Consider the following 144,179-nt stretch of genomic DNA (forward strand, 5'->3'; position numbering starts at 1 on the left):
AAAGCAAAGTGAAAAGGTCCTATTTGTACAAATATGTTTATAGCAGCTCTTCTTGCAGTGGGAAGGAACTGGAAATTGAGGGCATGTCCATCCATTAAGACTGGCTGAACAAGTTGTAGTATATGATTATGATGTAATGTTGTTATTTGGTCATTTCAGTCATATCTGACTCTTCATGACCCCATTTTGAGTTTTGTTGGCAAAAATACTGGAGTGATTTACCATTTCCCCCTCCAGTTCATTTTACAGATGAAGAAACTGAGGCAAATAGGGTTAAGTAACTTGCCCAGGGTTATAGAACTAGTAAGTGTCTTAAGGCCAGATTTTATCTCAGGTTGATGAGTCTTCCTGATTCAGGAAAACTCTAATTCCAGGGTACACATTAACAGCAATATTGTTCAATGATCAATTGTGAAAGACAACTACTTTGATTGCGACTGTGATCCAAGATAATTCCAAAGGACTCACCTCCAGAGGGGAAAGTGTGGTAGAGAAAAGGTATTAGACTGACTACCAAACCGAAGGTCTACAGAGCCATTTTGATGATGTTTGGTTGTATGCCTATGAAACCTGTGCCATGTCAGAAAACTGACTCGCTTCCATTTGAATTGTCTTAGGAGGATTCTGAAGATCATCTGGCAGGATAACATACTAGACACTGAGGTCCTTTCTTGAGCTCCAAGCATTCAAACTCTGCTGCAGAGAGCACAACTCTGATGAGCTGGCCGCATTGTTCGAATGCCAAATCTATTTGAGTTTGCCTAAAAGACTAGTTTAAAAAGATCTCAAACAAGGCAAGAACTCCTCTGGTAGTGAGAATACAAGGATACTCTCAAGATTTCTCTGAAGAACTTTGAAAGTAATTTGTGAGACATGGGAGACACTGACAGAGGACCACTCAGCACAGCATGCCCTCATCAAAAAAGGGGCTGTGTTCTATAAGCAAAGCAGAATTGAAATAGCTCAAAAGAAACGAGAGGTGTGCAAATTTAGAGAGTCCGCCCCAAATGTTTGAATGGATTATGTGTACCCAGCCTGTGGTAGAGCATTTCGAGCTCCTATTAGTCTGATCAGCCACAGTCGGACACACTGTAATTTGACTCTAACATGGTGATGCCATTTTGGTCTTCTTTGAGAATGAAGATCAATAACCAACCAACAATAACTGATTAACTGACTGCAGATTGAAGCATACCTGTTTCACTTTATTTTTCTTGGGTTTTTTGTGTGTTTTCTTTTGCAACATGGCTACTAGGAAATATACTAGATATGTATAACTGATTATATATGTAATCATTTTATAGTTATATATTATATTGCATGTTATACATAATGGAATCATATTGCTTGCCTTCTCAAGGGGTGAAGGAGGGGAAGGAGAGAGGGAAAGAACTTGAAACAAAAATTTTTTTAATGAATATTTAAAATGTTGTTAAATGTAATTGGGAAATATTTAATGAAATAAATTTAAGATACATTAAAATATGAAATCTTTTAAAATTGCTCCAATGGAATTTACCAGTGAGGGAACACACCAGAACAAAAACTGACTGTATATCACAGCCTAAAAAAAAAAATTGCTAAATTTCTCTAGGATCTCATAGTGTAGGCGTATCTAAAAACTAAAAAATCCCACGCAGACAATCTCTCCAGGGTTCTCTGCAAAAGCAAAGGGCCTGATTTTATCCCAAACAAGGCCCCATATTAACACTGATCACTCAGGTCTCTACTTCCTGAAGGCCAAGTATATTATATTTCACCTCTCTCCCAGAATTCTCCAGGGCGTTTAAGAGGGATTGAGGGGAAGGTGGGGTATCTACATTCTCTGCTACAGTCTCCAAACCCCACTGATTGTGTTCCCTCAAGTACATGGGGGGAATCCTTTGCACCCCAGTTCCATTTAACCACTAACAATCCAAACAGCTTTTACAATATTTGTTTCAAAAGTTTAATCACAAAATATATATATATACATATGTGTATATATGTATATATATATATATGTGTGTGTATATATGTGTATATATATATATATGTGTATGCATACATATATATACATACGTGTGTGTGTGTGTGTGTGTGTGTGTGTATACTTACTCCCCCAATACATAGGAGGCATAATTCCTTCTCCCTCTACCCCTATACCACCTGAGACAATGCAGAAGGGAAGGGGATTAGGTTCATTGCTTAGCTCAGATCCTACAGAACACAGTCCCAAATTCCAAGTCCAAATCTGCCCCTCAGGTTTGAGTCCCAGGCACCCTGGCTCCTCCAGGTTTCTCTGCCAGGCTGACTGGCTGCAATATGATGCCTGAAATTCTGGCTCCAAGATCATCATGACCCGAACTCCCAGGTCTGGTGAGCACCTGAAAGAGAGAAACACAAACAAAGCACAACAAAGCAGAGAGCCCTTGGAGCCAAAGGTAAAAAAGGGAGAGATGGTAGACTCTCCCTCTGGTTCAGTTCACGGATGCCTGCCCTTTGGGTGTGGACACAGCAGAAAAAAGACCACTGAAAGAGACTCTTCTGGCCAGTTTTAAAAAGAGAGATCATTCCCACCCTTGTGATAGGAAAATGCAAGATTCTGAGCATGCCCAGGGGAAGTCCCTTAAACAAGCATTTAAAGTTACTGGCATTGATTTTATATAATGAGAATAAAAAGCCTCTGGTTTTGAATTCTAGATGTCTGCAAAAAGGGCTCAGTTAACATTCTGATCATAAATTACAACCTGTGACAATATTTATTATTAATCAAATCAAATTTTTTATTTTTTGATTTGAATTGAAAGATTTTTGTGGAACACATCAAAAAAAGATAGCTTAAGTAGGACTGTATTTATTTTCTACAATGACATTATTTGAAAGAAAAAGCTCAAGAGAAAAAATTTTTAAATGAACCTCCCTCCCAGTAGTAAGAATAAACTTTATTACTTTAACAAGATAGAGGGAATAAAGTTAACTTAACATAACTAACTCCATTTTGTTTTAAACTTCCAGTTTGTGATTTGGTTGTTTTGATTAAGTTGTTTCACACAAATTGTTTTTCAGTAATAAGGTAAGTACTTTTGTTATATGATATAGAAAAAAAGTATGTATTTGCAAACAACTGAAAAGCCTATGTGGACACTCTGGCACAACAGGCTGCCATTAAAAAATATTATAAACAACTTAATCAGCAGCTTATTAATCAACTTCCAATCAAATTATGTGGCAAATAAATTAGGGACACTCATAACTGAAACTATAAGAAACCCACTGGAGGCTCTAACATTTACCTGGACCTAAACGGAGATTGGAACAAGTTCCTGAATTCCCCACCCCCATTTGAGACTGTAGCCTGCTTTTGTGCTAGAGCAGTAATGATTGAAGGAGATATGCCAGATGACTACCTTTGAGAGACACACATGACTCCTGCTGAGCAGAAGAAGCATTATAATGAGGTATAGGAAAGAGGATTACCAGGACCTCTAAAATTCAAGATAGTGGCTTGTTCTTAGAGCTAGGCTGATGTTTGTATTGTTTGCACATATTGATTAGCAAAGTTTAATTGCATGCATTGAGAAGTGTAAGTCCAACTAGTGTTTAGCACCAGTTAGCATATATAATGGTAAATCTGCTATATTTTACACTCCCTTAATTGCAGAGGTAGAACACCATATTGGGTTTTAAGATTATAGAATTAGAATTGCAAGGGATCTCAGAGGCCATCTAGTACAACCTCTTCATTTTACCAACAAGAAAACTGAGGCTGGGGAGGTTAACAGACTTGCCTGAGGTTATATAGATAATAAATATCAGAATAGGGGATTTGAATTTAGGACCTCTGACTCCATAGACAGTGTGTGTGTATGCATGTATATATTCCAGCTACATGTAAAGACTATTTTTCATATTCATTTTTTAAAATTTTGAGTTTCAAATTCTCTCCCTCAATCGCTCCTGTACCCCCTCACTGAGAAGGCAAGCAATGAATAACGGTTATACATGTGCAGTCATGTGCATGAAAACTGCCTGTTCATATTCTTTGACCATTTCTCAATTGGGGAATGACTTTATTCTTAATATTTGACTCTGTTTTCTATATATTTGAAAAATGAGGCCTTTATCAGAGAATCTTGCTGTAAAATGTTTTTCCCAGTTTTCTGCTTTCCTTCTAATCTTGGCTGCGTTGGTTTTGTTTGGGTAAAACCTTTTTTAATTTAATGTAATCAAAATTATTCATTTTATATTCTATAATGCTCTCTATCTCTTATTTGATCATAAATTCTTCCCTTATCCATAGATCTGACAGGCAAACTATTCTATGCTCCCTGAATTTGCTTTTGGTATCACCTTTATGTCTAAATCATATACCCATTTTGACCTTATCTTGGTATATGTTGGTCTACACCTAGTTTCTGCCAAACTGCTTTCCAGTTTTCCCAGTAGGTTTTGTCAAATAGTGAGTTCTTGCCCCCAAAGCTTGGATCTTTGACTTTATCAAAGACAATGTTACTATTGTCATTTACTACTGTGTCTTGTGTACCTAATCTATTCCACTGATCAACCACTCTATTTCTTAGCCAGTACCAGATTGTTCTGTTGATTTCTGCTTTGTAATACAGCTTCAATGAAAATATGAACTTCCAAGTCACTTGACCCCTTAAAACTCAATATCAGAATTCTAATAATCTAATATTTCATACTTTGCTGTAGTGATGAAAAAGAGTATTTGAACCTGAAATTTTTCAAAAACCTGCAAAGATAAATAGTTCCAGAAGGACATTATCCAAAAAGAATTTACCAACAGGATCCGACTCAGCATCATCACATCTTTTCAAATTACTCGGAAGAACAGATATAGAGCTTAATCTTGTAATCAGCCTGAGTCATCCAATTTTCAGTTGCATTGCATTTGCTTTTGCTCGTTTCTGAAGGTCAGGATGTTTTTGTGCTTCCCAGGTGATTAATCCTTACTGAAATTTCACAGTACTTGCAAAATTTGATTTGCTTAAAATCATCTGTAAATACAAAGATAAAATTGTGAGACTGCTATACATTTCTTAAAGGTGGCATTAATCTTACCTTTATCTTTGCAAGATACTGCAATAGCAAGAAACTATTTGAGTCAATGGAAAGGAACAAAATAAAAAAATAGAAATTATACGTTTTATCTACCTAAAATTGTAATGCAAATAGCTTTCTAGGGCTAATTACTCAAAAGTTTTAAGAAGTATTTTGAAGTCATAAAGGAAGGAGGAAAAATGTCATTTTATAATTGGCTCTTAGTTCAGCACGTAAAAAAAAGATAACACTATCTATAACTCATGGTTATGTTGCAAGAATTATCCTCTTATTAGGTTGTAAAGCTCTTGAGAAAATTCCAAGTACTGTATACAAAGGAAATGCTAAAATTACTCTCTAATGAATGTTTTAATGAAAACTGCATTAATGTTCAACTCAGCTTTGTTTATTACTTGATCAAGTTAGATTTTATTTATTTCTTCTCTCTCTCTCTTTTTTTTCGGGGGGGGAGGGGAGGGCTAGGCAATGGGGTTAAGTGACTTGCCCAGAGTCACACAGCTAGTAAGTGTCAAGTGTCTGAAGCCGCATTTGAACTCAGGTCCTCCTGACTCCAGAGCCAGTGCTCTATCTACTGTGCCATCTAGCTACTGCGATTTTATTTATTTCTTGAAAAATGTTCTGAAATATTTGAAAGAAGTGCTGAGTTAAAGAAGATAGGATATGAAAAAATGTACTCAGACCATCAGTTCTAAGGGCCTTTCACAGAAACAACACCAATTTTCCTCTGGGACACAGTGAATAATAAATACCTTGCCTGATAAAAAGAATGTGTGAAAAATATCTCCTAACTTACATTAATGTTAAGAACAGCTTTTAGAGCTTTCCTTCAGGCCATGCTTAAAACATATTTCCTTCAAGATGCATGTTGACTTGTAAATTAGGGTCACTTACTGAAAAAGATGCTTCTCTTTTTTTGGATACAAAGCCCTTTCCAAAAAAAAAGTGATTATGAGGTAACTTAGAAATCAGCAGCAGGGAAAGGGAAAAAGAGGAAGTCCATGCACAAACTTACATGCCCAAAGTAGATTTATTGAAGGAAATTCTTTTTAGCCAGCTAGAGATGGAAGTATCATGCTGTGGGTTTCTAAATTAATCTCCAAACTGGGGTGGTGGTGTGGCAACTCCAAAGTTGCCTTCTCAGCTATCCCTTTTTGTATAGGCAAAGTCTCATGTGTGTTAGGGATGTTCCCTCCTTTGGGCAGACTTCCATGACGGTGACTGGAGTATAGCAAGGTGTTATCTATTACCTCTGCCTTTAAATAGATGCTTTGGGGTCTTTCAATAATTAGGTGAAGGGGATAAAAATATAGAATTGGAATGTCTTCAAGTTTATTGAAGGTTGGCTAACAAGGAAAATGTGGAGGGTCTTATCTATGATCCCAGGTGCTAAAGCGCCATTTGGGCCCAGGTGGAGACTTACGCTTGAAAACAAAATTGGAGAAAAAGGGAGAGACATTTTCAAGGGTGAAAACAAAGGAAATCAAGAAACAATTTATGGATACCAGGCAATTAATATGAACACAAGTCTTCCCTGGGGAGATTTGGGTTGCTTTATCAAGTGAAAATAAAAGATTCTTTGACAGAGGTCCTTATAGTTTTTTTTTCCCCCTTGGGATTCCCTAATGGAGAGAGGGAGGACTCCCAAGGCTGAGGCTAAGTTTTCCTTCCTTCTTCACCTCACCCCCTCCCCAGTTTCTTTTAAAGATGTTTAGGAAAATACCATGCTTGCTCCAACCTTTCAAATAAATCTCTAGACTATCCCTGGGTTGTAGCCAAGTTTCCTTGGTCTTTCCAAACATGATGCATAACATTATTCCATTCAGATAACTTTTCACACTTAGTTTAAGGCCTATGAGTCAAATTGATTGAGTGGACATCATATCACTTACTCTAAGAGGGGGTAAATTGAGTAAATCAATTACCCTACCTACACTAACAAGAGAAGAAAGATATTATTTATTAGTATAGCTATGAATTATTGTGTATATATGCGTATATTTTCTCATAAGCAATATACATTCACTTATATTTCCAAAGGAAGGATGATACTCGCAGTTGCAAAATTCTAAGAAAATATGTCCTTATACACCAAAAAAAAGGTCTTGGATACCTCAAACCAGACGCTATAAAACAGGTCATAGCAACTATAGTTAATAGGATTTATAACAGCTTGTGAAATTTTTGAGTTCTGAGACCATATTGCTTATATTTTTATATCACATCCAAACCCCATATATTTTCTTGAATGTAGTAGGTGATGAATAAATATTTAATTAATTTAGTTAGTAGTACTAGGAATTAGCATATAGAACAGTAATACTTTTAGAAAATCATATGCTTTAAATACTGGGGGGAGGTTTACATTTTTGTTATCATTTATTATCTTTCTCTACGACTGCTCCCCCCCTTCAATAGGATAATTTTTTAAAACCTTCATAACAAATATGCATGATCTGGGAAAATATATTCCCTAACTGGTCATTTCCAAAAATGTGTCTCATTCTGTGTGCTAAGTTCTTGACCTCTTTGGCAGGAATTGGATGACAAATTAATCTTCAGTGATCTGGACTCCTAGTTATCATTGCAAATCAGATTTCTAAAGTCTTTTAAAGTTCCTTTTATTTAAAATATTGTTATTGTATAAATTTTTCTCCTTATTCTGCTCAATTCACTCTGTATCAATTCGTGTAAGCTTTCCCAATTTCTTCCAAAACCATCCATTTTTTTATTCCTTATAACACAATAATATTCTATTACACTCATAATGGAATTTGTTTAGCCATTGCCCAATATGGGCGTATTGCCTTTGTTTCCAGTTTCTGGACAGTATGAAAAGATAGGCTATAAATATTTTTGCACATATCAGTCCTTTTCTTCTTTCTTTGATCTCTTTGTGGGAAAAGGCCTAGTAGTGACATAGATGAGTCAAAGGATATGCACAATTTAGTAACTCTTAGGGGCACAGTTCAGAATGGCTGTACCAATTTACAGATCCACCAACAGTGCCTGTTTTCTGCAGCTCCTCCATCACTTTTTTCCTTTCTTGTCAGCTTTGCTAATATGGTGGGTATGAGGTGAAACCTCAGAGTTGCCTTAATTTGAACTTCTTTAATTATTAGAGGTTTAGAGCATTTTTTCACATGGTTTGTCTAAGTTAATTCCATACTCTTCATTTTAAGTACAAGTCTTCCAGAAACAATTTGCTTAATTTAACATTAATCTAAAATCTAAGCCATTTTGGACATCTTTCTCTAAGTCAGAAATGGCTTGGATATATTAGATTAATGTTAAGCCAAATAAAATTGTTTCTGGCACACTGATGTCTAAAAATGCTAAGCATAATATTATTGTTTTTTCTTCAATAGTTCAATGGTGCTGTTAAGACTTAAATTCCTACACCTAATACAAGCCAGCATTAGGCCCAGGACTTCTCTTCAAAAGACTTTTGTGCCAACTAAATAGAAATGAAGGGCCTTTTAAACCTTTTTAGGAAATGTTTTAGAGGATAGCTGCCTGCTACAGCATTACTACCACCTGTTTAGGTTTATAGAATCTGCCCATTTGAGTTAAAGTTCAAGTCTGTTAGTACAATAAAAGGTATTTGCCCATGTCTGTTCATGTCTGTATTTGTAGCCACATGCGTATTGTGTGACAGAATTCTTTTATCCTTTTATTAGCATTGGACAATAGATCACCTGTAGTAGCTCAATCTGTCTGTGAGCAGGAATCCAATCATTCCCAGCTCCTCTGGTATTTCACAACCCTAAGACTCTGCCTGGGGACTCTCCATTTGCTAAAAGTGGTATTTAGTGCTTTATTCAGGGTTTGGTAGCTCGTTTTATTGTCTACGAATATGTTCTTTGTTTAGAATATAAAGAGTAACTGATCTTAAAATCAATGAATAGATACTTCACCATAAAAGGGTATGTGACCATGAGATCATGAGGATCATGCCCAGAAGTGTCCGGTCTCTTTCTCAAGAGATCTTCCTGCTCATTTTGGAGTACTTGACCAAAACTGGTCAACAGACCCTCCAGCCTGAGAGTGGCTAATCTCAAAATCAGCAAATATTCAGCAATGGGAAATGGAGCTAACACTTTTGTGCCCCCCCCCCAAAAAAGCAAAAGTACCTTATTATGGGGACAGAGCTGGACTTGGACTCTTGCTGGTTCTGTGAGCTTTCAGAACAGATCGTACATGTAAGGTCAGTACTAAGTATCCAACTTTGGAAAAATGTGTCATTGTTGTTTGTCCTTTGTGCTCAAAAAGAATTAAAATGACATTATGATGTTGGAGTTAATGTACAGTGTGTCCAACTGTGGCTGACCAGACCAATATGAGCTTAAAAGGCTCTACCACAAGTTGGACATAAATAGTCTGTATGAACATTCAGGATAGAGATATCTCTAAATTTGTGCTTTTCGTGTCTCTTTTGAAAAGTTAGGGTAACCTCAGAATGAAGAACAAAGCATATAAAAATGTCTCTGTCCCTGAAAAGACCAGCACCTGTATCTTTCCCTCTCAAGAAATTAAATGTGTAAATTCTTGGTCCAAATAATTTGGCTAAAGTCTTTTCAAAAGGATCTTTCAATCTTTCATCAATTAAATTAAATATTCTCAATGGATTTTCTGTTAAGCGAATGAATGTTGCTGGCAATGGAATGTTTGCTTTTATTTCCTTTTGTGGGTCTGTTAAGTAAGATATAAGTAAGACAATTTCATAATCAAAGGAAGAAGACAATGGAAATCTGGCTAGTAGAACACGTTTCAAGCCAGCCAGCCAAGAATAGAGAAGCTAGATTGAGGCAAAAAAGAATGATGACTTTCAGAGGGTTTCATAGAGCTCTGTAGTGGACAGATGGGAGACTCTGCAATCTAGAAAGCCAAAGGAAAGATAGCACAGGAGACCAGTCATAGAAGAGTTTTTCTCGCCTGGAAATATTGTGGGGGGTGTAGGGAAATATTGGCTGGAAAAATTGTGTGAGATTAAGAGGAGTAGAAGTGATAGGCAGGATCAGTTGCCCAGGCTGTGGTTTAAAGTGAGGAATCTTATGTAAATGTCCAAACAAGAGGTAACACCTAGTACCAGGCGATAGATCCCAACAACCACGTCTAAGATTTGAGGCAACAGATGCAAGAAGACTGAAATACCAAACAATTTTGCCAACAAAATCACATAAAAGGGTCAGATCTGAACTCTTACAAATAGGCCCTGGCAGAAGAAGTTCAGCCAGGAGTAAAAAGTATAGATTAGTCCTCTGTAAAGCCTCCTCTGATGCAGCTTCCTGGTCATCTAAGGGCATAAAAAGTCTCACTCATGAGAAGTCAAGGTCCTTCCAATTTGGTAGATTTCTGAAGGCCATATGAGCTATCATATCCTGCTCTGGTGAGTAGTTCAGTTTCCATGTGGAAACCAGAAGCAATTTCCAGGGAAGTTAAGCACTGCTGAATCCTTGTGTCATATCCTTGCTTTGTTAGGGCAAAGTTAATTACCTTGTATTAAATGTTCAATGACACACAAGTGCCTCATTTTGTCCTAAAACAGAAACCGAACAGGGTACTGGTGTTAAGCCTGAAAGTTCAAGGAATTTTTTTTTAATATAACAGGTAGTCTGGAACCACAAAATCAAATTAAAATGTAACAATTGTAATCCAGGGCTCAAGACTGACATTTGTATAAGACTTTTCTCAATGGTGAAAAGAATAATTATTACTCCATTCTGTGTGCCTACATGAGCAACAGAGTTGGTGAGAGTTTGAGAGACAAGTGATCCTTGGTCTTTTGGTTTCTAGCTTCAAGAGAAGATACATAGAATTCCAGGCTATCTTCAAGGAGAGGTCAGTGGAGAGAAAAAAAAAACTCCAGGAAGAAGTTGATATGTAGAAGAGCTGGCACCTTGATTATGTTCCCAGTTTGCCACACTAGAGACTGTGGGAAATTTCCTTTTGGGTTGAGACCAAGGCCTCTCTTGGTTGAGTAAAGATATCTCACTCTTAGTGGGAGACCTCATTCTCTTTGTATTGTCTGGTATATTCTAATCTGTAGAACTGATTTCTATTTGCTATTAGCTTGGATTTATTTGATATTCACTATGAGTAATGGTCTGTGTGTAGTTGGCATTTGGTAGGAAAGGAGTCAAGCCTTCAGATGGAGCATGGAGTACTCCCTCCTCAAAAGGCCAGTTTACCAGGTTTCCAGTAGTACAGGTTGAACCTAAAAGTTATTTACCCTAGACTAACAACATTTTGGACGCTAGATAGATATCATTCTACCCTCTCTGACAAAAGCAGAGAGACCTGATTCAAGGCCTCAATCTCCCCCTTCCAGCTTAGCAGGAATCAAAATCTCTCTTGGAGAAGGGTGGGTGGAAAAGACTTTAAAAACATCTATTTAGTCCTCCCTGAAAACCACATATAGAAGAACACATGTAGACACATACTTTACATGGGCAATGTATTGCCCTACATAATTAACCATTAAAAGAACATCATACAAGAATTAAAAGGATATAAAATACAACTCCTAAAGTCAGCAGACTAGGAACTCAAGAAAACAATCTGAAGCCAGTGGGGGCTCAGGAAAATACCTCTGATGACCACCTTTCACTTCACCTAGGCTAATCTTTGTGTAACTCCAGCCACCAGGTGTGTAAAACACTAAGTGAGACCTCACAGCCCAAACTTACTAAACTGGGCTTCAGATCCTCATTTGTAAGAAGAGGTGGTTAGAACAGATAAGTAGGTGGTGAAGTGGACAGAGCACTGCCCTGAAGTCAGGAGGACCTGAGTTCAAATCCAGCCTCAGACCAAACACTTGACACTTGCAGTGGGACCCTGGGCAAGTCACTTAACCCCAATTGTTGGGGGGGGGGGGAAGAATAGATAAATAATTCTAAATTCCTTTCCAGCTTTAAATGGATACATTTTGCTGATGAAAAAAACCAATGTTCAGAAAAGTTAAAGGACTTGTCCATAGTCTAGGGTTCTTCAGCAATAGGTTACAATCAAGAAATTATTTGTAAAAGTGTTAAAAGACGTTCAAATAACATCCTCTTCTAAAAGCTGCTGGCACCAGCTATTTCTTCACACAAGAAGAAAGTCAACAACTCCTAGGGCACATGACATGGAGAATTACAGGAAATCAAAATCTTCGTGATGTTCAGAAAAAAAAACGACACACCCTTCTCTTTTAGAATTCCTTGTTGCCTTAACAGGAAGATAATGTCCCTTTCCAATACTTCTTAGAAGAAAGTGGGGGCAATAAGCTCAAAATTAATTGAGAACCTGAATATTAAAGATAAAACCAGAGACAGAGAGAGAGAGAATATGATCAGGTACCTTTCACACCTATGACTGGAGGACAGGAAGGAGAAGATATCTTAACCAAACAAGGGATAAAAGTGATTGGTCACAAAAGGTAAAATAGATCATTTTGATTACATGGAATATAAAGCTTTCCCATTATCAAAATCAATACAGCTAAGATGGGAAAGGAAGCTTCCAACTGAAGAAAAAAATTTACTCTGATAAGAATCCAATATTCAAAATAAATAGGGAAGTAACACAAATACGTAAGGACAACAGTCTAATAAATAAGTGGTCAGGGAGGCAGCTAGGTGGTGAAGTGGATAGAGCTCCAGCCTTGGAGTCAGGAAGACCTGAGTTCAAATCTGGCTTCAGACACTTGACACTTACTAGCTGTGTGACCCTGGGCAAGTCACTTAACCCCTATTGCCTCACCAAAAAAGGAAAAATAAATAAATAAGTGGTCAAAGTATTAAATAGTTCTCAAAAGAATAGCAAATTATTAATAACCATATGAAAGATAGCTCCAAGTCACTAATGATAAGAAATGCAAATCAGAATGAGCCTGGAAAATTGTAGTACCAGCTGAATTCTTATGTCATATCCTTGCTTTGTTAGGGCAAAGTTAATTACCTTGTGTTAAATGTTTAATGGCACACAAGTGTCTTGTTTTGTAGCAAAGCAGAAACTGAACAGGGTGCTGCTGTTAAGTCTGAAACTTCAAGGATTTTTCATTTCATTTCATACCTAGAAAACTGACAAAGATAATGAGAAATGGAAATAATCGGTTTTGGAGGGGCTTCAAGAAGACAGGCATATACACCTCATTTGTGGAGGTGTGGCTGGTTCAACAATTTGGTCCGAACAATTTTGAGTTATATATTTTTTTACAGTCACCAAAATGTGCATATTCTTGATCTAGAGATTCCATGGTAAGGTGTGTATCTCAAAGATGTTGAAGTCAGAAGAAAAGGTCCCATATATACTTAAATATCCATAGTAGCACTATTTTTTTTCTGTATCAAAGATCTGGAAATAAAATAGATGCCCATACATAAATGTAATCAAATATTATTGAGCAGTAAGAATCAATAAATGTAAAAAATTTAGAGGATAGGAAGATGTTTATGAATTTCAGTTCTAAATCTATGATCTTATGATGCAAAATGATGAAAGCAGAGCCAGCATAAAAATAGATAAAATGACTACAACAATGTAAATAGAAAGGACAAAACAAAGGAAATTAAATACTGTAATTGTAATGATCAAAGATGGTCCTGAAGAGGTGAAAAAGATGCATCTTCCTATTTTCTTTTTTTTATTAATTTATTTTTAATTTTCAACAATCACTTCCATAATCTTTTGAGTTTTAAATTTTTCTCCCCCTCCTTTCTGACCTCCCTCCCCAAGACAGCATGCAATCTAATATAGGCTCTACATAAACATTCCTATTAAACATTTTCACATTAGTCATGTTGTAAGGAAGAATTAGAACCCATAGGAAGAACCACAAGAAAGAGAAAACAAAACAGAAGGGAAAAAAAAGAACAAATAGTATGCTTCCATCTGCATATAGTTCTTTCTCTTGATGTGAGTAGCATTTTCCATCATGAGACGTTTGGAGACATTTTAGATCCTTGCATTGCTGAGAAGAACTAAGTCTATCAATGTTAGTCATCGCACAGTGTGGCTATTACTGTGTCAATGTTCTCCTGGTTCTACTCACTTCACTCAGCATCAGTCCATGCAAGTCTTTCCAGGTTTTTCTGAAGTCCACTTGTTCATCATTTCTTATAGCACAATAATATTCCATTATATTCATATACCACAACTTGTTTAGCCATTCCCCAATTGATGGACATCCCCTCAATGTCCAATTCTTTGCCACCACAGAAAGAGCTGCTATATTTTTTACATGTGGATCTTTTTCCCATTTTTATGATCTTTGGTATACAGCCCTAGAAGTGCTATTGCTGGGTCAAAGGATATGCACATTTTTATAGCCCTTTGGTCATAGTTCCAAATTGCTCTCCAAAATGGTTGGATCATTTCACAATTCCACCAACAAGGCATTAGTGTTCCAATTCTCCCAAATCATCTCCAACTTTTGTCATTTTTCTGTTTTGTCATGTGGGCCAATCTGATAGGTGTGATATGGTAACTCAGAGTTGTTTTGATTTGCATTTCTCTAATCAATAGTGATTTACAGCATTTTTTTCATATGACTATAGATAGCTTTAATTTCTTCATATGAAAACTACCTATTCATATCCTTTGACCATTTATTAATTGGGGAATGACTCCTATTCTTATAAATTTGACTTAGTTCTCTATATATTTTACAAATGAAGCCCTTATTAGAGACACTGGTTGTAAAAATTCTTTCCCAGTTTTCTGCTTCCCTCCTAATCTTGGTTGCATTGGCTGTTTGTGCCAAAAATTTTCAATTTAATGTAATCAAAATTATCTATTTTGCATTTGATAATGTTCTCTATCTCATTTGGTCATAAATTCTTCTGTTCTCCATAAATTTGATAGGTAAACTACTTTGCTCTCCCAGTTTGCTTATAGTATTAGCCTTTATATCTAAATCATGAACTCATTTGGACTTCATTTTGGTATAGGGTGTAAGATTTTGGTCTATGCCTAGTTTCTGCCATAGTCGTTTCCAGTTTTCCCAGCAGTTTTGGTCAAATAGTGAGTTCTTATCCCAGAAGCTGTGGTCCTTGGATTTATCAAACAGTAGATTACTATAGTCATTGACTACTATGTCTTGCATAACTAACCCTATTTCACTGATCTAACACTCTGTTTCTTAGCCAGTACCAAGTAGTTTTGATGATTGCTGCTTTAAGATCTGGTATAGCTAGGCCACCTTCCCTAGCATTTCTTTTCATTAGTCCCCTTTGATATCCTGGACATTTTGTTCTTCCAAATGAATCTTGTTATTATTTTTTCTAGCTCTAAAACATAATTTTTTGGTAGTTTGGTTGATATGGCACTGAATAAGTAAATTAGCTTAGGTAGAATTGTCATTTTTATTATATTAGCTCAGCCTACCCATGAGCAACTGATGTTTTTCCAATTATTTAGAACTGACTTTATTTATATGAAAAGTATTTTGTAATTGTGTTTATATAGTACCTGGGTTTGTTTCAGCAGGTAGACTCCTAAATATTTTATAATGTCTACAGTAACTTTAAATGAAATTTCTCTTTCTAGCTCTTGCTGTTGGGCTTTGTTAATATATAGAAATGCCAATGATTTATGTGGATTTATCTTACATCCTGCAACTTTGTTAAAGTTGTTTATTATTTTAAGTAGTTTTCTTATTTGATTATCTAGGATTCTCTAAGAATATCATCTTATCATTTGCAAAGAGTGATAACTTTGTTTCTTCTTTGCCTGTTCTAATACCTTCAATTTCTTTTTCTTCTCTTATTGCTAAAGCTAACATTTCCAGTACCATATTGAACAACAGTGGTGATAATGAACACCCTTGTTTCACTCCCCTCCCATGCCACCAATCTTATTGGAAATTCTTCTACCTTATCCCCATTTCATATGATGCTTGCTGAAAGTTTTAGGTAGATTCTACTTATCATTTTAAGGAAGACTCCATTTATTCCTTTGCTCTCCAATGTTGTTAATAGGAATGGGTGTTGTACTTTGTCAAAAGCTTTTTCTGCATCTATTGAGATAATCACGTGGTTTCTGTTAGGTTTTTTTGTTGATACAACCAATTATGCTGACAGTTTTCCTAATGTTGAACCAGCCCTGCATTCCTGGTATAAATACTACCTGGTCATAATGTATTATTCTCATGATAAGTTGCTGTAATCTATTTGCTAATATTTTATTTAAAATTTTTGCATCTATATTCATTAGAGAAATTGGTCTATAGTTTTCTTTTTCTGTTTTGACTCTTTCCAGTTTAGGTCTCAGTACCATATTTATATCATAAAAAGAATATGGTAAGACTCCTTCGCCTATTCTCCCAAATAATCTATATAGTATTAGAATTAATTGTTCTTTAAATGTTTGATAGAATTCACCTGTAAATCCATCTGGCCCTGGAGATTTTTTTCCTAGGGAGTTCATTGATGGCCTGTTCAATTTCTTTTTCTGAGATAGCATTATTTAAGTATTTTACTTTCTCTTCTGTTAATCTGGGCAATTCATATTTTTGTAATTATTCACCCATTTCACTAAAATTGTCAAATTTATTGGCATGAAGTTGGGCAAAATAGTACCTAATTATTGTTTTAATTTCCTCTTCGTTGGTGGATTCACCCTTTTCATTTTTGATACTGGTAATTTGGTTTTGTTTTTTTTAATTAAATTAGCCAAAGGTTTATCTACTTTATCTTTTTTTTCATAAAACCAACTCTTAGTTTTATTTATTAATCCAATAGTTTTCTTAATTTCAATTTTATTAATCTCTTCTTTGGTTTTCAGTATTTGGTATTTAATTGAGGATTTTTAATTTGTTCTTTTTCTAGTTTTTTTAGTTGCATGCCCATTTCATTGGTCTCCTCTTTCTCTATTTTATTCATGTGAGCATTTAGAGATATAAAACTTCCCCTAAGAACTGCTTTTAATGTATCCCATAAGTTTTGGTATGTTGTCTCATTGTTGTCATTCTCTTGAATGAAGTTATTGATTGTTTCTATGATCTGCTGTTTGACCCATTCATTCATTAGGATTAAATTATTTAGTTTCCAATTAATTTTTAGTCTATCTTTCCAGGGCCCTTTATTACATATAATTTTTATTGCATCATGATCTGAAAAGGATGCATTTAATATTTCTGCCTTTCTGCATTGGATTGTGAGGTTTTTATGCCCTAGTACATGGTCAATTTTTGTGTAAGTGCATGTATCTCAAGAAAAAAGTATATTCCTTTCTATCCCCATTCAATTTTCTCCAGAGGTCTACCATATCTAACTTTTCTAAAATTTTATTCAGCTCCTTAATTTCTTTCTCATTTATTTTGTGGTTAGATTTATCTAGTCCCCCACCAGTATAGTTTTGCTGTCTATTTCTTCCTGTAACTCCATGAACTTCTCCTCTAAGAATTTGGATGCTATGCCACTTGGTGCATATATGTTTAGTAATGCTATTATTACTTCATTGTCTATGGTGCCTTTTAGCAGGATGTAGTTTCCTTCCTTTATGTTTTTAATAAGATCTATTTTTGCTTTTGCTTTGTCTGAGATCAGAATTGCTACCCCTGCTTTTTTTACTTCAGCTGAAGCATATATATTCCACTCTAGCCTTTAACCTTTATCTTGCCGTATGTCCCTCTATTTCAAATGTGTTTCCTGTAAACAACCATATTGTAGGATTATGGTTTTTAATCCATTGTGCTATCTGCTTGCCTTTTGGGGGAGAATTAATCCCATTCACATTCACAGTTATGATTACTATCTGTGTCTTTCTCTTTTCCCTCTTCACTACTGTTTTGCTTTTGACCATTGTCTCCCTCAGTCTGCCCTCCCTTTTCTTCCCCTTTACCCTTACTACTTCTTCCCTCCCTTCTATCCCCCCTCCCTTTTCTTTCCCCTGAAGGCAGAGTAAGAAGTAAGTCGATCTCACTCTCCCTTATTGACCCCTGAAAGCCCAGAAAATATTGCCGTAGGAAAAATCCTAGAACAGCTGAACCAGCAGAAAGACAGGGTACAACACTCTTATAGCCCAGGAAGCTTGGAGGATTTATGGGAAAGGCCCCTCTTGCTCTGGGGGAAGGGGAGCAACACAGAATGGGAGGGATCCCAGCAAACCAGTGGAAAGTCCTACCTCAGCATACCAGGGGAAGATCCTGAACCCCAGGGTGGTAGAGCAGGCAAGCACCAACACCAGGACGCGAGTGCCTCAGTACAAGGGGAACCAGTGGAAACCGGCTTGGAAAACCACCACGTGCCATTGTGGCAGCCAAGTTCCCTGGTGCCTCAGCAAAACTCTGGGAAGTACATCTCTAAGAGGCAAAGCTCCAGGCTGAGAAACATCCTGCATCAGTGAAACATTGCTGTGCAAGGCCCGGGTGAGCAGGAGCCAAAGAAAGGAGTGCAAGGTTTGTGTGAGCAAGCATCCTCCAAGGGCGGACTCCCCACCCCTACCCCTAGAGCTCCAGAGTTGCTGATTCCAGCCCAACATCAGGTAAGCTGCCAGAACCCTATAGCCTCCAACTGCCAGCTCCTAAGGCCCCAGCACACAAAGTCAGTGACCAGGCCCCAAGCTCCTAGCACAAGAAACTTGGGTCAAGGGGTAGCTAGGTGGCACAGTGGATAGAGCACCGGCTCTGGGTTCAGGAGGACCTGAGTTCAAATCTGGCCTGAGACCAAACACTTGACACTGGCTGTGTGACCCTGGGCAAGTCACTTAACCCCAATTGCCTAAAAAAAAAAAAGAAAAGAAACTTGGGTCAGTGCCTCCTGCTCCCCAACAAGAGAGCTCAATTTTTTTTAAAGGTGAGGAAATAAGCAAACACCAAAGAGACATACAAAAGAAACATACAATGACCATAGATTCTTTTTTTTTTCCCAAAGACAAGGTTTATTAGAATATCCATCATATATTGGGCAGACTCTTAAGGAGTCTGAACATTAGTAAGCTATTGGCTAGATTTTAAGAATCAGAGCAGTTTAGAAGGGGGAGAAGAGGGATAGCTAAACTAAACTGAACTGAGCATGAAACAAAGTCTTGGGGAAATGGTACTTGGAAATGGGGGGAAACAATCTGTTCTTTCCCTACATTTGTATAGGACTGAAACGTTAGCCATTTACATCCTGTAGAAAGCAATCTCTTCTTTTCACCCTGTCCATTCCTAAAGGAATGAAGACTGAAGATGAGTTCCTCTGAGAAAGAATGAACTCAAATCCATTCAACCTGTTGCTGCCTTGGTTACTCAAACCACGATGTTCTAATGAAAGAAAAGAAAAGGAAAAAGGAAGAGAAGACATTGAAGGAAGAGAAGAAAAAAAGGAAAGAAAGGAGGCAGGTAGACACAGACCAACTGGAGCACCCTGAGTGTCTAAGTCTACCTAACTGACCAGATACTGACCTTCTAGGAAGTTTTTGCCATGAATGCAACAGCCTTGGGGTAAACACCTCCTAGCTCCCCATAGGAGTAATTGGAAGAACCAAAAAAGTTCTTCAAAGGTAGAAACTGTTCAGCTTTTGTCTTGGTATCGCCACCATCTTGTACCTAATAGGCATTTGATAAATGTTTGCTAAATTGAACAATAAGAACTCATGTTTAGATAACCAGAGCATCTTCATTTACCTTCTCCATTTACAGATGAGGTGACTGAATTAGAGAGAAGTTAGATTAGTTAAGCTGCAAAAAAAAGGAGCTGGCTGCCTGATTTGTGGAAGATTGTACCTGCCCAGATATATGGATTATATGTTTTTATTCTTCTTTAATATAATAATTAAAGAATGGTATAAATTCTCAGCTTTGTAAATAACCTCAGTTAAAATGCAACAGAAACAAGTTGATGGGGAGGAACAAAGAGGGGAGAAGGAGAAGGCAGGGAGGAGGAAGAAGATATCCACCCCCACTAGCCCATCTACTCTGTACGGATTTTGCATTTACAGAGTTATCAGGATGTTGTTTCTCCCACTACAGTGGGAGCTCTTTGAGGCCAAGACAATGTTTTTACTTTTCGTTGTATTCTCAGGGCCTAGCACGGTGCCTGGCACATTAATAAATACTTATTGATTAAGTGTGTGGGAGCATCTTGATCAGTGAATTGATTCAATAAATCCATACCAGGCCTTTAGACTAACAAGAGGAACTTCCCCAAACACAAAAGGAATTTAAATAAAGGAAGATAGGAAACCAGCTCTCTGAATTTGACTGTCAGTACCCTCTGTTTTTGTGGGGGCATAACAGTTGAACATTTGATTGACAAGCATTACTCTCCCCATTCCCCTGACTGTGACTTCTTATAATCCCCGCCTTCTAGTTATCAAAGACTGCTTCAGAAACTGATACAATAGAGTAATGACATAAGCTCTTCAAAGGTAGAAACTGTTCAACTTTTGTCTTGGTATCTCCACCATCTTGTACTTAATAGTCATTTGATAAATATTTGCTGAATTGAACAACAAGAACTCATGTTTAGATAACCAGAGCATCTTCATTTATATTCTCCATTTACAGATGAGGTGACTGAATTAGAGAGAAGTTAGATTAGTTAAGCTGTCAAGTGCTAGCAGGGCAGGGAAGAGGGTGCAGATGTCTGTGTGACTAATAACACTGACACATGGACTTAGATATCTAGTCAGGTAAGGAAGTAAGGGAAGAAGACATAACAGAGACAATCCTAAGAGTCTATAGTGATAGATATACCAAGACTAATGGGTGGAAGTTATAGGGAGACAGGTTATGACTCAATAAGGAAAAACTTCCTAACTAAAGCTGTCTAAAAGTGGACAGGGCCTACTTTAAGAGTTAGTAGGTTCTCTCAGTGAGGGGGTGGGGTGGGGAGGAAGGGAGGGAGAGAATTTGGAACTCAAAGTTTTAAAAACAAATGTTGAAAATTGTTTTTATGTGTAACTGGGGAAAAATAAAAAATAAAATACTTTTAAAAAAGAGTAAGTTTTACATGGTGGGGTGGTGGAAGAGAGGGAGATTTCCAGTGAAATCTAGATGATCATTTGTCCAGCCTAAATGGGATTCCTCTCTAATTAAAATTAGACTAGATGATCTGAGGTCCCTTGCAATACTGTTGTTGTTCAGTTGTTTTGGTCATGACTAACTCTTTGTGACCCCATCTGCAGTTTTCTTGGCAAAGATACTGGAGTGGTTTGCCATTTCCTTCCTCATTTTACAGATGAGGAAACTAAGGCAAACAGGTTTAAGTGACTTGCCCAGGGTCACACAGCTAGTAAGTATCTGAGGCTAGATTTGAACTCAGGAAGATGATTCTTCCTGACTCCAGGCCCAGCATTTCACCAGTTAGGTGCTGCAACACTGAGAGTCTGTGTATTTAGCGACTATTTATTGACTATTCTGATCACTCATTTTGGACTTCTTTGACATCTCCACCATGCCTGCTCACCCAGTACCCCACCCCAACTGCTTTTTAGTTTTCTTTTGTCCATTGTCTTCCCTTATTAGATTGGAAGCTCCCTGAGGTTAAGGACTATCTCTCTTTTTCTTATTTATATCCTAGCACTTAGCACAGTGCCAGGCATGTACTATTTATTGACTTAGCACTGTGCTAGGTAGGGGGCTGAGAGTACACACACAAAAAAAGATTATCTGAACTTAAGCTTACAATCTAGAGGATAATTTCAGCTTCTTAGTTTCAGCTTCTTTCAGTGCTTTTTTAATTTTAAAAATCTCATTTGGATCTATCATGCTTATAAGTATATTACTAGAGTTATTATTTTGAGAATAGAAAGAAGTCAAACATTATTTTCCAATAGCTCCTTCACAGCTACCAAATAAAGGTTAAAAAAACCCTGCAAGAATCTACTCAAGTTAACCCATCTGAAAGCATAAAAAAGGTAAAAATAAGCCCCAGAACCTAAGAATAACACAACTAACTCTCACCCACCACCATCCATCATTCAGAGAAGGATCCTTTGTGGAGATGTGACCTGCCTGAAGACTCAGAAATTTCTCACCCCCCAAAGACCTTGGCACTGTCAAATGGCTCAGCATCAGACATAGGCTTGTTTGTTCTAATAGAAACAACACTAAAGAAGCATTACCATCTGCCTTGCTACTATATCCTCAGGACCACTGGGGGCTTTTCGACTGGACCTGCAACTGAAACCTCCTACAAGTGTCGACTCCCCCTGTTAGAAGGTGAGATACCTTACTTTTCTATTTGTATGGCCAGCATGCTGTGACCTGGGCAGTTACTTAATCTCTCAGTGCTCTAGGCAACTCTCTAAGACTATTAGCTGCAGAGAAGGACCTGACTAACATGGGTAGAGAGTGTTTCCTCACCTGGGAGTTTCCTTTACCAGTGAAATCATAGGTCTAAGTTTCTATCTAGACACCCCTATCCCTAATACTTAATACATTATAGATGTTTAATAAATTCTTTTTCATTCATTCTTAAAAATCTTCCTATGGCTCTGTGGATTCTGCTTTTCCATCTCCTTTTACAGGATGATAAGATTTAGATTGGAAGGGACCTTTGGTTTGCATGGTAGAGTAGAAAGAGTTCCCAAGCTGGCGTCTGGAGAGACCTAAGTTTAAACTCCGCCTTCCATACTGTACTCCAATACAGTTGGTTTTCTTTGTAATCTTATGTATTTCAAAAACATTATTCCGAGAAGGGGTCTATAGACTTTAACAGACCACCAAAGGGGCAAAGGAGTTCTTAGTCTTACTACTTTACTCCTATTCATTCATTGAACCACTGACGCTGGTCTCTGCTGTTCCTGGAGCATGACATTCTACATCTGGCCTCCAAGCATTTTCACTGGCTGTTTCCCAAGTTTAGAACACTCTCCCTACTCATCTGTACCTCCTAGCTTCAGAACTTCAAGTCTCTGCTAAAGTCCTACCTTTGGCAAACAAAGCCCTTCCCAGTCCTTAATCTTAATGCCTTTCCTCTGAGATTACTCCCAATTTATCCCGGATATATCTTGTTTGTCCATAGTTGTTTGTATATTGATTTCTCCATCAGATTATGAGCTCAGACCCTGAGCACAGGGTCTATTTCTTGCCATTCTTTGTATTCCCAGCCTTGTACACAGTAAGGGCTTAATAAATGCTAGTTGACTTGAAGAACACAAAAAAGGTTACAAACCCATATGTTAGAGGCAGACCTATGAACCCAGACCTTTCTCACTGCCACTAAGCCACATAGCCTATCTGTAATATAGAAATAATACCAGCTCCAGTATTTTTCTTGTAGGATTATTGTTAAGAGATAAAACTGCAGGCTTGCTCTAAAGCTCTAAGGTAGTGTTGTTGAAAAGATAAAGTATGCAAAGCCTTTTGGAAACTTAAAACCTAAGTCAATTTCAGCTATTATCATTCCATTTACAGATAAACTGAAACTTTTGATTTTTTCCCTCCCAAAAATAACTTGAGAGTGGTTAGAGTGGAGCAACAATATCTTACAAAATTAAGTTTTCAGAGCACCTTCCTCTTCAACACTTAGCTCAAATGCCACTTTCTCCTTGAGGCCTTTCCTGACCTTCCCCACCCTCCTACCTCTCCCTCTATAAATACCTCTATTTTATAGACACCTATCTAGGACCTTGCAGTCTCCTCAGGGTAGATCGTAAACTGATCGTCTTTGCCTGTTCACTATCACCTAACGTTGGCTGTACTTCAAAGCTTGCTGAAGACCTGATTGATAGACTTGGGAGTTAAAGCAAATATTGCTTTTCAAAGAGGAGAAGGTAGTCCGATGCTGTGTTTCAAACAGTAATGGGATCGTTAACTTTCTCAATCAATCAATACACATTTATTAAGCGCCTACTGGCAGCTAGGTGGAAGTGGAGAGAGTACCAGGCCTGGAGTCAGGAAGACTCATCATCCTGAGTTCAAATGTGGCCTCAGACACTTACAAGCTGTGTGACCCTGGCCAAGTCACTTAACCCTGTTTGCATCAGTTTCCTCATTTATAAAATGACATAGAGAAGGAAATGGCAAACCACTCTACTCTCTTTGCTGAGAAAATGGGGTCAAGAAGAGTCAGACACGACTTAACAACAACAAAATGTGACAGGCACCGTTAAGATTTTTGAGAGATAGAGTGGGATAAGACGAGGCCCCTCCAGGGAAAACGCGTGGGAGCAGATGACTAGAAAGAGCAAAAGTCGCACAGATATGCGGACAAGGACATTCCTCTTCTAGCCAGGTGGAGACAGCTTGGGAAGAGTCTTCCGCAACGCTGGGGACAATGCCCGCACCTAAGATGGCGGCCTAGCGCGGGCGGAGAGCGCTTTCAGCCCTCCCTGAGGCCGTGCCCGTACTTAAGATGGCAGCCATGGCGGGACTCCACCTCGGTACCTTCCCAAGGAAGTGCCCGTTCTCAAGATGGCGGCCGCGGACTACGGTGGCAATTCTGCCGCTGGGCTTCAGCCCGGCGACGCGGCATCCGGGTAGGGGCGGGCGGAGGAGCCCGCAGGGGAGGGCAGAGGCGGGGCGGGGCGGGGCGGGACAGGACAGTGCGGGGCAGCTGATGTGTCTGTCGGCTCCGTGGCACCGGCTAGCCCCATCCTTTCCCCGTCTCGTCTCGGACTCTACCCTTTCCTCCCGGAGACGTCATGAGATCCCCGGCGGGCCGCCTCTCCGACAGTGAGTCCGAGGATGCGTTGCACAGCACCCCCTTACTGCAGAAACCCCCTCGGGGTAGCCCAGGTGAGCGGGGCTGCAAGGCCGGGGGGAGACCCGACCAGAGCCCCTCTCCTCAACCGGGATGGGACGAAGGGAGGGCCGGGAGGAGAGGATGGAGGGGGGCTGCAGGGGCCCCTTCTCCCACGGAGTCCCACACACCCCGCTTTACCTCCGCCCCCCCCCACCTCCTATCCCAGAACGCGCCCCAGCCTCGAGGGTGGCTCCCTGGACAGAGAGGGACCGGAGCTGCAGGACCTGAACTTGACCGCTGCCCCCTTTTCCCCCCAGTCCTTGCTGGGATGGACGTGGGGCTGGCCTTGCCACCCCCTGGTGCAGGACAGGTACAGGGCAGGCACTACGCCCCAGAGAGCTCCGTTGGACCCTGAGATTCAGTCTGTTTCCTTGCCGGGTGACCGAGTTGGAAGCCCTGTCCCCAGGCACTTGGAGTAGTCTCGTGACCCAAGGGTAGAATCTGTTGTTGCTCTTCTTCCCTTTCCTATCACCAAAAGGATGATTGTGGTCAGGCAGCTGTTTTTTGGGGTGTTTGTGTTTTTTTGGGGGGGAGGGAGGATATAGTGATACATTTGAGCGCTTAAAGTTTGGGGGAGGGGCATATATAAATGTACTACATACATTCAGGCAATTTTAATTCTTCAAAATCGTGGGGAAATGTATGCTATAATGTTGCTGCATTTTGAGTTGATGTAGTGGAGCTCTCAAAGATTTTCTAAAGATTTCATTCCGCCCTCCTGCAACAGCCTGTGACTAAAGTAAAGAAGCAGCTCTCTGAAACTAGGTGCATGACCTCTGCCAACTCTCTAAAAGGCCTGCCTCGGTGTACCCAGCTATAAAATGAGGACCATAATGGCAGCTATCTCCTAGGTTTGTTTTGAGGATCAAAAGAGATAACAGTTGTAAAGGACTTGCCACAGTGAGTGGCACAAATAAGATGCCATTTAAATGCTGGCTATTGTCATCAGCAGGCAGCTAAGTGGTAAATTGGATAGAGGCTTACTAGCTGTGTGACCCTGGGAAAGTCACTTAACCCTGTTTGTCTCAGATCTCTCATCTGTAAAATGAGCCAGAGAAGGAAATGGAAAACCACTTCAGGATCTTTGCCAAGAAAACTCCAACTGAGGTTGGAGTCAGCCACAACTGAACAACAGTCGTCATCATCAGTTCAGTTTCCTGCACACTAGCTAAGTGACCTTAATCAAGTCACTGTGACCTCCAAAAGTAAAAGCAGGAAGTAAAGGGAAAAGGAAAAAGAGGATAGAATACAACCAAAGCTAAGAAGTAGAAAGCAAAGAGACATATGATGACAAATACTAGTTGTTTAGTGTGTGAAACCCACTTGGGGTTTTCTTGGCAAAGATATTGGAGTGGTTTGCCATTTCCTTCATCCAGATGAGGAATTAAGGCAAACAGGTTCAAATGAGTTGCCCAGAGGCAAACAGCTAGTAAGTTTCTGAGGCTAGATTTAAACTCAGGTCCTCCTGACTGCAGGGCTGGCACTCTATTGAGCCACCTAGCTGCCCTGCACACATGCTACGGTACCACAATTCTATTGCCATTTGGTGATACTTATGGTTTAAATTGCTTATCCTTTTGTTATCTAACATAATATCTATGGAGCTTTCTTAGCCTTGCCACCCTGGTCCTTTCTCACAGATTAAGGAATAGGTTACCAGCAGGTTCCATGCAACTCACTTAAGTTTTTACAGTAGCACCCTTTCTCTCCAGAATTCTGTCATCTGGCAACCTGACCTATACGTAACACAAGGATCTAGGGTATAAGGCAAAAAGAAGGCCTGTGAGCTGTCAAAATAAATACTACCACATTCTTGGAGTGGCTTTTATGCAGAACCTGTTTTCTTATTAGATCAGAAGTGGTACACGTCATCTGTGAATGCTGAGCAAGATTTTGAAAATTGTTTCTGTTCCTTGGTAATGACAGGTGACCGAGAGAGACTTTGGGCCATCACTGTAATTTATTGTTTGTTCAACAGACATAAAGTGCCCATCCCACAGAGCACTAGGCTTGAAGAAGGGAGAAAAACCTTCTGCCTTCAGGGAGCTGATAGTCTAGTAGGTAAAAAGAAACAAGCACAAGTGACCATGATACAAAAACTTTGTGGTAAGCACAATAGAGTTACAAAACAAAATGCAGTGTGTGTTACTTGGATGAAAATCATTGAGGGATTGAGGATGCAGGAAAGGCTCTGTGGACAAGGTAGCATTTGAATTAGAATATGTAGAAAATTAAGTACATGACAAAGTGGGCATGAATTTCAGACACAGAAGATGTGAACAAAAGCACCATGTCACATAAGCTGTTCAGAAATTAGAAAGCAGATCAGTTTGTCTGTAATGTAGAAGAGAGTAATATAAGATGAGAAAGAGAGAGGTCAGACTGTAAAGTGGACTGAAGAGAAGTTTTGCCTTTACTTGGTAGACAACAGGAAGTCACCAAAGATTTCTGGGTGGAGACATAAGATTTATGGATAGGAAAGATTGTTGTGGCATCAATATGGAGGGAATGGGTCAGGGAGCAAATAAACGCTAGATATTGACAACCTTTCTTCACTAAGTTTTGTAGTGAAGATGAGAAGAGATATACTAGAATAAGAGAAGGCTTCTTTAGTGTTGGGGAGACCTAAGCATGCTGTCATGTGGAAGATACAAGAGAGCAGTGGAGAGGCACAGATGGAGGAATTAATCATAGTAAGGAATAGGGGTACCCCATTTCCATGACTATAGAGGACAAGAGTAAGTAATTATGCTAAGAAGTTTTGAGAAACAATAAATGTTTCATGAATCGAATGAAAGTAGAGAATATGAGTGTTCATGTATTAAACATAATTCAATAATATTTTTAATGACTTTCAGTCATCAAGGAAATGTGAACTTTTTAAATGAATTTTAAAATTGTATCCATAATAAATATTCTGCTTTTTATTAGTTATTCATTTGCTAAACATAAATATGCATTTATTAATATTAGTTATTCATTCTTCTCTCCCCTGCTAGTAAATTCTTAAAGGGCTGACTCTTGTTCTTTTTTGTAACCATCCTTATAGTCTAGCACAGTGCCTTATATATGGCTGGTGCTCAGTAAATGTTTGTTGAATTTTTTAAAAAGTTAAATTAATAACAAAAACAATATCCAAATAAAGTTTTAAAAGTGAGATCATACATAGAACCATTGTCTCCAAATTCTTTGCAATTTATCTTTAAATGTATTTACTTTAAACAAAATAACATGTATTTGTATCATAAGCAGGATTTGATCCCAAGTTTTCCCACCTTAATGGCTGCACTATGTCATACTATCTCTCTGTTGTAGTTCCTAATACTTTGTCCCGATTAATGCAGCCAAGAATTAATGGCATCCACATCACACTCCTAAGAGAGGACAAGGTGGGTAGTAGATCCCTGCTCTGCCGTTTACTACCAGTGTGACCTTGGGCAAGTCACCTAACCTCATGAAGCCTGATTTTCTTCATGTATGGACTAGATGATTTCTAAAGTCTTTGAATCTATGGAATCAATAGATGAAGAACTAACCTTGTAAATCCTGTCTTTGACACACCCTGGATGTGAGAAAGATAGGCAGGTCATTTAACCTCTCAGTGCCACAGCCAACTCTCTAAAGGCCTGTCTGTCTTAGTAGAGTTTCTTCCCCAGGAACTCTCAGCACAGATGAAATCACAGATCTAAAGAAAAAAAATTTTTTTATTACATTCCCGTAGGGCCTAGAAATATATAATGCTCTGCCTAGTAGAAATAGAGTTGAATTAAATATCACATATAAAATACAATAAAGTTTATTTAAATATTAAAATTAAATATATATTCCTGACATGTCATGATACTATAAAATGGTTTGTGTTTTGTTTTGTTGTTTGTAAATAATGGAATTATGCTTTATTTTAAAATTATTTTGGATGCACTCATGTTTGGTATTTTAGATATCTTATGCTTAACAGTACTTCTACTCATTTTTTGTTTCAGTTCCTGTATGCTGTTCCACTCGTTACAACTTAGCAGTAATAGCCTTTTTTGGATTCTTCATCCTCTATGCCTTACGTGTGAATCTAAGTGTAGCATTAGTAGATATGGTATATTCAAATAAAAGTATGGAGAGAAACATAACTTCTGAGGCATGCCCAGAACATTCTGCTCCCATAGAAGACTTTCACAATCGAACGGTAGGTGTTTAGCTCTTTAAGTAAAAAAAAAAATAAGTAGTTTTGCTAAATAACCTTAAAGCAGAATAGCCATTGTCAGGAATAAGTGCAATTTTGGGGCAAAAAGCTAAGCACGATTTTGAAATAGTGTTTCTTTTTCACCCGCAAGTCCCATAAGAGTTGTCACCTTCAGGTTTTACCTTCTAGATCACCTGTCTGATGTAGCAGATGGAAACCCTTGGGTAGCAAATCCTCCACTGACAGTTTTAGTTTGATACTATTTTTAACATAGCCTAAAAATAACTTCTGGTACTTTGCTATAGTACACATTGATCTGTTTGAAAAGCATTTACATAGTTCCACTCCAGATATGTCCAAGGAGATAAATATTGGCAACATCACCTTTTTTTTCTTCTTCTTCTTTTTGGCTAGGCAGTGGGGTTAAGTGACTTGCCCAGGGTCACATAGCTAGTAAGTGTCAAGTGTCTGAGGTCAGATTTTCACTCAGGTACTCCTGACTCCAAGGCTGGAGCTCTATGCACTGTGCCACCTAGCTGTCCCTAAGCAACAATCACCTTTTAAAAGGAATATTATTTAATATTTGATTTGTTGTTGTTGTTGTCGTTGCTAATACTACTATTTCCAGGACAGCTGGTGTATTATCACATCAGCTTTCTGTGCTCTGCAATTAGTTTATGTACTATGACTTGTTTATGGAGACGCACCAGTCTGCAGATCAGAAATCAAAACCTTGGACCATCTAGGAGAAAAATTTTCTCCACACTTGAACATGCCTATGCGCAATTGGGCAACAGGTACATGTCTAAATACTGTTGAAGTGGGAATTGATAAGTGAACGCCAAATAGTTTTATAAACTATTGAAAAAAATAATTTTATTGTATTTTCTTTGTTACAAGAATCAGGTTACAGGTACAAGTAGAAGAGATTGATGACCTTGTTTTTATTCTAATATTTGTTTGTTTTCATCCATCTGGTGATTTTATTTCTTTGTAAAAATCAAAAGAGTTTTGTAATTTTTATAGAATCAAAAAGATAGGCTTAAGAATAGTCAGCCAGTCAGTAAATATTTATTAAGCGCCTATCACAGGCCAGGCAGTGTGTTAAGTGCTAATGATACATAGCAAGACAAAAGACATTCCCTGCTCTCAAGGAGCTCACAGTCTAATGGGGGAGAGGACATGCCAACAGCTACGTACAAATAAGATGTGTACAGAATAAATTGGAAATAATCAGCAGTGTGAAGGCACAAGAATCAAGGGGAAATGGGAAACGCTTCTTATAGAAGGCAGGATTTTAGCTGGGACTTGAAGGATGCTAGAGAACCTAGGAGGCAGAGCTAGGCAGGCATGGAGGACAACCACTGAAAATGTCTGAAATCAGGATATGGAACATCTCGTTCAAGAAATAGCAAGGATGGAGCAGCTAAATGGCACAGTGGATAGAGCTCCGGCCTTGGAGTCAGGAGGACCCGAGTTCAAATTCGGCATCAGACACTTGACATTTACTAGCTGTGTGACCCTAGGCCAGTCACTTAAGCCTGATTGCCTCACCAAAAACAAATAAAAAGAAATAGCAAGGAGACCAGTGTCCCTGGGTCACAGTGTTGGGGGAGGAGGGAAATGGAGTGGTTATTTGCAAAACAAAATGTTGTATGAAACCCAAGATGTGGAGGGTGGTTACTAAAAAAAAAAAATTAGTAAAGGTGGGCCTGACATTTTAGCTGAGCTTTAAAGCATACATAAGAATTTTAAAAATGAAGAAGAAAAGACATTAAGGGCATAACAACATGACTAAAGTCATGGAACTGGAAAGTACAAGAGGTACTGAAGACGGAAAGTTTTGTTGGCTAGAATGCATAGTGTCTGGAAAGGAATCATAAGATAAGGCTGGAAAGGTGGAGTAGTATCTGGTTTTGAAGGGCCTTGAACGTCAAAAGTTTAAACTTTACTGGAGGGTTTTTTCTTTGATTTTAATCTAAATTTAAAGAAAATTAAGGCAGCTCCAAAGAAAGGTAGAGTAGAGGGATGAAAGAATGACGGCAGTCAGATTTGTTAAGCAATTTCAATAGTCATGGCCAATGGGAATGAGGACCTATTACTAGAGTTGTTGCAATGGGAATAGAGAGACCAGGGCACAGAGGTGAGAAGGATTATCATAGAATCTCATAGTTGAAGGGGAACTCAGAGGTCTTCTGGCTTGACCCTACAGCATCTCTAACAAGTTAATGACATTTAGTCTCTGCCTGAAGGCCTTCAGTCATGGGAGAACTCACTGCCTCCCAAGGCATCCCATTTCTCTTTTGAATAGCTCTGTTTTTCCTTAAGCTGAGTGGAAATTCTACAGTTTCCACTTAATTGTTTAAATTCAGTTCAATTGTTTAAATTCACTGTGACTGCTGTGTTCCTCTGGCACTGGGTAAAGAAAAATAAAAACTAATAGCTCCTTCTTTCTAGAAGCTTAATGTGGGGAATTAATCAATAAGCATTTGTTAAGCACCCACTGTATACTGGGCACTGTGCTAGGTACACATAAAATAAAGATAAAATTTAGACAGTTCCTGCTTTCTATGGGCTTAAATTTTGCTGGAAGAGACATGCAACACTAGAGTGTGTGTATATGTGTGTGTGTGTGTGTGTGTGTGTGTGTTTATACACACACATACATATGTACAGGATTTGAACCCAGGTTATTTCTGACTTCAAGTTCAGTGCCCTATCCACTGGGCTCTAACAGAGAGTGGAACAAAGACAGTTTGGCTGGATCATAGCCTGTAGAAAGCTGAGTAATGTAAACCAAGGGAAGAGAAATAGACAGGGCCAAGTTATGACTGGTTTTAAAAGCCAAAGAGCCATAGGAACCAACTGAATTGAATAGGACAGCAATATGATGAGACTTGTGCTTAAGAAAAATTATGATTAGCATATGGAGGATAGATTGGAGTAGGGAGAGATTATACAAAATAAATCAACTAGAGAAGAGAAAAACTGCCCTGTATTTTGCCAAAGACTGTGTAATACAACATATATGTTACTTCTTATGCCTTTGCCACTTTAAAAGAGTAGTAGAACCTGGCACAACAAAGGTTTCTCCAACATGGACATGGATTTAGTTCTATGTCAAATTATATTTTTTGAAATTACCTGCTATAAAGTGCCAAAGGCAGCTAGGTGGCACAGTAGATAGAGTGCCAGGCTTGGAGCCAGGAAGACTCATCTTTGTGAGTTAAAATCTGGCCTCAAACACTTACTAGCTGTGTGACCCTGGGCAAGTCACTTAACCCTATTTGCTTCAGTTTCCTCATCTGTAAAATGAGCTGGAGAAAGAAATAGCAAACTACTTCATTATCTTTGCAAAGAAAGTCCCAAGTGGTGTCACAGAGAGTCAAGTATGACTGAAATGACTAAACAACAACAATAACAACCATAAAGTGCCACCCAAGTCCTGCATTTTTAATCGTGATCATTAGTACACAAATTGCTGATTTGTAACTTTATTTTTGTTACAAGATGGGGTTTGGGGGGGGATAATGGTAGTGAGGCAAATGAAAAGGAAGGAAATAAAAGATCATCATCGAAACTTTTCTAAGATACTCAGAAGAGACCAGAGAGAGATTCAGAGGAGCATACAGATAGCAGAACAATATTAGTACTGTTATGTAAAATTTAATGTATGTTAAAAGGAACAAGGATTTAGAGGTGAGGGAAACATGATAGTACTGCTGGAAAAAGGAGAAAAGAAAGGGATCATTGCAGTATTTTTTTAAATACAAAAGAGAAAAGAAGGAAGTTCAGAGGAAGACCAGACAGTAGGATAACTATTGATTTATTATATGCTTTTTAAAAAAAAAAAGAAAACTGTTCATGGTAGAGATTCCCAGTTTTCTGCATGATCTCTTTCTGTTCTTTACATATAGAAATGTTCATATTAATTGTTGTTTTTCAGGTTCATGAAAATAATGATGATAATATTAGCTAGCATTTACATAGTACTTTAACCTATATATATTTTATTCTCTCCTCACAACAGCCCTTTGAGGTTGAGGTGCTATTATTATCCACATTTTACAGATGAAGAAACTGAGGCTGAGAAATGTTATGTGATTTGCCCCGCATCAGACAGCTAGTATCTGAAGCAGGATTTGAACACAGGTCTTCATGAGTTGCTCTATGCACCATGACGCTAAGCTGCCCCACAATAACAAAAATGAAAATTATTAATAAAAAAATGAAGCTTCAAAAATAAAAGGAACAAGCACTACAGTAGTGGATATGTGATTTCACATATGATCCCCACTTGCTGGCCTTCTTTGTACAGGTAATATTCATGGTTGTTGAGGATTCTGAAGCCAAGCAAAATAATTTTAAATCCTCTTTCACCAGACAGTCCTCCAAATTCAGCTATCATTTAGCCCCCCTCTTTAACCTTCCTCCTCTCCCCAATTCTTCTCTTCTTCAGGCTAAATGTAACCAGTTCCTTGAGCTAATCCTCATGTGGCAGGTTTGATTCCTTCACAATCCTAGTAGTTGCCTTTCTTCGGACATGTTGTAATTATCAATATCCTTCCTAAATTCAGTACCCAAAACTCTGAGATTCAAGATGTTGTCCAACCAGGTCAGAGTCTAGTAAGACTTTTCCCTTACCTTATTTAGAATACTGTGCTTCCATTAATGAGATAGCATCAATAAGACTTTATAATCGATTGGATATGACTAGTGACAGAGTAGGAAGAGTCAGAAGAAACGGCCAGATTTCAAATTTAAAAGTCTGAGTGAATGGTGGTGCCACATATAGAAATAGGGAAGTCAGAAAGATCAAGTTTAGAAGTAGAAATAATGAGCTTGGTTTCAGATCTGTGGGATTTGATATGGCACTTGACCCAGCTGACTTGTAGGAAATAGAGATTTGTCTGTCATCTTCATAGAGGTGATAGTTGAAGCTGTGGGAGCGAATGATATTGCCAAAGGAGAGAGTGTGAATGTTTCAAAATCTTTATGTTTGGCTTTGGAATACAGATAAATTATACAGTCAGATGTATATAATATCCTGACATCTATTTCTGGTTTTAATCCAAAATCCAATTTGGTGGACAGATAACCACAGATAATCTACAAATTGAAATAGGCTGTGTACATATAATCCAAAAGTTGAATCCAAAAGTATAATTAAAATGTTGATATGCCTAGATGTGTGTGTGTATGCTGATATATCTATGATAAAGAAATTCTTGATAGATTTTCACATGTTAACCGAGTTAAACCAAACCTATTTGAGGTTTAAAAATTAAGTGTTGAGCTCCCCCCCAAAATTAAATAAAATTCTTGCCTACTGTGAGTTGACAATATAATTCACCTGAATTATTTATATAATTTGGGGGGCAACTAGATGGTGCAGTGGATAGAGTGTTGGGCATGAAGTCAGGAAGACATCGGATACTTACTAGTTGTGTGACCCTGGGCAAGTCACTTAACCCTGTGTATCTCAATTTCCTCATCTGTAAAATGAGCTGGAGAGGAAAATGACAAACCACTCCAGTATCTGTACCAAGAAAATCCCAAATGGGGTCACAAAGACTAGGACGCAGCTGAAATGATTGAACAACAGCAATATATTATTTGATGCCAGGATAATTAAAGTGTCTCTACACTTGTTCTAAAGTTGACAGGAATGTCAACCTAAAGAGAATTTTCAATATTCTGAATAAAACATATGAAGCTTTTTGTTCTAAGAGACTTCTTTGTCTCATAAGTTATAAAACACCTTCAGCTGATCAGATTGTTCTCTTTATCCTAAGGTGTTCCATAAAACAGCCATCTTTCCTGATGCTTGGAGATTTTAGCTCCCTGTATATCAATATGATTCCTTCAGACTGTATTCCTGGAGCTCATGTAGTCACATTAGCTATCAAAAACTTCTCATTTCTTAACTGTCACGTAGATTAAAATAGTGGACAAAGATGATTAATTTTGTAGTGAAAAATAAGTTCTTGAAGTCAGATACTGAAATAATTTTTATTGCTGTGTTCTAGGGAAAGAAATATCATTGGAATGCAGAAACTCAGGGATGGATTCTTGGCTCCTTTTTTTATGGCTATGTCATCACTCAGATTCCTGGTGGATATGCTGCCAGTAAAGTGGGTGGAAAGCTGCTTTTGGGATTTGGAATACTTGGTACCTCTTTGCTCACATTATTGACCCCCATTGCTGCAGATTTAGGAGTGGGCTTTCTCATTGCAGTCCGAGCCCTAGAAGGACTAGGAGAGGTAAGTTAGTTATCATTGCTTCATTCTTCATCCTGATTCTCTCTTAAGTCTGAAGATTCCAGTTCAAGGGTGGGGTCAGCATCCTTTTGAGGTAAAATGGCCATTTTTTTTGTAGTATTTAGAGTATAACTTTTTAAAAAATATTATTACATGTACTTTACAATTAACACCAGAGATTGCTTTCCCAACCTCATCTATACTGATGAACAATTTCTATTTGAAATTCCATTTGTACTATTAAGTTTTATATTTATTAAGCAACTCAGACCCTAAACAGAGACTTGAATCTTTTGTGAAAGTAGAATCACTACTGCTGTTTTTTTTTTATCAATTCTTTCTTTCCTTTTCCTATTTCTTTTGTCTTTTTTCATTTAAATTCTTCATGTCTTTCTTTTTTAGAGACATTTCATACAGGTATTTGGAGGGATTTGGGGGAGAGCCCAAGCAAGTCACTGCTTTTATTCTGCCATCTTGGCTTTCTTCATCTCTTTCCTCCCTCTTCCGTTTGTCTTAAACATTCTGTAGTCTCCTCTTTTACAAATTTTTGTGCCTTTGGGAAATGTGCCATTCTAGTTGCAGATAATGATGGAACAACTAGGTGGTGAAGTGGACAGAGTGTCAGGGCTGGGGTCAGAAAGAACTGAGTTAGAATCTGACATCAGACACTAACTAGCTTTGTGACCCTGGGCAAGTCGTATAACCCTGTTTGCCTCCATTTTCTCATTTGTAAAATGAGGTGGAGAAGGAAATGGAAAAACCACTCCAGTGTCTTTGCCAAGAAAACCCCAAATGGGGTCATGGAGAGTCAGACACACTGAAGTGACTCAACAACAGTAAGTTGCAGATAATAATTAGATGTCTCCAAAAGGCCTTCCTTATAATGTAAAGATATAGCCTAGGAACTAGAGGGAGAGCCCTGAGGAACTCCGATAACCTTGTCCCATTTGCTATAAGTTTATCATATTAGTTTATTGATAGTCAAACCATTAAATATCTACTATGTGCCAGGCATTAGGCTAAGCACTGGGTATACAAAGACATAAAAGTAAAACAGTCCTTGCCTTCAAGGAGCTTATGTTCTAGTGGCAAAGAAAACATATACATGTATAAGGAGGAGGAAGGGAAAGGGAGATTAAGGAAAGGAGTCCAAGTCGGGTACCCTGGTGTAGGCCCTATGTTCCGGTCAGTTAGAGGGGAAGGAGGGCAGCATGAGAGTTCTAGGACAGAACTCTTCTGCCTTCAATCCTAGCAATTCATTGTTTGGGCCTAAAGATGTCACCATACAGGTATAGATAAGCTTACTCATTTATTTTGGTTAGACTTGTGTCTGTGAACATAAAGAGTTACATACAGTTACAGTTGCCTCTGCTAGAGATAAAGAATTTCACTGTTGTATGGGGCTGTATATCCAAAGCCAAACTTGTATTGCTTTTAGAAAAGAAAAAGCATTGCCTTTTTAAAAACTAGAAATTTACTTGAACTTTAAGTTATGATTAATGAGCTCTCGTGAATCTACTAATTATCATATTTTAGGAGAAGCCCTAAACTAGAAGTCTCATTCCAGTAGTAGAGAACAGTATTTCCCAAGAGAGACCTTTTTTTTTTTTTGGTGAGGCTGTCAGGGTTAAGTGACTTGCCCAGGGTCACATAGCTAGTAAATGTTAAGTGTCTGAGGCTGGATTTGAACTCAGGTCCTCCTGACTCCAAGGCCGAGCTCTATTCACTGTGCCACCTAGCTGTCCCCCAAAAGAGACTCTAAATTGGTCATATTGTAAAAGATGAAAAAAATTGAACCACTTAATATTGTGCAAGTTAATTATCTGTACTCTGGTTGTGCTTTTGCCCTTATTTATCTCTGCTCTTTTAGTGTCTAGATGTACAATTTATTTCACACTATTCTATATAGCACTCTTATTTTATATATCCTTATTCTTGACACTTCTATTCCTGTGTCACCTGGTCTTCATTTCCCTTATCAATCCTTTTCTGTGCTTCATCTTCTCATTTTGATGACTGGGCAATAAGAGGTTAAGTAAATATACTTTCTCTTACTATTCTTTTTATAAGTGACAATAACACAGGATGTCCCCAAAGTCTTAGTGCAATTTTAAGCTACTAAATCTTAAGCACCCAGTAGTTCATACTTATTTAGCACTTTAAGATTTAGAGCTTTGCTCACAGTAGCGCTATGGGGTGGGAAGTGTCAGTATTATCCTCATTTTACAAATGAAGAAACTGAGGCTCCCAAAAGTCACACCATAAGCATTAGTGTAGAACTTGAGCCCAGAATTTATTGCTGTAAGATATATATTCTTCACTACACCCTCGTCACCTAAAGCACTTACACATAAAGCAATTGCTCAGGGTGCTTTGGTGCTTTAGGTAGATTGGCTTACTTCCTTGGTAGTGGTGGTGGTTGTGAGGATGGCAGGCCCATTGCCCACAAGAATTGCTCCCCTAGGTGATGACTGTTGAGCTACATTAGAAGAGAGCCAGTGGTCTGGGAGGACACTATACTTCTCTAGGAAGTTACTGACTGTAAGAAAATGTGTATGTGTGTGTGTGTGTGTAATTTTTTTAAAAAAGTTTGTAGCAGTATTATTTGTCATAACCAAAACTGGAAACCAAAATATGTACCCAAAGATTGGGGAATGATATGTGAATGAAATAGAATCTTACAGCTCCATAAGCAATTATAAATATGTAGAATGCAGAGAAACATGAAAAGATTTTTGCCAGTTGTCACTTAATCTTCCTGGGACTCAGTTTCCTTGTCTATAAAATAAGGAAATTTAACTAAATGACCTCTTAAGTTCTGTTACAGCTCTAATTCATTGAACCTCTGTGAACACATATGAAGTGAGACAGAATGAAGAAAGGAGAACAATATACTTGTTGACTTCAAACTCTAACAAAATCAACAGGTAGAGGCAACAAAAGTGGTCAAGAACAGTAGGCTGTGTTAGTACTTCTTAATCAATTTAACTAGCTAGTGCCAATAAGCCAAAACAAATCGGAAACAGGTTTTATTATATTCAAGAGTGTGGCATCCTCTACCAGCAGTTGATGGGGAATGTGTCATTCACAACTTAGCAAGGAATATTTATACATTACATGAAACAAAAGAAAGACTTTCTTCATTAAAATGTGGTGGTCAGACAAGGATCAATATCTGGCAATTAGTGATAACAAGACTAGAGAATAGAGATTAGGGCTGGATATGTAAATCTGGGAGGCATTGGTAATTAAATCGACATAAACTGAAGAGTTTTCATGACATCCACCCCCAGCTGCTCTCTTCTTTCTCCTAAAATTACCTGATATTTATTTTGTATATGCTCACATATGTGTATTGTCTCCCCCAGCTGGATTTTAATAGCTGATATTTATATAGTGTTTACTATGTGCCCAGCACCATGGCATTTACACAGCCTTTATTATCTCAAAGTCTTTGACTCAGTTCTGTATATATGACTGTGTTCAAGAGGCAGCAAGGTGCTACAGCAAATAGTAGTGAATAGAGCATGGGAGCTGGAGTCAGAAAACCTGAATTCAGATTCAGCATCAGACACTTACTGGCAAGTCATTTAACCTCTTTGCCCCAGTTTCCTCATCTCTGAAATGGGGTTAATCACAGCCCCTAACTCTCAGGGTTGTGAGGATCAAATGAGATATTTGCAAAAAGCATTTAGCACAGTGCCTGACACATAGTGGGCACTATTTAAATGCCTGTTCCCTTCCTACTTCTCTAATAAATGTTTTTTATTCATTCATTCATTTTATTCATTCATTCAGTGGATACTTAATAAATGTTGGGTTTTTAGGCCATATGCCAGTGAACATCTTTTTGCCATAACTTAGACAAACACCCTGACTCTCTTAACAGTTATATGCTTCACATCATACAAGTACAAAATGGGATTTTGTGTAAATCTCTAGTAAAACACCACACAGAATTTGAGAGTTTGAAGGGCCCTTAGTGACCAACTAATCAAACCCATCCTCAAAAAGGGTTCTCCACTATAGGATACCTGACAAGTAGTCAGCCAACTTCTGCTTGAAGGCTTTAAGTCAGGGAGGATCCACCAGCTCCCAAGGTAGCCTGTCATCCTTTTGGACAGCTCTGACTGTTAGCGCCTAAATTCACCTCTTTGTAGCCTTCGTGCATTGCTTCTGGTTCTAGGCTACATAGGAGAAATGTACTCATTCTTCCAGTTGTATTAAAACTGAGATACTGTTTAAATTGATCAGTTTTTTATTTTAAAAAATAGTCGTAGTAACTACTTTCACACTTAGTGATAGCTAGCCCTTACATAGTGCTTTAAGATTTTCAGCATTTTTTATCATTACAGCAACCTGGAGGTGGGTGCTATTATTATCCCCATTTTAAAGTTGAAGAAAATTGAGTCAAACAGATTAAGTGGCTTGCCCAGAATCACACAACTAGTAAGTGCCAGAGGCTGGGTTTGAACTCAAGTCTTCCTGTCTCTAGAACTCAAGTCTTCCTGTCTCTAGGCCCAGCACACTTTCCACTGCATTGCCTTTGGTAAGTAATTGATTATGTAAGTATACTTGGAGAGAATGCACTGGAACCTAGTCTATGCCAGATTTCTAGGAAAAAATGAGTTGAAATGAGCCTTTTCTTCCAAGCTGTTGAGGTAGATTTAATTGCTAGATTAACAAAAGGACTGCATTCTATGGTAATTCCACTAACAACGTAAGATGTATTTCATGGTATTGAACTCAAGGATGACGTAGTGAGAATCTAATCTAATTGTTATTTCAAGAATTTCTTGAGTAGCAAGTTTGCAATAATATTTGTGACTAATAATTATTAAGGGGATACAAACAAAATATCTTTGTATTTCATCCAGATTTTCTTTTTACTGTCCAGGGTGTTACATTTCCTGCTATGCATGCTATGTGGTCCTCTTGGGCTCCTCCTCTTGAAAGAAGCAAACTTCTTAGTATTTCGTATGCAGGTAAGATAATTAAATTCCCTTTTAAGAAGTGTATCTAAACACAGATTTTTTTTGGACATATAGGGATTTATTGACTATGTATAATTGTTACAAAGGGGTTCCTCCCCCTGCTCCCCTCCCCACAGCAGGAGGAAGGAGAGAAAATCAGTGTTTGTTAGTTGGGGGAAGGGTAAGAAGGAGGGGAGGTATATGTCTAAAACACATAGCATGATTTTCCCCTGCCTGTTTATGCAGTTTTTCTCTGTATTTAGATACTTAGATGCTGTTATATCTTAAACAAGTGGTTCACAGATTTTTTGGTCTCAGGACCCCTTTACACAGCTTAAAAATTATTGAGGATCCCACAGAACTTTTGCTTTATATGGGTTATATCTATCAATATTTTACTATATTAGAAGTCAAGACTCAAAATTTTTAAAAATTATTGTTTTAAATAAATAAGTAAAAGTTTTGAAAGAGGCTTAGAGGTAGAGAACCTTCTGTTCTCTTAAGTTTTTAACCGTGCTACTTTTTTATCTACTTGTAAATTATCGTAGTAGACAGTATAAATTCAACTCTAAACCTATTTTCTGCCAAGCTTCTCTATCCAATTTTTTCAGTAGTTCTTGTTGAATAAAACATTCTTTCCCTAATGCGTGGTGTTCTTTAGGTTATCAAAGAACAGACTGCTTTATGCATTATTTTGCTTCATTGATTAGCATTTCTATTTTTTGTATAATAACAGACACCTTTGATAATTACTGCCTCATAATATAATTTGAGTTTTGGTAAAATGCCAAACTCCTTCATTCTTACTTTTTGCATTACTTTCTTAAATATTCTTGACATTCACCTCTTAGAACTGCTTTAGCTTTCTCACATGAGTTTTGGTATGTTGTATTACTCAACAAGGATTTTATTAAGCCACAAAATTTACTGGGCATTAGGTGAATCCAAAAAAGCAGACTTGTATTCATGCTAGTAAATAAAATAGAGACAAAAATCCACAACATATGAGTTAAACAAACTGTATCAATATAATCATACTAATAACAAAGACTATGATGTGAATATCTATAGGTACAAAGTACAATACTTAATTATGCCAAAAATCTTATAAAGCACATACATAGAAAGGCCACTTTCTAATATGTTAAAACATTTTATCTATTTCTCTTCTAATTCTCTAGATTTCCTCTTTTATGTTTTTTGTTGGTTTTATAGTTTTAAACCTTATGTTATCGGTTCATTCTACCTTTCATCTTCTATTTTGTTAATGTATATTTTCAAAGACATAGTTTTTCCATTGAAGACTGCTTTAGGTTTGGCAGAAAATGGTTTGGTTTTATACTATCTACCACAATAACGAGAAATTAACATACTTTGTAATGGGAACCACTGGAAACTTTCCCAAAAAATACAGGAGTAAAGCAAGAATCCTCCCTCTAACCCTCTATAATTTGACATAGAGTTATTGACATGCTAGCAAGAATAACAAGACAAGGAAAAAGTCTTATACCACAACTTGTTCAGCTGTTCACCAGTCCCCTCAATTTCCAACTCGTTGCCACCACAAAAAGAGTTGCTATGAATATTTTTGTACAAATAGGTCCTTTACCCTTTTCTTTGATTTCTTTGGGATACAGGCCTAGTAGTGGTTTTGCTGGGTCAAAGGGAATGCACAATATTATAGCCCTCTGGACATAGTTCCAAATTGTTCTCCAGAATGGTGGGACCAGTTCACAACTCCACCAACAATGTCCCAATTTTTCCACATCCCCTCCAGCATTGCCATTTTCCTCTTCTACCATGTTAATTAATGTGATAGGTGTGAGATGTCTCTCAAAGTTGCTTTAATGTACATTTTTCAAATCAGTAGAGATTTAGAACATTTTTTCATGTGATTATTAATAGCTTTGACTTCCTCTTCCAAAAACTCCCTGTTCATATCCCTTGACCATTTATCAGTTGAGGAATGGCTCTTATTTTTATAAATTTGGCTCACCTCCTTAATATACTTGAGAAATGAGGCCTTTATCAGAAAAATCTGCTGTAAAATTTTTTCCCCAGTTTTCTGTTCATTCAAAATTCACTGAAGGTGTTAACCGGCAATCATAATTAGAAGCAAAACTCCATAGTTCTTTCTCTAGATTTGGATAATATTTTCTATTATGAGCCTTTTGGAGATGTCTTAGATCCTTGCATTGCTGAGAAGAGCTAAGTCTATCAACATTAGTCATCGCACAGTGTGGCTTTTACTGTGTACCATGTTCTCCTGGTTCTGCTCACTTCACTCAGCATCAGTCCACACAGGTCTTTCCAGAGTTTTCTGAAGTCTGCCTGCTCATCATTTCTTATAGCACAATAGTATTCCATTACATTCATATACCACAACTTGTTCAGCCATTCCCCAATTGATGGACATCCCCTCAATTTCCAATTCTTTGCTACCGCAGAAAGAGCTGCTATAAATATTTTTGTACATGTGGATCCTTTTCCCGTTTTTATGATCTCTTTGGTATACAGCCCTAGAAGTGCTATTGCTAGGTCAAAGGGTATGCATAATTTTAAAGCCCTTTGGGCATAGTTCCAAATTGCTCTCCAAAATGGTTGGATCCGTTCACAACTCCACCAGCAATACATTAGTGTTCCAATTTTCCCACATCTTCTCCAACATTTATCATTTTCCTGTTTTGTCATGTTGGCCAATCTGATAGGTGTGATATGGTGCCTCAGAGCTGTTTTGATTTGCAATTCTGTAATCAGTAGTGATTTAGAGCATTTTTTCACACGACTATAGATAGCTTGAAATCTTCATCAGAAAACTGCCTGTTCATATCCTTTGACCATTTATCAGCTGGGAATGACTTTAAATCACTTTCATTGGTAGACAATGCAGAAACAAAGTCGGAGATGGCTCTTACATTTTTCATGCATTGTGCTAACTTTTTTCTCCAAACAGATGGCTTTTCCCAACCATGATCATTTACTCTTAACATAACTATAATGACTTTTTCTTGCCTAGGAGCACAGCTTGGAACAGTCATCTCACTTCCACTGTCTGGAATAATTTGTTTCCATATGAATTGGACTTATGTCTTCTACTTTTTTGGTAAGTTTATTCTAAATATGAATTTTTTTAAAAAAATTTAATAGAAGATGTATGTGGCATAGTACATAGAGGGATGGCTTTGGAATTACAGCACCTGAGTTCAAGTCCTATCTCTTACATAAAAGTAATGGCTGCGTGACCATGGGCAAGTCACTTAATCTCTCAGTGCCTCAGACAACTCTGATACTAGAAATTACAGACAGGTTGCAGATCTGTAGTGATGGAGGAAATTTTTGCACCAAATGTTCCCCATAGGTATGAATTAACAAATCCAAGCCTACTTCCCTTCACCAAAAAAAAAAAAGCAATATACACACCTTAAAATAGAGTGTGTCAGAAACTTCTAATTTGGTAAAAAGTTTGCCAAGTAGAATAGAAATTTTAACCTATTTAGTAAAATAGCCACCTACTAGAGGTAAAACAATTAAAAAAAACTCATAGGGAATTTGTTCTTCAGGTTACATCTCTTGAAATTATCTGATTAAAAAGTTGTGAGAGTTTTAAAATAATGATCTGAAATTAAAGGAAAACAAACCTACACCTCACTTTTCAGGTTTTAATCGTTAAGTGAGTGTCATTAGCAAAAATTATAGTAATAAAGACTCGTACAAAGTACTGCTATGTAATTCTTCTCCCTTATATTTTCAGTTCTTTTCCATCTCAAAGCTTTCTATTTGTTAAAATTCTAGTGGCAAAATTGTACACATTTTTCATTAATGAAGTTGTACCACAAATATTTCTATTCTGAGGCCTTAATATTTATATGTATAAGGATAAAAACAAGAAATATGTGTATAGTTAGTTACCTAGCATTAATTAAGCACCTACTCTGTGCCAGGCTTTGTGCTAATCCCTGGGAGTATGATAAAAGACTAAAAACAGCCCTTGCTCTTGGGAAGCTCATAGTCTAATGGGGAAGCTATCATGAAGACAACTGTGTACAAATAATCTATATACAGGATAATTTGTTGTAGTCTTAGATTAAGGAGCACTGGGAAAAGCTTCTTGCAGAAAGTGAGACTTTGTCTGAGACTTGAAGGAATCCATCAATGCCAGGAGGACAAGGCAAGTAGGAAGAGAATTCCAGTGATAGGGGACCGACAGTGAAGATGCCATGAGTCTGGAGATAGAGTGACCTGTGTGAGGAACTTCAAGGAGGCCAGTGTCACTAGATCACAGAGACTATGGAGGACCGTAAAGTATAATAAGCCTGGAAATGTACAATGGGGCTAGATTACAAGGGGCTTCAAAAGCCAGACAGAGGATTTTATATTTGATCCTAGAAGTAATAAGGAGCCACTGGATTTTATTGAATAGGGAGTTGATATAGTCACACCTGCATTTTAGGAAGACCAGTTTGATAGTTAAGTGGACATGGACTGTGACAGGGAGAGGTTTGAAACAGGGAGAACAACCAGCAAGCTGTTGCAGTAGTCCAGGCATGAGGTAATGAGGACCTGTACAAGAGTGCTAGCAATGTCAGAGAAGGCCCTGCCTACACAGGAGATGTTACAGAGGGAAAATCAACAAGCCTTGGCTACAGATTGGATATGGGAGGAGGAGGGGTCTAGAGTGAGGAGTCAAGGATGACTTCTGGGTGACTGGGTGGCTAGTAGTATCCTTAAAGTAATAGGGATGTTAAGAAGAGGGGAGAGTTTAGGGGGGAAAGATAAGTTCAGTTTTGAACATGTCGTGTTTAAGATTTCTGTGGGATATCCAGTTTGAGATGTCTAGTAGGCAGTTGGTGATGAGATGAGTTCAGCAGAAAAGTGTGGGCTGGATAAGTAGATTTGAGAATCATCAACATAGAAATGATTATTGAAATTAAGACAGCTGATAAGATCACCAAATACATAGTATAGATGGAGAAAAAACAGAGCCGTTGGGGACTCCCACTGTTAATATGTGTGACATGAATGAAGACCAGAAAAGAAAACAGGAGTGGCCAGAAAAGTAGGAGGAGATAGTGTAGATTAGAGGTTTCCAAACTTATTTGGCCTACCACCCCCTTTTCAAAAAAAAAAAGAAATTACTCAGCACCCCCTGGAAATCTACTTTCTTTAGCTCTTTAACAGTTAGTTTAATTTTTGTTTTTTGAAATTTGCATCATTTCAAAAAATAAAATATTTTTTAAATGATACATCTTAAATTTAATAACTTATTGTAAATTTGTGGGGTTTTTCCTGCATTAAAATTTTAATGATGCAATATTGCATCATGTAACCACATATTATTGTATTATAAACAAGTCATTACATGCACATATTCCTGCTGATGCCTCCTGGACTTCCCACCACACTCAACTGCCGACACTTGCTTGTTAAGACCTGTCAGTGGACTGACCACTGATCAGTTATAACTTGGATTTTGTGTGTTTGTTTGGAAAATAATGTATTCACTGCAGTTTTAACTCTGTTACACAACAGATGAAACATGTATGAACAGTTTTTCAAAAATTTCTTCTTTTCTCTTCTTTCCTTATGCTTCCACTGCCCTCTTATTTTTATTCAGCGCCCTCCAGTTGCACCTGAGGCTACTACTGGCCCCCCATGGTTCCAGTGCCCACCAAGAGGTGATATTGCCCACTTTGGGAACCTATCTCAGAATAGTGCCACACAGCTTAGAAAGAAGAAAGAATCAAGAAGAAGGGTCTTATCAATAATGTCAAAATCTGTAGAGAAGTCCAGTAAGATAAGGATTGAGAAAAAGCCATTAACTTTGGTGAATAAGTGATCATTAAAATCAGAAACCAGACTGCAAAAGTGTTAAAGAGAGTAAGAGGAAAGGAAATGAAGGTACCCACTGTAGATGACCTTCTCAAGGAGTTTAACTACAAAAGGGAGGAGAGATACATGACAAGAAGTAGCAGGGATAGATGGATCAAGTGAAGGTTTTTTGAGGATGGCAGAGATGTAGACACATTTGTAAGCATAGGGAAGCAGCACATAGACAAAAAGAGATTGAAGATTAGTGAGAAAGTAAGAATGATAGAGGGGGCAATCTATTAGAGCAGACAGGCTAAAATGGAATCACTTGTGCATATAAAGGAATGTGCTGTGGCAAGGAAAAGAGCCACCTCTTTATGTGAGACAAGGGTAAAGGAGGGGATAGTGACAGGAGCCATCTGAATGATGTGAAATGAAGAGCAGGGGAGAAGAGCTTTGCTAATGGCCTCATTTTTTTTTTTTTGGATCTAGGCAGTGGGGTTAAGTGACTTGCCTAGGGTCACACAGCTAGTAAGTGTTATGTGTCTGAGGCTGGATTTGAACTCAGGTCCTCCTGAATCCAGGGCCAGTGCTCTATCCCCTGTGCCACCTAGCTGCCCCCCCATTTTTTTTTCAGTGAAATATGAAGCAAGGTTCTGAGTTGAGAAGGTGAGGGTAGAAGAGCCATGTGAGGTTTGAGAATGGATGAAATGTTTTGGAAATCACTATTGTGCGTGGAATAGTGAATCCATTAGAGAAATGTAAAAAGATTGGCTTGCTGCAGTGATCCATGTGACATAAACTTGTACTGGACCTACTCAACACAGTTCCATGGTTTTCTCCAGCTTTCTTCATTTTAAAAAAGACAAAAACCAGAAGGTTTAGGTATAGTCTGAAAATTTTTTCAGGAAATCATTTTAGCTGACAGACTCTGTCCATCTAAGTCTTCCACCTGGAAACTCTTTCCCTTTTCTGTAACTGTTGTGGGAAATGATATGTTTCTAGAAATTAACCTCACAAAGAGACTGAGGGAAACATCTATGGAATACCAGCTATTCTGACACCATGGACTCAAGAATGAATGAAAAAAATATGTATTTACTGTGTGCTACCTGTAGTATGTAGAATTGCCCTCAAGGAGCTCACATTCTAATAAGGGTTTCATGTTGATAGTTTCAGTGATTAATGGTAATGTTTTGTGCAGTAGGTTGTTTTTTCATTACTTGAATAAATCCTTTTTATCCCTTTATACTAAATGTTTCACTATGCATATTTACGTATTTTAAACTTGCCTTTCAATTTTAAGGTGCTCTTGGAATACTTTGGTTCATTTTATGGATGTGGTTGGTTAGTGATAGACCAGAAACTCACAAGACTATCTCTGTGTCGGAAAAGGAATACATTCTTTGTTCTTTGAAAGATCAGGTATGGACTTTTAGCACGTTATTGTTTAACCATTCAAGAGGAAAGTAAGTTCTGGCTTTGTGTTTGCATCAATATTTCTATTAAAACCAACCTGAACAGGTGAAATAAAAGTTGTAAGTGTGGTTTTGTTGTCATATGTATTAAGGCAGCTGTCATTCGAATTATCAGAATCATATAAATTTATCGTAAATAGGAAATGAACTACAGCATAACTGAAAAGAAGCTTATTGACTAAATTCTAAATTTTTGTTCTTTTAAATTCTAACCTTAGATGATTGCCTGAAGTGTATTTGTTTATTTTATGCTGGTATTATTTAAATAAAAAGGAGTACACAAAAGGATGTGATGTATTCCATGAAGATTTTGTATCTGATCCTCTTGGAAAATTCTTTTAAAATCTCATTAACTTTGTAGCATTTATTTACTAGTAGAATATTGTCACTTGAGGGTACTGCTGGACAAGCCTTGTGAAGCTGATGTTATTAACAGAAGAAATTCTTTTTTACCTTGTTTGTTGTTCCCATCCTTGGTTTCAAAGAGGACCAGTGACATCACAAGGGTGGTATCTTAACTTGGGAATGAATTGGATTTATGTGAGGCAGAGTTGTGGTCTCTGATAAGTTTCACTCTTCCTTCCAGTCATCAAAGTCCAGTGGCAAAACAAAAGTCAGGACAACTGGCGATGATCAAAGATGTAATGGATAACCTTAGTCTTTCTAACTCAAGGTCATTTTTCTGGCCTCTGTCTTTCTGAGGCAAAACCCATTCAGTGACTAAGGTCTGGGCAAGAATCTAGACAAAAGATGGCCTAATTTACCAGCACAAAAAAGGGGAAGACCCTCAAAGTTTCTTGTTTGAACAGAAAATAATTACTATTTACTCCCATTCTAAGCCGTCGGTATCTAACCATGAGTCATAAAGGCTTAGGCTGCAGGCTATTGTTGACCTTTCAATGAAAATACTAGTGATGTGGGTGTAAAAGTGTGGTCAAGTAGCTCCTTTTGAAATACAGTGGGCAGTGAGCTGTCGGAAAGTGTGCTGAAGCAACACCCTAGTCCAGTCATGTAACCCTTCTAGACCTCTGTTTCTTTATTTGTCAAAGTAATTAGATTAAGTCTTGGTCTTGAAGAACAGATGATGAAGCACACTTTCTTCCTCTCAGGAGAGAAGCGGATTACTATATAGGTGAAAAACATTGCATATGCTGTCAGAAGTGATTTCTGTATCAGTTGATTTTGATTAACTGTTTTTATTACAAAGTAGGCTTCTGTAGCAAGTGAGGAAATTACTTTTATACAAAATTACTTTTATGTAAAACCAGGCATTAGTAATTTTTCCAAATTTAATTTAAGAAAAAAGTAAATGAAACTAGATAAATTTTAGCTCTCAACTTCTGTGTTTCCTCAATGGGAACATTTGAAAAAGTTACTTATACCCAAATTTTCTCATTATTATCCTCACTTAGACTTATGAAGAGTTGTGGTTTTTTTTAAATGTCTGAAGAATACATCTAACATATTAGGGTGTTTGTTCAGCCTATTTGCTTATGGGAATATGTATTTGGTATGACAATATTTACAAATAATAGGCTTTCTTCTCTCAAAATAACTTGTAGAGTAAAAATGCTAGTAGATATTATCACAAAGTTGGTCTCATCATTTTGCTGAGGATTTTACTAATTTGCATATAAGCACTAAACTAAAGATTTATGTAAGAGTTTAGTATTGTTATTCACCTCAGGACTGATCAAAAGGGAGACCAAAAGTTTCTATCCAGAAGAAGTATTTTCTATAGTCTTGATTAAGATGAAAGAAATTGCTGAAGCTTACCTTGGAAAGACTGTTACAAATGCTGTGGTCACAGTACCAGCCTGTTTTTTTTTTCCCTTGGAATTGAAATTGCTGGTGGAGTTATAACAGTTCTTATCAAATGTAATACCACCATCCCCCACCAAGCAGACACAGACCTTTATCACCTTTTCAGACAACCAGCCTGATGTGCCTATTCAGGTTTATGAAGGTGAGAGAGCAATGACAAAGGTTGTCCTGCTTGGCAAGTTTGAGCCCACAGGAATCCCCCTCAGCACCCAAGGGTGTTCCTCAGATTGAAGTAACATTTGACATTAATGCAAATGGCATCCTTAATAGTTCTGCTGTGGATAAGAGCACAGGCAAGGAGAACAACATCACCATAACCAATGATAAAGGTCATCTGAGCAAAGAAGACATTGAGCCATATGGTCCAAGAGGCTGAGAAATACAAGGCTGAAGATGAGAAGCAGAGAGACAAGGTGTCTTCCCAAGAATTGTTTTGAATCTTATGATTTCAACATGAAGACTACTGTAGAGGATGAAAAACTGCAAGGCAAAATTGGTAATGAAGACAAACAGAAGATCCTTGACAAATGTAATGAAATAATCAACTGGCTGGATGAGAACCAGGCTGCTAAGAAGGAAGAATTTGAGCATCAGCGGAAAGAACTGGAAAAGGACTGCCACCCCATCATTACTAAGCTGTACCAGAGTGCAGGAGGCATGCCTGGTGGGTTCCCAGGGGGTGGAGCAGCTCTATCTGGAGGTGCTTCTTCTGTAGCCACCATTGAAGAGGTTGACTAAACACACTACAACAAGTGGAAATACAATTCTTGTTCTGGAGAATAAAATCTATTTAAAATTGGCACCATAAATAATAATAATAATGGCTTATTTTCAAATATTGATGTGGATAAAATAATGCTTATGTTTTGAATTTTAGATTATTTTTTAAAACAGTGTCACTTTATATAGAGGAAAAGAATGCTGGGTTTGGAGTCAGGAAAACCTAGGTTCAAATCCTAATGTCAGCACTTGTCACCTTTATTACCTTGGGCAATTTACTTACCATTTGGGGACCTCAGTTTCCTTATCTATAAAACAAAGAAGTTAAACTAGATAACCCATAAGGCCCCTTTTAGATCTGAGTCCATGATCCTATGAACTTAAAATTAAGAGAAAGTAGACTATAATTTCCTTCAAACATGAAAGCCTTGAAATTTGCTTTTACTCTGTCCCAATCCTTGTAGACAATCTGGGCAGTAAATTCCGTACTTATAACCTCAGTGGAAATAAATGGTTGCTATTGTTAGTGGCTACTCTACTCTCAGTTCTTTTAAGGCAACTGTAAAAATGTAAATTTGTAAATGTAATTTGTAAAAATGGCTGGAATACATCTTGCTCCTATTTTTCAATTCAGTTCAACTCAACAAAGCGGTCGTTAAATACCTACTATATGCAAGGTACTGTGCTAGCTACTATTATACAGGAATCATGATGATCTGATCCTATAGACAGTTTTATATAAAAATTTTTTCTAATGCATATTTTATGGAAATTTTATAGGAGAATGAAGATCAGTAATGTACAAATGTCTTAACATTTTACTTGTTATTTTTGAAATTTTATAGACAGAAATTGTTTACTTTTTCTATTATGGGGGGCAAGAAGGATTTGTTTTTAGGGGGAAATGGGTTCTATTGGAGGAGAGACTCAGAATTTTGTATATGTAGCTCTTAGTTTCTGAGTTTGGTAATAAACTACTTCATCTTTTCTATAGAAAATATAGGGGGCAGCTAGGTGGCGCAGTGGATAGAGCACTAGCCCTGGTTTCAAAAGGACCTATGTTCAAATCTGGCCTCAGACACATAACACTTAACTAGCTGTGTAACCCTGGGCAAGTCACTTAACTCCATTGCCTAGCCAAAAAAAAAAAAAAGAAAAGAAAAGAAAATATATTGTGTCTTTTCTAGAGAAAGTGGGATCACGAATGACTTCTGGAGTTTATAGTAGAGCTGTTGTAGGTAGTTAGTAATTAGTCATATTGTAAAAATTCTAGAGTGGTTTATATCACATTTAATTAGTATGTATTGATTCTCAGTAAATTAATTTTCAGAATATGGTGATAAAAATTACTTTCCATAGGTATTCTAGATTTAGGTCTTAGACAAAGTTTCAGAAATAAAAAATAAATTTTTTTCTTAATCTCACCTGTTTTCTTTAGCTTACTGCACAGAAGTCAGTACCATGGATATCCATGCTGAAATCACTACCACTTTGGTCTATTGTTGTGGCACATTTTTCCTACAACTGGACTTTCTATACTTTATTAACATTATTGCCAACATACATGAAAGAGATACTAAGATTTGATGCTCAAGAGGTAAGAGAAAAATAATCTAGTTCATTTCTTATGCACTTTTGTAGCTATGTTTATAGATACACATAAGATTGTTATTTGTACATTTCTCTGGAATTTTTTAATATTGCAGCTTTTGTTTTGTTGGGTTTTATAGCACCTTTACTTTTTCCCCCTCTATGGCATTTCTAGTTCCTTATTAACTATTAAGCCTCCAACAAGTATTTATTCTGTTATTTAAAAGGCACTGTGAGGGACATAAAGAAGTATAAGATAATATGTAACACACAAATAGCCTTTAGGAAAGTTATGAAAGATTATAAGATCATAGGATTTAGAGCTTAAAGGGACTTTAAAAATCCAGTCCAGCTTCCCAACTTTACAAATGGGGAAACTAAGACCCAGGGCCACAGAATACAGTGGAGCTAGGATTTAAACCCTAATCCTCTGATTCCAAATTCAGTGTTCCTTCTATAGGATGCTGCCTGTCATTGCTATAATTTTTCCACAAAGCTTCCCTCCCCACCCTTAACCCTCCAGTGCCAAATGTGATCATATCCTTAGAATGTATAGCTTAACAATGGCAAATATATGTGGAACTAATTTACAATGTTATGAGAGAATTTAATTTGTGATTTTACATTAACTATTGTAAAGGAAATTTCTGTTCAAGTATGACTTGTACTGATTAACCTTCAGAGTCCCTTCTAATTCTCAGATTCTGTGGAAAAAAAACGGAACTATGTGTTTGAAAAATTAATCTACACTAAGGCACTGTTAACGTAGAACCAGCATTATGCCATTCTTGAATCATACAAGAATTCACTCTGTTGTAGTTTATCTGTGTAGCAGAGTCATACAAAATAAATTTCCACTGTGTGGAAATCCAAGTAAAATGTGTAAGGGAAATACTCACCCAAGGAAAATGGTAATGTTGGAGTTTTTTTTGATATGTTGGTTGATTTTCCTGAGCTGCTTTTTTTCCTTCTCTTTTTTATTCTGTTATACATGCGTCTGTGGAATTGCGGGGGAGGGATTCATTGCAAAATATAAATGATGTAAAAACATCAATAAAAGTATTTTTTAAACATTTGGGTAAACTATATATCCAGCATTCCCCTGATCTACCAGTCTTGTAGGTATAAGGAGAGTGACTGGACTTGTGATTTCATTGATATAAGGAGCTAATGGTAAAGAGCTCTACCTAGTGACCTTTCAAAAAAGGAACTGGAGTTAGTTATGAATGGCCTGTTTTTGATAGAGCCATCTATGCTGCCTTCTTTCTGTTCTCTACTTCCTTTCCCAAATGTTCACTAGTAACAGGTTCTTAGAAGTTCATCTTCCAATAACTCATTGTAATGTGGTGGTGACCTGGGGTTCCTAAAGGCTGTGCTAATGGAGTGTGTGCTCCAGCAGGTTTTGCCATACTGGAAAGGATTTGAGTATGGTCCCAGAAACAGAATGAGTCTGTTTTCCTAGCTAAGTATATAGAAAGATATATCACCAATAGACTAGATAGTTGGTAATGAATTTTTCCTGGTGATGGCCACCTACAAAAAAAAATTAATTTAGCATGTACTGCTGGAAAAACCAAATTTTGTCAGCCTTAATATTTTTTGCTATTGATGAAACCAGGAGAAAAGAGGAAGTTATAGCTACATAGAAAATTGGCACACAGATACTTGATAGAGAGACAAAAAAAAGGAGTTGATGGTGTCGGTTTTATTGTATTCCTTATTGGCAAACCAAAAACCAAACAAAATTACTTGTTAATCACATTGTAACAGATAAGGACTTGTGGGAAAAAAATACCATAAAAATTATTGTAGCTTATGCCAGCATTGGTTGCTGAAGATGTAATGTTAGAAAAACTATTTAGAACTTAATAAGCCCTACAAATTCAATCAGAATACACTCCAATACTTGTTGACTTCATTGCAAACATAGGAAAAAGTAAGGATGGAAAAAGTATATGGGAGAACATGGTTCAGGAAGAAGGAATGAAAGATAGCAAAGACTTACGGATGACACTTCACACCCTTGCTTTGTCAAGAAAAGAACACGCTCAACATGAGGAGCACCAAATGTGGACAGGGAAAAGGACTAGATTTAATTGGTGATTTAATTGGTATAGAGAGCTTCCAGGTGAGGAAACTCCCAGTGCCAATACAAGTTAGCACCTTCTGTGCCCCTAGAGAGTCTCGGTGTTACTCTTTAACAGTTGCCTGAGTCACTGAGAAGTTCAGTGACTAGCCCGGGGTTACACAGCGGGGATGTGGCAAAGGCTGGACTTGAACCTAAGTCTTCTTGGATTTACAGTCAGATTTCTCTCTTTTATACCATATCATCACACACACAAAATAGATTCTATTTTAACAGATGAGAAGAGACTTATTAATTGATGTGGAAATTATCCCTGATTTGGCTGTCTGTTTTTATTCAGACCATCAACTTGTCCTACCTAAGATTGGTTTTAGTAAAAAGCAAGAAGAAAAATAAAGAGAAAAAGATGTGGTGCACACCTAAAACAACTCAATCCTAGACCATTTAAACAAATAATTGACAATCAAAATGGGAAATGGACAGGAGGAAACAAAATTTATGCCTACTATAGTAATTTTATGCAGTAATTAACTAATATAAATTAATTACCGCAGCAAAGAGACTGAAAGAGCTTCCTTAGTCAGCAAACGTCTGACTTACTCGCCAGATAGATAGAGATGACTACCAAAGGTAATACTGGGTTAGAATATAAACTCATTTGGAAAATCTTAAGAAGAATGATGGAGGCAGCTAGGTGGTGCAATGGATAGAGCTCTAGCTTTGGAGTCAGGAGGACCTGAGTTCAAATTCGGCCTCAGACACTTGACATTTAATAGCTGTGTGACTCTGGGCAAGTCACTTAACCCTGATTGCCTCACCAAAAAACAAACCAAAAAAACCCAGAAGAATGATGGATGATTAAGAGCAATATTGTTTCAGAAAACAAAGAAGAAATGGAGAGAAAAATCATTTTGGCAAACACCCCTTTAAGCAAGTCATACTTAAGAATGAAAATGGAAGAATAATGAACAGATAAAAAATTAAAAAGATAATACTAAAGTATGGGAAAAAACCTCAGTTCTTGCTAATGCATAAAAGAGAAGAGGTGAGAGTGCGACTGAGAAAACATCAGTTAACTACCCACCTATTTACCTATTCATATTTATTCAGAATACTTATGTGAGTCATCTGTACATGAATCAAAGGTATCCTTGATGAGGATATTAGCTGGAAACAAGCAGGCCTCTATATGTAGTAGTCAATATCTTTACCGTTTCATAGCTGACTGAAAGGTGTAAAGTATAAGATGCTTATTAGTTTGTTGATTATGGAAAATTATTTGCTTCAGAAGAACAAAACACCACCTTGTAGTCTCTTTTTCAGTAAAGTATCTCCCATCCAAAGGTTAACAATGCCAAGAGTCCTTCGAAGATAAACCAGAAATGACCCTGCTCAACAACCCATCTAATCATAAACATAAAGAGGGAATTGTATGCTCATCAAAAGTATTTGCCATTATGGTAAAGGAGAGCCGGCAAAGAGTCCCAGTTGCAGAAGGATTCCCTATAATGGTGAAGTCTTTCAGTTGTGTCTGTTTGCAGATGACATTATTCTTATTGCATCAAAGCCTTCTGGGAGAGATCTCAAAAAAAATCTCTTTTGGCCTGATCTTATACACAGATCATGGGATGAAGAATTTTTATTGCCCAGATTACAGTGTGCATTTGATGACAATAATTTGGACCCAGAGTTGAACAGGAAGTTCCTTTGATGAAACCATGCTTCTCATGGAAACACAGATCTTTTTGATATCAAGAGTCTACCAGTGCTGCCCTGTGATAGCAAAACAGAAGTGTATGACTATCTCTGAAGAATTAAATATGAGCATCACAGAAGGCAGTGGAAGAGCACGTGATGGGTATGAGCAGGATACAACATATATCCAGTGAGGAACTTCAAAGAAGAACAATAAAACATGTCATCATGGAATTGCATGATAGAGAAAATGGTTCCATGGCAAGGATGGGAGGTGATAGACAGCCAGAGTACACCAGTGTTACCTTCTCAGTGTCAGCAAGGAAGGCATCCATCACATTGGGTGAATCTCTGTGATGAACTTATGGGAAGATATAGACAAGAGTAGCACAAAATGGTCAGGTGTGGATGGGGTTGTAATCTGTGTTGTTGGAGGGAGTTTCGAAATCATAGATCATAAATCCATTTGAGTGTTTCACATCCATTTTCTCACATGATCTGTACAAGATCTCTGTAAGGTAGGCAAGACAGGTGATATTACCTGCATTTTTCAGATGAAGAAACTGAGGTTCAGAAAAGTTGTAATTTGTCCAGGAAAACAAAACTAGTAAATAGTGAAGTCAAGACTAGAACTCAAGTTCTGATTCCTAATCTAATATTCTGTCTGCTACATCATACTACTACTCACATCATGCTACCTAGGCCAACATATGTTGTTAGAGTTGAGTGGAAAGTATTATGAAAGAAAAGAATTTAATAATTCACATTCATATGATGGTTTCAGGTGTGACTAACAATTTCCTCACAGTCCTTTAATGCAAGTATTGTAAGTGTAATTATTCTCATTTTAAAAGAAATAATAAATAAAATTTTAAAAACTGGTACATCCTAGAAAGAGCTAGTAAACGTTGGTTTTGTAGGATGACAAGGAAGAGCATTGAACAAGATGAATAACTCCCCAGTCTCATCCCAGGTCTTATTCCACTGAAGTTGCTTCATGTCTAGCCCAGTTTGGGATTCTGCATCTACTTATAAAAGTCCCTGTTGTCTTATACAAATCAAAGGATTCTCCTACCTACAAAAACTACTTCCGTTTGTATCTCTACAGAAGATAGACACTGGATTTAAATCTCTCTGTCTGTCTAATTGTACTTATTTTCAGTTTTTTAATTGCCATCACAATTTTTATGCTAGATTTGTTTTTTGTTTTTCAGAATGGATTTTTATCTGCACTACCTTATTTTGGATGTTGGGTTTGTATGCTCTTGTCTGGTCAAGTAGCTGACTACTTAAGAGTAACATGGAATTTTTCAACTGTATGGGTCCGTAGAGTATTTAGCTTAATAGGTAGGTACAGTGGTTGATTTTTTTTTTAAGATCAAACAGTGTACATTGAAGCAAAAATGATGGGTTATGTTGGTCATTTCTTTCATATCCACATAAAATATTTTATGTGCATTTTTGTAAAATGACATCTGTATATTTCCTAAATCAATGTGTATAATATGCAGATAAAGGATTATATGATATTCTTCACAAATCTAGTATCTCTAACAATGCTAACATTAAGCTCCTATATTTGATAAACAAGGTCCAGCCTTTTGGATTTATGTTTACATTATATTGTATTTTGCCTTGGGTTTGGGGGAGGAAAGTTGTTTAGAATGAAAACACTTTATTGTGGCTATTAGCCCCCTTGCTGGGGAAAAAAAACTTATAAAAAACTTTGCTGGAACAAAATTTACAGCATGTCATTGATCAGATTTAGCCTTCAGTCACAGTTTTCATAAATGTGAATACTTGAACCACCCAGAACAAAGAGTTCTTTATTATCTTTTTGAAGATCTCCAAACATGGAAATTCTACCACCTCTATTCCCATATGTGATTTTAGTAACTCCATACTGTATGTTTGGCAATGCAAAGGGCCCCTTCTATGGTTTTAGCTCTCCTTAACAATCAAAAATTTTTTCCCGTATGTGTAACTAAAGACTCTTTTATATTACCCTGTTTCATCTTATTTTGTCTTTTGAGAACATGGAAAATAACTTGTCAGCACCCTCTTTATAAAAAAAAATCCTTCATATATATATCTGTACTTAGTATTTTCTGTTTTCATTTAAATCATACTAACTGCTCATATTGCCTTGTAAATTGTACATAGTTATAAATATTGTCAGTTTTATGTATTAGTTTTTCTAATACTTGAATCAAAGCTTGTGATTCATTTTTATTAATCTTGTATTTGCAAATTTAAAACTACTACAAGAAAAATAGCTTACTACTTTGTAGTTTTCTCCCTGGACTGCATATTTTCAGGCAGTTATTTTCTCCCCATAATTTTCCTTCTGTATTTCATGATATTTTAGCTTCATCGTATCTAGGCACATCATTCATAACGTGTACATTTATACATTTATGTAATTGTCCCTTTAATTTGATATCAGTAATATTACTATAACTTGTCTACTCTTGTCTCTGTCCTAGTTAGCAAAGCTTTTATGAGTTTTATGTAAATATTTTAAAGGATTGTCACCAGCAAAAGTGTGACCAGCAGATGATGAAAATTTGGAGAATGTAATGTACAATGCTTCTGCACTAGGTGGCAGTAACACCATGATTCAGAATACCTGCTGTCACGCTACAGTATGCAGTTCCTTCATAATATTTTTGCTTTCTCTTTCTTGTAAAAAAAATTGAATTCCAGGAATGATTGGGCCAGCAGTATTCCTAGTAGCAGCTGGATTCATTGGCTGTGATTATTATTTGGCAATTGCCTTCCTAACCATATCCACAACATTCGGAGGTTTTTGTTCTTCTGGGTTTAGCATCAACCATCTGGATATTGCACCTTCGTAAGTACTAATATAAAGACCAAAGCTTTGAATTTCTTAAATAATTCAGCATCAGTTTATATAGACATAGTATGAAGTGAGAAATGTTTTAAATTTTAAATTGGAGACTACCAATTTTAGACAGCTGATGTCAAAATTGACCTCATTTACATGCTAGTTATGTGACCTCAGTCACCTAACCTCTTTGTACCTTTGTTTCTTCCTCTATAAAATGAGGAAAATAGAGGACATTTAATAAGTTGTATTTTTTAAAAAATACAAATGAATTCATCAGTTGTTTGGAGGAAAGAGAAATGATCCTCCTCCTTCCCTTAGGTGGACTAATGCAGGTGTCCACCTCAAAAAAGGTCCTCCTACCAATTTGTTCTTTCAAGAAAAGAGGGGGGGGGGAAAGGCATGACAATAATAAATTCTTGGGTACAATAATCTTATTGGTAATACAGATTTATTTTCCGCATTTTAGAGATGAGGAAATGGAGGTTTAAAGAGTTTAAGTGACTTGCCCAGTCTCACAGCACTAGTAAGTATGATAGCCAGGATCCTAACCCTGGACTCCTTACTGCAAGTCCAGTGTTCTTTCCACTACACCCCCATAACTGCCATTATGTCCCATAGATCTTCTTTCATTTAGACTAAACCTTCTCCTTCAGGATATGCTTCAGTTTGTCACAGACCTTCCTAAAATGTGTCATATAGAATATAATAAATACTTCAGATTTGGTCTGACCAGAGAGAATAAATAGGTTGACTGCTTTCCTTATTTCTGGATTTTTTTATATTAATATAGCTTAGGATCACAGTGTTTTAGATACCAAATCACAATGTTGAGTGATATGCATTGGCAATTTTCTTGGACTCTTAGGTAATTTTTACGTCAAATTTCTAGAAACTCTGCCCCATCTTTATACTTGGGAGCATCTCTATACAGATTCATGTCTCCTTTTACACTCTGACTCCACAATTCATCAGCCTCCTCCACATCTGTGCCCTCAGCTTCACTCTACCTCAGTCATCCCACCAGGTTGATCATAACTTAAATCTCACCATCACTCATTATAATTTCAGCCTCCTTGCTTTTGAACTCAGGAATTTCCCTCTCTCATCAGCTTCTTACTCTTCTCTCTCCTTTGCTGCTAACTCTCCATCTTCATTATAGACTTCAATCCCTCCATTCCTTCTTATTCTCACTACCACTGCATTGGTTCCACTTTCCTTTCTTTATAGTCTTGACCCTATAGTTGACCAACAGACATTGCTTTCCCCTAATTCCTTAGTCTCCCTTGCCTCTTTGTCTAGCCATAGCCACTGTTTATGATGGATTCACCCTCACTAGCCATTTTACCTGCTTATCCTTCTAAGCTGAGAAAACCACTAGAAGTTGTTACGGGGTCCATGACAGATTCATTTGCTCTAATCCCAACTGGGTCCTCAATGATAGGCTACAAAATGTTTGTTCTTCTCTAATCGACTCTGTCCCACTCTCTTCAGCAGTTCTTCCAAACCTCTTTTCTCTTCTAGCCCCCATAATCACAACTGACAGCTGACATTTAGGTAGAACTTTAAAGCTTGCAAAATGCCTTAAGTACATTATCTTAAACAATATTACTACTCTTTAAAATAGGTACAATATGTATTATTATCACCACTTTATAGATGAAGAAACTGAAGCTGAGAAAAATATATGATCTCACAACTATTAAGTCTTCAAAGTCCAGATTTTGAATTCAGGTGCTCCTAACTCTTAAGTCCAAAATTCCTTCTATTACATAATGCTCCCCCCCTGCCCCCCCTCCTCCCCAATGCCTCCTCCACCCATCTTCCTAGACACCCTTACCTCTTACTATACTGAAAAAAATATAGAGGCTATATATTTTCCCCCAACTAAGTCCCTCTGCCTCTTCACTTATCTGCTCTCCCTTTATCTGAGGAAGTGATCGCCTTTTTCTTTGCCTGCAACAGCTGTTCTACCTGTGCTCTCAATCCCCTGTTGGCTCTTCTCTTGCAAGAGCTTGCCCCATTGAATATTCCTTCTCTCTTATCTTCCATGTCTAACCGTTTGTCCACCCTTTCCTCTTTCTGTCTCATCCTTATGAAACCTTCTCTTAACCTTGGTCATGCCATCATGCTAGCATCCTATGTGTATGTCTTTACAGTTTCATTGCCAAGTTCCCAGAAAGTATCATCTAAATTCTCTGCTTGTACTTTTTCACAACTCACTCACTTACCAATCTCTTGCAAGTGGATCCTTATCCCTAACACCTGGCCCAGGGCCTGGCCCATAGTAGAGGTACCTAATGGACAGAGTAAACCGCACTTGGAGTTAGGAGGACCTGTGTTTAAATCCTCTCAGACAATTAATATCTTTATGACCTCTCTAAGTCTGTGTTTCCTCATCTGTAAATTGGAGAGAAGAATAACACCCACCTTCAAAGACTGTTGTGAGGATCAAATGAGATAACATATATAAATTACTTTGTAAATCTTAAAGCACTGTGTAAATGGCAATTATTAGTAGATGCTTTATAAATACTTATTGATTGATCTGGAATGTGGCTCCACCACTGCATTAAAACTGCTTTCTCCAAGGTTATCAATGAATTTTTTTTAAAGAGGCTTTTAAAATTTTTTTATTTTGATTGAGTTCAGTCATTTTTAATTTATGCTTTTTAATAAAGAAATTCTATCATTTTCTAGTACTCCCTTATCTGAGAGAGCCTTTTCTTGTAACAAAGAAGTATAATTAAGTACGGCAGTGTGGTTTAGGGGATAGGGCCTGCTTCGGAATCAAGATCTGAATTCAGAAGCTTCTTACACATAGTGGCAGTGTGATTCTAGGCAAGTCACTTAACCTTTTAATGTCCCAACCAATTTTCTAAGACTGTAAGTTGAAGATTAATTGCTGATCTGCATCAGTAGAATGTACTTCCTGAGAGAGAGTACCCCATACCTATGAAATCACAGGTTCAGAGAAAAACAATTTGCTGAACAAAGTTAATACTGGGTAATTTTGAGAGAACACACTGGCAACCGGTCAGGAAAGGCCTTGTGCGAGAGGCAACATTTGATGGAATTCCAAGAGGTATTAGTGAAAAGAGAGAGCATTTCAGGCCTGGGGCACAGATGATGGGCATGGAATGTTGCATATGAGAAACCAGGAGCTCATTTTGGCCAGAACATAGAGTGAATGGAGCACAGTGATATAAAAATCAATCTAGAAAGAGAGGTGGTGCCAAATTGTGAAAGACTGTAATTCCAAATAGTTGTTTGTATTTTATCTTAGAGGCAATAGAGATTCACTGAGGCTTCTTAAAAGAGGAGAGTGACATGATCAGATCTATGCTTTAGGAATATTATTTTGGCAATGCACAGATTGGAGAGGGGGCAGAGACACTAACTAAGAGTCTGTTACAATAGATCAAAAGTAGTGATGAGGGTCTGAACTAGAGTAGTGGCTACTTGAGTGTAAAGAATAGGACACATGTGAGAGATATGAGGGAGTTACAGATGATAGCATGTGCCTAGTCTATCACCTCTGTACCTAGAGAAAGGGAAGCAATGTTTCATTAGATGGGTCATTGCATTGATCTGAATTCTCATGTCTTTTAGTGTTGTTTTCCTTTATATTATTGTGGCCATTGTGGATAGTGTTCTGTTGGCTCCATTTTACTTCTTTCTGCAACATTTCATACCTATCTTTCAAGTTTCCCTGAATTCACGTTTATCACGTCTTCTGGTAAGGTGATACCCCGTTATATTCATGGAGCACACACAGTTTGTTTAGTCTTTCTTAAATTGATGGACACCCACTTTGCTTCTAGTTCTTTGCTACTACAAAAAGTGCTTCTATCAATATTTTGTTACATTTAGTATCTTTCTGTCATTCTAAAGTCTTTCAGAGTTGTTTTTCTCTATAATATTGTCATCGTATAAATTGTTTCCTGGTTCTGCTCACTTTACTCTGCATGAGTTCATAGAGGTCTTGGCATTAAACCACCCTGCTTCTCTTAAAGTATTTACTTACTAAAATAGAAAATCTTCGTAAAAGTAATATATTTAAAGCAAAAAACTAAAGTATAAAAATAGGTCTTGATGAGAACAGTAAATTATGCATTCAGTTTTGATGTGAGTTCTAAAGAAACAGGCAATAGTGCAAAGCTGATATAGTCATTTTAAAATGAATAGGTGGCATTATTGACTGGTAGAGAGGCTTTGGGCATTCATAATCATTTCTCTAGGTAGTTCTGTGTATCTTCTCAGCAATACTTCATGAATTGATGTCATGTTAATCTAATCATCATATTGTTGGAAAAATTCTTTTTAGGCCTAGAATTTGAACAGATGGTTAAATTTTCACTAAATTCACTAGCCTACTGCATTCACTTTCCTTGCAATATGGTAGTGACAGGCAGAAACTGGCTAACTGGTAATTCAACAAAACTTTATACAACTTTTTTCCTTTAGGGATTTGGAAGTTGTCAAGACATGAATTTGTTTTGTGTTAATTACTAAACAAAACGTCCACTCAGTGTACATAATTATCTTCATTGCTAAGGAATATATAGTTATCAAACCTGTATAAAACCTCTGAGTTAGAATTTGATTCAAATTAAATATTAAATTACATAATTATAAAAGCAAGCATTATTTTCTTTCCAGTTTTTAAACCTTCAAAGTTTAACTAAACCATACAATTTCAGAAAGCTTTGACTTTTTAAACTAGAAGTTTATATTGAATTCCATTGTTTCCAACCTACTTTTTTGTTTTCAAAAAAGGATATAGTGGATAGAGCGCTGGCCCTGGAGTCAGGAGGACCTGAGTTCAAATCCAGCCTCAGACATGTAACACTTACTAGCTGTGTGACTCTGGGCAAGTCACTTAACCCCAATTGCCTTGCAACGACAACAACAAAAAAGTCTAAAAAAAGGATATAAATCCCATGGTATATTATTCATAAAAGCGTAAGAATCCTGATACTCAAAATAGCTGACCCTCATTTTTTGTATGGGTAGCTAGGTGGCACAGTAGATAGAGCGCTGGACATGGAGTCAGAAAGACCCGAGTTCAAATTTGGATTCAGACATTTACTACCTGTGTGACTAGCTCTGTTTGCTGCAGTTTCCTCATCTATAAAATGAGCTGGAGAAAGAAATGGCAAACCACTCCAGTATCTTTGCCAAGAAAACCCCAAATGGAGTCACAAAGAGTCAGACACAACTGCACAAGAACAAAATTTTTGGTATGCTTTTTATAAACTGAGAAATATATTTAGCACAACCAAAAAATATTCCTAAAATTTTTCTTATCTCTTATCTGGCAAAGTAACCATGTTTTCATTTATACATATGTGTGTATATACATGCATGTAAATACATATACATACTTTTTTTTTATGTATGTATTTGAGACTTAGTGTAGTGGAAAGATCACTGGATTTGAAATCAAAGGACTTGGGTTTAAATCCTGACTCAACCCCTTATTGCTTACATTATTCTGAACGAGCTTTATGTGCCTAAGTTTTCTCATCTGTAAAATGAAGCCATTGGACATGATGGCCCTGGTCCCTTTCAGCCTAAATCTGTGACTCAAAAATTCTTACCAGTGTCTCTTGTTTTAATCATAAAATTGAATGTGAAATGCTTACATTATAAGCTTCTCAAAAGCAAAGATTGCTTCATTCTTTTTGTGCTTGTATCCACAATACGTAGCACAGTGCCTGGCACAGTAGGCACTCAATAAAACCTTGTAAAATTTAATTGAATCTTCCCCAGACTGTTTTATAATTTCAGAGGGAAAACAGAAACAAAAAAAAGAAGCTAAGCCTTCAAGATGTAATCTCTATAAAATAAGGAAAAATTAGTTGAAGGTAAACCTTTCTTATAATGATGACGGAATTTCAGAGAACATGAATTTCAAGAATATCCACTTTACTTGGCCGGGGGATATATTCAGAAGGATTTGGTAGGAAGCTGTTTAAGCAGTAAAGGAGTTCAAGAAAGTAGAATTTTGTTCAAAGGAACAATTGTAAGAACATAAGAAGAGTCTGTGTTCATTATGCCAAAGATGGGAAGGGTGGGAAGAAGCATACTTGACTAAACAAAGAGCAGCATAATGATCTGAAAAAAAAAAGTAAATTCTACAAAATAGAAACTAGAGCAGTTTACAAAGAAAGAAAGAAATGCAAGGAGATACAAGTAATAAGGGGCAAAATCTGTAAGAAGAAAGAAATAAGCAATTTATAAAAAGGAGAGACATGAAAAGAAGTATTTAAAGTTAAAGGAAGACTAAAGAAAAAGTCGCTTAGTCAGGGAAAGGAATGCTTTTAACAGAAGGCAGCAGTTATGTAATAGCATGTTTTGCTTCTGTCTTCTTAAAAAAAATGTCAATGTGGGGCAGCTAGGTGGCGCAGTGGATAGAGCACCGGCCCTGAATTCAGAAGGACCTGAGTTCAAATGCGGCCTCAGACACATAACACTTACTAGCCGTGTGACCCTGGGCAAGTCACTTAACCCCATTGCCTAGCCAAAAAAAAAAAAAAAAAGCAAAAAAGGCAAAAAAATGTAAACCTAAGATCTGATTATTAAATCAGGAAAATCAGAGATGGAAAATTAAGGCCCTGAAACTAACCAATGAAAGGATTTTGCTTAAGGTTATTTAAGCAAATTCGATGCTAATTCCTTGTATTTAGGCATTTCTAATACCTAGATGCAGTTCTTTCTCCTTCATACCTTCTAGAATATATCTCTTACTTAAGTCTGAAATCAGAAACTGGCTCCTGTGAAAAACTCCCCTAAAAATCTTAGCCGCAACTTATCTGATAAATGCATAGCACAAAAGCCATTCCTCAATAGATAAGTGGTCAAAGACTACAAACAGGCAGTTTTCAGTCAGTCCACCAGTCAGCAAACATCTTTTAAGTATTTAATATATGCTAGTCATGGCTCTAAGTGCGAGGGATATAAAGAAAGGCAAAAAACTGTCCTTGACCTCAAGGACCTTACATTCTAATAAGGGAAGACCATTTGTAGATAACCAGGTATTTACAAGATATATACAGAATAGATATAAGGTCATATGAGAGAAGTCACTAGGATCTGGGGAAACCAAGAAAGCAAGCTATCAACAATCATATAAGAAAGAATGCCCAAATGATTAATAATAAGAGAAATGCACATGAAATAACTCTGAGGTTTTACCTCACAGTAATCAGATTAGCAAAGATTACAAAAGATGAAAAACAGCAAGTGTTTGCAGGACTAATAGGAAGAGAGGCATATAAATTTTGATAGAGCTGCGAGTTAATCTAACCATTCTAGAAAACAATTTGGAATTATACCTGAAAAGTTACTCAGCTTTTCCTACCCTTTGTCCCAGCAATAACACTGTTAGGTTTATGCGCTGAGGAAGGCATATACAAAAATATTTATAGCAGCACTTTTTTGTAGTAGGAAGAACTAGAAGGAAAGTGGGTGTCCATCAATTAAGGAATGGCTGAATAAATTTTCATGGCATATTAATTTAATGAAATATTATTGCTCGAGAAGACTGAATATGAAGAATAGAGAGACAGTTTAAAAGACTTATATGAATTGGAGAGAGAATTAAGTAGAACTAGAAAAATAATATATGCAGTGACCACAATAATCATTGGCAAAGAAGAGGTTGATCTCCTTGGCATAGAAGGGCAGAGCTCTACTTCTGGATGTTTTGATGTCTTAGAAAGGACAAGAGAGTCAATTTTTTTAAAAAATGAGATAAAAAGCTTAGCAAGGTAGCAGGATCTAAGATATAAGGTATATATCACTAACAAAAATTTTTTTAAATGATAAAAGATACCATTTATATTAATGACAAAATATATTTGGACATTAACATGCCACACCTCTAGCGTCAGAGGACTTGGGTTCTAACCTTGCCTCTGATGTCTGCGTGTGTGACTTTGAACAAGTCACTTCACATACTCAGTTTTCTTCTGTAAAATGAGGGTGTTGGACCAAATGGCGTCTAAGGTCCCTTCTGACTCTACGTCTGTGATCCTATGATCCTACCAAGACACACACTCACACACACACACACACACACACACACACACACAAGAGATGACATAAAGACATAGAGATGACTGTAAAACAAGTTTAACAGAGCTGATGGATGAATTAAAAATTTGGAGACATAGCTAATGTTCATGGCTAGGTGGCTCCATTAGGGTAAAGATAGTAATACACCTCAAATTAATTTATAAATTTAATACAATACCAATCAAAATATAAATGACTATTTCATATAATTAAAGAGGGGGAAAATGTATGTAGATGAACGAAATAAAAGGATGAAGGGGGACTTATACTGCCATTTGTTGTAATTTAAAGCAGTAATTATCAAAATTATTTGGTATTGGGTACAAAAATGAAAATTAGATCAATAGAACAGAAATAATCTAGAATCAGAAGGATAAATCTAAGGTAGTAAAATATTAGGGAGGGGATTCATTATTCAATAAAAGGTACTAGGAAAATTTGATAATAAAATAATGGAAAATGTGATTAGATCCATATTTCTTACCATTGCCTCATGATAAATTACAATACATCAGTAATCTAAATACTAAAAAAAGACAGTAGAATGAAAATGAAACCATGTCCACTGCAGATATGCAAGAAAGAAGTTTATCTATTTAATAAATTAATTAGAGGAAGCTTTTGAAAGACAAAACACTAATTTCCAGTAGTCATCTTAAAAAGTATTAAAGCTCTCTAGTATAGAGAAACACAAAATATCTCAGAATTAATATCTTACACTCAAATTGATCATTTAAAATGTATAGTATTGGCAGAGGTATGTAGAAAAGCAAGCTTATTGGAGCTTTGAACTGTTATATTCTTTTTAGAAGACAATATAACGTTTTAGGGTAGCTTTAGAAACTTCATACTTTTTGAACCACTGATCTTGTGTACTAATATTATTAAAAATTTAAAAGGCTCTTTCTGCCAAAATATTTCTATCAAAATTATTCATTATTTAAAAAACTAGAAAACAATCTGTATGACTAAATAGTGTTGACATGTGAGTGTAATAAAATATTATAAAAATGACAAATATGAAGAATATATAGAAACTGAGAAAAACTTTCATGAAGAAGTGAGTCATAAAAGCAGAATAATATGCATATTGAGTACCACTATACAAATAATAATAAGCTAACCACCCCTCTTTGGCTTTTAAATCCCTTCACCACCTGACCCCCTTTCTGCCCTTCCAATCTTCTCGTGCTTTACTCCTCCATGCACTCTGTGATTCTGCATCATTCTTTGCTCTTCCTCACTCTCTTAACTCTATGCCCTTGTACTGGCTGTCCCCCATGCCTGGAATGCACTTCTTTTTACTTCTTTGACTTCTTTCAAAACTAAGCTCAAATCCTCAGGCCTCAATTGTATTGTCCTCCCTTGATTAGTGCCTTCTCCCAAAGATTACCTTCCATCTATATTATATAGATCTTGTAGCTACACAGTTGTTTATATGTTCTGTCTCCCATTAGTAAACATGCGCTCTTTGAGAGCAGAGACCTCGTTTTTGCCTTTCTTTGTATTCCCAGAACTTAGCACATTGCCTAGCACATAGTAGTAATAAGTATTTTATAAATGCTTATTATTGGTGATGATGATGATGATAAATTTCAGGATCTTAATATTAAGGTGAAAAGGCCTTAGCTCCTCAGTATGGGTATGGATAGCTCTGTATGTATAGACCCATTATCTGACGTTGTCTTTTACTCTGAAAGAGAAAGCCAAGTCAATAGCATTTTCAGTTACAAAAATCCAATGTGGCAAACGCACTCTATATACATCATAGACAGGATTATGCAAACCAGACATTACAGAAATATGCCACAGCAGTCGTGATGGGCATGGAGGCCCATCATTAGAAAGCTGGCCCCCAAGGACTAAATCTTTTTTGGTCATAGCTACTCTTGAGTGGGACAGCTAGGTAGCCCAGTGGATAGAGTGCCAGACCTGGAGACAGGAAGACCTGAGTTCAAATCCGTCCTCAGATACTTACTAGCTGTGTGACCCTGGACAAGTCACTTAACCCTGTTTGCCTCAGTTTCCTCATCTGTAAGATGAGCTGGAGAAGGAAATGGCAAACCTCTCCAGTATCTTTTGCCAAGAAAACCCCAAATGGGGTCATGAAGAGTTGGACACAACTGAACAACAACAACAACTCAGGAATACTGTCTACTAAGGTTTAAAGTGGTTGAAACCAGTGTTGGTGGAGGGAGAGTACCTATATCAGTGAAGACCTGTCTTTTAAAACATTGAAGTATAGCTTTCTTGGTGTAGAATTGTCTTTCTATTAAGTTTAGAATTTTTTTTAAAAACTGTAGTTCTCTGACTAGAAAGAGGTGGAAAAAATGTGTTTCCAAGTCTTTGGAAATAATAGCTAAATACATATACCCTTTAGATAATAAAGATTTTACTGTACTTGTTCTAGGGCTGTTGAAATGACTATTTTGTTGATCAGCCTGAAGGGAATTTTTAGAGAAGTTTTTTCAACTTTTATACCACAAAATACCAGCGAAAATCCCACAGAAGTCCTCATAATCCATTTTCTCCCACAGCAGTGCATCATGCTTTCATTGCACTTCTAGGCCAACCAAAATATAAATACTCAGTCGAGCTTCTGGGTGCTGACATTGAGAATTTCACAGCATACACTTACACTTAGTAACAGCTCTTGTTACTTCTGGCAGCATTACAGTCAGTGTCCACCTATTGCCAAAATGTTAACTGTGTTTAAAAAAAATATCTGTGCTGCCAGCTTGGTTTGTTCAAGATGCACTACAGACTAGAGTGCTGAGAAGAATCTGTGCCCCATAGTTTAATTATCACACCTTAGGCGTTTTGAATATAGGAAACTATAAGACTGTCAAATGTTGTCACCTGGATCTAGTCCAGCCATTTTGCTAGCTTTTTCCTCCTCTTCAAGCTAATAAGCTTGTTTGGTTTCTTTCAGAACTTCTGAATATAGTTTGTCAAGCATACCAAAACACACAATTTGAATTATTTAGACTAGAGAAGAAAATTCTGGAGAGCATGTAAGGAAATAAAACATAATTTTAAGTAAGATACTGCTCTGGACAAGTATGAGACAAGAAAGGATAGAACTGCCTTGCCTGAAAATAGATTTAGTTGAACTGGTGAGACCACTTCGCTGAACTTAAAAGTTTTTCATTCAGTTCTACTAAATTGTAAGTTGCATGGGGGTAGAAACAGTGAAGTATATATTTTTAAACAAATTCTTATTGCTTTGATTTTTTAGTATTGCCTAAATTTCCCCCTTTCTCTACCCCCACCTTCCTCTGGTCATTCTGTGTAACAAGGATTGGTTTTTTGTTTTGTTTTATTTTTGTTTGTGGTAGGCAATGGGGTTAAGTGACTTGCCCAAGGTCACACAAATAGTAAGCGTCAAGTGTCTGAGGTCGAATTTGAAGTCAGGTCCTCCTGACTCCAGGGCCCATACTCTATCCATTGTGCCACCTAGCTGTCCCAGTATTATTTTTTTAAAGAAACAAAAAAGGAAAAGACAGCAAAATTGATCAATATATTGTAAAGGTCTGAAAATACATGTTGTTCCACATCCAAGGACTTCCCACCTCCACCAAGGTGTAGGGGGGAGGCATTTTCTTATATCTCTTCTTTGGGGCCACAGTTGTTTGTTCTTCCTGACTTTGTAATGCTTGTAATTTTGTGATGATCACTTTCAGTTTTGTGGTGGGTGTTCTTTCTATTTACTTTGTTTCAATCATTGCAGATATTCTTTTCTTGACTCTGCTTATTTAACTCTTGCATCAATTCATGTGTGTCTTTCCATCCTTCTCTGTATTTGTCATTTTTTGCAGCATAGTAATATTCTATTACACAGATACACCATAGTTTGTACCATTTCCCAATTAATAACCATCTTTTTTTTCTTCCAGTTCTCTTCCCTCTAGGTTTTTATCACACTGCTCTATCTTGGTTCTCCCACCAATTCCCATGGATTCAGTTATCTCAAAATTGATGATTCTCAGATCTGCTTATCAACCCTAATCTCTCTGCTGACCTCATTCTCATGTAGCCAACTACCTATATCTCTAACTGAATATCCCATGGACATCTTAACCTCAATATATACAAAACTGAACTCACTATCTTTCCCACAAAACCCTCCCCTCTTCCCTATTACAATCTAGGGTACAGCCATCCTCCCAGTCATCCATGCTCACAACTAAGATGTCACCATCCCCCCCCCAACTCCTCACTCTGTTACTCTCCCACATCCAATCTGTTGCCAAGACCTATTGATTTTACCTTTGTAACATTTCCTTTACAGGCTTCCTTCTTTCCTCTGACACTGCCCTTATCATCTCACCAGTAGATAGTTACTATAGCCTGTAATCCAGTGACACAGGACACTATATCTCTAGATTCTTGCATTTTCCCTGGCTGTCCCCCAGGCCTGGAATTCTCTCCCTTCTCATCTCTACCTCCTGGTTATCTTGGCTTTCTTCAAGTCCTAGCAAAAATGCCACCTTCTACAGGAAGCCTTTCCCAAAGCCTCTTAATTTTAGTGCCTTCTTTCTATTGATTATCTAAATCCTAACTATCCTTCAAGGCCCCAGCTACTAGCATTTTCAGGGAAGCCTTTTCCAATCACTTCATAGTGATTTTTCTCTTCTCTGAATACTCACTGATATGAAGTGATTGGAAAAGGCTTCCCTGAAAATGCTAGTAGCTGGGGCCTTGAAGGATAGTTAGGATTTTGAGATAAGCAGAAAGAGAGGTGGTAGGGCAATCCACGCAGAACAGAAATAGTACCATGGCTGAAATGAGTATGGTATGTTTCAGGCTACTTACTTGAACAGAGTTGAGGCACTTATGGAATAGCAGGAAGAGAGATTGGATAGAATAAATGAATTGAGATTATGAAGGTCTTTGAAAACCACACAGTTTGGAGTGGATACTGTAGAGAACCATTATGCCTAGGACAGTGACAAAATACTTATTAGTAACCCAAATTACGATTTTATGAAATGCCCAAACCAGCATCCTAATGATGACAAATGTATAAGAAAACTGTGTTTAGTAACTTCTAGGAAAAATCTCTTTATTCAGATTGTGGCTTAGAAGAAAAATCACAGAAAGTTGCTTGAGGTGCCAAGAGGTACCAATCATCCAGTTAACAAGCAACAGAGACAGGATATGAACCTAGATCTTGCTGACACTAAGCCCCTCTATCCACTCTGCCACTGAGCCCTTCGAGTCTTGTTTTAAAAGTATCATTTTAATAACATTTTTGTTGTTTAGTTGTTCCTCAGGTGTGTCTGATTCTGTTGACCCCACTTGGGGTTTTCTTGGCAAAGCTGCTGAAGTAGTTTGCTGTTTCTTTCTCTAGCTCATTTTACAGATGAGGAAACTGAGGCAAATGGGGTTAAGTGACTTGCCCAGGGTCACACAGTGAATAAATGTCTGAGGCATAATTTAAACTCAGGTTCTTCCTGACTCCAGGCCAGGCACTTTATCCACTTCATCATCCACCTGTTCTTTTCTAGCATAGTTTTCTCAAATTGTATTAGAATATTAATTGGCCCTGTTGCTTGGTTTTGATGAATTTGTTTGTCTTTTCTATTCTTCACTATAAGATGACTCTCTGGGAGGAGAGAAAGGAAGGGAGATACAGTTGAAAATACAAGTGATGTTTTTTAAATGATATTAATAAATTAATTTTAATGCTATTGACTACAAAAATAGAAATGAATGTTTCACCTAAACATTCAACCCTACTCCCGACAAGCATGTTTCCTTCCATTTTATCTCAGCCAGTAAAGTATCTCATATTCACAATTTGATAAGATTATAGTTCATAGTCGGATAGGTATAACAAAACAGCAAAATGATACTTAAAGTGTTATCATCAACTAATAAACTACTGTGGGGGTTGTTTATACAGGTATGCTGGTATCCTTCTAGGCATCACAAATTCATTTGGTACTATTCCAGGAATGATTGGACCAGTCATTGCTAAAAGTCTAACACCTAATGTAAGTAAATATTTTGTTACATAAAACATTACAAGCAGTTCAAAGTTGAATATATTGTGATTACAATGTATTTTGAGTACATCCTTCAGTATTATTACTTATGAAATTAATTTTTATTGTACATTTATAGTTTAATTGCCTTTTATGTAAGTAGTAGGTTAAATGAAGATTTTGTGCCTGAAAGGCCCCATATAGTTACATTTGTATGACATTTGTGATACTTGAACTATTTCTATTAGTCAACATTTGAGGATATTTATTAAGCACCTTCAGGGTGAAGGGAGCCTAGTGGGGGATATGACACAAAAACATATAACTATAAAATAATACGTAAGTGCATTAGAGAATTGCAAAATAAAATTTGCCATGGTGTCCTAAGTGAGGTCATTAATTATCAGGAAAGGTCCAGAAGAGCTTCACAAAAATGGCAGTATTTGAATTGAGCTTTAAAGTATAACTAGGAATTCAGCAGATAGAGTTAGGAAGAAGGGCGTCCCAAAAATAGGAGAGAACATGAGCAAAGGCAGAGATGGTTTTTAAGTTTTATTGATTTGTTTTGGTTTTATATTATAAACATTTACAGATTATCACCTCTCTGTGAGAGGTTTCTTGTGTCAAAGTAAAATAATTTAATAGAAATAATAATACAATGACTTCATTTGAAATTGAATGCAACATTCCACATCAGTAGCATCCATACACATATACCTCTGTTTTTAAAAAACTAACAAATCTATTTTCTCTTCAGTCCCCTCATTTTTACTTTTATTTGTTATTGGTAGTGTTAACTCTCTGTAGCACTCTCTTCCTTCACCCCTTCTGACGATCTTAACACCAGTAGCTTTCAGGTTGAGTCCCCAGAGTAACTACTCTTACTCCCCTCATGGTTCTGGGGTGACCCTGATGAGCTGAGTTCTAATTCTGTTGCTTACACCCTCCCAGCCAGTGTGGTTCCCCCAATATCAATTAACTAGTTGATATCAATTAACTTTTACAAAATATTTACTGAGAAGAGATAGCAAAGAATAGAAATTACAAAAATATTCCCCCAGACAGAGAGGCACACTTTTACCCCTGTGTTAACAAGGAGTTTTCTGGTTGACTTTGGAGCTGGGACTGATAATTCTCAAAGTGCCCTCTTTGTGCCACCACAAAAAGAGCAGTTATAGTTTGGGGGGTTTTTTTTATGCCTAGCATTCTTGACACCACATTTGCATCTTTTTCCAAAATCATCTTCCTCTGACCCTGACAGTACCTTGCTCAAAAACTTGCAGTTGCTCCATATTACCTATAAAATAAAAGACAAACTCTTTAGCTTGGTATTTAAGGCCCTCCATAATCTAGCTCTAATTCCATTTTTTCCCCCACTTCATGGACACTTATGTTCAGCCAGACAAGACTGTTATCACTCCCCTAGTTCATCTTGCATTTTCCCATAGCTATACATTGCCAAAGGTCCTTCCCCTATCCCTGGACACACCCTCTCCTGTCTCTGGCTGTTGAAATTATTTTCTTCCTTCCAGGCTCATATAAAGCCTTCATGAAGCCTTTACTACTTCCCGCCCACTCCCAGTTGAAGTTGAATTTTCCCTCAGATTTCTTACAAGATTTTATCTGGAACCCTTGCTTATCCTTATCACATTGTACCTAGTATCTGCTTATTCATTTTCATTCCTTGTGCCTCTCATTAGATTATAATCTTCTTGGAGGCAGAGACTGTGCTTCTCATCTTTGTATCATGCCTAGCATGTTACTTTGAGTGTAGTAATGTTTACTAAAAAAAATTTTTGTTGAATCTTTTATTTTTAAAGTATGTAATTGAAATGTAAAATGTGTTTATGGGACAATTATTCTGTTATAAAACAAAACATTTTAAAATCACTAGTAGAATTTGCATCTTCAAAACTGGGAGCTGTGTGGGAATTACAGTACAATTGATGAATTGACTAGTTTGTAAGCCACCCATTGCCTCAAAGTAACACTGAAGTATTATTTTGTGCTGTAGGTTAAACAGAGCAGCTTTGTCTTAGGAATTCTGAGAAGCTGCCTTAAACATATTATTCTGCTATAATAAATAATCATTGATTTATTCCCTTTTCTTCTAGTGCCATGGCACCACACCTGCCTCTCTGATTACTCACTCACAACACATTTAAGATGAACTTTTAAGATTTCTTTTTTGACAAAATACATTCATTTCAGACAAGTATGACTTTTCAGTAGTGTTCCTGTCTTTCTCCTTTGTACTGTTCACATTTTTCTATTTAAGCTCACCCTTATTGCCCTAATTCTCTTCTCTTTTTACTACTTATTCTCCTCATTGCTTATTCAGTTCTGAATGAACTTAAATTATTAAATTCAGGATGGAAAAAGTTTTCCCAAATTGGAGAAATTATCAAAAAATTTAGGAGAGTTTGGACTACTAAACTTTAAAAAAAAGAGAGAGATTTGTGTTAATATCTTTTGCTTTTACATCACCTAAATTTCTCCCCGAATGTCTTTCCTTCCCCCTTTCCAGAGGACTATTCCTTAAAACAAAGAATTTTTTTAAAAAAAGTCGAGAAGAAAAAAAATCAGCAAAACTGATCAACATATCAAAAGAGTTTCATATTTTATGTAATGTTCCACATCCCCTGGACCTCATCTTCTGCAAAGAAGTGGTAAGAGGTACCTTTGAGGCCAGGCTTATACTATGTTATTTCACAACATTTAGTTTATGTCATTTTGTGGCAGTTGTTCTTTCCATTTACATTGTTCTAATCGTTGTGTATATTTTTTTTCCTGACTCTTTCATTTTGTATTTGGTCATATAAATTTTTGTATTAATCATTTTTGTAGTTTCTTAAATCATAGTAATATTTCATTATATTCATGAACCACAGTTAGTTTAGCCATTCCTCAATTTACAGGCATCTGCTTTTTTTCCCCAGTTCTTTATTACCACAAAAAGTTCTGCTATAAATCTTTTGTTGTATATGGAACCTTTGTTTTTAGCAGTGACCTCCTTGGGGTATATGCTAGCACTGGTCCAAATGAATCTTTGTAGGAAGTCCATAGTCTAAAAAATACTTTTCCCACAATACTTTGGCAACAATGGATTTCTAGTTTTGATATGTCCATACATATATAATGTTCTCACTATCCCCTAACAGAAATAGGACAATGCAGAAAAGTTCAGAGTTTGCTAGCATTTGTATTCTCCAGATAAGGGAGCAGAAATTGAAAGTACTTTTCTTTGCCCATAATGAGCACAAGTCTTACTCATAGTGAGGTCTGCAGCCCTCTTGGGCCAATAAAATATGTTTCTTACTACCTCCATCATCATCTCTCGAGAATCGTATCTCCTCAAGACATATGTTTCTTTATCTTTACCCACATATCCAACGTCAGCATGTAAGGCTTTCATGGCCAGAGCACAGCATGCTGTGGGCAGCACTCACAGCTTCCTGGCACCATACATGGCATCAATGATGGCCACTGCCACTGTCTCAATAGCAGGGTGACTTCAGGGAATTGGAACTTGAATCCTTTCACTGACAGTCATCTACACACAACTAAGGCAGAGAAGATGTTCAGTGAAACAAATGCAGCTGGGATGCTGTCTGGTAGAAGTCCCAAACTCTTAAGCTACACTGTCATTTGCTTGGAACTAAGTTTCCTGGGTGTCATTCTTTCTTGCACTGTCCAGTCTCTGTGAGGACATAGACTTCACTCCTTCCTTAGATATCACTCTCAGTGTTTTGTGGACAGAACATCTACACACACATTAATCTTCCGTGTCTAGTAATGTTTGCTGAATTATACTTGGCTATTGCTGCTGCCCGTCTCCGGCAAGCTGCTTCTAAGTTGGCACCAGTTAGACTCTCAGTAGATTGTTGTCTGCTCACACTTGCAACTTCACTCTTTATGTGGTCTTTGGACTTCTGAGTGACACACACTTCAAAGCCAGGCATCACCGCTTGTGGATGAGTAAAGGCGTTTTGCTGTTCTTCAGTCCTCTGTGGGCAAATGCAACTAGCTTTTGGTGACCGTGACTCCCTTGGTACAAGACTGCTTCTAAGCATTCCAGGCTGGCATCTCTATGTAGGACAGAAGGCTGGTCGGGAAGAAGGCTGGTGCATGTGTTAGGACTTTGAGAAAGTCTTTAAAAGCTTATTCATGCCCTTCCACTCCCCTCCCCCAATCTGCCAGCCAGGATTCTCTTCCACAAAGCTCTCCAGAGTCTGAATTCTCTCTCTTCCCCTCCTAAACTCCCAGGACTTAACTATTTAAAGCACCCTGCCTCTTTCTTTGCTCAGTCAATCCAGTCATTTCTTTATAACTCAATCAGAAGAAGGTATTCACATCTCAGAAAGTAATCCAAGGGGTGAAATTTTATAGTTTGACATCACTGTCCTCTCTCCTCACCCCACCCCAGCTCAGAAATCAACTCCCTTGTATGAGCAGTACCTGATTCTAAAAAATGCAGTTACTATCAGTGTTTTGAATTACTTTTTTTTTTCTTTACAGAACACAGTGGAAGAATGGCAGATGGTGTTCTGTATTGCTGCTGGTATTAATGTATTTGGAGCACTTTTCTTCACCGCTTTCTCCAGGGGTGAAGTGCAGGACTGGGCTCTAAATAATTATCACAGGCATCTAAACTAAAGGAACCATGGGGAAAAACACTCTCTTGATTCATTTTTATCATCATGGAACCTAAAAGTGCCTTTGATATTTGAATGCTTACAAACTCCGCCAAAAAAACGTACTTATATAATTGTAAGGCTTGAAATTATGAGATGTCACTTCTTGATTTTTGTGAAATGTAATATTTTTAATCGTTTGTAGTGAGAAAAGCTATGCTAGAAGTTGTAATTTAGGTTCATATACACAGCTATAAGAAAATAATTATGCATAGTAGTTCAGGATTAACATACTGACTAAAAGTCAAAAAAACATAAAATAGGAGTGCTATTTATTTTTAAGAGAACTATACACTTAGGAGAATAAGCTAAAGTGAACCCTGTAGCTTTCCACAAACCGAATGGAGATTCTCAGGTATTGGTAAGGACTTGTTCTCATCTAAACTTCTCTCATGAACACATTTCACCTAGTTCAAGCCCAACTTTGCCACTTACTAGCTTTTGTGACTTTAGGTAAGTCACATAACCTCTCTGAGCCTCAGTTTCCTCATCTGTAAAGATACTAGTACTTGCACTTCCTAACTCACAGAGTTATTGTGAGGATAGCACAACATATTCTCTAAGAGCTATTTTTAATCTGCTCTCCCTCATACTCAGGTTTGAAAATTTACAGTTTCCATGGTGCTGCTAGCATCCATAGAATCTGGCCTTGCAATTGGTCTAGTACAATTCAAAATATATTAAGGGTCCACTGTGTGTAAAGCCCTGCACTGGCTCCTGGAGAGATAGTAAGGGAGGATCACTGCCTTTATGGAGTTTACTCTCGGCCAGGTAGCTGTGGCAGGGGCAGCTTTATTTTCACCAACAGACCATTTTTACCTAGACATTTCCTCTCTGGCTCATGGGGCAGGGAGTCCAGCCATTGCCATACAGACTAAGATTTGCCATTAATAGCTCAGTGCCATTGCTTCAGGTAGAGTTCTCACTACATGGCTATTAACTGACTGATGAAGCCGCACTTTCATAGCAGCCAAGGCTGGGGGAAATCTCAACCTCTCTGTGTATATTTGAGGTAACTCCTACCCACTCTGCTCAGCAAGTTGAACTCTGAGTTGTTGTGTAGTCTACAACACAGATTTAGACTTCTGGTCATTCCTAAATCATCCCATGAGCCATGCTTGGGACCAGCTGTCCGTACCGCTGCTTCTTCTGGTTCCAAATATAGGTGCCTGCTTCTTGAGCTATTGCAAAGGCATAGAACCCATCCTCATTCCTTTACCTGGCTTAACTTGAGCTTCTGTTTGCAATTCAAAGTAAAAGTGGTTTTTAAAGGCCAAATCATCCAGGGATAGTCCCTGTTGCTTCTAGTCCCTGGGATCAAACCTCTGGGATTTACAAAGGGATTTTCACCATATTTTCTGCCAGTGATTTCAAAGCATGCTTTAAAGAAACTCTGTTTGATTAAGGTCTTAGCTAATGTTTTGTAGCTTTTAGTCCTATCTACTTATCTTGTCTGGGATAACTTTTTTGTTACCTGTTGGGTGCAATTTTATGTAATTTATTTTTCAAACCATATTCAGTCCAACATTTTTTGTAAATAGTTTTAATTTGTTGTGTTGGTATTGCTTTTTATAAATAATTAAAATGATGATTAAATGTGAATTTTCTGGTTTTTTACAGCTTTTATAAGCATTTATAGTTTTGGGGGTTAAGTGACTTGCCCAGGGTCACACAGCTAGTAAGTGTGTCAAGTGTTTGATCTGAGGCCACATTTGAACTCAGGTCCTCCTGACTTCGGGGCCGGTGCTCTATCCACTGTGCCACTTAGCTGCCCTTATACACATTTTTAAAGGGATGATATATAATAAGCACATTTTTTCCTTAAAAAGTTATCTAGGGGCAGCTAGGTGGCACAATGGATAGAGCACCGGCCCTAAAGTCAGGAGGACCTGAGTTCAAATGCGGCCTCAGACCCGTTATCTTGAAACAAGAACATGATTTTTTACTGTGCTGTATCCTCCTTTCATACTAAAATAGATCTGTGGGTATTCCTTCCAGGGAAGCAGATCACAACCCACCTGCACCTCCCCATCATGTGGGATTCTTGTCCATTCACCTCAGCAAACCCTTCATACAGGGTCCATAGGCACACTGGGGCCTTCTTCTATCTCATGGCAGGACAGATACCAGTGAAGCATGTAAGCCATACGTCAGGGATTCCTCCTCCCTCTTAGTATATGACTAGTCTATCATTTTTTTGGTCCCGTCACTGATGGTACCTTTTATGTCACAAGGTCTCTACTGTGGATGTGTCATAGACTTTCCACATTAAAAGATGGACTTTTGTTTCAAGGAGAGTATTAGGTTCCTTAAAAGATCACACACCAACCCTTATATATTTTTCAAATACTTCAGTGTACCCTAGTCCAGGGCTTCTTAAACTTTTTCCACTCACAACCCCTTCAGTACTTCTTAAACTGTGGTTCACGACCTAATCTGTATAAATACACTATAATCTTTTTTGATCAATGGAATTTTATGCTTCAACTGTATCTAAAGTTTTTCAAGTTGCCTTTTCAATATTCTTCATGAGATACTGTGAACTGAAGTCCAAAGTATTTTGTTTTAGGCCACTGTATTGCTTAAGCTTAGTCATCCATTTACTGTTTCCTTGTATCCATAAAATAGCAAAGGATATTATATCCTTTTCCAACTTTCTAGTTGGGGTGACAGACTTTCACTAAGCCATCCATACAACTTTCATTCCCTGGTATAACCAAAGAACACATTTTTTTTAAAAAGCTAGGGTCAATCCTGACCCTAAACCACTGGACCCATCTGAGACCCAGAACAACAAGTTATCCCGTAGGGTCAGGATTGAAACAAACTGAGAGTCATGGATCATTTAATACTTAGCAAAAGAAGTTTGCTTAATCATAGAATGGAAAGGATATTCAGCAAAGATACAATGTTGTTTCAGTTGGATGCAAATCACCTCACCTCTGCATTTGCCTGGTTTAAAGGATGTGTTGATTCATGTCAGCAGGTTCAAGCCTTGGTCCCCTTGACCAATTAAATCTTGAGAACTGTTTCATTGTTAGAAGGGGGAGAGGAGATAAACTTGGCTGTGTGGCAAGAGCCTTCCAGTCTTAATAGTTGATGTTGTTCCTATTACATCTGTTAATGGATAAGAACCGAAATAAAGCTCTATCTCTACAATGCTGATATCTTTTGCTTTTGTGTTGGTCTTTTGAGTACCAAAAATTTAAGAGTTTTTGCAAAAAAAAATGCTAACTAAACATGGTACCAGACCTCATAACAAATGGTTTCTTTTCTTCTCTTTTTTGAGCTTGTAAACAGTTTAATCTTCCAAAGGCTAACCACCTCCCCTGATATTTCATTTATATCATCAGTTTTCTTGGAAAGCCGAATTTTTCATAGCATCACATATAGGATATTAGACCTATAGTCAGGAAGACCTGGATTCAAATCCTAACTCAGAAGCTTACTAGCTGTATGACCCAAGGCAATCACTTAACCTCTCTTTGGATTTTGCCTCAAAGTTCTTATCAAGCTCTAAAACTTGCTATAACCACCCATACTTTAAATACTTGGATATCCACTTTTTTTTTTGTTCAAGCTCTGTGATGGGAACTTCTAATAAGATCCCAGAGCACAAAGAGATTAAGTGATTTGCCCAGGGTTATATATTTCAGGGACAGAACTTAAACCTATATCTTATGACTACAAGGTCAGGCTAGATAACCCTAATTCTAATCTGATGAGAGTAAAAGTGTGCCACCCTGAATTCCAGACAGCAATTTGGAATTATACTTAAAATTTTTTTTATAAGTGACTAAAAAGTCCAAATCCTTTGACCTAAAGATCCCACTGCTAGACATATACTCTAAGAAGGAAAAAGACAGAAAAAATCCCCACCTACCCCAAAATATTCCTTGCACTTTTGTGGTAGCAAAGAATAAGAAATAAAATAGATGTCCTTTAGTTGGAGAATAGCCAAACAAATGGGCAGCTAGGTGGCGCAGTGGATATAACAATAGGCCTGGGGTCAGGAAGAATCATCTTCTGAGTTCATGTACAACTTCAGACACTTACTAGCTGTGTGACCCTGGGCAAGTCACTTTATCCAATTTGCCTCAGTTTCCCTATTTGCAAAATGAGCTGGAGAAGGAAACGGCAAGCCATTCCAGTATCTTTGCCAAGAAAACCCCAGATGGGGTCAAGAAGAGTCAAGATACCACTAAACAACAAGCCAGATAAATGATAGTGCATGAATATAATAGAATATTGTTGTACTGTAAGAGACAATGAATAAGAAGAACTCAGAGAACATGGAAAGATTTAGATGAACTGATGAGGAGTAAAAGCAGAACCAGGAAAATAATATACAAAATGCCTACAAAAATTGTCAATGGAAAGGGAAAAAAATGGAAAACTGCTTTGTAATTATGGAGCACAAGCCTTGCCCCAGGGAAGTGAGAAGAAAACGTCACTCCAGCCTTTCTTTACAGAGGTAGGGGCCTTGGGTAAAACACTGCATTTACTCTCAGGCTCAGTTGAAGTGTTGACTAGCTTTGTTGAACTGATTGTTTTTCCTCTTTTTCATTTTTTTTAAGAATCAGAAACTTTAAGATGTTTGAGATTAAATTTTCATTTATTCATTCAACAGCTACGTGCCAAAGAGAAAAATAAAATAGTCATTGCGGGCCTTCAAGGACTTTACATTTAATTGAAGGTGGAAGAAAGAAAATGTATACAGATACATAAATACAAATCTATATAACAAAGTAGTATACAAATACAAGTGCTGGTGAGATGGGCACAGTTTAGTGTTCCATTTGAAGAGCCCTTTAAAATATCATTAAGTCCTTTGTGGGGACATAAGGTTTGTATGTAGTATTTCTGTTGGTATGTAGTATTTGTATATAGTCTTTGGAGAGGGGAAATGTACCAGAAATTTGGAGGACAAGATAGGCGCCCAACAGGAAGAAGCCCTTGAGCTGAGCCTTGAAGGTTCTAAGAGTTGGAGATGAGGAATGGGAGCATTCCAGGAAAAATTATCAAAACTAGAATATCAAAAATTTGATATTTGCAAAGGCACAGATGTGGAAGATGGAATGTTGTGTATGGAGAACAGGAGGTTTAATAGGTTTGGCTGGAATGTAGTGAAGGGGAAGGAGGCAATAATGTATGATAAGCCTGGACAGGTTACATGGAGCCAGACTGTCGAGGCCTTTAAATACCAAATAGAATATGGTATTTGTATTTATTTATATACAGATGTGTTGTTTTCCCTAATGGAATGTAAGCAAAAGGCAAAATGGTGCCTCTGAGGGTTCATGAACCGGGGAGTGACTTGGTTAGATTTATGCTTTAAGAATATCACTTTGGCAGTCATGTGGATGGACTGAGAAGTAAGGGCCTGGAAGCAGAGAAACAAGTTAGGAAACTATTGCAATCGTGTGGGCGAAAGAAAAGGGCAAGAGTGAAGGAAAATGGGACAGAAAAGGAATGGATGCTTGAAGGATAGTAGTAAGCTCAACAGAAAGAGGAATTTGTTAAGGATTAGATTATACATTCTCTTCGATGACAGTGGCACACTGTTTAAAATAAAGTTTCTCAAAATAGTAATATGTTGATGCAGCATTTGAAATAACTTGGGGGAAATATCACTGAGGAAAATGGCTTCTTGGGTCCTCCTCAGCCAAATCAGTTGAACCAGAATTATGGGAGAGTGATGTGTCCTCACAAATGGTCAGATGGTAATCAGCTCATTTCAGTTAAAGGCAAAAACATAGACTCCTAAATTCAGCACGGTTGTCAATTTTTCTTTCCCTTGGAGATAGATGAATCCTCCTTAGCTGCTTTTGACTTTTGGAGAATATTCAAGCAAACAGCCAAGTATTACAGAACTGTGAGTTATAAAAGTAGTTCTTGCAGAGAAGGAATCATATGGAAAACCTGTTCTAACAAAAAGCTCTACATGGGAGAAAAGTATATCTAAACAGGCACACTGAATAGGAAAAGGAAGTGTAGCATCCAGGTCCTCAACCCTTGCTCGGTGAAGAGCAATTAGGATGAAAACTGGTAATTTTCCAGGCTCCTGTTTACTTTCACTTTATCTCTTTTGGGGGAGGAGACTGATGAGGAGAAGGAAGATTAGATTTCCTATAGCAGTCATCAGTCTGCTCCAATCCTTGTGCAAGCTGTGCAAACACAGTCCTTGTGTTTGTCCCCTCACATCTCTTCTCAGACTGGCAGAGCAAGACCTGAGCGAACCTTATGCCCCCACGAAGGACTTAATGATTTTTGCAAAGTGCTCTGCAGATGGAACACTAAACTGTGCCCACCTCACCAGCACTAGAATTTACCCCTCCTGGAGGGAAACAGACATGGATGTTTCTTACAAAACACCACAGATGTAGCTGCAGTAAAACTTCTGTTACTATCCCCTAGTTTTCATTCTAATAACTTCCATTCCACAATGCAGAAACTTTAGCTTTGGACACATACATCCAGAAAGGAAGCAAATTCTGGTTTTTTTCAGATGCAAGTTGTCCAGCACTGTCCTCTGTCTACAATGATGATTTCCCAGAATTGTCAGTACCGTATGTTTTCCACTGTTTTTCCAGTAAGAATGGTAAGTTTGTACTGAGCTATCCAAACTGTCCCCCTTTTGACTAACAGTTTTAGGGACAGCTAGCTGGAATGAGGGACATGATCTAAAGACCATGAACTAAGAGAAGTTAGCTGACCTATGTAAGGATTAAACCTATGACCTTGGAATCCAATCAAGTCAATGGGCCCAAGCTATGTAATAATTAGTGAAATATTTCTTTAATATTATTTCCCTTTAGTATTATTGCTCCTTAAGATGGAAAACAATTGCCATTTATGGGACAAAAGCTTGAAATAAGAAAAACATGAAAAGTTTTGTAAATAATGTATTGGGGCTTTTTCTGTTTACAAAGCTAAATTATATGACTGTGTGTGAAGAGTCGCATGGCTCTAGGGTGTTACAATTCAGAATCTTTGTGGGACTAACCTTTGTTCCTTAGATACGTCCATCCAACTGCATGTTATAATCTGGACTATTATCCATTTTTCCCTTGTGGATATTGATTATTAATTTCATTTAAGAGATTCTACAATATTCTGAGGCTTGGGACAATCAGCACAATTTCATTTGCAAGCAGGAATACCTAGAATACTTCATCATGAATGAATGAATGAAGCTTTTGTTGTTCACTTACTGTGTGCGCTGTGCTAAGAACTGGAGAAATGGAGAAGTAAGACAGTCCCTGTGCTTGAGAAACTCACTTTCTAATGGGGGAAATAACACATATGGAAAGTTTCAGCTGTAAGTCAGATGGAAAGGTCTAATAGTCCTTAGAGTATATTCTCAAAGCAGATGGTAATGCCTTTTCCTTAATGTTATTTCCCCTAATAAAATCCTATTGGTCTCTGATATTGAACCATTTGACACTGGAATGGAGGCATTACTATTCCAAAGACTCCTGGGTCTTAGGGTCCTGGGATGTCTTCACCAGGGTTTGAGGGCAGGTAATTTTCAAGGTTGTGATGGTTTGATCTCTCTGGGGCAAACTGCCTCCCATCTCTTCCATAAAGTGCTCTGCTGCTTCAGCTATGCTGGCCTGCCTTCCCTGTGGGGTGACAGTTGGTTGGCAGTTGGTGGGGATGGCTGGGCTGAAGTTGCCTCTCCAGACAATGACCGGGAGGGCTAAGCTGGAAGCGGGATTGGGGGTGGGGGTGGTGTGAGGCTGCCAGCCCCACAGTTCCTATACTTAACACCTGTTGATGTCAATTGGCCAGCAGTTGTTGCTGGTGGTGGTGAGAAAGGTGGGTCCCTTCTCCACAAAGATTTCTCCATTCAGTGAGGGCTGTGGGAACTGAGCTAGAAGCAAAAGTTGATGGCCTGGCGGCATAGCTAATTGCCAAGGCTCTTGCATTTCAGAGTCCTGGACTGTCTCCATCAGGGTCACTCAATAAAAATTGATTAAGTCCTTGCTATGAACCAGGCACTGTGCTAAGTGCTGGGAATACAGAGAAAGACAGAGCTCTCAAGGAATTCACAGTCTAATAGGGGAAACAACCTACAAATAACAGTATACAAACAAGATATATACGGCATAATTTGGTAATATTCTCAAAAAATAAGTACAATGGGATTGTGTATTCTTGACAATTCAGTCAACTGTGTAAGTATAAAAATGTGGTCTGCCGTAGAACATAATTTGTGAAATACTTCCTGTTTCCTCCCAAAACTCCAGAAAGGATGTATGTGTGCATTTTTCTCAGTAAGCTTTTTGTAGAGAAGGGAGAGTAGACATATTTGTAAATAGTTACACATATTTTCTTTGATTACCTTTTTTCCAATAATAATACTATCGTTTTCTAGAGGCATCTGGTATCCTCTCTTACTTCGGATATCTTGAGAATTGCCCCGAAAGCAAACTCAAAACTGTGCCTTTGGGCCACTGGGTGGTGCAGTGGATAGAGCACTGGCCCTGGAGTCAGGAGAACCTGAGTTCAAATCCTATCTCAGATACTTACTAGTTGCGTGACTGCAAGTCACTTAACCCCAATTGCCTCAAAGAAAAAAAAGAAAAAGAAAACTATGTCTTCAGTAAAGTGGAGAAATATCCTACTCTATAGATACTTGTTTTGCTCCAATTCGTTCTCCAACTTTGTTTTTTGTGTGTGTTATTTCTACTTTGCCAAATGACCCCTAAAAAAGAGAACCACTCAATGTGTGGAGGGGCTATGGAAAGATTGACACACTGATGCAATGTTGGCAGAACCATGAATTTGTCAGATCATCCTACAAAATAATTTGGAATTATGTTAATAAAAGTGACTAAACTGTTCTTCCTTTTAGATCCAGAGATCCTGCTCCTGGGCATATGTACCCCCAAAAGGTCAAAGTTAGGGGGTGTCAGCCATCACAAGCCAGTCCCACAGAGGGGGAAAAGACCCAATCTAATTCATAGCAGCACACTTGTAGAAGCAGCAAAGCACCAGAAACAAAATGTGTATATTTCAATTGGAAAATAGCTGAAGTGAAAGTCTATCATTTGGGAAATGGTGGTAGTATATTAATGTATGCCTGTTATTGCGCAGTAAGAAAAGAGAATGTGCATTTAAGGTATGAATGTGATGCTTTTATAGGTTATGCATATGCACAGGGGTTTACTAAAAGCAGCTCCCAGAGAGCATATAGATATCGCTGAAATCTCTACCACCTCTCTCCAAAAAGACTTTGATTCCTGCCTGGAGGGGAGCAGGAGAATGGGGCTATGAAGCTGACCTGTTTCTCCTCAGAAAAGCAATACCAGAGCAGCATTATATCCAAAGGTTTGACTTCCTTCCCACCAAACGCCAATTATGCAAAGACTATCACAAAGTGAATAACAAACCCATTTGGCCAAATTAATAACCAACCAAAAACAGAGCAGTTATACAGATTAGCATATACTAGACAATACATACAAAGAATAAGCTCTCCCAGGGTAGCTAGGTGGAGCAGTGGATAGAGCACCAGGCCTGGAGTCAGGAGGACCCGAGTTCAAATGCGCCTCAGACAAATAACATTTACTAGCTCTGTGGCCTTGGGGAAGTCACTTAATCCCGTTTGCCTCACCAAAAAGAAAGAAAAAAATAATAATAAGCTTTCCCACTTGGACTGACATATGTCAGTTCAACTGAGAGACAGTGTGCCCCCAATCTTACCTAAAGATAAATTTTCCAGAGGCTGTAATCTGGCTTACTGGAAACGTGAACATAGTCAAAGCAGCAGCCCCTTACATAACAGCTTCTTACCAAAACTCTCCTCTCCCAAGCGCTCATCAGTTCCACCTCTCACCTAGTTACATTCTCTCAATCAATGAGTAAGTAGAGTCTTATGCAAAATACCAAGGCTTGAGCCCTGTGGTACATAAAGAATCCAGAGAAACATGGGAATATGTGTATGAACTGATACAGAATCAATGAAATAGAATCAGAAGAGCAATATACACAGAGGCTACAACAACATATAAGAAAAGATCACTAAAAAGCTAAACTCTGAGTTAATGAAAGACTAATAATGGTCCAGGAGAACCCATAAGAAAACAAACCTCTAGCTGCTTGGCAGAAAGGCAAGGGATTCTAAGAAGAGAATGACGCATTCATGGTCAGATGTAGTCATTGCAGTGATTGGTTTTGCTTTAACTATCTTTTTTTGTTTGTTTGTTTTGGGGTGGTTTTTCTTTTGTTTTTGATTTTTTTGTTTTGGTGAGGCGATCAGGGTTAAGTGACTTGCCCAGGGTCACACAGCTAGTAAGTGTCAGTGCTCTAACCACTGTACCACCTAGTTGCCCCAACTATCTGTTTCACATGGGCAAGTTCAGTGGGTAGGGGGAAAGAAAAGGAATGTGTATATCTAGAAATGACAGTAATATATAAATAAAATATATCAATAAAACAGATTTTTTAAAAATCTTTACTGACGAGTCACTGTGATAATATCAAGCAAAACAGTGGAGAACAAAGGAAGGCTAATGAAATATAAAGTGAGCTTTGCACATTAGAACAGAGTAAAGTGGAGTGGTATTTTCAGTTAACTCTCAAGAAACTTGCAAAAGAATCATATTTTAGGAAGCCATGAATTAGAATTAAATAGGTATGTTTCTTTTTGTATTAGGATAGGAGGTTTCTCCTAGCTCTGGGGGCTTAGAAAACACAAGAAAAGAGTTTGGAGTGACTGAAACTCAGTGCTGCTGAACTATGCAAGCTCTTAGATCAATGGGAAGCTTGGGCCTGGCCTCCCTCCCCTCTCCCCACTCCATACCATGTTGGTTGCTGCAGCTGATGGAATCTGGAAAGAAAACATTCAATCCTTTCTGAAACACAGAACAAGTTATTAAGACTACAATATGAAAACGATGGTTAATAAGAAAACCCCTCAATGCTCTATTTGACAGGGTCTTATCACAGGGATAGTATAAATTAAGAAGATGAAACTAAAAATATCATATTCAAATTTGGCATCACCCACCGCTAAGAGGAAATAGAGATTAGCTGTCACTCTGAGACGTTAATTTGATTTAAGTATCAACTATTGAGAAGTACCCCCAGCTTCCTGACTGTTTCCAGAAATCTATTTGGAAAGAAAAGCTCTATCTCCTACATCAACAGGCCAAATCCCATTCCCCTCAATTGGTGGGTGAAAATAAAAAAGTCAAGTATTGTGGAATCACTCCAGGTTTCTGGTACAAAGGTTTGACTATGCAAGTTACAGATACAAACTTTCATCTTACATTTGATGGAGATCAAATGACTGGGAACATAAACTGGCCAAAGGGTTAGTGGTTAGGAGAATGTGCCGATAGTAATACATAATAGTAGAGTGGCATGATTCATTCTATTTACTCAGCTTTTTATATCACGTCAAAATAAAGGGTCAATATTTAAGTAGCCTTTATTAGTTCAGTTTGTAACGTGACATGACTGGATTCTATGGAAATTGGAAAATTCGCATTTCAGCAACAACAAGAGAATATATTTCTTGCTTTTTGCTCGCTCTCTCTCTTTTATATATTCTTACATGCACACACATCCACACCTCATTTGTATATGTAGAAAAAAATCTAATCTAGCTGAGCTAAATTGGTGATCAAAATTCTTAGGTATCCAAATACTGTTAAAAGTGCAACCTACAAAAACAGCCTACTGTATTTTTTTTAACACAAATCAAATATTTGATGTGTCTTTGTCAACAAAAAATGGGGGTGGGTGAAAACAAACAAAAGGGAAGATTTTTTTTTTGTCTGCTTATTTCTGGAAGAACAGAGTTGTCCCTAGGATACTACAATCGATAAGCATTTATGAGGAGCTTGCCACAGGACAGGCACCATGTAAAACACTGAGGAACATGAAAAAGAAAAATCCCTTTCAGCCTCTAAGGGGTTACATTCTAATTAGGTTGAGGCAGTGTAGTATAGTTAAGAGAGTGTGAGAGTTGAAGACAGAGAAACTGGAATTAAATCCTGGCTCTCCTATTTGCTGCCTATGTGACCTTGGACAAGTCTTTTCATTCCTATGGGGTGAGAGGACCGGATCAATGACCTTTAGGGTCCCTTCCAAAACTGAATCTATGAGCCTACAATTTTAAGCCTGTACTTAATCCCTTTGTCCATTTCTACCTCCCAGATGATGGCTGAGCATCCCATTAGGGGAGGAAGTGGTTCTGAATTGGTATTTTTTCTATTAATAATATTTGTTTACATTTACCTATCATTTTAAGGCCTACAAGTGCTTTATATGCATTATTTCCTTGCATCTTCACAAAACCCCATGAGGTTTGTATTACAGATGTTACATTCTCATTGTGGGGTAGTGTTTTTTGTCTAACGCTGTGATTTCACTCACGAAAGGAAGTCTCTGATGTAGAAACTCTCATTGAATAAAATAGTCTTAGTGTAGTGCCTGTGGTTACATAGTCAGGAAGTGTCAGAGATGAGACTTGAACCCAGGTATCTCCTAACTCTGAACCCAGGTTTCTCCTAACTCTGAGTCAAGATCTAGGTTTATTATGTATAGATGATAAGACTAGAAACCCCATCAATACAATCACCATGGCACAACTGATATATTGTCATTACTCTTTCCCATTACCCTCCCTTTACTTCCACTACCCAACATTCCCCATATGTCCTTTGATTATTTATGATTTCTTATGTCCTCAAGACAGCCCTCACATGCATCAAAAATTGGAAAGGGGAAGTGATAATGTTAAACATAAGTAATAATATATTGTTATATATAAGTGCCCACTGGCAGATAGAATGTCTCCAACTCCAGTCTATGTGAACTCCTGAGATGCCAGGAACTGTCTGTACATGAAAAGACTATGAAGAAAACAGAGGAGCTTGGAAAGACAAGTGAAGTAAGCAGAAGGAGAAAAACAATAAACACAATGACTACAACAATGCAGAGGCAAACAACAACAACCTTGTATAATTCTAATGGCCAAGCTTGGCCCCAAAGAAGAGATAGGAGAATGCACAAAGAGTTGGACACAAAATAACATTTTTGCAGAGATGGAGAATTATGGGTATGTAACACTGCATATACTGTTGGACCAGGTTGATATGTTGATTAGTTTTACTAAACTGTCTTTTTTTTTCTTTTTTTAAATTTATTTGGAATAAGGTATGCCTCTCTGGTTGGCAGAAAGGAAAAGAGAATATACTCGGAAATGAATGACAGAAAACCAAAATATAACAATAGAGGTTTTTAAAAGAATCCCTCACATTTTCATAGCAATCAATAAAATGTTTACATTATCTTTTTGAATCTCATAACTCTTCCAAGTGAAAAGTATAAACATTATTATTCCCATTTCCCCAGTGATAAAATGGAGGCTCATAAAGTCAAGTGACTTACAACTAATTTCTCGCAGCTATTGCAGTCAAGTAATGCTTGGATTCCCCAGAAGTCTTTTGCCTCCAAATCTAGTCCTCTTTCCATTATGCCTTATACTCTCTTTCTCATTGTAATAATTTGGCCTATCAGCTTTAGAGATATTGTCAAAAGTTGGAAAGAACCATAGAATGATCAGGATTTAAATGATCCTCCTCGTGGGGTAGAACTCTTGATTCTTGAAGACATGGTTACATCTGAAATTCTGCTTGTAATTCAGAGTCTGAAACATAGGGATTAACCTTCTATGAGTCTTGCTTTTACAAAGTAAAATTTTGTGAAATTGCATTTTCAGAAATGATTTCTGAAAGTGTAAGTTACACTCAAAGGAGAATGAAAAGGCCTGAGGTGGTTAAAAATATTTGATAGGCTTCCTGGTATGCTTTGTGACTCTAGGCAAGTCTCTGAGCTTTTTCCATGCCTTTATTTTCTCATCTGTAGAACTGCCTGACAAGGTTCACAAGGCTCTTATGAGGACCAAAATGTAAACAGTCATATCACAAAAATTAGGGGAAAATAAAAGGAAGTATATTTCAGTCCTCTGATTAGGGGGAGAATTCATAAGCAAGCAAGGAAGAGAGGTAATAATAAAAAATCAGATAGACCAGGCATGGGATAGACCATTTCAATTATATAAAATTTAAAAGCTTTTATATATGCAAAATCAGTACAACTATCATTTTTTAAGAGTGTCTAGTGAGAAAAAAAGTCTTTGCAATAACATCACTGACTATAACTTGATATTCAAGAGGCAACTCCTTAAGACTGTAGTGTTCAGGTCTATAGGTACAGATAAGTATTTCATTAGTAGAGAAAGTTTTCTCATCTGGGAGTTCCCTATTTTAATGAAATCACAGGTCTAGTCCCTATCCCTATAGGGAATTGAACATAAGTATATATTGCCAAAAACTATTCCTCAATAGGTTAAGTGGCCAAAGAATATGAATAAAGTTTAAAGATGAAGACATGTAAATGATAAAAAGCTTTTTAAAAAAAATCACTGATAATAGATGTAGAGCTGGAAGGATCTCAAAAACCCTCTGGTTCAACTCCCCCTCACTTTACAGATGATATGACTAAAGATGGGGAAAATTAAATTATTTACCCAGGGTCACACAGGTAATGATCATCCAGGGTAGAACCTGAATACGGCTTCTCTGACTCTAAAGCCTTCTTTCCATTGTACCATGAGACAGGGAAGGAGAAAAGGGCAAATTAAAATAACTATTTGGGCTATTTCACTTCATATTCATAAAACTGGCAAAAATGATTAAAAAATGGAAACAATGTTGGAGGGATTAGTGAAAAGACAAGAACATTAAGATGCAGTTTATGAAGCTATGAACTGGTCCCACCATTCTGGAAAACAATAATGAGTGAGAAGTCACTCAACTAAACCCATCTTTTGGCCCAACCATATTATTACTGGGCATATATACCCCAGGGAGCAGCTAAGGTGGTATAGTGGATAGAGTGCCAGGCCTGGAATCAGGAAGACATGTCTTCCTGAGTTCAAATGTGGCCTCAGATACCTACTAGCCGTGTGAACTTGGGCAAGTCACTTAACCCTGTTTGCCTCAGTTTCCTCATCTGTAAAATGAACCAGAAATGGCAAACCACAGCAGTGTTTTTGTCAAGAAACTTCACATGGGGTCACAAAGAGTCAGACATGGCTGAAACAACCAAACAATAATATATATCCTGAGAAGATCAATAACAGAAATAAAGAGCCTGTGTACCCAAATATATTTGAAGTAGCACCCTCTGTGGTAGCAAAAATTGGGAGCAAGAGGCTCCCCATCCATTGAAGACTAGCAGGAAAAATTGTGACATAGGAATGTAGAGTATTACTATTGCATTATATGAAACATTGAAGATGAGAAATTTAGAAAAACATTGGAAGATGTATTAATTGATACAGAGCAAGGCAAACAGACTCAAAAAAGTGTATATATATACAATGATTATAATAATATAAATGAAAATAATACCAAAAGGCAAGTGAACTCAGATTAATTGCAATAAACAATTTGAATCCCAGAGAACCAAAGTTATCAAACACACATCCATCCCTCACATTCATACAGAGGTAGGGGATGATGGTTGTGGAATTTTACACACGTTCTCAGACAGGGTAACTGGGTTGGTTGATATTGTTTTTCTTTTGTTACAAAGTAATGTTAAATGATAGGAAGGGAGTATATTATTAGGAAATGACTGTGATTTTTTTTTTGAAAACCTAAAGGTATTAACAATGATTTTTAAAAGCACCTATTGAAATGAATAAATAAAGAGAAAATAAGATTGCTGGGATGGGGAGGGAGAGAACTTAGACCCTGCCAAAGTGTGATAGTCTATGTCATAATAGCAAGGCCAGTGACATGGAATTTGAGCCCAATCATCAGTATTTGAGTGCCTGCGTCCAAAGCCAGCCTGTCAGTGAATGTGAATGAATATGTATTCCAGCAACAACTACTGACCGACATCCACCAACAGTCACTAATCCTGTTTCTAGCCCAGCCTGCACATCCAGGGGAAGCAACTCCTGTGGAGAAGGGGCCAGCCGTCCCCACCAAATGTCACGTTCAGGGTGAGCAAGCCTCACTGGCTGGAGCAGCAGAGCATCCTGAGGGAGGGACAGGAAGCTTGTGCAAGCAAGTCAAACCACCACCACCACCTTGACTACCATATCCGCTCAGATCTGACAGAGGCAGTGCAGAACCAAGAGGCTTGGGCATCGCAAAGCTTCCAGCCTTCAGCCATCTTCCGGGGAAACAAGCCCTGTGGAGATGCAGCCTGACAACTTCTCCAGTAGACGCTACAACCACAGCTCCTGAAGACCCAGAAAAAGAAAGTTCTTGCCATCAAAGTCCTTGACACTCTCAAGTGGCTCAGCATCATAAATCAATGTCATTTTTATCAGTCAAAATGACTTTAAAGAACAGGTATTAGGGGCAGCCTGTAGATAGAGCTCCAGCCGTGGAGTCAAGAGGACATGAGTTCAAATACAGCCTCAGACACTTGACACTTATTAGCTGTGTGACCCTGGACAAGTCACTCAACCCCGATTGCCTTACAAAAAGAAGGGAAAAAAAAAGAAGCGGTATTAACATTTGTTATGCTGCTGCTGCACCCTCAGGACTATGATGCCTTTCTAACTGACTTGTAGCTAAACCTTCCATATGTGTTGTCTCCTCCATTGCAATGGGAGCTCCTAGGACTCAGGAACTGTTTTACTTTTCTATTTATACCTCCTGGTGCTTAGCACAGAGTTTTGTACATAGCTGGTGCTTAATAAATATTTCATTCATTCATTCATTCATTCATTCATTCATATTGGGCAACTCTTCTCTCCTGCTGGTCCTCCCCTCTTATCCACTTACATGCTGTTGTTTGTTGTTGTTTGTCCTTCATTCTTAAAGAGGATATGACATCAGGAAGGTGATGCCATGACTTGCAAATGAATTAAGTGAGGGAGGGCTGTGCAAGATCACCAGCCTCACTTTCTCCTCCGAAGCCATCTGGGTCCAGTGGCAAGATATAGATCAGAATGACTGCAGATGGCCCTGATCTACTTCTGTAATTTAAGGTTATACCACTCATCAAGTTCAAGCATATTTCCAGATAAATGTGCAAATAGGAAACTAAATACTGATTAAAACAGCCACTGTGAAATGATCCAACTATTCTAGAGAACAATTTGGAACTATGCCCAAAAAATTATAAAACTGTGCATATCCTTTGACCTAGCAATACGAACATTAGTTCTGTATCCCAAAGAAATCAAAGGAAAAGGAACCATGTGTACATGTGTACAAAAATATTTGTAGCAGCTCTTATTGTGGGGGCAAAGAATTGGAAATTGAGGGAATGCCCATCAATTGGGGAATGGCTGAAAATGTGAATGGCTCAAAAATGATTGTGATGTGCTTTTTTGTTGTTGGTTTTTGGTGGGGTTTTTTAGGCAATTGGGGTTAAAGTGACTTGCCCAGGGTCACACAGCTAGTAAGTGTGAAGTATTTGGTCTGAGGTCGCATTTGAACTCAAGGCCTCCTGACTCTAGGGCAGGTGCTGTATCCACTGTGACATCTAACTACCCCCAAAAACGATTGGGTTTTTTTGGGGGGGAATTTGGTTTTTTTTTTTTGAGGCAATTGGGGTTAAGTGACTTGCCCAGGGTCACACAGCTAGTAAGTGTCAAGTGTTTGGTCTGAGGCCAGATTTGAACTCAGGTCCTCCTGACTGCAGGGCCAGTGCTCTATCCACTGCACCACCTAGCTGCCCCCCCCAAAAAAAACGATTGTGATGGAATACTGTTGTGCTATAAGAAATGATAAAGGGGATTTCAGAAAAACCTGGGGAGACATCTGTGAACTGATAAAGTGTGAAGTGAGAAGAACCAGGACATCATTGTGCACAGTAACAGCAATGTTATAATGATAAGCAACTGTGAAAGATTTAGTTACTCTGATCAGTACAGTGATCCACGACAATTCCAAAGGACTTATGGTGAAAAATGCTGTCCACGTCCAGAAAGAGAACTGATAAACTCTGAGGGCAGATTGGAGCATTTTTTTCACTTCATTTTTTTTATTCTCTTATTTTATGCTTTTATTCTCTTGCAACAAGGCTAATGTAGAAATGTGTTTTACATGTGTGTATATATATATGTATACATATATATACACACATAATGGAATTCATGCTTTTTGCTTTCTCAATGAGTGAGGGAAAGGTGAATGGAGGGAGAGAATTTGGAACTGAAAATACTTTTTTTTAATTAAAAAAAACTACCCACTGTTCTTATACTGCTAAATATACTGATAAAATATACTGATAAAATCAGACATCCAGTCCCTCTCTCTGTCCCTATCATTGTACTTTGTAGCCAAACAATTTCACAACCTTGCATTCCACAGATGTGCAGAAAATAGTGACATCGAACATTTGGCTGACCAGCTTAGAACTTACCAAACCACTGAGTGCCTGCCCGGAAGTCATTTGGAATGCCCACTGCCTGGGCCCTAAGTTGTGCTGGTACATTTACCTTATGGCAAAGGTCAGTAGAATCCTTCAAAAACAACTTAGTAGCTAACATTACAAAGTGTTTTGTAGAAATTAGTACTTAGGGTTGTGGGGTGCTTTCTAGAGTACTTTCATATATTATGTCATTTTATCATTATGTTATTCAGTCATGTCAATTGTGTCCGACTCTCCATGACCCCATTTAGGGTTATCTTGGCAAAGATTCTGGAGTGGTTTGCCATTTCCTTCTCCAGCTCATTTTACAGATGAGGAAGCTGAGGCATACAGCAGTAAATGACTTGCCCTACAACAGCAGCTAGGTGGTGCAGTAAATAGAGCACTGAGCCTGGAGTCTGAAAGACCTGAGTTCAAATATGACCTCAGATACTTATTAGCTGTGTGATCCTGGGCAGGTCATTTCACTTCTTTTTGCCTCAATTTCCTCATCTGTAAAATGGAGATAATAAAAGCACTTACCTTTCAGGATTGTTCTGAGAATCAAGTGAGAATAATTATAAAGCTCTTAGCACAATGCCTGGCACATAGTAAGTGCTATATACATATTAGCTATTATTATTATTAAATGTACTTGATGCGTTGATGTTCTTGGTATAATTTACTTGGAGTATGAGCTAGCTGCTTTGATCATAGCACTCTTCTGTGAAATCAGAAAGCAAGCAAGCAAGCAAGCAAGCAATAAACATTTATTATACACTATGTACCAGGCTCTGTGCTGGGAATACAAATACAAGCAAAAAGAAAGAAAATCCCTCAAGTTGACATTCTAATGGGAAAAAACACAACACATAAAAGGAAGATAAAGGCAGGGAGGGGGAAAGTATGGCTTAAGGTCATGATAGTGAAGTTCAGGATTGTCAAAAGCACCATGAGGAAGGGAATGAAGCTTGGTGAACCTGGGCCTGTGCCTGGTATGGAGGTCCAGGAAGGATCTCAGTCATGGGAGAAGGAAGCTGGAAAGGCAGAATGATATTTCAGGGTTGATCAGTGACTCCCAATGCATGCAAAAAAAAAGCTCTGAAGTTCTCTGTGACATTTAAGGCCCTTCAGCATAAAGCCAGGCCCAGGCCTGGAGTCAGGAAGACCTAGGTTCAAATGTGACCTTAACCACTTACTAGCTGTGCGACCCTGGACAAATCACTTAACCCTATTTGCCTCAGTTTCCTCATCTGTAAAATGAGTTGGAGAAGCATTTTGAAATGGCAAACCAATCCAGCATCTTTGCCAAGAAAACTCTAAATGGGATCACGAGTCAGACCAAGATTAAACAACAACAAAGAAGAAGAAGAAAGAAGTAGTAGTAGTAATAGTACTAATAGTAGTGATATTAGTGGCAACGATAATAATAGCTAGCATTTACATGGTTCTTTAAGGCTCGCAGAACACTGTCTAAATATTATAGCCGATTGGTTGAAAAATCTTGCACCAATTCACTTCTCATTATTCACGCAGCTATCACCCTAGTTCAGAACTGTAGTACAACTGGAGTTGGACTCCCTTCATCCGTTTTCAACATCAAAAACTTACATAAGTAGGTCAGATTGGAGTAGTTTTAATTGCAAACGATATCATTTTCTCTTTATTATTTCTTCTGGTATTGTACTAATTTTGATCTTAGGTCTACTAAGTCAGTAGGGCTGACTATATTCAGACACATCATTAAGGAATGATTCCTATATTATTAATGAGTTGTTTCATGTCTATTAAAATATAAATCAATTACTTATTATTTGGTGCTCACTATGTCCAATGCTCTCCTATTCTTTTCTCAAAAAAAAATATTCCTGATGTATCAACATGAGGCTTCTGTGCAGTCTATGAGCCTTTGGTTTCTCTCATTTTTTACTCCTGAATCCTATTTTTTAATGTTTTTCATTGTCCTCCCAGGCTCAACTTTGTACTTAACAAAGCTTACTATCAAAGCATTATTTTCCTCTTTTCTTTGATACTCTCTTCTTTCTAGGTTTTCATGATGCTGTTCCTTCGTGGTCCTCCTCTGACCCGTCTGACCTCTCCTCAGTCTCCTTAGCCAGATCATCCAGCTCAGGCCTTCTAAGGCCTGTGGATGATCCCAGGCTCTGTTCTGAGCTCTCTCCTCTTCTCCTTCAAAACTATCTCACCTGGTGACCTCATCATCTCCCATAGATTCAGTTATCGTTTCAACACTCATCATCCTCTGTAACAGATGTTGCATAGGCTGCGATGATTTTCATGGTGGCCTTTTTGCAAATGCTTGTCACAAGCACTACAAAATGAGATGACCAAAGGAGTGGCAGTAGAAAGATAATGGAAGAGCCTTCTCTTGAGATACTCATGCTCAGGGAGCAGGAGATGAATGATGAACCAGAAAAGGAAACTGAGAAGAGGAAATAAGATTGGGAGGAGAACGAAGAGAGAGCAATGTCATGGAAGCTAAAGGAAGAGATTACTCAAGAGGTGAGAGTTGTTGACAGTGTCAAAAGTAGCAGAGAGGTTAAGGATGATGAGAACTGAGAAAAAGCTATTGCATTTAGCAGTTATAAGACTACTGTAGTGATTCTTGCTGCTAGAAAGCAAATGATGAAAGATCCTTAGGGCAGCTAGGTAGTGCAGTGGATAGAGCACCAGCCCTGAAGTCAGGAGTACTTGGGTTCAAATCCAATCTCAGACCAAACACTTGACACTTATTAGCTGTGTGACCCTGGGAAGGTCACTTATCCCCAACTGCCTTAAGAAAAAAAAAAAGATCCTTGTATCCTTTCAGTAAAGAGGTGGGGAATGCTGGATGTAAAATGTTGCATATGTTATTAAAAATAGTTTTGCCACATTTGTGGTGTTGATTAGCTTTGCTAAACTATTTTTCTACTGTTCTCCATCTCCAGAGAAAGAAATTGATAGAATCTGAATGTAGATTGAAGCATATTTTTTCTTTACTTTATTTTTCTTGGTTTGTTTGTTTTGGTTTGGTTTGGGTTTTTTTTTGGGGGGGGTTGCTGTGTTTTTTTTCACAAACATGACTAACATGGAAATAAGTTTTGTATAACTGCACATGTATAACCTTTATCAAATTGCTTGCCTTCTCAATGAGAGGAAAAGGGAAAGGAGAGAATTTGAAACTCAAAAAAATATTTAAATGAACGATAAAACTTTTTTCATGTAATTGGGGGAAACATTAAATTAAAAAAGAAAAACTTTTAAAAATAAAATAAACTATTTTTCTTTGCTACAACATGAGGAAGGATTCTAAGGCTTAGGGTGAGAGATTTGGGCATGTTTGTAGGCAGTGGGGCATGAATCAGTAAATAGGGAAAAACTGAAAATGGGAGAAAGAAATGTCACCTTAGGGGGAGCCTACTACTTTCCAGAATAGCCCAGTTCCCCCTTCGGACAGCTGTGATTATTAGGTTATTCCTTATGTGGAGCCCAAATGCTGCCTTTCTGACAGTTTTTGCTCCTAGTTCTGCCATCTGGGATGAAGTAGAATAAATTTAATTCCTCTTCCACTTGACGGGCCTTCAAATACTTGAAAACATGTTCTTTTGTCCACTCATTAATTTTTTACAGTTATTTTTACACACAATTATAATCTGTCTCTCCCACTGTCTCTCACTGAACAAATCAAACAAAATAAATAAAACTCTTTTCCTAAATGTGAATAATTACTCCCACATTGGCCATACTTATAAATGTATGTTTCTCTTAATTTTAAGTTCATTGCCTCTCTGGCAAGAGGTTAGTGGCCCATTTTATCTTCATTCTTTTGGCCTTTTGGTTTGTCATTCAAAATGCTTCCAAAGTTGTTTGGTACATTCACTTGTAACCAAAACTCAGAATACAATAAAAATCAGCTTATCTCTGTCTGGAGGCAATGCTCATTATAAAAGTACAGACAGAAAATAAGCAAGGTTTAAAGAGATCAGGTAATTCCCATGGCAAGCAATAGCAGTTTGCCAGGCCACAGAGGATGAAAGAAGGGTGGAGAGGACAAATTCACCAGCAACCAGCAAAACAGTGAATTCTATCCACGCAGATCACTGCTTAAGCCCATCAGTGAGCCAGACAAAGCTTCAAAGGCCAGTTCAGAGTAATAGCACTCTTCCCTTGCAATTACAGCCCGTGTATGCACCCTGGGCCTCCAGAGTTCCTAGACTCCCCCTTTTCTGTATCCCTTCTGCTTCAAACAATCTTTCAATCCTTTCTTCCAGCTGGGAATGACTATATTTCTTGCAGAGTGACTTTTAGAAATTTTTTAGTTATTTATTTATTTGTTTTGAGTTTTCAACATTCACTTCTGTAAGATTTCGAGTTCTAAATTTTCTCCCCCCTCCCTCTGCTCTCTCTTCCCCCAGGACGATGTGCAATTTAATATAGGCTATACATGTACAATCATATTGAACAAATTTCCACATTTGACTTTTTTTTTTTGGACATGGCCAATGAGGGAATTTGTTTTGCACACCATACATGTTTGTGATAGAGGCTTTTTGTTTTGTTTTTGCTTTCTCAATGAAGGGAGAGGGAGTTGAGGAGTGAAAGTGGATTTTTGTTTGAAAAAAAATTTAATTGAAAAAAGAAGAAAGAAATGAGGGAAGCAAAGAAGAAAGAAACTACATTTCCATTAGATCACTTGCCAAAGTAGATTGTTGTTGTTTCGTTTTTAGTTATATCTGACTCTTCATGACACCTTTTGGGATTTTCTTGGCAAATATGCTGGAGCAGTTTGCCATTTCCTTCTCCAGTTTATCTTACAGATGAGGAAACTGAGGCAAACAGTGTTAAGTGACTTGCCTAGGGTCACACAGCTAAAAGACTACAAATGATTAAGATGTCCTAATCCTATTAGGGCAGCAGGTGGAATGGTGGAGAAATAGAGTATGTGGTATAAGACCTAAATAAGTCCAGCCTCAGACCCAAATGAGCTGTATGACCCTGGGCAAGTCACTTAACCTGATGTCTGCCTCAATTACCTAATCTATAAATGGTGATAATAATAACTCCTACTTCCCAGGCTGTGAGGATCAAATGAGCTAATATTTGAAAAGCAAACCTTGAATGCTATTATTACTTTTGTGGCTTTTCTCCATGGCACAGTAAACAAGAAATCATATACCTTTTAGTCAAGGTCACTAAATATTTCTAGAAACCATTGTAAACTTTTGTAGTTTTCATTTCTTTCATTTCTTTCCATATTGACCTCTCTCATTAGAAAAAAGGAACGTTTCCAAAATTTATTTTTGGCTTGAAAATACTTCAAAGATGCCTGAATAATCAAAATTGGGAAGCCTGTCTACTTCAGCATTAATGACAGCAAGATTTGTAAAATGATCTTGGCACATATTAACAACTGCAAGCTTTTGTCCAGCTTAATTTTTTTTTAAGGATGCCTCATCAGGACAGTTTGTAAAAATTAACTAATTTTCAGAACAAAGTCTATTTTGAGATGTAACTGAAACATTATTGTCTAGCTGGCTGGGCCACAGTATTTCATTCTTTTAAATATTCAATTTTCAATTTAACAACCATTTATTAAGTGTTTATGTTCTAGATACTAGGCTAAGCCTAAAGATATAAAGGTGAAAAAAACAACATAGTTTCTGCCTTCAAGGCTTACAAACTGATGTTGATAGAACACCATCAATATCATATCTGTTTTCTCCTCTTTTTTTCTTTCCTTCCTTCCCTCCCTCCTTTTTTCCTTCCTTTTTTCTTCCTTTCCTTCCTTTTCTCATTTCTTTCCTTCTTTTCTTTCTTTTTAAGATCCTACACAAAATGCCATGCATTATGCAGGGACCAACAGTTGCTGTCCCTTTGTTCACTGGAAAAAGGGATACTGCTTCTGATGACCAATTTGGACCCTCTGTTACTGAATTACAACTGCCAATTGAGAGAAAGCACTTTTCTTTTACATTTCATTATTTATTTATTTTAAAGATTCATTTAAAAAGTTTTTTTGAGTTTCAAATTCTCTCTCTCGACCTCCCCCACCCATTGTGAAGGCAAGCAATAATATATTAATTACATGTGTGAAATCATGAAAGAAAGAGAGTAGAGTATACTTCAATTTTTATTCAGAGTTTTATCAGCTCTGTCTCTCTGGAGGTGGATAGCATTTAAGAATTCTTTTCTAATATAATAGTTTCCTTCTGTTACCTCTACAGAAACACCTGAACCTTGAGTTAAAAACATTTACAATTATACTTAGAGTCTCTCTCCATCCACTGAATCACCTCCTTTTAGACCAGTCAGGATTTATCACATTTTATATATATTGTGGTTAACTTAAAATTGAAAATGTTTGGATATCCAGAAAATGCACCAACTGTAAGCACCCTCCCAGCACCCCTAGCCCAAGCAAACCACCTTACCTTCTCCCTATTCTAGTTTTTGAGTCTAGCTCATGCCTGGCTCTGGTGGGACAACAATGTGCCCCTCAAAGGATGATGAAAGATGATGTGCAGGTGCTATTCACCTCATGGATTGCTGGGAGATGAGGAATTGGCCACTGCTTCTAATACAGATGGGATTGAATCTAGCCAGGATTTATTTAGAAGTACATGACCAAGTCAACCGTGGGAACTCGTGTCTAGACAGTGTCTGCTACCTCCATTATCACATGTCTGCATCTGACGGGGAAAAGTAAAGCTTCAATGTTTCACACTTCACTGGATTAGATACGGTGCAGAATGGAAAGAAATCCTTAAGAACCAAGAGTCTTCTCACCTCAGCTACTTCTGTCTTCTCTTCCTGCTCATTTCTAACCTTGAGGGTTCTCCTCTGGTCCCTCCTCCCCAAGCCCATAGCTGTGAGCAGTGAAGCTATTTTGTAAGTGTCCGTATACGATATGTGCTAGAAAAAGCAGCCCTAAAAAAATTTAAAAATTTAAAAAAATTTTAAAAATAGAAAAAGCAGCCCTGTCCATGTGCACATGTCCCTGACATAAACAATTAGACCTGTTAAAAATGGAGTGGGCTGCTCGTAAAGCATAAAGATTTATTCATCGCTATAGGTGTTGTTGGAACAGAGGCCAGCTCCCAATCTACTAAGAATATTATTGCAGAGATTCATGTAATGTAGCAACAATTCACTTGTTGGATAGATGGTTAGAACTAGACTAAATGTAAAGTCTTTTACAACTCTAAGATTCTATGATTTTAGTAAAAAGATGACTAGACTGGGAACAAGAAGATCTGGGTTCTAGTTTACCTGCTTGTACTTAGTCTTATAGCTTCTTAAGGTCTCAGCTTACTCATCTGCAAAATGGGGATAATAATGTTTGCCTGATCTACTTCACAGGGTTGTTGTGAAGATGAAATGAGATGATGTGAAAATGCTTTGTTGACTGTAAATTACTATAGAAATAAAGGGATTATTAATAACTTATTGTGGACACTGTGCCCTTTATCACTCTATCAAAAGCACATATGATGTATGATTGTGTTGGAATACTACTGTGCTATAAGAAATGATAAGCTCAATGATCTTAGAAAAACATGGAAAGGCTTACATGAAATAATGAAGAGCAAAATAAGCAGAACCAAGAGAACATTGTATACAGTAACAGCAATAATATTTTAAGAATGACTTTGAGTGAATAAGTCATTTTGGCTATCATACATACCCAAATAAATTATAAAGGATATATGAAGAAAGGTGCTATCTGTATCTATAGAAAGAACTGATAAGTAGAAGTATGTATAGCATAATTTTACATGTAAGTGCCTATTTGTGTCTGATGGTGGCCATCTCTGGGGGAGAGAGTGAAGAAGGGAAAAAGGGAGAAAAAAGGGAAAAAAAGGAAATTTTCATGACGGCTTTCTTATATATTTAAAAGGAACAGCATGTTATGTGTAACAGACTTGCAGTTTCATGTACTATCATCTTTTTTATTATACTATGTTATGGAAATGCTTGCTTTATTCCAAACATTTAAAAATTTGTTAATTTTTTAAAAAGCATATATGGTATTTGGATTATGCATTTCTCATCATTGTAAATAAAATGCTTTCTTATACCATAAAGTTAGTCACTGTAGCAAAACATTTTATATTATGTTATATTATTTTAAAATATAGGTAGAAAAGAGTTTATGTATGAGTTAAGTCAGGATCTTTTAGTAATAAGTTATTTCTCTTTTCTGTATAATTTCAAAATCATGCAGATTCAAAATTTCTTCTTGTTATACAATGGAAGAGGGATAACAGAATTATTCGTAGAGTAGGGCATTGCAAAATGAAAAGAATACTGAATTTGAGGCAGGAGACACAGGTTCAGATCCTGATTCCAGTGCTTTGACCACCCAATGGCAATATCAACAAATCAGTTGATCTTTCTCAGTCCTTCCTCATCTATAAAATGGGTATAAAAAGTGAGCATCAGTATTTTCATCTTGCAAGATGGAAAATCACCACAACTAAATTCAACAAATATCTATTAAATACCTGGGGTGTGCTCTGGATTTTAAAGATGAAACAAAGCATTTCCCTGCCCAAAAGAAACTTAAACCCTGGTAGGAGGAATATAATGCTTACATCATCATCATCATCATAGCTTACATTTATATATAGTGCTTACAATATGCCAGGCAACTATACCAAGGGCTTTACAATTATTATTATTTGATCCTGACAACAACCTGAGAGGTAGGTGTTATTATTATCATCCTTATTTTACAGATGAGGAAAATGAGGTAAACAGGGTTAAATGACTTACCCAGGGTCACATGGCTAGTAAGTATCTGAGGTTGGATTTGAATTCAGGTCTTCTTGACTCCAGGCCCTGTACTCTATCCACTACTCTGCCTAGCAGCCCTTATAAGATATATACTTTATTTATATATACTTTACATAAGAAGTTAAGACAAGATAATTTGAGGAGGGAAATAGTAACCACTAGTAGAATTAGGAAAGCTGATGGTAGTGACATTGAGCCGAGTATTGGAGGAAGAAGCGAGGTAGTCTATTATAATTGAATTATCCTCCTAAAAATGTTATTGTGAGGAAAATGTTTTATAGACTTTAAAGATATTATTTATGTCATGAAGCAGTTAGGTGACATAGCATAAGGGATAGAATGCTGGGCCTGGAGTCAGGGATCTGAGTTCAAATCCAGCTTCAGATACTTACGAGCTATGTGACCTTGGGCAAGTCACTTAAAGTCTGTTTGTCTCCATTTTGTGGTATGCAAAATGAAGGTGATAATAGCACTTGCCTCCCAGGGTTGTTGGAAGATCAAAAGAGATAATATTTTAAAGTGCTTAGCAGAATGCCTGGTACATAGAAGGTGCTATAAAAATGCTAGCTATTATTATTGGAAGGACTTGAACTCAGGTTTACCTGGCTCTGAGACCTACTAATTCTAAACCTGATTTACTTTGTACATTGAGTGCCCTCTAAACATAAACCATTCCTAAGCTAGAACTCTGTGATAAAGCAGGAGTATACTGGAGCCAGCTTGAACCAGCTCTCCAAATCTTATTATTATATTTTCAGTGTGAGCATTTACCTCTTTGGAAATTAACAAATGTTACAAATTTTGATTTATTGTTTTGTTGAATGTTTAGACTTAAGCAAGTGATGGTGAAAATGTTAATAATGCAGATTAAATTTAAAAGTGTGTTGTAGGTATATTTTTTTTTCCAGAGCATATTGTTAAACTTTAACCAGCTCACCATGGATAGGAGTACAATAATCCAGAGAGGGTGAGAAAAATTGGATTGCCTCTCTTTGGGGTCAGGTGTCCTCAGGACAGGAATCTAGTCCACTTAAGCCCCAAACTAGGGCCCTTTGTTGAGAAGAGGATTCCCACTCCTCCCTTTCAAGTCTTACACTCGTTGTTTTTATTTGATTTTATCTTTAATTAGTCCTCTGTTACAGTATTACAGTGGCAGGCTTAGAATGCAGTCTCATTTGTGAATTTACTGGTTTTCCTCAATACCTCCAGGTTCAGTGGCCGATCAGGCATTCTGATTTCAAGAAAAGAAAGTGTTCTTTTGGTGAGGTTGTACAAAAGTAACATCTTCTTCTGAGGGCGTGTGTCCCAATTTTTGGTAGAGGAAATACAGTTGACGTAGGCACAGGAAACAGGGTCATAAATATATTTGCCTGTGGCCTGTGTCTGGTTTGCACATATGTAAATAGATTCTTCTATTTCAAGGCAATTCTCAAGTGAAAATGTTAGCATTAGTTTATGATTCTATTTATTGCCTTATCATCTGGCTCAGTACTTGCCCATAGTAGAAATTCATAACGTTTAATTGAACAATTAATTTCAATTGAAAGAGCACCCTCCCTTTTGAGAGTATATCTCACCAACCTAGTATTTTATATCTAACCTCATCCCTAATTCTAACCCCTTTCCTTTCCAGGATTATTTCCTTCAAAAGAGAAGTAAAACCCAAGTCAAGCAGAAAAATCAAGGAAGAAATCAAGGAACATAATAACTCCAACAGCTTCATTAATTGTTTTGTGTCAAAGGGTGAAGGCAACAAGGTAAAGATACCAATGTTTTACATTATAAATTCCGAATGTTCATACTGCTCTCAATAATGGCTAAAAAGTGGAAATATCTTGTTGTTTAATCTCTCCAAAAACCCTTATTGACAGCCCATCCCTGGAAGGTGGGCGAATTGGTCATTATAATAATGTCTGTAGAGCAGATGACAGAATGTTAGTGTTGTTGGGGATGTCAAGGGGTCATCTAATCCAACTAGGACCCAAACAAAAATGCCATCTACAATGTTGCCAACAGGTCATACACTTGTATTAATTTAAACAACTCTGAGGTACCACCTCACACCTATCAGATCAGCTAATATGTCAGAAAAAGACAACAATAAATATTGGAGGGAATGTGGGAAAATTAGGACACTAATGCATTGTTGGTGAACTGATCCAATCATTCTGGAGAGCAATTTGGAACTATGCCCAAAGAGCAATTAAACTGTGTGTACCTTTTGATCCATCAATACCACTACTAAGTCTGTATTCCAAAGAGATTAAAAAACAAAACTAAACAGGAAAAGGACCAATTTGTACAAAAATATTTATAGAAGCTCTTTTTGTGGTGGCAAAAAATTGGAAATTAAGGGGATGCCCATCAATTGGGGAATGGCTGAACAAGTTATGGTATGTGATTGTAATGGAATATTACTGCGCTATAAGAAATGATGAGCAGGAGGACTTCAGAAAAACCTGGAAAGACTTACATAAACTGATGCAAAGTGAAATGAGAAGAACCAGGAGAAAATTGAATACAGTAACCACAAAACTGTATGATGATCAGATATGAATGACTTAGCTCTTCTCAGCAATAAAAAGATCCAAGACAATTCCAAAAGACTCATGATGGAAAACGCTATCCACATCCAGAGAAACAGTGGCAGGTTGCCACTGAATGCAGATTGAAGCATGCTATTTTTCACTTTTGTGTGTGTGCGGTTTTTTTCCTTTTGGTCTGTTTCTTCTTTCACAACATAACTAATATGGAAACATGTTTTACATGATTGCACATATATAATCTATATCAAATTGCTTACTGTTTTGGGGGGGGAGTGAAGAAGGCAGGGAGGGAGAAATTTGGAACTTAAAAAAAATTAAATGAATGTTAAAATTGTGATTACATGTAATTGGGAAAAAAATAAAATACTATTTAAAAAATAAAATAAAAAGAATTGTATTGATGCCTTTTGTTCTTTACATCAGTCGTTTTTGTATAAAACCTCCCCCCAGACTCAGGCCACCCAATAAGGAAGGACACCTGACTTTCCTTATAACATATGTAATACAGTGGAGATTTTACAAGTAATATTTACTTCCAAAAGTATTATCATAAATATACGAGCACTCCCCCAAACACATGGGAGGTATAATCCCCCAACCAGCTTGTACCACCTCAATCTCTGGGGAGAAGAAGAGAATTAGGTTCATAGTTTAGCCCAGGTCGAAGACAGTACAGTCCCTATTCAGAAGCCACACCTGTCCCAGACAAGCTGGCTTCTCAGGATTTCTATACCTGCCTGCTTGCCTGGCTGCCCCACCCAGCCTGCAATCTTGGCTTCAAAGTCACCATGGCTCAAAGTCCAGGACCTGTGGAGATCACCTTTGGCACTTGACACTCAGGACAAACCCCATACAGATCAGAAACAAACATGTCCAGGCCAGTTGGGGGTTCAGTTCATGGCATTTATACCGGGTGCAGATAGTAGGAACATGGCTGAAGAATAATGGAAAGAAGAGAATGACCAGCTTGGTTTCACCAATTTTAAAAACTCAGATAGCCAATCAAAGGAGACTACCCCACCACATTGTAGGGGGCTCCATGTTAGGCAAACTGAGCATGCTCAAGGCCAAGTTACACATAGAAAAGAATTAAAACAAAAACAACAGTTAAGAAATCCCATTTGCAACTTATGCAACATTCTGCTTCCATAGTTCCCTACCTGTTTCCTATAGGGAAGAAGTATATTTCATTATTTGTTCTCTGACACCATTATTAGGTTTTACAATTACTCAGAATTTGGGTTCCTTTTGATGGTCTTTTCATGTACATTACCATAGTCACTGTTTTCCTGGTTCTACCTATTTTACTCTGCATCAATTCACCTAATTTTCCCATGTTTCACTGAGTTCTCCATATTTCATAATTTCCATTATATTTAGGTTGTCCAGCCATTTGAAAATCACTTTCACATCTAAAAATGAGCACTCATTTTTCTTAGCAAAATTTAATTCCCTTACTGAAGAGAGCTCAGGTAGAAGTATACACTCTACAATTCCTGTATGCAGTTCTGGTTGAAGCAGAGTCACTTAAGGGAAGCCAACTTCTTGAAGTATCATTGGTGATCTAACCATGCTGTGATGCTACTACCCTCAGGTGGCTAATTTAAGCTTTCTCTCTATGGGTCAGGGACAATTATAACTTACATGGAAATAAAAAAAAATAAATTAGCAGTCCCTAAAGTAATCAGGGAAATTATGAAGGCAAGCTGGCCCAATGAACTAACAAAGGTAGAACTGGGAATTTGACACTCTCAGGACCTCATATTTACCTTGCTCTTATTTTACTGAAACACACTTAATGGCTGCCCCAAGTACTTGCCACTATTTTGCTCATTTACAGAAGAGAGAGTGGTTATTTTTAGGAATGTTGAAGAAGTTGACAGATGATTATAGATTCTTCTAAAATAGAAAAATTCCATGCCTGTGTTAAGTCATCAGGAGATCTGCAGGTAACACATTACCATGTCATTTTATTGTTAGTGAATTGTACAGAATGGAGATGATAGGTAGTTTCCTTTGTTTTCCCTAAGGCCTCTTACTAGTCAAAAGACTAAAGATATGTTAGCAAAGCCCCTATCAGGAAACTTATCACGTAGGAATTTGTGAGAAATTCTTTTTCTAAACAATCTTTGAAGTATTTAACATAAATAAAGGCCATGAGATGTTATGGAAGAAGTAGTGGGTTAGCTGAAACTACTAACTCTATTATAGAAGGGAAATGTGACTGAGAAAAGTTAGAAACAAATTATCTGTCCAGTGCTTAAGGAGTGTGATATATAAATGTAAAGGAATATTAACTGTGCTGCTAAATACGAAGAATTCAGAGAAACATTGGAAAACTTGTATGAGGTGATACAGAATAAAGAAAGCAGAGCAAAAAGAACAATGTACACAATGACTACAACCACATAAATAACATTAACACAGCAGCAACAAAACTCTAAACAAATGTAATGGCCTATATCGAAACCATACTATCAGTGTTAAAGGACATATCCATTCTTCTCGTTATCAACAAAGTACAAAGGTAGGACATGCCATGTGACATCAGCATTATGCTATTACACAGACTTGTTGAACAATTTTCATGACTGTATTTTGTAGGAGAATGTTCATTGGGAAGCATTTTGTGTCAAAACAAAACATGAATAAATTTTGAAAAGATAAGGGAAACTTGATCCAAAAAAGAAAGAGTGTGTTTGGTCAAAAGATTAAGGGAGTTGCCTCCCCTTTATCTTATGAGACTCCTGAAGATAACTATGGCACTTATATGAGAAATTTCAAATCACTGAAAGAAAGCTGCTGGTATAGAAATTGTATGATATGGTGGAGAAGGTAAAGAGAAGCATTAGAATTTTTGGAAACAAAATACCTGAGCTTAAAATCTGGCTCATATAGTTAATAGTGTATAATTGTGGGCAAATCATTTAGTCTGAGTCTGCTTTTTCCTCTGTAAAACTGGGATAACATTTATACAATCTCACTGGGTGGTTGTGAGGGGAAACATTTTGCATATCTTAAATTGTTCTATAAATGTCAAAGTTATGTGACTTTATACTTGAAAACCAAGAGGAAACATTCTTCTACTTATTCACAGAGCATCTACATGCTTTCCAAGTCAGAATTTCACAAATAAGATGATTGGTGGTAAGAGAAGATCAGAAAGGTCTGACAGGACAACAGTAAAAGAAATTGGGGAAAAATTAAAAGCACAGAAATACAGATTTGCATAATATAGATATAGATCAGATATTTTTAGTACTGGTGGGGAGGGAATGATTAGCAGTGTTGCTCAAACACTTATTTGATCTTTATCACCCTACTACTGACTACCTAGGTTTCCCAGTATTAATAATCATTCTTTGCTCTGGAAAGTTGCAGCAAAAGATCTGATTGTTTTTTAGCCCTCGGTCCCCAGCCAGAGATACTCCATCTGGCAAAACATCTCAGTGCTGGAGATATCTTTTGCATTCTGGGGATATCTCTACTCTATTCCACCCCCACCCAAAATGCCTCCTCTCAACTGCATTTCTAATAAGTACACAAAAAAGAGCAAAAACTTATAGTTGACAATGAGTTCAGTGCTTGGCTCACAATCTTTCTCTCCACCCCAACACATGGTCTAGTAACAGGGTACTTCAACTTAAATATTCATACTCCTTCAAACACTCTAATTTTCCTTTCTTCAGTCTACTCATTTCTTATGACCTACTCCTCCACTCCACCTCACCTACTCTTAATCTTGCCATCAGTTAAAAGTGTTCCACTTGCATTTTCATGAACTCTGAAATTCCTTTATCTGATCTTAGACTCTTTTATCATTCTGTCTTTCTCTCTGCCTTAGATGCCTTAACCCTGTTCTTCATCTTCACAAAGATTTATCACCTATCCTCTACATCATAGTTTTTTTTCCAAGTCATCACCCTTGCACTGGCTACTCTCCTCCCTTCTCTATCTCCTTGGTAAACCAGTTTTCACTATTCTCCATACTTAAGTCCCTTGCCACCTTATCCTATTGTTAATTATGCCTTGCCCAGTGCAAACCTTGGATTGATCCCACGAAAGTGATTCCTTCACTCCTATTCACTGGCTTCTAAATAAAGCAAGGGAAAATCATGAAAACATGCTGCACTACAAATTTGTATTATGTCATCTCAACTTAGTGTAGCAAGGCACTTTTTTGACCTCTCCAATTAGTTTATTTTCTCACTGACTACAGTGGCTATTCCAAACACTTCATTTTTCCTCAGGTCTCCCATAGAATCCTCTTCCCCCCATTCTCTCTGTTGAAATCCTTACCTCATACTTTACTAGGAAAAAAAAAACTAAGGCTATTTATTGAAAGTCCCTTCTTGCCCAGTCTCCCCATCTCACATTGCTTAGATGCCTTCTGCCACTACCTCCACCTTCATCCCTGTCTTATATCAAGAGATAGCCCTTCTCTTTGTCAATCCACAAGCATAAGTGATCACATTCCATTCCATCTTCTCCAACAGATTGTCTCCTCTATCGTCCCCACTCTCTTACTAATACTAAATCTTTTCCTATCTACTGGCTGCTTCCTTGCTGCTTATAGGCATACCCATGTCTCCCCTCCACCCAATACTTCAAAGTCTCTCATCTAATCTCACCATCCCAGCTAGCTATCATTTCCTATCTCTCTTTGTTTTCATGGCTAAACTCATTGAGAAAGCCATCTACAATAGGTGCCTCCACTTTTCCTCCTCTTACTCTTTTCTAAATCACCTGCAGTCTGGCTTCTGACTTCATCATTCAACTGAAAATGTTCTTTCCAAAGTTATCAAAGATTTTTTAATTGCTAAATTGAATAGAATTTTCTCAACCTTCATCCATCTTGACCTGTTTAAACCTTTGACGCTGTCAGTTACCTTCTTCTCCTGATACTCTTTCTAGGTTTTCGTGACACTGCTCTCTTCTTTTTCTTCTCCCACCTGTCTGACCTCTCTTTCTTAGACTTCTTTGCTGTAACTTCACCCAGGTCTCATTCATTATCCTTGGGTATCCAAGAGGTTCCGGGACCTCTTCTCTTCTCACTCTATACTATTTTGTTTGGTAATCTCATCGGCTCCCATTGATTCAATTATCTCTATGCAGACAGTCCCAGATGTATTGATCTAGCCCTAACCTCTTCCATTCTCACATCTCCAATTGCTTCTTTGACATTTTGAATTGGATGTCCTTATAGACATCTCAAACACATGTCCAAAACAGAATCATTTTCTTTCCTCCCAAGCCTTCCTCTCTTCCAAACTTCTCTCCTCCCACTCATCCAGGCTTGCAACCATCTTTGACTCTTTCCTTGCACTCAGCCTACATATCCAATCTGCTGTCAAATTTTGTCATTTCTACTTTGATAGCATCTCTTATATACATCTCCTTTTCTCTATCCGCACAGCTGCCACCTTGGTACAGACCCTCATCACCTCATGTTTGGACTATTGCAATAGCTTTTTGGTTGGCTCCCTTCCTTCCTCAAGCCTCTGTCCATTCCAGTCCATCTTACACTCAGCTATCAAAATGATCTTCCTAAAGTTCAGATATGACCATGTCAAACCACACCCCCCCATTCAACAAATTCCAGTGAGTATTATCTCCAGGATCATATATAAATTTTTGATATGCATGTTTGATATAAATATTTGATATTCAAAGCCCTTCACAACCTGGCACCTTCCTACCTTTCCAGTCTTCTTACATCTCATTCTTTGCCACATAATCTGTGATCCAGAGACACTGGCTTCCTTGCTTTTTCTTGCACAAGATGCTTTATCTCTAGACACCGGAGATTTTCACTGGCTTGTTCCACATGCCTGGAGCCTCTCCCTCATGTCCACCACCTAGACTCCCTAGTTTCCTTCGAGTCCCAGTTAAAATCCCACCTTCTATGAGTAACCTTTCCCAATCCCCCTTAATGCTACTGCCTTCTCTTTCTCACATATCTCCAATTCATCCTGAATATATCTTGTTTGTACATAATCATTTTCATGTTGTCTCCTCTATTAAACTGTTAGCTCCTTGAGAGCTCTTTTGTCTTTCTGCATATCCCCAGCACTTAGAACAATGTTGGACATGTAGCAAGTGCCTAATAAATGCTTGTTGACAGATTGAGTGATTCTCCCCTCTCCAGTCCATCTTCTACTCGATTATAAAATTGATCTTTCTAAAGTTCATGTCACCTCCCATTCAATAAACTCCAATCGTTCCCTATCACCTCTAGGATCAAATATAAAAATCTTCTGTTTGGCATTGAAAGCCCTTTATAACTTTGCTCCCATCTATCTTTTTCACCCTTTGTATACCTTACCATTGTGTAAGTACTCTGAGATTCAACGATACTGGCTTCCTACTTGCTGGTTGTTCCTAGAACAAGTCACTCCATCTCTTGACTCCAAGTATTTTCATTGACTGTCCCCTAGACCTACAATTCTCTTTCTCCTCATTTCTGTCTCTTCCCTTCCCTGGCTTCCTTATGCTTTCAGCCAAAACACCACCTTCTGCAGGAAACCTTTCCTGGTTCCCCTCTCCTGATTATTCCCAATTACTCTATAGACATCTTGTTTGTACATAGCTGTTTTCCTGTTGTCACCCCCATTAGATTTCCATAACCTTGAGAACAGGAGCTTTTTTTTTTGGCCTTTCTTTGTATTCCAGCATCTAGCATAAGGCCAGGACGATAGTAGGAGCTTAATGAATACTTCTTAACTGACTGACTTTTCTCTTCTCCTTGTCCCACTGAAATGTGATTAAGATTGTACAATAAAAATTCATCAATCACATTTATGAAGTGTCTTCATGGTTACTAAGATGAGGTAAGTTCTGTAAAGGTTAGTCTTGCCCTAGTTCTTAGAGCAGAGATCTGGAGTTGGAAAAAACTATAGAGTTCATCTAAGTCAGGGATTCTGTACTTAGGATATATTTCAGAATGTCCATGAACTTGAATGGAAAAACAATACATCTTTATTTTCACTAACCTCTAACTGAAATTTAGTACTTCCTTCCATTATTTAAAAACATTACTCTGAGAAAGGGTTCATAGGTTTGACTAGACTGCTTTTTAAAGGACCCCATAACACAAAGGTTAAGAACTCCTGATTTTGTTCAAACTCACTCTTTTTATACTGAGAAAACAGAGACCCAAAGATGATAAGGGATCTTCCCAAAGTCAAGCAGATATCAAATCTGCAGCAGACTCCAAAACTGGGCCCAGATCTTCTGACTACACATAGCCTAGTGCTTCCTAGGACCTGTTCACAAAAGATTGGAGGTGAAGAGGGTGGGCATTTGTGTCAGAAATTTTTTTTGTCTCACCTATTCCAGTCCTTTATGAATGACATTCCTCTGAATTTCTAATTTGCATTTCTAACCAGGAATTCAGTAGCCAAAGAAGGGCCCCAGGAAGTGTTAAGTTTTAAGTCTTGTTGCAAATTGAGCCAGATCAGCCTGTATTTTATATATAATTCTTCCATTATTTCTAACTCTAGGACCACATGAAAGATAACACCCACAGTGATAGAGAGAGAGAGAGAGAAAGAGAGAAAGAAATGTTTAAAGAGCTAAATGGCTGAGAACCACTTTTTGTGTGTGTGTTTCCCTCAGTTAGCCCCATGTTTGGTTGTTTCCCAGTTGAGTGCAAACTAGAACTGAGGGTTAGAAATGCCCTTTCTTTTCATGGGTATTGTTAGGCAGAATTTCGCCACTCAGTTTGGATTCAGGTCTCAAATGCTCACTTACAGCAGCTTGCTTCCAGCTAATTCTGGGTTCCACCTCAATACACAGCACCTATCAGGTTACAGAAAGAAAAACAGATTTGAAGTCCCCATTTTAGTGGGATGTCATATGATTGGTGTTTTCTTAGAGAAAGCTGACCAATTTAGAACAAATTTTATTGTGATTGATTTGCATTCTGATTGATTTCTTTTTCAAGCAAGGCAACAGTCTTCCCATCAGGAATCTTCACCTTCTTCTAGTAAGTAACCTCTTACTTATTGAACTGAGGTGTGAGAAGACCTAAAAAGAAGGAGATAACAAGTATCCATTAAGAGTGTGTTGGGAGGGGGGGGGGTTGAGGGAAGTAGAAAGAGAATTGGAGGGCCTTTAAATTATTAATTAAAATTACTTAGTCTAGATCAATTAGCATCTTTTTTAAAGTACTGTGAAGGAAAGCTCTGCATTCTTTAAATAATTAACCCTTAATTTCTATTTAAGTCCTGAAATAGGACTTGAAAACCTAGCTGATGGGATCAAGTGTGACCAGCAGGGAGGGAGTTAGTCCGTTTTTAAACTTGTGCTACCAGAATATTTATGTTTAATTCCATTTTTGTCTCTTTGCTTCTTGGTACTTCTTTAGCTACTTGAAAACTTAAATGGTAAATTGTACTGCTATCTGTGAATTTTAAAGATAAGTTTAAAAAACTTCTTAACTGCTAAGGATAAAAATAAAATGAAAACTTGCAGATGCATTTATACTCTCATGAATTTTAAAGATAATTTAAAGAACTTATAAACTGCTGAGGATAGAAATAGAACTAAAACTTAGTTGCATTTATAATCGAACCATCCCGTCTAAAATTGTTTTTTCTTTATTATTTAGGTCTCTCTTTTTTTTGTAAATTTTTTTTATTTTAAACTTAAATACAAAATGAGAAAAGAAAAAAAACCTGTTATGTACACAGCAGACCATAAGAGAAGATTCAATATAAAACAATAAATTTCCATTTCAAAAAAATCTATATAATAAATATTACACATTGTTTTCAAAGCTGCCCTGCTTTTCTTTGCTTCCTTATTGGTTTTCTTTTGTTCTCTGCTTTGCACTTTTTACTTTATTATTTCTCCTTCTCTTCCCCCCATCCTAAAGAAGGCTACAATTAAGTATGAATATATATATACATATATATACATAGATATCTATAAAAATACATATATATACACATAAACACTCATACACATATATATGTAAGACTGTACTATACTTATTTCTTCCTATCATGTTTCTCTTAAGGTGGATTGCAACTTCCTTCATAAGTCCAAGTCATTCCATGTTTTTCTAAATCAACCAGCTCATCATTTCCTACACCACAGCAATATTCCAACCCAATCACATCCTATCTGAGAGATTGTCTATGAAAGTTTTTCTTCCCAATTTTCTGCATTCCTTCTGTTCTTAGCTATACAGGTTTTATTTATATGAGAAATTTTTAATTTAAAGTAATCAAAATTATCCTTTTCACATTTTAACAATGCTCTCACCTTATAATATAGTTTAAGATCTGATACTGCTGAATCTACTTTCTTCATGTCTTTTTTCCCTGGTCTCTTTGAAGTTCCAGACATTTTGTTCTTCCAAGTGAACTTTGTTATTATTTTATCTAACTCAGTAAAGTAACTTTTGTAGTAATTTAATTGGAGTGACATTGAATAAATAGATTAGTTAGGCAGAACTGTCATTTTAAAAATTATATTGGCTCTACCTACCCATGAACAATAAATATTACTTCAATTATTTAGATATGAGTTTATTTGTATAAAAGCATTTTATGTTTATGTTCACATAGTTCCTGTGTCTGTTTTGGTAGGTATATGCTCAGGTTATTTAATTTAATTTAATTTGATACTGCCTAGGCCAAGGATGGGGAATCTGTGGCCTCGAGGCCATATGTGGTCCTCTAGGTCCTCATGTGTGGCCCTTTAACTGAATCCAAACTTTGGATTGAAGACGTAAAGGGCCACATGTGACTTAGAGACCACAGGTTCCCCACCCCTGACCTCGGTATTTTAAATGGTCTAAGTCAATATTAAATAAATTGCTGTCACATAGTGCAGTTCCTCTATTTTTCACTTTTAATTAAATCTATCTTAACTTTAATTTTGCCTGAGATCATGATTACTATCACTGCTTTTTTTACATACAAAATTCTGCTCTTGTGCTTTGTTTTATTTTGTGTATATTTCTTATTTTATGTTTCTAGAAAGCAACATATTGTTGAATTCAAAATTTTTATCTATCAGTTTCTATTTTATGAGAAAATTTGTCCCATTCACATTCTAGGTTACAATTACTTGTTGTTTATTTTCCTCCTTTCTATTTTTCATCACTATCTTTCTCACCCTATTTACCCTATCCCTCCTCAGTACTCTGCTTTACTTCTACCCACTGCCTTGTCCTCCTATTCCTTAACCTACCCACTCATCTAAGAGTCTCTCCCTTATCCTCTCCCCTCATCCTATCCCTTGCCCTCTTTTTTCTTTCTGAATTTAGAAGACTTTTATACCTTTCTAGATATATTTGTTGTTCCCTCTTTAACCCATTCCTGACAACAGTGAGGTTCCAGCACTACCCACCCTCCCCCCTACTAGCTTCTTCTGTATCAATTTTTATGCCTCATTTGCCTGAGATAATTAATCCTTGTTATCTTTCCCTACAGTTTTATTTTTTTTGAAATCACCTCACCATACTCAGCTCAGCCCAAGCTTCTTTCAAACTATCCAAATAATGATGACAATCATAAGAGTACTGCTAATATTTTTCACATATAACCTCCCTGCCTTTTTTTTTTTTTGGTTGGGCAATAGGGGTTAAGTGATTTGCCCAGGGTCACACAGCTAGTAAGTGCTATGTGTTTATTTTTCACATATAAGAAGTAAACAATTTGACCTTATTGAGTCTTTTATAATTGGTCTTTAATGTTTACCTGATTTCTTCTGGCTGATATATACTGAATTTTCCCTAAAGTTCTGCTGTTTTTGTCACAAAAACCTGAAAGTCTTTGAGTTTGTTAAATGTCTATTATTTTTTCCATTCAGGATTATACTTAACTCTCCTAGGTAAGTTACCCTCAGTCATAACCCCAGCTCTTTTGCTCTATGGAATACAGCATTCCAAGACCTATGGTCCTTCAATGTAGTAGCTGCTAGGTCTTGGGTAATTCTTATTGTAGTTCTATAATATTTAAATTGTTTTTTTCTTATTACTTCCAATATTTTCTCCTTAATCTGGGACCTTTGAAACTTGGCTATGACATTCCTGTAAGTTTTCCTCCTGGAATCTCTTTCAGGTTGTGATCAGTGGATTTTTTCTATTTCTGTTTTGCCTTTTTGTTCTAGAACTTCAGGGCAATTTTCCTTGATAATTTCTTGCAATATTGTATCAAGATCTGTTTTTTAATCGTAATTTTCAGGTAGTCTGACTATTCTTGTATCATTTCTCCTTGATCTATTCTCCAGATCAGTTATTTTTCTGATGAGATATTTCTTATTTTCTTCTATTTTTTCATTCTTTTGATTTTGTTTTCTTACTTCTTGGTGTCTTAGAACACCATTAGCTTCCCCTTGCCCAATTCTAGTTTCCACGGAATTAATTTCTTCCTTAAGTTTTTGATTCTCTGTTTCCAGTTGGTTGGCTTTCTTGTCATGATTTTCTTGCTTTTCTTGGGTTGCTCTTATTTTTTTTTCTAATTTTTCCTTGATCTCTATTATTTGATTTTTAAAGTCCTTTTTAAGTTCTTCCAAGAACCCCTTTTTGTGCTTGGGACCATTTGACATTTCTCATTGAAAAAAGAGTGGCTTTTTTAGCTCCACTATGCTCCTCTGAATATGAACCCAGATCTTTTCTAACCTCGTAGTAACTATCTAGGGTTGGGTTCTTTCTCCTTTGTTTACTCATTTTTATTTATTTATTTTTTGGTTTTATTTTGTTTTTAGTAGCTATTATTGTAATCAAGTTGTAGTCCCCAGGTAATGGGCAATGATGCCCCAAGCCTCAGGTCTTTCCTATTATTATTTTCTGAGGTCTGTCTAGGGACCCTTTTCACTCCTAAGCCATGTCTAGGGCCTCCAGTCACACTGTTACACAAATGATCTTGCTCCCTGAGGTCCCTCCTGTGGCTGCAAACTACAGCTGTCCTCTCCGCCCTAGAAGTAAAACCGGGGACTGTGTTCTCCTGCAAATGCCCACAGTCAGCCAGGTCCCTGCCCTTCACTACTGAACTCACCTGATGTGTGCTAGCTCCTTCTCCCCGCAGCTTTGGCCTGGGACATGTTTGGTCAGCACAGCTGTGCTTAGTGTCCCTCAACAGTGGAAGGTCCTTCAATCTTTTCCTACTCAGCTGTCAGACCCTAGTGTCTTGCAAGATGAAAGTTTCTAAGGCTGAGGCTGCCTCTCCACCCAACTGCCCCCAGGGCTTGTTGTTTGTTGATTCTGAGTGGCCTGGAGATTTTTGTACTTCACTCAGGCCAAACCTCCACCCTGGAGGTTGGGTCTTTCCTGGGGTCTTCTCAAATTGTTTTAGGAGGACAACTGCTTTACCCTGTGTTTGTTTCTGCTGCTCTAAAGTGATGTTCTCACTAGAAAGCATAGGTATAAATGGAGTCTTCCTTAAATTAATAAATAGCATCTATCTAAAACCTTCAACAAGCATAATCTGTAATGGGGACAAACTAAAAGCATTTCCAATAAGATCAGGGGTAAAACAAGGATGTCCATTATCACCACTGTTATTCAATATCATACTGGAAATGTTAGCTTTAGCAATAAGAGAAGAAAAAGAAATCGAAGATATTAGAATAGGCAAAGAAGAAACAAAGCTATCCATCTTTGCAGATGAAATGATGATATACTTAGAGAATCCTAGAGAATCAAGTAAAAAAACTCATTGAAATAATAAACTTTAGCAAAGTTGCAGGTTATAACATAAACCCAAATAAATCATTGGCATTTCTATATATTACCAACAAAGCCCAACCGCAAGAGATAGAAAGAGAAATCCCATTTAAACTTACTGTAGACATTATAAAATATTTGGGAGTCTACTTCCTGAAACAAATCCAAGAACTCTGTGAACACAATTACAAAACACTTCTCACACAAATAAAGTCAGATCTAAATAATTAGAAAAACATTACTTACTCATGGGTATGCTGAGCTAATATAATAAAAATGACAATTCTACCTAAGCTAATTTACTTATTCAGTGCCATACCAATCAAACTACAAAAATTATTTTATAGAGTTAGAAAAAATAATAACAAGATTCATTTGGAAGAACAAAAGGTCCAGAATATCAAGGAAATAATGAAAAGAAATGCAGGGGAAGTGGCCTAGCATTCCAGATCTTAAATTGTATTATAAAGCAGCAATCATCAAAACTGCTTGGTACTAGCTAAGAAATAGAGGTGGATCAGTGGAATAGGTTAAATATGCAAGACACAGTAGTCAATGACTATAGTAATCTATTATTTGATAAACCCAAAGACCCCAGCTTCTGGGATAAGAACCCACTCTTAAAAAAAACTGCTGGGAAAACTGGAAAAGATTATGGCAGAAACTAGGCATAGACCAAATCTCACACCATATACCAAAGTAAAGTCAAAATGGGCTCATGATTTAGATATAAAGGCTGATACATAAGCAAACTGGGAGAGCAAGGAATAGTTTACCTATCAGATCTATGGAGAACAAAGGATTCATGACCAAACAGAGATAGAGAACATTATGAAAAGCAAAATGGATAATTTTGATTACATTAAATTAAAAAGTTTTTGCACAAACAAAACCAATGCAACTAAAATTAGAAGGAAGGTAGAAAATTGGGAAAGAATTTTTACAATCAGTCTCTCTGATAAGGGCCTCATTTCTAAAATATATAGAGAAGTAAGTTAAATTTATAAGAATACAAGCCATTCCCCAATTGATAAATGGTCAAAGGATATGAACAGACAGTTCTCAGATGAAGAAATTAAAGCCATCTATAGTCATATGAAAAAATGCTCTAAATCGTTATTGATTAGAGAAATGCAAATTAAAACAACGTTGAGGTACCACATCACACCTATCAGATTGGCCAACATGACAAAACAGGAAAATGATAAACGTTGGAGAAGATGTGGGAAAATTGTAACACTAATGCATTGTTGGTGGAGTTGTGAAATGATTCAACCATTTTGAAGAACAATTTGGAACTATGCCCAAAGAGCTATAAAAATGTGCATACCCTTTGACCCAGCAATAGCACTTCTAGGGCTATATTTCAAAGATATCATACAAATGGGAAAAGGACTCACATGTACAAAAATATTCATAGCAGTCTTTTTGTGGTGGTAAAGAATTGGAAATTGAGAGGATGCCCATCAACTGGGGAATGGCTGAGCAAGTTGTGGCATATGAATGTAATGGAATACTATTATGTTATAAGAAATGATGAACAGGCTGACTTCAGAAAAACCTGGAAAGACTTATGGTCTGACGCTGAGTGAAATGAGCAGAACCAAGAAAATGTTGTATACAATAACAGCCACATTGTACAATGACTAATATTGATAAACTTAACTCTTCCCAGCAATACAAGGATCTGAGATATCTCCAGAGGCCTGTGGAAAATGCTATCCACATCCAAAGAAAGAACTATGAAAGTTGAATTGCTATTTTTTTTCTCTTCTGTTGAGTTTTGTTTCCTCTTTCTGATGGTTCCTCCTATTGGTTTTAATTTTTACTTACACCAGTAATGTGAAAATATGTTTCATAGGAATGTAAATGTAAAGCCTATGCCAGAATGTGCGCTGTCTTGTGGAGGGTGGTGGGGAGGAAGGAGTAGAAAAATTTTAAACTCAAAAGCATATGGAAGTGATTGTTGATAAATCAAAATAAATTAATAAAATTTTAAAAAACAAAGCGTTCTATCTTTTTTTTGTATGTGTGGAGGAAATTTGGATGGCTGAAAATTTTCTGACCTAGTCTGTCATCTTCCCAGAATCCTTTTGTTATTTAGATCTCCCAGTGGGTTGGTAGGGCTATGTAGAGTCAAATATCAAAAAGTTTTGTCTATATTTTAATGCTAGCCAAAAGCTTAAGTCTGGCAGACTTAAGATCTCCAGGATTCTTTTTCTGTGCTTAAATTTTTTTTCCTTTTGGGGCAGCTAGGTGGCGCAGTGGATAGATACACCGGCTCTGGAGTCAAGAAGAACTGAGTTCAAATCCAGACTCAGATACTTGATACTTACTTACCCTGGGCAAGTCACTTAACCCCAATTGCCTCACCAAAAAAAAAAAAAAAACTTTTTACTTTTGGTTGGGGAGAGGAAATGGTAGAGAATCTATGTAAGCATTGTAAGATGAGAAATCAGATACTTTTATATTTCAAAAGAACCATGATTTTATCAGTATGGGTATTCCCTCCCACAAGTAGAGAGCACTCTGTGACTTTTTGTGGCTAAAAACATTTATTTCCAAGTAATCAAACTTCTAGGGTGAAAAATCTCTCTTCAGGTTTAACTAGGTGAGGCACCAGACACTCAGACCTGTCAGAATTTGTGTTCCACTATGCCCAAAGGGCTTTAAAATTATGCATACCCTTTGACCCAGCAATAGCACTTCTAGGGCTGCATCCCAAAAAAATCATAAAAATGGGAAAAGGATCTACATGTACAAAAATATTTATAGCTGCTCTTTCTGTATTAGCAAAGAACTGGAAATTGAGGGGATGCCCATCAATTGGGGAATGGCTGAACAAGTCGTGGCATATGAATGTAATGGAATACTATTGTGTTATAAGAAATGATGAGCAAGCAGACTTCAGAAAAACCTGGAAAGACTTGTATGGACTGATGCTGAGTGAAGTGAGCAGAAACAGGAGAATGTTGTACACAGTAACAGCCACACTGTGGGATGACTAACTTTGATAGACTTAAGTCTTCTCAGTAATCAAGGATCTGAGACATCTCTAAAAGTCTCATGATGGAAAATATTACCCAAGTCCTGGGAAAGAACTATGGAGTTTGAATGCAGATTGAAGCATACTATTTACTCTTTTTTTAATTCTGTTTTGTTTTGTTTCCTCTTTCTTGTGGTTCTAATTCTTCCTTACAACATGACTAATGTGAAAATATGTTTAACAGAAATGTATATGTAGAGCCTATATCAGATTGCATGTTGTCTTGGGGAGAGAGGAGGAGAATGTTAAAAACTCAAAAGGTTATTATAGGGGCAGCTAGGTGGTACAGTGGATAGAGCACCAGGAGGACCTGAGTTCAAATGCGGCCTCAGACCAAATACTTGACACTTACTAGCTGTGTGACCCTGGGCAAGTCACTTAACCCCAATTGCCTAAAAAGAAAAAAAATTTTAAAAATAAAAAATAAAGTTAAAAAAAGCTTATTATAGAAGTAACTGTTGAAAACTAAAAATAAATAAATAAATTTTTTTTAAAAAGGATTTGTGTTCCATCCAGACTCCCAGGTTGACACCATTAAGGCCTGGTGTAAGACCTAGTAATAATAGCCAACATTTATATAGCGCTTTAAGATTTTCAAAGTGCTTTACAAATATCTCATTTTACCTTCACAACAATCCTGGGATGTAGGTGCTATTACTATTACCATTTCATAGATAAGAAAACTGAAGCAGACAAGTTAAATGAATTGCCCAGGATAAATGTCTGAGGCCGGATTTGAATTCAGTGCTTTTTAACTCTTGTCTAGTGTTCTTTATCTACAGAAATACCAGATGTCTTTGAAATTTTGTGGAAAGATTTGTGGAAAGAATGCTGGATTTGAAATTGGGGTGGGGCAGGGGGATTTGGGTTCAAATCCTGGCTGTGCTATGTTCTAAATTTAGCTCAAGCTCTACCTCTTAAATGAGACAATTCCATCCTCCCTGAAATTATACTTATTTATCTACAGATACTGTAAATTCAGACACAAATATACAATAGCTTTTTGGAAATACTCACATTCACTTACCCAAAGCTTTCTATCTAAAGCTACATTTATATACTTTGGTCCTAGAATGTAATTTCCTTGAGGTGCAATACTGCTAGAGGTACTTAATAACTGCTTGTTAAATGAATGAATGTTACTTATTACCTTTGTGACCTTGGGTTCTTTTACCTCTCTGAGTCTGTTTCTTTATCTGTGAAATGGCCTAAATGGCCTTCTAGCTCTAAATCAGTGATGCCTTTGGTGGAAGTGTGATCTGAGACCTCAAATAAAACAAAGCCAAACCAAAAAAACCTAAGGTCCTTAATTGCTTGGCCTTTTTAACCATAATGTTTTGAGACTGACCACTGTTAGATTAGAACTCTCCTGAATTGGTTCATTTTGCTAGGCATCCTTTTATAAGGATGTACAATAGTGAAGACCTATTCAAGAGTGTGCTGGATGGAGCCAGCTCCTACTTGTGAACATTTACACCTCAGAAATTAACAAACTCTACAAATTTGTACTTGGTTTATTATTTTGTCAATTGTTTAGACTTTTAAAAGTGAGGGAGGAAATGTTAATTATGCAGATTAAACTTGACTCTGTTGTGTAACTTTTTTTTCTCAGAAGGCCAATTGTTAAACGTTTCCCAGCACACCACTGCCTATCTACAACATCATGGCCCTGCCTAAGTGAATCTTGGCTGCAGTTAGGTCAATGGAGAGCTCCTGTCCTTTTCACCTCTGAGCTGTTAAATCTTCAGTTAATCCGTTACAGTCTGGCAGATTCTATCACACAGTCTGGATGCCTGTTCTGGGAGAGGTTTAGCCTTGGCTTGCTCCTGAATAACCCAGTGCTCTGACTAGCAAGAGCTTCAGAATGAAAGGGCCTGGGTCCTTTATTTCTTCTTTTCAGTGCCAGCCATTCTGCCTTCTTGCCATTCTTCCACAAATTCATTTCAAAGAGCTAATTGTTCTTTGCCAAGACTTCAGTAAAATGATTCAATAGACCTTTGAAGATACAGTACTATGAGAATGGAGGAGGTGCTAGAGTAATACCCATGAATAATGTCACTCAGTAAGGGGCATATTGTCTATGTAATAATATGGTGTCCGAGTGGATAAGGTACTGGATAAATTCAGGAAAGTTGGGTTCAAAACCTACCTCTGACACTTACTAACTCTGTGACTCTGGGGAAAACCTCAATGCTAGAGTTAACCTCTCAGAGCCTCAGTTTCTTCATCTGTAAAAATAAGGATAATAAGATCTGACATTTATGTAGAAATTTAAGTTTTGCACTAGACATATATTATCTCATTTAACCCTTCCAACAACCCTGGGAGGTAGGTGCTATTTTATTGCTTTTTTTTGGTTTGCTTTTTTTGGTGAAGCAATCAGGATTAAGTGATTTGCCCAGGTCACACAGCTAATAAGTGTCAAGTGTCTGAGGTCAGATTTGAATTCAGTTCCTCCTGACTCCCAGGTTGGAGCTCTATCCACTGCGCCACCTAGCTACCCCTATTATTGCCTTTTTTATGAATGAGTTAATTCAGGCTCAGAGTTCAGTGACTCAGTCAGGGTATACAACCAGCAGGTGTCAGGGGTTGTTTCGACCATACCAAACTGCTTCAGTAATAATTGCATCTACCTCATGGGGCTGTTCTCATTTGGGCTTTACAAACCTTGAGGTACTACGTAAGTGTGAGCTATTATGATTGTTCCACTCTTATTTCTACTACTACTCTTACTTCTCTCAAATCAGATCTGTTATATTTCCTCTCAAGTACCTAATAGAGCTGCTAAACATATTCGAAAACCGATTGAAAATTTTCTGCAAATGATAAACTGCTTTAACTTGTTATTAAGACCCAGGATTGTATAAACTTGGGCCAATATCTTTTCCTTCGTTAGTGTCTTTTTTTCTCATCTCTCATCATGGGAATAATAACTCACACTTTTATGTTGCTTTAATGTTCAAAAAGCCTTTTACTCAGAATGAACCTGTACCATATTTTATCTAAGTAATATTATTCCCATTTTGCAGATGAGGAAATTGAAACTCCCAAGAGATCTGGTGACTTCCTTCCTAAGAACCAGGATTTCAGCAGCTTAGGTAGTGCAGTAGATCAGTGAAATGCCAGGCCTGGAGTCAGAAAGACTCATCTTCCTTGAGTTCAAATCTGGCCTCAAACACTTCCTAACTATGTGACCCTGGGCAAGTCACTTAATCGCCATTGCCCAACCAAAAAAAAAAAAAATGCTTGTAACCAGAGGAATAGTATCAGCAAGTTCTGCTTCCCTAATAGTGTCAGCAAATCAATTTAGCATCACAGACTTCCCTCATTTTATAGATGAGAAATTACTTGGGGGAAAAAGTCCACAGGAAGATCATGGAAACACTGAAGGGTGACATTGGTCTTAAATAAGATTGTATTGTTCTGATTTTCAATAGCTTAAATTTTCCTCAAGATATTTTCATGCTTTTATTTGTAGATGGTGTAGTGGATAGAGCACTGGGCTTGAATACAAGAAGACTTGTATTCAAATATGGCCTCTGACACTCCTTAGCTGTGTGATCCTGGACAAGTCACTTAACATTTATCTGCCTCAGTTTCCTCAGTTGTAAAATGGGATCATCGTACCACCTACCTCCCAGAGTTATTGTGAGGATCAAATGAGATAACATTTGAAAAATGCTTAACATGGTGCCTGGCATATAGTAGGTGCTTAATAAATGCTTGTTCCTTTCCCTTCTCTCTTGTATCAAAATCTCTGACAGGAACTTCTACTCTTTGTGTCCCCTTGAGCTTTAAAGTTCTCTAATCTCTAAGTGTAGTGTGGTGCCAAGGTACTTTGCTGCTAGTCAGGAATTCTTCATTCTTGCCACTAGGCCCAATACTTCCTCTAAGATGTTTTGTTGCCTTAGGCAACTCACTTAACTTCTGTAGGCTCAGGATCTTTATCTGTAAAATGAAGGAAATGGACTGAATGACCTTTATGGTCCTTTCCATCAATTTCTGAAATTCTTTGCTTTTCTAAGTGACTTGCCTAAAGTCACACGGCTATTTAAGTGGCAGAGATGGAACTCGTCCTCAAGTCTTCTAATTTAAGGTTATTAAAATCAAAACTCAAAAAAAATTTGGCACAACACGTCAGTAGGAAGCAACTGGCCTCTATGTTAAAATAGCAGCCAGGCTTGCTCTCTATGCATCAAATATCAGCCAGCTGGCAGCCTTACCCTGAATGCATTGCCCTTCCCACTGAATCGCAAGCTGAATGAATGTCAGCTCATCGGTCAAAATTAATTACTGTACTTATTAGAATTGCTGTATCTTAAAATGTTAAATTAAGCAAATATCAATTAAAAATTTAGCTCATTGAGAGTGTTGTACTCATGGTGTTGGGGTTGGAGAGGGGAGGATCCAGAGATAAATAAAAGTATGGATTCTTCTGGAATTTGCAAGGGATAGGATACACAGAAAAAAAAATCTAATATGAATTAATACACAAGTTTATTGGAGAACAAAGCACTATGTGAGATGGGAGGGCAAAGGCCATTTCTCACTAGGAAGAGATGGAAGGCTTCATGAAGGAGGAGGCAATCTGAATTAGACTTTACAGGCTAAGTAGGAATGCAATGGGTTAAGAAGAAAGAGGGAGGACATTCCTTCTATAGGGAACAGTGTGATTGGATGCACAGAGGGGATTACACAAATAAATATGTTTGCTGTATTGAATTAACTTATACATGGGACTCTACTTGTGGAAAAACAAAGAGTAGTACAATTTGACTAGTCCAGAGAGTATTTGAAGGGGAGTAACATGAGAAGATCCTAGAAAAATAGAGTGAGGACCAGGGAGGTGAGTACAATCTTTTATTTCCAGTCAAAGGAGATTACATTTTAATAAAGGTTATTTTCTAAAATAGTTTGAAAGATTTTTTGCTACTCCCCATTCATGCTTGTAACACCCCATGGATGAAAGATGATTGGTGAAATATAGTCAACTTCATATAAAACCACTGTAAGTCAAAGCTCTTTGACCTCTGATATTAAACAGTTTTACGGGATAAAACATATATCATCTACACTTTTCATAATGTAAGCTTTTCTTAAGAATAAGCTTGTAATTATTGACAGAGATAATACCACTCTCCTAAATCACCAGAGCAAGTCTTTCGGCCTCAAACTTAATGTATTTTTAGATGTAGAGCTTTGGTTAAATGGATGTCTATATTCCACGAAGTTTTTGTATATTTGTGACTTTAATAAATGCTTGTTGATTGATTGATTGATGGGTTGTGATCTGTCACCGGAGGGAATATCTACCTTTAACAATGAAATCACAGATATCTTGAAGTAATCTATGATAGGTTATGGCTCTCTTGCCCATTTCCTGTACTCAGACCTTCAATAAATTAAAAAGAAAATTAAAGAGTGGAGGGGGGCAGGGAAAGGAAGTGGAGAAAATCACTAACATTGCAGAAATGATTTCTTCTAGGTTTTTGTAAGGGAGAATGCCTAAACATGTACCGAGAGGAGTGTGAAAATCCCTTTCTCCTCAGCTGTTGGTGATTTCATCAGAATGGGGAACTCCCATGCTATGACTCAGTAGATAAGTCACTGGGAGTTGCCTGAGGCAGATGGATCACAAGGCAAGTCTCTGACACAGGATTGGAGCCCAGGCCACTGCTCCCACACTAAACAAGGTTTTAAAGTCCCTGCATAAGGTAACTCCTGCCCTGTGTGCTTGCTGCCCTCTGTTCAGGGACTGATGGTGACATTAACACACTTGAACTGTCTCCTCAGCCAGAAGAAAGAAGGAGGGGAGGGAAACACAAAAATCTCAGTGGAAGAAGTAGAGATCTAAGGAGACGTCACCCCCAACCCATAGAGAAAGCAATAAAACAACATAGACCTGCCCATCAAAAGAGGCTAGGATAAGCAGCTGAGAGACACAGAGGCAACCCAGATGGAATGGGTTCTCTGCATATGCCCAGACACACTTCCCCAAGGAGAGAAGGAGCTAGCAATTTGGACCTGTCCTTTTGCTGGTTCTGTGAGCCATGTGAACCATTTAGGCCCCAGTTAAAGCAGGAACGCTAAAAGGCAAGAGCTGTTTGGCCAATTTGGACTTGAGTATTCCTTTGTGTTTTCTATTAGGTTAAATAAAATCTTTCCTATAATTGATGCCTCATTAGCCTAAGTGCTTGAATGGGAACTGAGGGCACTTCTTTTTTCTTGCTTTTGTGCAGACCTGGATGTAATCCAAATTCTGATACTCTCTGGGAGAACCCTAGATGAGTTAAAGAGCTACCTAGGGAAAAGCCTCCAGAAGTGAATGCAGCCCATGTGATGTCAGGTCTGGGGTTCTGAGCCTTGGAGCCATAACGTAATGGACACATATAATACTTTGATGAATTTGTGATCTCACTGATGAGAAAATTCCTTGAATCACTAAAGAATGCTACCCATCCATGCCTTCTTATCCTGTTATTGTTTTTGTCCATTTCTTTCATAAATCCATTGTAGAAGAACTACCCAGGACATTGGAGATCTTCTCATCCAATTTCTTAATGTTTTAAGGCTATCAGAACAACACTTTTGCTACATTTTTTTTAATGACTGATCCATGTCTCTTCCCCAATTATACAGGTCTTTGATCATGTTTTTTATGTCACATTTTAAATACAAATCATCATTGGTAGAATATATTATAAATCTGTTAAGATCAAGGCCTGCTTTATTCATATTTTTGTACCTCTAGGACTTAGTATGTCACGTATGCTTGTTGATAGACTGATGGATAGATTGAGCACTTCAATTTATCATCCATCATATCTCTTTTCATTTTTCTGTGGTCACCTGCAATTTGATTTCTTCTAAAATTATGATATTACATGATTTGCATGTCTATGGCATCATCTGGACTTTTTTTTTTTTGAGGGAAAGGAAGAAGCAATGTAGACTTGTACTTTCCCGGGTGTGTTGAATTTCTCTACCAGTGCAAAGCTGGTCTGTAATTTATTGTCTCAGAAAATTGCTTGGGGCACTAAGAAGTTAAATGCTTTTCCCAGGGTCACACAAATCTGGGCACTTAAATCCTGGCTTTCCAGACTCTCAGGTGTGTTCTTTATCTACTACCCTATGCTGGTGTTTTGTTTTGGTTTTGGTTTTTTGTTGTTTTTTTAGGGAAACGTGGTGTTTAATGTTAAAGCCCGGCACACTCCAGCAAGGGGCTTGGGGCTGGAGTCAAAGCAGTGGGATAGAGGCAGGAGACCCTCCACAGAGCCTCACATGGTGAAGAGGATGAGGAAGGCTATCATCAAAGAGAAGAGCCAAATAGCTTCAGACAGGGCAAAGCCCAAGATGGCATAGGAGAAGAGCTGCTGCTCGAGGGATGGGTTCCTGGCATAACCGATGATTAAACTGACAAACACCATCTGATACCTGCCCCTGAGCCAGCCACACCAACTGTGGCAGCCCTAGCCCCAATGAACTTGGCTGCTGTGTTGATGTCCTGGCAAACAGCATTGGTCTGGAACTCCAGATGGGTCAGCTGGAGTGGGGTACCGCTAGAACTGAGCTGTTCAAAACGGATCTCTGACCTATTCAGGACAGAAGCAGATACAGGCCTGACCAGACCCCCCTGGTATAGCAGCATATCAGGGCTGGAGAAATGAGGAGAGTCCTCGTGGTCTGCATTCTGCTCTACGTGCTGCACCCAGCACTCCCCGGCCCAGCGTGCTGCAGCCGCCATTAGCTCCGTTCAAGGTCTGTTTTTTTGGTTTGGGTTTGTTTTTTTTTTAAAAAAAAAGGATGGAGGCTTGAAAGTGGGAAGCAGCATGGAATCACTGAAAAATTGATCCAGTTTCCCAAATGCAATCCAGCTTGCTCCCTTCCTCCTATTCAATGCTAATCTAGACTCTTTATCCAAATATAGTGCTTGTCTAAGACATATGTACCAATGCTCTATTTCAGTGGACTTTCCCTCCAACTGCAGGCATACTCTGGGCAATAGACATTCTCTGTCTACTTGGTTCTCCCTATCTGGATTGCTAGACTGAGTTCTTATAAATTCTTAATAGATCTTCTTGAAGATACCCATATCACAGGTTTAGAACTGGAAGGGGCTTCAGAAGTAAAAAATCAAAGGATTGGATTAAGTAATTTCTAAGGTCTTTTCTTGCCCTAAATCATACGATCCAATAGGCAGAAGTTGGAAAGAAGCAAATTTAGGTTTGACGTAAGAAAAAAGCCTCCCCAAAATTAGAAGTTTTTATCCAAAGGTGGAGTGGGTTGTGGGTTACCCCTCATTAAGGATGTTAAGCAAAGGCTGAAAGCCCACCTATCAGCTATGTTGTGGAGGGTATAACCTTGTTCAGGCCCCTTTGGAGCTGCTGAAGTCCCCAGATTCTACAATTAATTTTGATTGGCAAGAATATGACATCTTTGAGGAGGGAAAAGATACGAGGAAGAAGACGAGGCCAACTAAGAAATTGGCATGGAAATTGTTTTTCCTGAATTTTTCTTCACACAAGATGTGTATTTCAACACCATAACCAAAATCAAAGACTCAGGAACTTCTTTATTTCAGAGAAAAAAAAAATGCAGATGGACTACCAGCCCCAACTAATACTAAAAACTGGCATTTATATAGCATTTTAGGGTTCATGATGTACTTTTTAGTGCAACTTTAATTTTACTTTGTTTTTCAACTAACAACAATTAATTTGGGGGCGGAGCCAAGATGGCAGAGTGAAAGCAGTGACTTGCTTGAGTTCTCCCCAAACCCCTCCAAATACCTATAAAAATGGCTCTAAACAAATTCTAAAGCAGCAGAACCCACAAAAAGACAGAGTGAAACAAATTTCCAGCCCAAGACAACCTGGATGGTTGATCAGAAAGGTATATCCCGCAGGGCTGGAAGAGGAGCGCAATGTGGCATATGCAAGCAGGCCTCAGCAAACCTGGAGCAAGCCTCAGAGTACTGAATCGCGGGCAGCTGTGGCAGTTTCCAGACTTCTCAACCCATGAATGCCAAAGACAACTTAGAAGGGCAGTGGGAAAAGTCTGTTTCTGCAGTGGTGAGAGAGAAGCTCAGGGTCTCAGCTCCATTTCCCAAGGTTGCCCCGAGGTGGCCGCTGCCTCCTCAGCTCCCGGCCCACAGACTGAGGGGGAATCCAGTGGCTGATCAAAGGTGTGGATTGCAGGGATCTCTTTGCCAGTGCTGAGGCACTAATCTCTTGCTTTGCCAGTGCTTGGATCTGGGTCACAGTTCTGGGTGGCAATCCTGGGGTGAGGAGGAATGCTAGCGTGGTGGAGCTTGTAGTGGCTGTGGAGAGGAAATCTTCTTCACAGTTCCAAGACAGAAGAGAGAGCTTGTGGTTACTTATAGACCAGAGCACAGGCCCAGGAAAGGAGTAAACACCTCGCCCCTTATTATACCACCTTGGAAGAACCGAAAATTTACAGGTCCCTAGAAGTGTCTCTGAAAACAGCTGCACAAAACCCCAAAGCTTGGGACAGTACATTCTCCACATTGGAAGCAGGCCTCTACCTTAATAGTTTATAATTCAAGTAACTGTCTGGGATCATGATCAAACCTCGAAAGAAGTGTCAGACCATAGAATCTTTTTTTAGAAACAAGATCAAAACGTACAACCAGAAGAAGACAACAAAGTCAAAGCTCCTATATCCAAAGCCTCCAAGAAAATTATGAATCAGTCCCAGGCCTTGGAAGAGCTCAAAAAGGATTTTGAGAAGCAAGTAAGAGAAGTAGAGGAAAAACTGGGAAGAGAAAGAGAGTGATGCAAGCAAATCATGAGAAACAAGTCAACAGCTTGCTAAAGGAGACCCAAAAAAATACTGAAGAAAATAACACCTTAAAAAATAGCCTAACCCAAATGGCAAAAGAGGTCCAAAAAGCCAATGAGGAGAAGAATGCTTTAAAAAGCAAAATTGGCCAAATGGAAAAGGAAATCCAAAAGATTACTAAAGAAAATACTTCCTTAAAAATTAGAATAGAGCAATTGGAAGATAGTGACTTTATGAGAAATCAAGACACTGTAAAACAAATCCAAAAGAATGAAAAAATAGAAAACAATGTGAAATATCTCATTGGAAAAACAACTGACCTGGAAAATAGATCCAGGAGAGAGAATTTTAAAATTATTGGACTATCTGAAAGCCATGATCAGAAAAAGAGCCTAGACATCATTTTTCAAGAAATTATCAAGGAAAACTGCCCTGATATTTTAGAACCAGAGGGCAAAATAGAAATTGAAAGAATCCCATCTCCTCCTGAAAGAGATCCCCAAAGGAAAACTCCTAGGAATATTGTAGCCAAATTCCAGAGTTCCCAGGTCAAGGAGAAAATATTGCAAGCAGCCAGAAAGAAACAATTCAAGTATGTGGAAACACAATCAGGATAACACAAGATTTAGCAGCTTCCACATTAAAGGACCAGGGCATGGAATATAATATTCTGGAGGGCAAAGGAGATAGGATTACAACCAAGAATCACCTACCCAGCAAAACTGAGTATAATCCTTCAGGGGAAAAAATGGTCATTCAGTGAAATAGAGGACTTTCAAGCATTCTTGATGAAAAGACCAGAGCTGAATAGAAAATTTGACTTTCAAATACAAGACTCAAGTGGAACATGAAGAGGTAAACAGGAAAGAGAAATCATAAGAGACTTATTAAGGTTGAACTGTTTACATTCCTGCATGGAAAGATGATATTTATAACTCATGAGACCTTTGTCAGTATTAGGGTAGTTGGAGAGAAAAATTATATGTATGTATATATAGATATAGATATAGATAGATATATATATAGATATATAGATATAGATATAGATAGAGGGCACAGGGTGAGTTAAAGATCAAGGAGTCATATCTGGAGAATAAATTAAGGGATGAGAGAGGATTATACTGGGAGAAGGAGAAAGGGAGAGGTAGAATGGGGTAAATTATCTCACAAAAAAAACAGAAAAGAAAAGGCTCTTACAGTGGAAGGGAAACAGGGGAAGGTGAGAGGGAATGAGTGAATCTTATTCTCACAGGATTTGGCTTAAGGTGGGAATTACATACACACTTAATTGGGTATGGAAATCTGTCTTACCCTACAGGAAAATAGGGGAAAAGGGGACAAGAGAGCAGGGGAATGATAGAGAGGAGGGCAGATTGGGAAAGGGGACAATCAGAAGCAAACTTTTTTTTTTTAGGCAATTGGGGTTAAGTGACTTGCCCAGGGTCACACAGCTAGTAAGTGTGTCAAGTGTTTGATCTGAGGCTGGATTTGAACTCAGGTACTCCTGACTTCAGGGCCGGTGCTCTATTCACTGTGCCACCTAGCTGCCCCTCAGAAGCAAACACTTCTGAGGAAGGACAGGGTCAAAAGAAAGAATAGAATAAATGGGAGGCAGAATAGGATTAAGGGAAATAGAGTTAGTTTTTCACAACATGAATACTATGGAAGTGTTTTGCATAACTGCACATATATAACCTATATTGAGTTTCTTGCCTTTTGAATAAGGGTGAGTGGGGAGGGAGGAATGGAGAAAATTTGAAACCCAAAGTTTTAAAAACACATGTTTAAAAAAAATGTTTTCACATGTAACTGGAAAATAAGAAATACAGGAAATGGGGGTACAGAAATCTATCCTGCCCTACAGGAAAGTAGAAGCGGAAGGGGATAAGAGAAGTGGGGGAGAGATAGAAGGAAGGGCAGATTAGGGGAAGGGGTATTCAGAATGCATGCCATCTTGGGGTGGAGGGAGGCTCAAGATGGGGTGAAAATTTGGAACTCAAAATCTTGTGAAAGTAAATGTTGAAAACTAAAAATAAATAATTTTTTAAAAAGAATTAATTTTGCCTCTCTCCCACCTCATCTACCCCATGAAAAAAAAAATCAAAACCCATGTAACAAACATAGCTAGTTAAGCAAAACCACTTCCTGCACTGGCCATGTCTAAAAATGTATGTCTCGTAGATCTTGAATCTTACACTTTTCTCAGTATATATCATTGTCACTCCTCTGGAATATTGATTGTTAACTGCATTAATCAGAGTTCTTAAGTCTTTCAGTGTTCTCACAAACACTAAAAATATTATATATATAATATATACATATATATTTCATGCATTTCTATATATTACATGTAATATATTTATATTAGGTATATAATATATTTATATTTTATGTATATAATATATACATTATATATTCTCTATTATACTCTCATTTGAGCCTTATAACATCTTTGTAAAGTATGTGGTGAAGTAGGTGGTGCCAGTATTGCCCCCATTTTATAGGTGAGAAAAGTGATGCTGTCTATTGGTTATCTCTTGCTATATATATGTTTTTCTAATGACATCCTTTATACTATTTCTCCTGCATAATTTCTAATTTCTAAAGCGTCCTAACTACATATCATACTCTGGAAAATAAGAATTTTTTGACTTCTTGGTCTTTTTAACATTGCATATAAGAAGACTTAATAAACATCTGTTGAATTAAGTTATTAACATATTGTATAACTCACAAGATCTCTACAATATCACAACCAAGAAGGGTTCTAGACTGTAGATTTATTTCAAAATGAATTATGAGCCAAGAGTAACAGTATTCTCAGATCATCCTACAATAAATTCTACTCAAGGAATCCTATTTAAGGAATACATCATTCAGTTTCTGTTTATGTAATGGTTATGTAAGGGAATATGTTAGCAATGAGGACTTATACAGTACATGATTATGTGCTTTCTTCCATGTAGATGAAGAGGAGGAAAAGATGCTAAGTTCTTTGCAGTCTTTCTTTAGCTCTATAAAGTATGAATTACTTACCTTTTGTCCCAGCCTCAAAGGTCCCAACCACCTGAAAAAGATTCAGGATCTTGGGGACAAGAAGATGTGAGGAAAGATGTGAGGGAAGGAGAAAAGAAGGGAAAGAGGAATTGTGCCCTGCACCTAAGACTTAAAGAATGAAATAAAATGAAATGTATGCTTAATATCTCATTTCTTTCCTATTGAATGTCCTCTGACTCTTTTTTATACTGGGAGTGTTTATGTGTGCATACTTGTAAATAGCTTCATACAGTAACTACAGTTATAAGGGTTGGTAATGTCTTTGGAGAAAATGTGTGGAATTTTAATGAATTTAACTAAGTGGCAATCTCCAAGACACTAATGATGAATATTGTCTATTGTGGATGTGAGCAGACTACAACACAAAACCAATAAGAGACTCAGAAGAATAAGAGTAAAAAGATGTTATCAAGGAAATGCCTACCAGGAAAAGAGGGTGGGCTGGTCACATGGGAAAAGCAGCTGTACAGTCTGAATGTTCTACCAGTATGATGTCTGGAAAAAGCAAGAACGTACATTGGATGAGGTCCCTCTGGGAAATTTAAGGTAGAACATGGACAAGAGTCACATAGAATGGGAAGACATGGATGCTTTGTGACCTGTTTTTTGGAGACAACATCCAAAGCTATGACATCAAAGATCCATTTGATTAGTTCAATATTATTTAAACAGTAATTGAGATAGTAATGACAACTTCATTTACTTTGGAAAGGCTAGTTCTCAAGATGACTAAGAGAAAAAAATGGGTACAATAGTTTACAGGTTTACAATGTCACACAATTCCTCTCTGGGCCTCAGTTTCCTTATTTGCAAAATCATCATGTTGGGCTAGATGACCTTTACAATCCCTTCCAACTCTAAATCTGTGATTTTAATTTGGTTTGGATGTCTGCTTGCATCAGTGTGGGTACTGTAGGCCAAGTCTGACTTGGGCAGGTCCAGTGGTTGAGGTTTGGGTTTGGAAGGAAATGAGATACTTATGGACCATCTAACAGTTAGCAAAAGGAAGTTTACTCAGTCATAGCATGGAAAGCCCACTCATCAAGGATATGACATTGAATCAGTTCTCTGTCTAAATTTTTGTAATGTTCTTATTTACATTTTCTGATGCAGGCTTTGATCTTGCTATTGTATGTCATTGTCCTGAGTTCCTACAATCAAGCATGGAATGCTTAAGTGATTAATCATTAAGTTAATTTTTTAAGTTTCAAAATAGGCATTTCAGTGCAGGGAAAGGTGGCCTAGCAATTCCAGATCTTAAATTGTATTATAAAGCAGCAATCTTCAAAACTGCTTGGTACTGGCTAAGAAATAGGGAGGTGGATCAGTGGAATAGGTTAAATATGCAAGACACAGTAGTCAATGACTATAGTAATCTATTATTTGATAATCCCAAAGACCCCAGCTTCTGGGATAAGAACCCACTCTTTGAAAAAAACTGCTGGGAAAACTGGAAAAGAGTATGGCAGAAACTAGGCATAGACCAAAATCTCACACCATATACCAAAATAAAGTCAAAATGGGTTCATGACTTAGATCTAAAGGCTGATACCATAAGTAAACTGGGAGAACAAGGAATAGTTTACCTATCAGATCTATAGAGGACAGAAGAATTCATGACCAAACAGGAGATAGAGAACATTATGAAAAGCAAAATGGATAACTTTGATTACATAAGTTTTTGCACAAACAAAGCCAATGCAACTAAGATTAGAAGGAAGGTAGAAAATTGGGAAAGAATTTTTACAATCAGTCTCTCTGATAAAGGCCTCATTTCTAAAATATATAGAGAAGTAAGTCAAATTTATAAGAATACAAGCCATTCCCCAATTGATAAATGGTCAAAGGATATGAACAGACAGTTCTCAGATGAAGAAATTAAAGCCATCTATAGTCATATGAAAAAATGCTCTAAATCATTATTGATTAGAGAAATGCAAATCAAAACAACTCTGAGGTACCACATCACACCTATCAGATTGGCCAACATGACAAAACAGGAAAATGATAAATATTGGAGAAGATGTGGGAAAATTGGAACACTGATACATTGTTGGTGGAGTTGTAAAATGATGCAACCATTTTGGAGAACAATTTGGAACTATGGCCAAAGGGCTACAAAAATGTGCATACACATTGATCCAGCAATAGCACTTCTAGGGCTATATCCCAAAGAGATCAAGCAAATGGGAAAAGGACCCACATGTACAAAAATATTCATAGCAGCTTTTTGTGGTGGCAAAGAATTGGAAATTGAGAGGATGCCCATCAACTGGGGAATGGCTGAGCAAGTTGTGGTATATGAATGTAATGGAATACTATTGTGTTATAAGAAATGATGAACAGGCTGACTTCAGAAAAACCTGGAAAGACTTTTATGGTCTGATGCTGAGTGAAGTGAGCAGAACCAAGAGGACTTTGTACACAATAACAGCCACGTTATTCAATGACTAAGATTGTTAAACTGAACCCTTCCCAGCATTACAAGGACCTAAGACATCTCCAGAGGCCTCAGGTTGGAAAATGCTGTCCACATCCAAAGAAAGTACTATGGAAGTGGAATCGCTATCACTTATTTTTACCTTCTGTTGAGTTTTGTTTTGTCTTTCTGATGGTTCCTCCTATTGGTTTTAATTTTTACTTACAACTTCACTAACACAAAAATATGTTTAATGTGTATGTAAATGTAAAGCCTATATCAGATTGTGCGCAGTCTTGGGGGGGGAGGAAGGGGGAGAAAATTTTAAACTCAAAAGCATGTGGAAGTGATTGTTGATAAATCAAAATAAATTAATAAAAAATTTTTTAAAAAAAGAAAAAATAGTAGTGCCACAAGAATCAAGAAAATAAAGAAGTTTTAGAAATTGGGGAAGACTAATGCAAGAGGCATCTAGGTAACTAAGTACTAGATATGTGAGTTGCAGTGAGTCAATTAACTCTGTTTGCCTCAGTTTCCTCATCTGTAAAATGAGCTGAAGAAGGAAATAGAAAACCACTCCAGCATCTTTGCCAAGAAAACCCCAAATGCAATCCCAGAGAATTGGACGTGACTAAGCTACTAAAGAACAACAACTATCTATCTGTTACCTATATATCTATCTATTCTCACTTAAATCTAAAAATAACATTTTCACCAAAAAGAAAAATATATACTCATACATGCTCCTCCTTCCTCATCTCATCCTCTAGGAATTCTTCCAGGATAAACATTAAATAAGGGGATAAAATAGTTCTTAGAAGGTTAAAAGATAGGTTTGGTAACAAAGACTTCCTGTGTGATTAAGTAAATATTTTTAACTTTGAAACTAAACAGCACAAAAAAGGGGGCAGCTAGGTGGTACAGTGGATAGAGCACTGATCATGAAGTCAGGAGCATCTGAGTTCAACTATGGCCTCAGACACATAACACTTACTAGCCGTGTGACCTTGGGCAAGTCACTTAACCCCTATTTGCCTCACCAAAAAAAAAGAATAAACAGTTAAAAGAAGAGTCTTATTGTCAAATCTAATAATACCTGAGTCAAAAGGTTGAATGGATAAGTCCTTTTTTATTCCTGTGATAAAACTCTAGGGGAAGAATCTAAAATTGGAAAGGTAGGAAGGGGCTAGGTTGTGAGGGGCTTTAAAATATATAATATATGATATACATAATGACCATAAGATAAAAGAACAAAGATCAATGCACTGATTACCAATGTTAACTCCTGAGGATGGATGATGAGACACACATCAGTCTTCTCTGTAGAGAGGGAGTAGGCAATAGTAGTAGAATGGGACCAATACTGTTACACTACACTATTAATGTAATAATTTGTTTTGCTTAACTGTACTAAATGGTTATAAGACAGGGTTCTGTTAAGGTAGTGGTACTCGGAAATGACAGCAATATTTTAAAAAAGAATCAAAATATTTTTCAAAAGAAAGCAATTTAAACCCTGGCTTTTTGGAATCAGAAGACCTAGGTTTGGGTCGTCATTTTCCCTCTTATTAATTGTGGGATTACAACATCTTTGAGCCTCAGTTCCTCATCTACAAATATTTATACTACCTACCTCACAGGGTTGCTATAAAGGAAAATGCTTTGGGAACTGTGAAGTCCTATATAATGCAGTTCATTTCAGTTCTTTTCAGTTATTCAGTCATTTCAGTTGTGTCCAACTCATCAGGGTTTTCCTGGCAAAGATACTGAAGTGGTTTGCCATTTCCTTCTCCAGCTCATTTTATAGGTGAGGAAACTGAGGCAAACAAGGTCAAGTGACTTGCTGAGAGTCACATAAGTGTCTGAGGCTAGATTTGAACTCATGTCCTCTTGACTCCAGGGCCAGCGGGCTCTATTCATTGCACCACCTAGTTCTTCTATAATAGATAAATAGATGGACAGAGCATGTGTTAATACTTACTGTATGCCAGGCACTACCCTGAACATTGGAGATATAATTAAAAGCAAGCAAGACAGCTCAGGTCTTTCAAGGGGCTTGTATTCTAATGGGAGAAGATAACCATAAAAGGGACCTGGAAGTGAGAGAGGAAAAGCTTATCAGCTGTGGTATCGAGATAGCCGGAAAGTGGCTCTGAGGCCTAGTTCTAGACAAGATAAGACAAAAGCTCATCTAGCAAAGATCAGCTTCCCAGGGATGGAGTCAAAGTTTCTAGTGGGAGGGAGATGAGAATTATGGCCAGAGTGTAAGCAACAGAGTGTGAAAATGGGAAAAATATTGAGACAAAAAGCATTTAACTCTTTTAAAGTTATTTTTTAAAAGCTTTCCTTTCTCATCAGTATTGCTATCTCAAAATTGTTTGGGGTCAGGTCTTTTTTAAAAAATGTGTTTTATTTATACTTTCTGCCTTTATATCAGTCATTTTGCATTCCCTTCTCTCCAGATTAAATGGTTCCTTGTCTCCCTTCCCCCCCTCCCAAAACAAAAAGGCCAACTCAGCAAAAATACCAAATATAGAGTCTGCCCTGAAACAACCTCCTAGAACTTGGACTTTCCTAGGCCAAGAGATGACGGGGTACTGAGAGATTTACTGAAGAAGTACAAGGCAGAAATAGACATATGTCCCTATAGTATAGGTCTGGTGGAAAGGGGATTGTTTATTCAGCACCCTCAAAGTATATTTATTTTTTTGAGGGAGTCCAAACCACAGAGAAGTATTATAAGTTAGAACAGAGAGGAGAATACTGTATGGGGGCTTTTGGGAAAGAGAAACTTATCAGAATGTCAAGAAGTGAAGGATTTATGGACTTGTAGAGTCTTTTATGTTTCTGTATCTGTTTGAAGTTTCATGTGGGTCCTTTGCATCTTCTGTGTCTTCTGTGTTGTGAAATAAAGATTATCTTGACTGATATGCATTTAGTACCCTTAGTGCTTGAACAGGAGCTGAGGACCCTTTTTAACTACTTTTATGGAAATCTAGACATGATCTATAAGCAAACTTTATTTTGGAGATTTTTCCCTGGATTAAACTTCAGGGTGGAGCCATAATGAGTCAACCAGAAAATTTCTTCTTTGCTTAGGCCCCCAAAATTAGACCTAATTTATGTGAGTCCAGAGTCTTTGACAGACCCCAAGCACAGATTGTAACATTACTTGCAAAGTGCTTTGTAATTATTTTCATCAATAGTTTAAGCAATCTTGTAACATGATTCTTTTATTCATATCTTAAAGTCCAGCATAGCAGAAAAATAGCATTATATTTGAAGTTAGAGAACCTGAGTTCAAATTCCTAGCTCTGTCACTTACATCCTTAAACAAGTCATTTTACTTCTCTGGGACTCAGATTCCTCTTTTGTAAAGTGGGGCGGGGGGAGGGCAGTTGAACTAGAAGACTTCTAAGGTTCCTTCCAGCTCCAAAGCTGGGGTGTTATAATCTTGTGAAATGGCTGTCGAGCCAGAGAAAGGTTAACTGGACTTGTCCAATATCATGGAGTACATTAAAAATAATTTTAGCATGCTCATGCATGCTAGTACATATACTTTTCAAAAAATTCAGTCATCAACTATTTTTACCTGCTCTCTAACAACATCTGCTATTATTTAAATGTCTGGCACACACAGCAACTTGCTCACACAACTTAAAAAACAGGATCTTTCCCCAATCGACTGCAAAGAAATTGTAGTAGATAAAGGCGTTCAGCAGGGAGCCTGCTCAAACTTCAAAGACAATAGCGATGTCTTCAGTTTGGTCTATACTTTGATCCATGTGGTTCTATTTGTTCAGCTTCAAAGAGCTGGCAGATGACAACTGGGGTGGGTTAGCTGATCCATGACTGCTTCAAGGATGGATGTCCCTAACCTATTCAGTAAATCTATTCTATTTTAGGTCACATCAACAAGTAGGATGACAACAGATAGCTCTGCAAAGTTAGTGGAAGAAACCACCAAAATTACTTCTGGAATTCTCAAGATGGCTTCCAGGAACAGTCTCTATTGTGTGGTGGTTAAGGCAATGTCACAGTTACCTATGCAGAGATCACTTAGTCATAGATGCCAAATGTTTAGTTGCCATTGGTGGCTATTGATGTAAGGGATAAGTTTTCTTTGATAAATTAGGGGTGTTTCCTTAAATTTAAAATTCTGAGTGTGCTGGAGGAACAGCTTGTAAATAGTTACAACAGATGGTACTGGAATGATAGGATGGAGCAGATATTGTACTGGGGGGAAAAAAGAAAGAAAACCCAACCCTAAAGCATCATAAACTTAGAAATTTTAATATCATAACAGTAGGATACTGGAGTTTGATTAATTTATATTGCCTTTGGGTTTTGTTTTTGTTTATTTTTTAAGAATTAAGCTGTCCATTCACAATTGATTAAACAATGGTGTGCTGCCATTTCAGATATAAAAAGTGAATGTATTCCTGATTGGACATTTGCTTTCTCTGAACTGGAAAAGTTGAAGGGGAAAACTGAAATTCAGGAAAGGTTAACACAATGATTACAGTAAGCCTATTAAAATATCTGATCTGAAGAGAGTTGGGGAAATGTGGTGCTCACTACACTCTGGAGCTTCTGCTCTTCCTAGTTTTAATTGGCAGAGATAACGGAGGGGGAGGTAAGCGGGACGGAGATGCCCCTCCTAGGTTAAGCTCATCACCTCTAATCTCATCACCACTCTGTTAGTTCAGTCCTTGACTGACAACACCTCCTTGACAAACAAAACTTCTCCCAATGCCTTCTTTTATAGAGGCAGAAATAGGACTTTTCTTCAGCTCATTTCAGTCTGCCTCTGCTGCTTTTTCCTCATTTCAGTTCTGATGAAGAAGATGCCCCCCAATAGGTACCCCCTTATCTCCCATCTCACCTTCCTGCCTCCTTTTGTGTTGCCTTCCCCCTCCTCCCACCCTCCCCACACAATTGGATTTTAAATTCCTTGAAATCAGGGACTGCTTATTGTATCCCCAGCACTTAGCACAGTACCTGGAACATAGCCGAGAATGCTTAATAAATCATTAAATTGGATTGGAAAGTATAGGGTCCCTAAGACACTCATAGAAAAGAAATCTTATTAATGGTGGGTTACATGATTTAACAATGTCTGGAATAGACAGGAGTTCAAATCTGGCTTCAGACACTTAGAAACTGTGTGACCCTGGGTGAGTCATTTAACCTGTTTGCTTCAGTTCCTCATCTATAAAAATTATATAAAGAAGGAAATGTCAAAGCACTCCAGTATCTTCGCCAAGAAAACCCCAAAGGGGGTCACAAAGAGTTGGACAGGACTAAAACAACTGAACAACAACAGAATAGATAAACTTCTCCTTTATTTTTATTATTAAGGGAAGAAGGAAAGATAAGTTTTTCTAAAAAGGAGCACAATTCGCCAGTTCTTAACTCTCCCTTAATGCCATTGTTCATTTGACAGGTATTGTGGATGCATTACCCACTGTACCTAGACCAGTCTGGCAAGATTTTGTATTTTGTCAGCTTGTTTTCAAGGGTCGTCTCTAAAATCCTGAATAATTAACAACCTTTGAATGTCACAATCTCCGAGGAACTTTACACAAGAATGTTAGCTAACACTGATATAGCACTTTGAGGTTAAAAAGATTTTTTATATGCATACTCTTCGATTCTTACAACAAACCCTGGGAGGTAAGAACCTATAGGTATTATTATTATCCTTTTACATATGAGAAAGCTGGGGCTCAGAGAGGTTAAGGAGAGCCATGTTAGAAGCAACACAATTTTGAGGGCATCCAGGAACTGATTCTTGAGATATGTAAAGAAGGGAAAGAATCCAAAAACGTGGCTAAAAATCTCACAATTTATAATTACTGTCACCAAAAGGCAAATGAGGGAATATGAAAAGCTATTGTTCCATATGTCTACTTTCCCATCTATATAAATTTTAATGAGAATAATCTATACCAGGGGTATAAAATATGGGCCATTGGGAGGCATGTGGCCTACAACATTCTCTAGTGCAGCCAAACTAGATTAAAATGTGATTGGGAAGTATTTAACAAAATAAATAAAAATACCATGAAACATAGGTAATGTTAATATGTGGTTTTCTAAGTCATTCTGCAGCCTGGAAGGATCCTTATGTATAGTTTAGTTTAGTTTTTTTTAAATTTGACACCACTGATCTACAACAACATTGAGGGCATTCTAGAAAAGGGTATTAAAAAGGAAGAGGTAGGGATAGACAATGTAAAGTCTGCATGTTCCATTGATAACCTAAAGTATTAGCCTCACCAAGTCACTCCCTTGTTTAGGAAGCTTTAATAGCTCCCTAACACTTCTAAGGGGCAGCTATGTGGTACAGTGAATAGAGTGCTATCCAGGCACTATTAAACTAGTATTTGTCATCAGATGTCTCTTCCCTCAGGGGCAGGTAGGTGGCACAGAGGATAAAGGCTGGAGTTGGAGTCAGGAGGACCTGAGTTCAAATTTGGCCTGGGCCAA

At 37.5% G+C, this 144,179-nt stretch overlaps 1 protein-coding gene and 1 pseudogene across 3 annotated transcripts; one reads left to right on the forward strand and one right to left on the reverse strand.

The window, feature by feature from the left end:
* The first annotated feature begins 9,074 nt into the window (after positions 1–9,074).
* Positions 9,075–78,546, forward strand: SLC17A5 (solute carrier family 17 member 5). 3 transcript variants are annotated; one of them, XM_021000152.2, is made up of 11 exons: positions 9,075–9,268; positions 28,703–28,899; positions 34,926–35,159; positions 40,054–40,141; positions 43,146–43,232; positions 47,244–47,362; positions 51,398–51,556; positions 56,545–56,677; positions 58,037–58,184; positions 72,169–72,259; positions 76,769–78,546. In XM_021000152.2, exons 2-11 carry the CDS (start codon positions 28,807–28,809, stop codon positions 76,904–76,906), a joined length of 1,290 nt encoding a protein of 429 aa, XP_020855811.1. In that variant the 5' UTR covers positions 9,075–9,268; positions 28,703–28,806; the 3' UTR covers positions 76,907–78,546. The 3 variants fall into 3 exon arrangements, with proteins under 3 accessions (XP_020855811.1, XP_078011408.1, XP_020855810.1); XM_021000151.1 differs by lacking the exon at positions 9,075–9,268 and adding an exon at positions 24,487–24,712; XM_078155282.1 differs by lacking the exons at positions 9,075–9,268; positions 72,169–72,259; positions 76,769–78,546 and adding exons at positions 24,486–24,712; positions 58,648–58,711.
* A 50,841-nt stretch (positions 78,547–129,387) lies between these two features.
* LOC110217650 (ATP synthase F(0) complex subunit C1, mitochondrial pseudogene) lies at positions 129,388–130,099 on the reverse strand (annotated as a pseudogene).
* Positions 130,100–144,179: the final 14,080 nt, after the last annotated feature.

Source organism: Phascolarctos cinereus, unplaced genomic scaffold, assembly GCF_003287225.1.
Source record: "Phascolarctos cinereus isolate Bilbo 61053 unplaced genomic scaffold, phaCin_HiC Scaffold_5;HRSCAF=322, whole genome shotgun sequence".
Classification (NCBI taxonomy): Eukaryota; Metazoa; Chordata; class Mammalia; order Diprotodontia; family Phascolarctidae; genus Phascolarctos; species Phascolarctos cinereus.

Bases quoted from the DNA above. Each gene is read 5' to 3' on its own strand.
- SLC17A5 (XM_021000151.1), top strand. From the start codon at position 24,619: ATGAGATCCCCGGCGGGCCGCCTCTCCGACAGTGAGTCCGAGGATGCG. The intron at 24,713-28,702 runs GTGAGCGGGGCT...TTTTTGTTTCAG, and splicing joins ACCCCCTCGGGGTAGCCCAG to TTCCTGTATGCTGTTCCACT. The intron at 40,142-43,145 runs GTAAGATAATTA...TTTCTTGCCTAG, and splicing joins TCTTAGTATTTCGTATGCAG to GAGCACAGCTTGGAACAGTC.